The sequence below is a fragment of the Procambarus clarkii genome, chromosome 85 (genome assembly GCF_040958095.1).
Source record: "Procambarus clarkii isolate CNS0578487 chromosome 85, FALCON_Pclarkii_2.0, whole genome shotgun sequence".
In the NCBI taxonomy this organism is placed as follows: Eukaryota; Metazoa; Arthropoda; class Malacostraca; order Decapoda; family Cambaridae; genus Procambarus; species Procambarus clarkii.
This window is the reverse complement of record NC_091234.1, coordinates 13,021,321-13,165,499: the sequence shown is the minus strand read 5'-3', so window position 1 is coordinate 13,165,499 and position 144,179 is coordinate 13,021,321. Positions and strand designations below refer to the sequence as shown.

General features: G+C 46.3%; 2 protein-coding genes across 2 annotated transcripts; both read left to right on the top strand.

Moving 5' to 3' along the window:
- Nucleotides 1-18,224: 18,224 nt before the first annotated feature.
- On the top strand, nucleotides 18,225-49,576 carry LOC138358693 (uncharacterized). The gene is made up of 18 exons (XM_069316848.1): nucleotides 18,225-18,557; nucleotides 18,887-19,002; nucleotides 19,664-19,727; nucleotides 40,409-40,817; nucleotides 41,112-41,635; nucleotides 43,156-43,288; nucleotides 44,658-44,909; nucleotides 45,036-45,200; nucleotides 45,620-45,721; nucleotides 45,872-45,955; nucleotides 46,208-46,348; nucleotides 46,706-46,831; nucleotides 47,459-47,836; nucleotides 47,963-48,127; nucleotides 48,630-48,731; nucleotides 48,882-48,965; nucleotides 49,218-49,358; nucleotides 49,509-49,576. Exons 1-18 carry the CDS (start codon nucleotides 18,225-18,227, stop codon nucleotides 49,574-49,576), a joined length of 3,387 nt encoding a protein of 1,128 aa, XP_069172949.1.
- Nucleotides 49,577-59,819: 10,243 nt separating this feature from the next.
- Nucleotides 59,820-119,554, top strand: LOC138358692 (platelet binding protein GspB-like). The gene is made up of 33 exons (XM_069316847.1): nucleotides 59,820-59,916; nucleotides 60,125-60,334; nucleotides 60,880-61,047; nucleotides 61,256-61,339; nucleotides 62,764-62,889; nucleotides 63,478-63,687; nucleotides 63,812-63,979; nucleotides 67,722-67,847; nucleotides 68,562-68,771; nucleotides 68,896-68,979; nucleotides 71,882-72,067; nucleotides 72,845-72,970; nucleotides 73,433-73,558; nucleotides 73,685-73,870; nucleotides 74,606-74,773; nucleotides 75,236-75,361; nucleotides 86,765-86,890; nucleotides 87,185-87,688; nucleotides 89,208-89,417; nucleotides 91,717-91,842; nucleotides 92,053-92,220; nucleotides 92,639-92,782; nucleotides 93,225-93,392; nucleotides 95,659-95,784; nucleotides 96,247-96,474; nucleotides 96,667-96,768; nucleotides 96,875-97,042; nucleotides 97,461-97,604; nucleotides 98,047-98,190; nucleotides 100,481-100,606; nucleotides 101,069-101,265; nucleotides 103,051-103,188; nucleotides 119,240-119,554. The coding sequence occupies exons 1-33, from the start codon at nucleotides 59,820-59,822 to the stop codon at nucleotides 119,552-119,554; spliced, it is 5,535 nt and encodes a 1,844-aa protein (XP_069172948.1).
- Nucleotides 119,555-144,179: the final 24,625 nt, after the last annotated feature.

Genomic DNA, 144,179 nt, shown 5'->3' with positions numbered 1-144,179 from the left:
CAAAATGGAAATGGAAATAACTAATCACAAGTCAGAGAACTACTGAGATTCTGTGACAAATTCTCGCTCAGTCAGCAGATAACAGAACGGACTTGGAACGAGAACACGCTGGACCTCATATTCACGAACAATGATGAGCTAATCAGAGACATTACTGTCTCAGACACTACGTACTTGAACCACAAGCTCATTGAAGTGCAAACTAACATCAATAACGGTAGTAGGCCCAAGAGAAACAACAAGCAAGAAGGGCTATTCAATAAATTCAATTTTAATAATAAAAGGATAGACTGGGAGAAAATAAACAGGGAACTTACAAACATTCAATGGGAAAATGTTCTAGGTAATAAAAATCCTACACAAGGAAAAGCAAAAACAACTGCCAGTATTGGACCTATTTGTACTAGTGAAGGTTCATATACTGAGGATGACAAAGAAATTTGTGAAATCCTAAAAAAGCAGTATGAGGACATGTTTAGCACTCCGATACAAAGCATGAAAGTGGAGGATCTGGACAACTTCTTTATGGGTGATATCCAAACCCCTGTAAATATAACTGATATCAACACGAGTGTGACAGATTTTGAAAGAGAAATTGACAATATGCCCATGCATTCAGCCCCGGGTCCAAACTCATGGAATTCAATATTTATAAAGAAATGCAAAGTGCCAGTAGCACAGGCACTCAGTATAGTGAGGAGGAAGAGCTTGGACACGGGGGAGATACCAAAGGCTCTTAAAGCAGCAGACATAGCTCCTCTACACAAGGGAGGTACCAAAGCATTGGCAAAGAATTATAGACCAGTTGCACTAACATCCCACATAATAAAAGTATTTGAGAGTGATCAGGAGTCAGGTTACTAGTTTTATGGAGACCAATGACCTCCACAATCCTGGCCAACATGGATTTAGAGCAGGAAGATCGTGCCTCTCACAGCTCCTTGACCATTACGACAAAATCACTGAGATATGAGATAATGATGATACTAACCTCATCTACTCAGACCGCAACCCACTCATATTAAATAATGCTGTAAACAATAAATTAAAAAAAAATCCACTTATGAATGTCAACCAACAAACTCACACTAAACATAGAAAGGACCTACAACATCTTATTTGGGAGCAAATCAATAAATGCAATTCAGCTACAGTTAGACAATGTTAACATCAGAAATAAAAAAGATGGTAAGTTCCTTGGCCTATACTTACATCTGCCCGAAACGCTATGAGTGCTAGTTGCTTTACAAGAATGTATAACTCATTCAAATAATAATTCATTCATTCTCGAACGCTCATCCGCTCCTGACGACCCTGCTGCCCCTCCAACTTTATCAGCTGTTCCTTGAGCCCACAACATCCCAAACATGATGTAACAACCCCAGAAGGCAGCTAAGTACCCAGTGACCTAAATGTGACCGAAATATTCGACAAAACCTAACCTACTAGCTCATCTCGACCTCATTAGTGTTGCTCCCTGGAGGAAGCTAACCTGACGTTTGCTGCTGCTACATCAACGAGTCTACCCCCATCTGCCTGCGTACATTTCTCCTGCTACCATGCAAAACAATTCTAAGCTCGGTAAGGCCGCAAAGAAAGATAGCACACCTATCAGGATGAACCCAACCAGCCAAGCTAGCAACAGAAATAACGCGGCTGTCTCCCCCCTTAATGGCTGCCGGGGGAGGGGGTCAACAATAACAAACTTTCCAAGCTAAATAATAAATAAATAAATGTTTATTTAGGTAAGGTACATACAAGAGATTTTGCAAAGTTTGTTGGATTAATTTAATAGATAGAGCTAGTACATACAATGCCTAAAGCCACTATTACGCAAAGCGTTTCAGGCAGGAAAAACATTAATGACTAAAGCTTAATACTAATGGGTATAAAGAATAAAATGTGTTGAGAACAAATAAAAATAGAGATAAAAGAGGGGGGGAACATGGCTGAAAAAGCAGCACAAATATAATTACAAATTATTACAGACAAACAGCGTTGTTTTAAAAAAACAGACATGGGCTGACAACAGAGGGGTAAGGTAGGTTACAGGGAATTTATCAGGTAGTGCTTCGTTTTTATCTTAAACTGGTTGAAAGAGATACAGTCTTTAACATGGTTGGGAAGGTCATTCCACATTCTGGGTCCCTTGAATTGTAGAGCATTTCTAGTTTGATTAAGTCGTACTCTTGGAATATCAAAACTATTTATTTCTCGTGTGGTGCTCATGGTTTCTGTTACAACCTTCAATGAAGCTTTTGAGGTCAGGATTGGCATTACAGTTCAGCGTTTTATATATGTATAATACACATGAGAGAATGTGCAGTGACTTAATATCTAACATATTCAGAGATTTGAGTAGGGGTACCGAGTGATGTCTGGGGCCAGAGTTGGATATTGTCCTAATAGCAGCTTTGTGTTGTATAATTAGAGGACGTAAATGATTTTGGGTAGTAGAACCCCAAGCACAAATACCATAGTTGAGATATGGATAGATGAGGGAGTAATAGAGAGTCACCAGGGCAGGGCAGGGTACATAATATCTGATCTTAGAAAGAATGCCAACAGTTTTTGAAACTTTTTTTGATATATTTAGAATGTGTCCCTGGAAATTCAGCTTGTGGTCAATGAGAACGCCAAGGAACTTGCCATCTAATTTGTTACAAATTTGGGTATTGTTTATTTTGAGATTTATTTGATTAGAGGATTTATTGCCAAACAGAATATAGAAAGTTTTGTCAATGTTAAGGGTGAGTTTGTTGGCAGTTAGCCAAAGATGGACTTTATTTAGCTCAGTATTTACTGTGGCATTTAGAGCAAGGGGGTCAGGACTGGAGTAAATGAAGGTTGTGTCGTCAGCAAATAGAATTGGTTTGAGGTGTTGGGAGTCATTTGGAAGGTCATTATTGTAGATGAGAAAGAGGAGAGGGCCAAGTATGCTGCCCTGAGGAACACCAATGTTGATGGGTAGGGTGGGAGAAATTGAATTATTCACAGAAACATACTGGAGCCTGTCAGTAAGGTAAGATTTGAGGTATTGCGGGGAGTGTCCTCTGACTCCATAATGATGTAGTTTAAGAAGAAGGTTTTGGTGGTTGACAGTGTCAAAAGCCTTATGCAGGTCCACAAATAACCCAACAGGGAACTCATTTTTTTCAAGAGCTGCATGGATCAAGTTAATCATACTAATATGGGCATCGTTAGTGCTGTTTTTGGGTCTGTAGCCATATTGACAAGAGCTAAGTATATTGTGTTTGGCTAGATAAGAGTAAAGCTGCTTGTAGATTAGTTTTTCAAATATTTTTGACAAGTTAGGCAGGATTGATATAGGTCTGTAGTTGTTAACATCTGTGAGATCACCTCATTTGTGGACAGGGGTAACTCTCGTTTTTTTTAGAATATCTGGAAAGGTTTGGAGTTCAAGTGACTTGTTGAAGAGCAATGCAATAGCAGGGGCTAAAGATCTGGAGGTTTTTTTGTAAATTAAAGTTGGTATCTTCTCAAGGGCACTAGACTTGGTTTTAAGGGAAAGGATTATCTCATTGACGTCAGTGGAATTAGTAGGCTTTAGGTACAGAGACTGTGGATAGTTACCTGTAAGATAGTCCTGAACATCAGTACTGGAAGAGGGAATATCATTTGCAAGGGATGACCCAATGGAAGAGAAGAACCTATTGAACTCAATAGCAGAATCAGAGGCTGAAAGCTGACCATCGTTATTGGTCAGGAGTGTTGGTTTGTTATTTAAAATCTTCTTTGATCCCAATATTTGTGAAATTGTGCTCCAAGTTTTTTTAATGTTGCTTTTTATTTGGGTAAATTTATCTTCGTAGTATTTAGTTTTGGCTCGTCTAATTATTTTAGATAGCAATAACGAGTAATTCTTTGAGAATTCTTTGGAGATGGTTCCTAACCTATACTTCTTCTTATGGTCATGTTTTTTATCAATGGATTTAAGTATTCCCTTTGTAAATCAAGGATTGTTAAGCGTTTTGGTTGTGACTTGCTTTGTAAGCATAGGACAGTGGGTGTTATAAAGGCTGATAGTTTTTTGAAGAAAAGATTGCACTGCTAGGTTGATGTCCCCTATGTTACCTAACTCGGACTCCCAGTTGACATTATCAGCAGCAGTTATAAAATTGTCTATAGCAGTTTCATTGTGCAGCCTAAAGCTTAACTCCCTTGTCTCTAGAGGTGGTTTGTTAATGTTAGTTAGGAGAAATGTGGGGTAATGGTCTGTAGTGCTATCGGTGATTATACCTGAAGTAAGGGAGAGGTTATGTTGGTTCAGATGTGATCTAGAGTCGTGGCAGTACTATGAGTGGTTCTAGTAGGTCTTGTGATTAAGGGTATGGGGAAGCAGATTTAATTTAACAAAGATTAATTGGCACAATACAGTATATTGCTAGCACATATAAGACAGCAATGATCACAATGGTAAAGTTCATTGGATTAAGTACATAAAGATTGGGCGATTGGGGTAACACTAGACACAGAGCAAATTTAAAGCACAGAGTAGGAAACTATGAAGATGAAATTAGGTACATAATTATAAGAATTAGTAGTAATATTAAACTTAATAAGTAATAATAAATTTAATAAACTAATAATGCTTATTATAATTATAAATCCCATACCCATCCTGTGGGCAGTAGTGGACCCAATATACTCATCATGTTGGTGATAGTGGACCCCATGTCCATCCTGTGGGTGGTATTGGACGCCATACCCATCCTGTGGGTGGTAGTGACCCCATGCCCACCCTGTAGGCAGTAGTGGATCCCATACCGATTCTGTGGGCGGTAGTGCACCCCATACCAATCATGTGGGCAGTAGTGGACCCCATGCCCATCTGGTGGGTAAAAGTGACCCCATACCCATCCTTTGGGTGGTAGTGGCCCCCCCCATACCCATCCTTTGGGTGGTAGTGGCCCCCCCATACCCATCCTGTGAGTGGTTGTCGACCCAATACCCATCATGTGAGCGGTAGTGGACCCCATATTCTTTTTGTGGGCAGTAGTGGCGCATACACCCATTCTGTGGATGATAGTGGTCGCAAAGTCATCCTGTCGGCGGTAGTGGACCCCATACCTATCCTGTGGGCGGTACGTGACCCCATAAGCATATTGTGGGTGGTATTGGACATATGCCCATCCCGTGGGCGGTACTGGACCCTATACCCATCCTGTGTGCGGCAGTGGAGGCCATACCCATCCTTTGGGCGGTAGTTGATACCATACTTATCATATGGGTTGCAGTGGGTGCCATACCCATCCTGTGGACTGTAGTAGACGATATACTCATCCTGTCGGCGGTAGTTAAGTATATACCCATTCTGTGGACGGTACTGGACCCTATTCTCATGCTGTGGGTGGCAATGTTAATTGCCACCCAAATGACTAAGTTAATTCCCCAAATTAGAAATCTTTCATATGAAGAAAGATTAACAAAGCTTAAGTTGCATTCACTGGAAAGGCAAAGAGTTAGGGGTGACATGATAGAGGTTTACAAGTGGATGAATGGACATAACAGGGGGGGGGGGATATTAATAGGGTATTAAAAATATCAACACAAGACAGAACACGAAACAATGGGTATAAATTGGATAAGTTTAGATTTAGGAAAGACTTGGGTAAATACTGGTTCAGTAACAGAGTTGTTGATTTGTGGAACCAATTGCCGCGTAACGTGGTGGAGGTGGTGTCCCTCGATTGTTTCAAGCACGGGTTGGACAAGTATATGAGTGGGATTGGGTGGTTATAGAATAGGAGCTGCCTCGTATGGGCCAATAGGCCTTCTGCAGTTACCTTTGTTCTTATGTTCTTATGGAGGTCATACCCATCCTGCGTGCGGTAGGAGACACAATTTTCATCCTGTGGGTGATTGTGGACCCCATACCCATCCTGTGGGCGGTATAGTGGACGCCAAGCATATCCTTTGGCCTGAAGTGGAACATATACCCATCCAGTGGGCAGTAGTCGACCCTGTACCCATCTAATAGGCGGTAGTGGACCCCATACCCATCCTGTGAATGGTAGTGGTCTCCATTCCCTTTCTATGGGCAGTTGTTGGGCCCATGCAGCCCCATCCTACAAGTAGTATGGGCCCTTTACCCACTTAGCAGGTGGTAGTGGACCCTATACCTATCCTATTCAGGAGGTCTGGTCGACGACCGGGCCGCGGGGACGCTAAGCCCCGGAAGCACCTCTAGGTAAGGTACAGTAGGTAGTAGACACTATACCATCCTGTTTGTAGTAGTTTACCTCATAGCCATTCCAATGTAATATCGTTTTCTGTGGACGTAGCAACCATACAAGCCTAAAGATTTTTATAGCATAAACTAATGTATATAAGGTTGATTGGCGAAGCCCTTTTATTTGATGTAATAAATTACAGTGCTTATTATAATTGACTAAGAACAACTAATATTTCTCAAAACAAAACTACGAGCCTTCAGTAGCATGGAGCTGATCTGTAATATTCTAGGAGCATGGACAATAGTAGGTAAATTTCACAACCCATGAGGGACCTGAAAACTTCAATTTTCATCATAATTGAACCAAACACGACTATTCTACTGTCTACGGCGATGGACGGGTACTGTGAGACGTAAATTGGTACGTGAGGAAGAGTTTGGGCCTTGAAAAAAATATAACTGGGAAAATACCACATATGTACTAATTCATAAGCGAAATATTGACTATAAGCACTAAGTCATATATGTGCTGTCTTGTACGAGAGCGGGTTGCATCATAACACTCCCCCTCCCCTTATTTTTGAGAGGTATTCCAGTGGCTAGGGTCGGGATATGCATCAGCCACCACATTGTTTCGTTCTCCAACCGATTGGTTTGACCGGTTGATCTGTTAACGTACTCCCTCCAGGAGTTGGCAAATAATCCGTTGCACCTTGCAACATCTGGCTCACAACTCGCAAAGGCATGATCCTCTCTTAAACGATCCGACTTCTCTCACTTTGGCTAGGCTGTCTCCCTTAGACACCTTCACTCCATCAGTCCTCTCTACTTACTGTTTCCTCCCTCTACTGGCTGTACCTTCTCTGTCGTCCTCGTGCTTTGGTCTGTCACCATCACACTTCAGTCTCACATCAACATACTTCACTCTGTCGTCTTCATGTTTCAATCTACCACCATCATACTTCCGTCCCTTGCCATCGTACTTCACTTTCTCGCCTTCACCGATGATCCCTTCTTTTGTCTCCTCATTTATCCGAGACTTCATCCTCTTCGACTTCCATCGAATCCTCGGCTTTCTTCTACTCCTCCACGCCTACATCATCATCCTCTTCTCATACCTCTCACCTCTACAAACTCCGTTTCATCTCCTTCAACTCTTCCACGTTCCCTCAAAGGTTCCTGAAGTCCAATGGAATGGACTTGAGTAAGGATTTAAGTAGAAGTCTAAGAAATAAAATTAACGAATTAAATGCTCTTGTCTGCACAGAAAAAATAGATATTATTGCACTTACCGAAACGTGGATGAATGTAGAAAATAGAGAACTATTAGCTGAATATCAAATATATGGATTTAAACTATTTCACACAGATAGATATATTAGACGAGGAGGTGGAGTAGCCATATATGTTAGGGACAATTTGAAATGTAGTCTCAAAGAGGGAATCAAAACAGAGCCACACACAGAAACTATTTGGATTGAATTAAACGAAAAAGCTAATAATATTATAATAGGAGTAATATATAGGCCACCAAATTTAGACAGAATGGAAGCAAAGCATCTATGGGATGAAATATCTAGAGCATCTAGATCTAACAGTATTTATGTCATGGGTGACTTTAATTTTAGCGGAATAAACTGGTTGAACAAAACAGGGAATAGTGAAGCAGAAGATTTTCTAGAATTAATTGACGATTGCTTTCTTACGCAACACATTAAGGAACCAACACGGGAAAATAATATTTTAGATTTAGTGTTAACTAACAGGGAAACGCAAATTAATGACATCGAAATAGGGAGTGAGCTAGGGAGCAGTGATCACAAAGAAATCAGATTTAGCATAGAATGGAATAGACCAGTAGGAGAAAATTCTGTTAAAGTGCCAGATTTTCGAAAAGCTGATTTTAATAGCCTAAGAAATTTTTTGGGTCAAATTGATTGGAAAGGCTTGGGTATGGGGTGTGGGCCGGTCTTGGAGCGAGACATGAACCCAGCGATAGGTGACTTAAATGGGGATTTCGATGTGGATTCAATATATAACTTATTTAAGAATATTCTAAACAAAGCACAGGAACGTAGTATACCATACAAATTGAATAGATCGTATACTAATGACCCAAAGTGGATAACAAAGAATTTGAAGAACCTTATAGGTAAAAAGAGAGCTTGGTACAAAAGGATTAAAAATGGGGAGGTCACTTTAGAACAGGAATTCGTACAACTGGTTAGAAATGTTAAAAAAGAGATAAGGAAAGCAAAAAGAAACTATGAAGTTCGCATAGCAGGGCAAGCAAAGACAAATCCTAAAGGGTTTTTTCAGTTATATCGTACTAAGACTAGGGAAAGGATAGGTCCATTAAAAACTGAGACAGGTCAAATAACAGATAGTGATGAAGAGATGAGTAGTATTTTTAATAAATATTTTGTATCTGTATTTACTAAAGAGGAACTTAACAATATGCCTTCAGCCGAACAAGTCTATGTGGGTGGGGACGAGGACAGGTTGACGAGTTTAGCAGTTACCAGGGAGGATGTTCTTAAACAAATAGTAAAACTCAAACCAAACAAATCCCCAGGGCCGGATGAAGTGTTTGCTAGGGTGCTTAAAGAATGCAAAGAGGAGCTTTGTGACCCACTGTCAACCATATTTAATAAATCAATAGAGTCAGGCAGAGTGCCAGAGTTTTGGAAAGTTGCTAATGTGATACCAGTTTTTAAGAAAGGAGATAGATCACTTGCGTCTAACTATCGACCAATTAGCCTAACGTCTATTGTGGGAAAGTTACTCGAATCTATAATAGCAAATAAAATTCGTCTTCATCTTGAAAAACATAAATTAATAATTGAGTCGCAACATGGTTTTATAAATGGCCGTTCATGTTTAACAAATTTGTTATCTTTTTATTCTAGCATTGTTGAGGCAGTTGATAGTGGTAAGGATTGCGATGTTGTATACCTTGACTTTAGCAAAGCTTTTGATACAGTGCCACATGAAAGACTGATTAAAAAATAGAGTCTCATGGTATTGGGGGTGCTATATTAAGCTGGATTAGGGCATGGCTATACCAAAGGAAACAGAGAGTTAGTATAAATGGAATCAAGTCAGAGTGGGAAAATGTTGTAAGTGGAGTGCCTCAAGGCTCTGTCCTGGGACCTCTGTTGTTTATAATATATATAAATGATTTAGATTCAGGTTTGAGTAGCAACATTTGCAAATTTGCCGATGATACGAAAATCGGTAGGGAAATTAATTCGGAGGAGGACTCACTATCACTTCAAGTTGATCTAGATAGGGTTTTGAAATGGTCAAAGGATTGGCAGATGCAGTTTAATGCTGATAAATGTAAAGTTCTGAGGTTAGGTAATGATGATAGAGTTACAAGATACGAGCTAGATGGTGTTGTGATTGCGAAGTCGGATTGCGAAAGGGATCTGGGAGTTATGATTAGTAAGAATTTAAAACAAAAGGATCAATGCATAAATGTTCGTAATAAGGCAAATCGGACACTTGGATTTATTAATCGCAGCGTTAGTAACAAGACACCTGGTGTGGTTCTCAAGCTATATCTTGCTCTAGTTAGGCCCCATTTAGATTATGCAGTTCAGTTTTGGTCGCCATATTATAGAATGGATATAAATTCACTTGAACGTGTCCAGCGTAGGATGACTAAGTTAATTCCCCAAATTAGAAATCTTTCATATGAAGAAAGATTAACAAAGCTTAAGTTGCATTCACTGGAAAGGCGAAGAGTTAGGGGTGACATGATAGAGGTTTACAAGTGGATGAATGGACATAACCGGGGGGATATTAATAGGGTATTAAAAGTATCAACACAGGACAGAACACGAAACAATGGATATAAATTGGATAAGTTTAGATTTAGGAAAGACTTGGGTAAATACTGGTTCAGTAACAGGGTTGTTGATTTGTGGAACCAATTGCCGCGTAACATTGTGGAGGTGGGGTCTGTCGATTGTTTCAAGCACGGGTTGGACAAGTATATGAGTGGGATTGGGTGGTTATAGAATAGGAGCTGCCTCGTATGGGCCAATAGGCCTTCTGCAGTTACCTTTGTTCTTATGTTCTTATGTTCTTACACAGTAAGGATTTTCCAAATCCTTACTGCATTACACTCAACCAGACTCAACCGTACTTGTCGGTCTACCTCTTCCAAAGTGCTCGTAAGCATCCCTCTGCACATACTGTCTCTTCTCACTTCCTCTTCTCGGCTATCACTCGTCTTCACTAGCTCTTCTTCATGCTTCCCGTGAAACATGTCAACTCTTGACATCTCGCAAAACTCAACTTCATTATCCCTACGCTTCTGTGCTAGTGGACAACTTGACGTTTTACTCCCGTCCTCAGTCTGTCCACATCCATCTTCAGCTCTCCTCAGCACAGTTATATCGACCTTCTGATTCTCAATTTCAGCGAGCTGGGCTCTACTCAGGTCCACTCTCTTCACATTAGTTCTCTCCGGCAGGGTCATCTTCACTTCCGACCTCACCGAGACTTCGTTTTCCTGAGCTAAACCTCCCTCAAACATCCACGCAATCTCCAAGTCGATATCTTCAACCGGTGGAGTCGACACTGACTAATCCTCACCATTATCGCCACCTCTGCCCTCCTCACTACTGTGGAAGGACCCACATTCAAAGTGCCCGCCAGTGGGAATATCTCTCACGCTAGGTGCTCCTGATTGGTGGACAGCAGTCTTATGCCGTGCGTCTGCGCACCACCCACGCGCATGCCCAGAGGAGGTAGAGAAAGTCAGAGAAGACCGGCACCTTACCACAGATACACCTGTTGATGACACCCCCCAAACTGTTGTTATTCGGCACCCGTATTGGCCAGATATCGTTGGACCTCGCCGATCCTCGCCCCTGAGGAGCCATCGCATTGCTTCAGCACGCCCTTAGAAGACTTCAGCTCGAGGTGAGCAACTGTCTTCCATACATTTATACACATGCAATGCATATCGATTACCACGTGGTCAGTCGCCCTATACCCCATAGGCGACTGCCTCCACACTGGCGCAGTGAGTAATCTGCCTACACGGTGATCAAGAGGACCTCGCCACTCTGTATGCATCATCATCCTGCTGAATCTGATTGAGACTTCATGTTCAATATTGCAGTAACATTTACTGTCGTCGGGGACACCTTATAAGTTCGCCGGTTTGCTAGAAATTGATAAAGGCTTTTCAGCCGCGTTGTCTGAGATATTGTGGTCCCTGATTTTGATATCTGTGATTTATTCCACATTTCTTGCATTTTTCTGTAATTTCATATTTTGTCATATCTGTGCTCCTGAACTCAAGAATATTCTACGGCTTCCAGTCATCCAGCAAGTCTCTCAACGTTAAATTCATTCTCCTGATTCTTTGCTTTATTCGCAGTATCAATTTTCTCCATATTTAGCAATTTTCTCTATTTTTGATGAATTTTGGCAAATATTAATTGTGTTCAAGACGAGGCAATCCCCCGGCCCACCCGCGGCCATTCTTGTTCATACATGTTGCTGGCCCGCCCCACCAGTTGGCGTCCGCCCTACCAGTTAGTGTTCCTACTAACCTCTAAGGTTGTATCTTGGGTTTTGTTTGCATTTGCTATTTTCTTGATATTCTACCTCATAATTCCAAGTTTCCTGCAATTTTTGTTATATTATTAAGAAGAGGAAAGGAGAGGAGAGGAGGTTACCAACTCACGGATTCTGCCCCGCCGTTCACGAGCGTATCCGGGCTCGGTGTTATTGTTTACTCAGGGTCGTGTAGGACCTAGTGGCCTCAACTATACAAAAGTGTTTGCTACACCTCGTTGTGATGTATTATATATTGGCTGCACGAACTTTCCTCATATATATGGCTCCAGGGAGACATATGTGCCAAGAAAATTAGTGCTGGTGTACCTAGAACTGATTAAAGGAGACCTAATTTCTACCCTGTGTGCACCATCAAGTTCTCCATTCACCTGAAATACATGTGTTGTTTGTTTAATAGGTGCATGAACTTTGAAATATATATACAGTAGTAGATTTAGATATAAGCGCATAAATCTGGTTTTAAGTAAGACTAAACCTGAAATACTTTTGTGAAATATATAAAATGATTGACACTATGTGAAATATTGATATGATTGACACTAACTAATATATAATTGATATACTGAAATAATAAAACTTGAAACATTGTGGTTTGCAAATTTTCACTTTTTAGGGAAACATAAATTCATGACTTTTCCTACAAGTGACTAGCGAAATACCTAAAAATAAGTGATAATTGTCCTTACCTAACTTGTACTTGTAAGTGGGCCACATAATGACACATCCTAGATTTAAGTGAATAACCCTGAATTTAAGTGAATGATCCTAGATTTAAGTACATGATCAAGTTAAGTGTACGAACTTGCAAATATCCAGTTCTCTTGAGTGTTTACGGCCATATCAAGTGTGATCTAAGTTTTGAACATTTTGGGAGGGGAGTTACATAATGTTCAGGTAATCTTAAGTATTGGGGCCACCCTCCACTCTGTTTTTTCTCCATTTTTTGAATTGGTACAGTGAATGGTTACCTCACACATACTGGATATTTCCTAAGCGTCACCCGCATCCATTAGTTAAATTCTTTGATGTGGAATACTATGCTTAACCATTCCTGGAATTAAGGTCTATTCACTGGCATGTCTTATTTTTATTTGTTGGTGGTTAACTTGGCTGTGAAGGTACACTCTGCACAAGAATACTTCAAAGCTTCGGCTTTTCATTACTGCAAGATGCCCCGCATACCCATTAACTCGGTATCTGTTGGTGACCTAACAGCACTACCTGGAGTGTCGTACTCACTGGCCAATCAAATCGTAAGATTTAGACACACACGTGCAATCACGGCAGAAAACATCCACCATATTTCTCACTTTAAGATTACAACTCCCTTGTTGAATGCCTTAACTTTTGACACAAACCCGCCCCCTCACGGCTCGACCTCCCACACAATAATAGAACCAAATGCTAGGGGACCTTCAAACTCGCCATCAACCGATGGGAATGCCTCAGCTGCTTCTGGAGGTGGTGCTGCACGCAGTCAGGTCAGACGTATGTCTCCCTCTCGTGTTACCCATGGGTTGCATAGTTCCCATTTTCTGAGACAGGGGCATATTTCAACTAAGAGGTCATCTCATTCCACTCGTCGTCCAGTTCGACGTTTGTCGGCTAGCTCCCAGAATTCTGATTCTGACGACTCTACTTCTCCTAGCCTGTGAACTGGTCATGGCCAACTGAGTAATTCCCACCCAATGCCCACCACCACGGGAGCTGGATTATGATGGTAAATCTGAGTGGACTCCGTTTTATCGTCGTTTCACATTCTATGCAACGGAAAAAGATTGAAGAGGCATACTTCCCTAACAAATTTGGGTTGGTGTCTTAAAGGCAAAGCCAATGATTTTTACAACCGTATACTAGACCGGGAACCATCAATTGATTATACTCGCATGATGCATAAACTTGTAAAGGGATTTGGGGATAGGGAGGTTTTGGACATGGCAATAATTAAATTTTCTCAGGCCCACCAGGAGCCTGGTGAGGAAATTCTAAAATGGGCTGACAGAGTCCTGCATATGGCTCATCGAGCCTACAAACATCTGGAAAGGAGAGAAGAAGAGCAGATGGCAATGATGCGATTTGGCCAGGATTTGATGGATAAGCGCTAAGCAGAATATATTTTCAACGCTAATATTTCTTCCATGGAAAAAGCCATTGATGGGGCTCAAACGTTTCAGCAAAATTCTGTTACTATTCACGGGTCAGCAGGTTCATTCTCATATGTTCCCATCAGCAGAGATCACAAGGCCAAGCAGTGCAGATAAACGCTGTGGGTAGGCCTTCCCGATACGAACAGCCATTCTGGAGTAGTGTTGCTTCTCGCCTCCGCTCACGGACACCCACAAAATCTCCAGATTCATCACTGGCTGCTGGCAATATCAGGTCATGATAACTGGGTTCCCCGGCAAACAAATGCTGGATCAGGTTCTCCCTCTCTTGCTGGAATAGATACAAAGCTAGATAAATTTGCAGGTATGAATGCAAAATTAGACGAAGTAGTCTCGGGTTCGTGACAAATTAGACTATGTGTGTGAGGGCTTGAGGTGTCTTACAAACGCTATCATATCACCTCGTGGTCAACGCATCCCATCACCTAGGGGGAGTAATAATTGTTACTTATGTGGAGAAAAGGGTCACTTTGCTCGCGACTGCCAAAGATCCAGGAGTGGCTGGGACGAAGGCCGTAAACAGGGGGAGCATACCGATGATAGGCTTCATGTTTCCTTTAATGAGGAGAATCAGTCTTTAAACAGGGACGGGTTGGCTCAAGAGGTCTAGATCCGACCCACTATTTGCCAGGCCAGCAGAGTGTGGCTGCGCCATAATCAATGACGCCAGGGCCTTCTCAAGGGTTCAAAACTTTTACCCTCCAAATACCAGGACTAGATATTCATCAGGAAAATAGGCAGTCCTATCGAACATTTTCTGACGATGTGCTCAACACTGCAGCGCCAGAAGACACAAGGGACATAGACGAAAGTAAAATTAATGTGTCCCAGGACAAGGAAGACTTTTATCAACAAGAGGGGGTAAGTTTAAATTTCAAGCAAGTAGGTGACGAGGAAGAGTTCTCTCAAGACGAGAGTAGTTGTTCCTCCAGGGAGGATGAGGTAGACACAGCTCGTGCACCCTGGGACACCGAGTAGCAAGAAAAGGAGGAATAGGAACAAATAACTATTAGGCAACTAAGATACGGTTCTATGTTCTGGATCCCGATTCAAGTGGAAAACGTAACTGTGAGAGCAATAGTTGATACAGCTGCGAAAGTCACAGTTATTTCACAAGAGGTTCATCATTAGTTAATACCTCCACGACAGGTAATAACGCAGATCACCCTCAACACAGTAGGGAAATGTATGTGCATTCCGGGAACACTGGTAGGCCCGGTTACATTACATATTGCAGGGCGGATACTTGAAGAAATATGTGTGTGGCCCCAATTGAAGATAACATGTTAATGGGGCGGGATTTTATGAAAAGCCAAGGCGTCAACATAGCATTGGCGAAATCTCAAATAATATTACAGGGGCAGGTAGTTCCTATGCAGTTGGGAAGGGAAGATGCACATAAGGGTGTTACCTTTAGGTGCTTCCGGGGCTTAGCATCCCCGCGGCCCGGTCGTCGACAAGGCCTCCCAGGGGGCGTCGACCAGGGGGCATGAGATGTTTTTTTTTTAAAGTTGTTCAATATCAATCAATATTTTTTTATTATTTGTATATGAAAAAGGCTGCAATTGTTCCAAGTTTCAGTACTTCAGCCTAAATAGAAAGGGATATATTTTTTTTTTCAAAGAATATTACACATTTTCAAGTGAGTATCTACAACCACACGTTTCTGATATAATCATTCTATGACACTTTTCTGGCACATTAGCATATAATAAAGGATCTGATGCCGCGGAGTTTCCAAAACATGTTTAGTTTTCCTAATACAAATAGTCAAAGTTCCCCCTCCTTTCCCCCCCCAAAAAAAAAAAATATGCCAATATATCATGTTTATTGCTATTATAAATCAATAAATCAATCAATAAATGAACTTAGGAAAAAACGCTGGCCCAAGATTTTAGAGACATAAACCTTACATATAAGGTGTAAGTTTCATGTAAATTGAATAAAAAATGAAAGAGTTATAGGAACGTTTAAGTTAATTGAAAATAAATAAGTCTACGGTGCTGCCATCTGTGGCTGAGGTTGATATCAAACAATTTCCTCCCAAATTGGCCCCTTACATATAGGCTTACGTGCGGTCATGTGCATAAGCTTCATGCAAATCGTCCGATAAACAAATAAGAAAAAAAAATTAAACCAAAAATTTTATTTTTTTTAACTTAATTTTGTATTAATAAAACTAATTACATTATTTTAATATATGCTATTGTGATAGCTGAGAGTCATAGACGTGATTTCAGTTGACACTTGTGTTTGATAATCATGTTTGACCATTTTGGAAAATTTTTGACAAATAATTCAATATTTTTTCTCCCTTCTTATTTATGCTACGATGCTGAGACTTGGAGCAGATGAAACCCTTTTCATATACAACTCGTCAAAAAAGTTTGATTGAAATCGAACTGTTTTCATTTAACTCCAACGTCGACCCTTGCATAGCTAAAGTGGTAGTGTCTCAATACATGGTCAACCCACCCGTTCGGTCGCAAAAGTCAAATGTGAACTGGAAAATAGTATGCCCCAATATTTAGTGGAACCCTTGGACGATGGGAAGGTGCCAGTAATTCGCACACTCCACCAGAAGGGAAAAACCTTGTGGATATGTGTACTTAATATAACAGCGAAATATCACATTAAAGAGACAAATGCATGTGGCCAATGCAGAGGCAGCCTGGGTAGTTTTACCTGGATCCAGTCCAGCAGTTGCTATAAGGTCTGTTGATAAGGTACCTAAGGAACCCCAAGGCAATCTACCCGCTCATGTTTAGAGCATGCTACAGGGCATAGAAGAAACTGACAGATGAACAGGAGATCCAACTGACCCACCTGTTGCTGACTTATAAAGACGTCTTTGCTGCAAGTGAATTTGATCTGGGATCTTTTAATGAAGTATCCTATCACATTAACACAGGCAATGTAAAACAGAAAATATGGTGGACACCTGCATGTTTTGCACAGGAAGAAAATGGACACCATCAACACATGCTGGATGCAGGTATTATCCAACCGTCAATGTCTGAGTGAGCATCGGCACTAGTTTTAGTGAGGAAAAGGGATACCTCGGTTCGATGGTGTGTGGATTACCGAGAACTGAACACCCGTACCATAAAGGATGTGTACCCGCTTCCCTTAGTTGATGAATGCCTGGACACATTAGCGGGAAACGAATGGGTTCAGTAAATCAGATGCCAACTCAGCATATTACCAGATAAATATAGCAGAGAAAGATCGGAAAAAGACAGCATTTGTCACCAAGTACTGTTTATTTGAATTCAAGAAAATGGCTTTTGGTCTTTGTAATGCCCCAGCTACCTACGTCAAAGTCATGAATCTGGTGTTACGAGAACTGGGAAACGGTGCTAGCTTTTTTGGATGATATTCTAGTGTTAGGCTAGTCTTTCCAGAGTCACCTCTCAAACCTGGAACAAGTCTTTGGAAGATTCAGAAGAAATGGCCTGCGCCTTAAGCCACAAAAATGTGCCCTGTTTAAGAAGCATGTTCAATTCTTGGGCAGAATAGTTAGCCGGACGGGGCTAGAATTGGGACAAGAGACAATAGATGCAGTGGTGAGATGGCAGACCCCCCAGGTCACCCAAAGACGTGGAACGATTCTTAGGGTCACCCAATTACCACCGAACCTTTATAAAAGGATTTGCGGAGCTAGCTGCTCCTCTGTATGCACTTACCGGTGCGAACAAATTTGTTTGGGGAAACCAACACCAAGGGGCTTTCAAGGCTATCAAGACAGCCTTGACTACGTCTCCTGTTTTGGGGCTACCCAACGGATAGGACCCTTTTACCCTGGATACCGATGCCTCGGACTGGGCAATAGGTGCGGAGCTGCTACAGGTTCAAGAGGAACAGGAAAAGGTAATCGCTTATGCCAGCTTTGCATTAACCCCGGAACAAAGAAGGTATTGTACCACCAGGAAGATGTTGTTGGCGGTTGTTAGTGTTCACCAGGCTTTTTCGGCACTATCTCTTGGGCTGGCCTTTTACTGTTCGAACTGATCATAGCAGTTTGGTATGGTTGACTAGGTTTAAGAATCCCCAAGGTCAATTAGCTCATTGGTTGGAAGAGCTGAGCCAGTTTGACTTAAAGATCCAACACAGAGCGGGGAAAGAAACACACCAATGCGGACTCTTTATCTAGAGAAGGGGATACCCAGCAGTTGTGCACACACTTTCACCATGACATTCCTGTACAAGACCTGCCATGCTGGAGCTGTTCTTATTGTCGCAGGGGACACCAGAACTGGGCAATGTTTCAAGAAGTGGTAGACGATGTAGTCCCACTAGCTACAGGATCGTTCGATTGTGCATGCAATGTTCAGGCCCTGGGGGCAGTCAGGCAAATAAGCACCGAGTCTCCTTTTCCAAACTGCTGGTCGGAGGATAACAACCTGGTTGTGTTTCCATGGAACCCGGGGGGTAATGATCAAAGGGAATTAGAGGACTCATCAGGCAAAGGACGGGATACTGTCCCCCCAAGGGCGGTAAAGGTTCAAATTATCACCAGGACCACAGCAGACAGATACGGAATGCCTTTGCTTGAGCTGCAAGAGCAGACGGAGAAAGACCCAGACATGAGTATGGTAAGAACATGAGTGTGAGGCCATCAACCCGCAAAAGGTGATCTGTTCGGAGCCAGCCCCGCCATGAAATATTACTGGCTAAACAAAGAGGCCTTTATTCTGGAGAATGGCCTTTGGTGGTAGCACAAAGCAGATTAGGATGGAGCGGCCCAAAAACTTTTATACATACCCAGGAGCCTGAGACAGGAAGTGTTGAAGTTATATCATGATATACCCGACATGGGTCATCAAGGCAGGAATCGTACAATGGAGAGAAACAAATCAAGATATTTTTTAAATGGGCTAACAACCCAGGCTGCTAATTATGTGGCCTCATGCCATCACTGCAGTATAAAAAGAAAGTATCCAAAACCAGCAAGCACGAGTTGCGCACATACCATGCTGGTGCACCAATGGAGAGAGTACACCTGGATTTCTTTGTGACCATTGCCAAGGACTCAGAAAGGCAACGAATACCTTCTGGTGATGGTAGACCAGTTTACTAAATGGATTGAGTGCGTGCCACTACCATCCCAGAACGTAGAGGACACGGTTTGAGCGACACTCGACGGATTCTTCACCTAGTTTGGGTATCTGTTTGAGATTTTCACCGACCAATGGAGAAACTTTGAGAGTGACTTGTTTACTAACCTTTGCAAAATGATGCACATGCATAAAACCCGTACTACAGCTTATAAGCCATCACTAAATGGCCAGATAGAAAGATACAACAGAACCATCATGGATGCATTGCGATGTTATGCTAGTTCTCGACATGACAGCTGGGATGAATACGTTCAACATATAGTAAGGGCAATTAGATCCAGCGTGAATCGACAAACCGGATTCACCCCTAATAAATTAATGCTTGGTCGAGAAAGTAACCAGCCAATAGATTTGATGTACCCCCAGGAGAGACAACCTCCCCAAGACGCAATGAAGAACGAATGAACCCAAGAATGAATAAAGAGAGATTATGACCTGCGAGCACGGCTACAGGTCTATGAAAAAGTTAACCTACTTTACCTGTTGGACACCGCCCAAACAAAAGGGCAATGCAAGAACCTTTCGCGGCAATGGAATAGCCCGGGGATCATTATCCATAAATTTTCTTTCTGTTTGTTCAGGGTTAAACTCCAGCGTGACCTAACGACGGAGAACCACGAAAGATTGAAAAAGTGTAAGGACCAAGTAAGTCCAGATTAGTAGTATAAAGTATGCCATAGAGGGGCCGTTTTGCTTTTTTCGACAGCCCCTCTATGGCATACCCGTTTTTAGTTACCCCGGTGAGATTTGACGGCCCCTCTATGGCATACCCGTTTTTAGTTACCCCATCGCCCCTTGCACAGCCATCGCTAATGCTTCTCCTGTCGGTCAGGTGAAGTCACAGTGAGAGGTTGTGTTAACCGGAGCTCCTGAGTGTTGTTATATTATCATAGCAATATGGAAGTTGTAGTGAAGGACCTGGTGACTCTAGTGGGAGCCCTGAGGACAGAGTTGGACTCTCTGCGGGAGGAGGTGCGTCAGCTTAAAAAACAACGAGAAGTAACGAAGGAGGAGACCAGCAGTAAAGGGACCTCGTCTTGGAGAGTTGCGAAAGACAGGGGCCTTAAGAAGACTTTGATAAAGCCGCCTTCAAACGCCATAGCAACTTCAAATTCATTTGACGTTTTGGAGGACGAGTGCTGTGGAGAGACTGTGGATCGCGCAAAAGGGAAAGCAACGAAGAGAAAGGAAGCGCAGGCCCCTCAGAAAGTAAAGGAAGTACCTAAGCAAACATTAGTTGTGGGAGATTCCCAGATAAGGTATTTGGATAGAACGTTTTGTGCTAGAGATAGGGGGAACAGGTTAAGGGTTTGCTATCCCGGAGCTGGCATTGGTGATATTATAAACAACATGAATGATATTATGGCTGGTAATGGGAACAATCCCATTATTTGCATTAGCGTGGGAGGAAATGATGTTGGTCGAGTCAGGAGTGAGGAACTGATTCAGAGGTATAAAACAGCCATAGAGTTAGTTAGGAGCAAGGGAGGAATCCCGATCATATGTGGCATTCTTCCAAGAAAGGGAGTGGGAAATGAATGGATATCGAGGGCACTTGGTGTCAATTGCCGGCTGGAAAGATATTGCAAATCAAATGCAATATCTTTCATAGACAACTGGGAACACTTCTATGGAAGAAATGAAATGTATGCTCGTGATGGGGTGCATCTATCGAGAGCTGGGGTTGTTGCTGTTGCGAACTCGCTAGAAGAAGTGGTTAGAGGTGTTTGTTTGGGTTTAAACTGTTAGTAGATAGAGGTATGGGAATTGATTTGGAGGAAGGAGGTAATAAAAGTATGTGCTTGTGGGAGAAAGGAATTGGCAAAACGATCAGGGAAAGAGAAGGTCCGCAAAATAACAATTCACTTAGGGTATATTACACTAACAGTAGAAGTCTAAGAAATAAAATTAACGAATTAAATGCTCTTGTCTGCACAGAAAAAATAGATATTATTGCACTTACCGAAACGTGGATGAATGTAGAAAATAGAGAACTATTAGCTGAATATCAAATATATGGATTTAAACTATTTCACACAGATAGATATATTAGACGAGGAGGTGGAGTAGCCATATATGTTAGGGACAATTTGAAATGTAGTCTCAAAGAGGGAATCAAAACAGAGCCACACACAGAAACTATTTGGATTGAATTAAACGAAAAAGCTAATAATATTATAATAGGAGTAATATATAGGCCACCAAATTTAGACAGAATGGAAGCAAAGCATCTATGGGATGAAATATCTAGAGCATCTAGATCTAACAGTATTTATGTCATGGGTGACTTTAATTTTAGCGGAATAAACTGGTTGAACAAAACAGGGAATAGTGAAGCAGAAGATTTTCTAGAATTAATTGACGATTGCTTTCTTACGCAACACATTAAGGAACCAACACGGGAAAATAATATTTTAGATTTAGTGTTAACTAACAGGGAAACGCAAATTAATGACATCGAAATAGGGAGTGAGCTAGGGAGCAGTGATCACAAAGAAATCAGATTTAGCATAGAATGGAATAGACCAGTAGGAGAAAATTCTGTTAAAGTGCCAGATTTTCGAAAAGCTGATTTTAATAGCCTAAGAAATTTTTTGGGTCAAATTGATTGGAAAGGCTTGGGTATGGGGTGTGGGCCGGTCTTGGAGCGAGACATGAACCCAGCGATAGGTGACTTAAATGGGGATTTCGATGTGGATTCAATATATAACTTATTTAAGAATATTCTAAACAAAGCACAGGAACGTAGTATACCATACAAATTGAATAGATCGTATACTAATGACCCAAAGTGGATAACAAAGAATTTGAAGAACCTTATAGGTAAAAAGAGAGCTTGGTACAAAAGGATTAAAAATGGGGAGGTCACTTTAGAACAGGAATTCGTACAACTGGTTAGAAATGTTAAAAGAGAGATAAGGAAAGCTAAAAGAAACTATGAAGTTCGCATAGCAGGGCAAGCAAAGACAAATCCTAAAGGGTTTTTTCAGTTATATCGTACTAAGACTAGGGAAAGGATAGGTCCATTAAAAACTGAGACAGGTCAAATAACAGATAGTGATGAAGAGATGAGTAGTATTTTTAATAAATATTTTGTATCTGTATTTACTAAAGAGGAACTTAACAATATGCCTTCAGCCGAACAAGTCTATGTGGGTGGGGACGAGGACAGGTTGACGAGTTTAGCAGTTACCAGGGAGGATGTTCTTAAACAAATAGTAAAACTCAAACCAAACAAATCCCCAGGGCCGGATGAAGTGTTTGCTAGGGTGCTTAAAGAATGCAAAGAGGAGCTTTGTGACCCACTGTCAACCATATTTAATAAATCAATAGAGTCAGGCAGAGTGCCAGAGTTTTGGAAAGTTGCTAATGTGATACCAGTTTTTAAGAAAGGAGATAGATCACTTGCGTCTAACTATCGACCAATTAGCCTAACTTCTATTGTGGGAAAGTTACTCGAATCTATAATAGCAAATAAAATTCGTCTTCATCTTGAAAAACATAAATTAATAATTGAGTCGCAACATGGTTTTATAAATGGCCGTTCATGTTTAACAAATTTGTTATCTTTTTATTCTAGCATTGTTGAGGCAGTTGATAGTGGTAAGGATTGCGATGTTGTATACCTTGACTTTAGCAAAGCTTTTGATACAGTGCCACATGAAAGACTGATTAAAAAAATAGAGTCTCATGGTATTGGGGGTGCTATATTAAGCTGGATTAGGGCATGGCTATACCAAAGGAAACAGAGAGTTAGTATAAATGGAATCAAGTCAGAGTGGGAAAATGTTGTAAGTGGAGTGCCTCAAGGCTCTGTCCTGGGACCTCTGTTGTTTATAATATATATAAATGATTTAGATTCAGGTTTGAGTAGCAACATTTGCAAATTTGCCGATGATACGAAAATCGGTAGGGAAATTAATTCGGAGGAGGACTCACTATCACTTCAAGTTGATCTAGATAGGGTTTTGAAATGGTCAAAGGATTGGCAGATGCAGTTTAATGCTGATAAATGTAAAGTTCTGAGGTTAGGTAATGATGATAGAGTTACAAGATACGAGCTAGATGGTGTTGTGATTGCGAAGTCGGATTGCGAAAGGGATCTGGGAGTTATGATTAGTAAGAATTTAAAACAAAAGGATCAATGCATAAATGTTCGTAATAAGGCAAATCGGACACTTGGATTTATTAATCGCAGCGTTAGTAACAAGACACCTGGTGTGGTTCTCAAGCTATATCTTGCTCTAGTTAGGCCCCATTTAGATTATGCAGTTCAGTTTTGGTCGCCATATTATAGAATGGATATAAATTCACTTGAACGTGTCCAGCGTAGGATGACTAAGTTAATTCCCCAAATTAGAAATCTTTCATATGAAGAAAGATTAACAAAGCTTAAGTTGCATTCACTGGAAAGGCGAAGAGTTAGGGGTGACATGATAGAGGTTTACAAGTGGATGAATGGACATAACCGGGGGGATATTAATAGGGTATTAAAAGTATCAACACAGGACAGAACACGAAACAATGGATATAAATTGGATAAGTTTAGATTTAGGAAAGACTTGGGTAAATACTGGTTCAGTAACAGGGTTGTTGATTTGTGGAACCAATTGCCGCGTAACATTGTGGAGGTGGGGTCCCTCGATTGTTTCAAGCACGGGTTGGACAAGTATATGAGTGGGATTGGGTGGTTATAGAATAGGAGCTGCCTCGTATGGGCCAATAGGCCTTCTGCAGTTACCTTTGTTCTTATGTTCTTATGTTCTTAATGACGTCACCAGGTAGCCGCTCAATGTACAATCAAGAGGATTAAAAGGTCCTGACTCGGCGTACCCGTTTTTAGTTACCTCTGGTAGTGATAGCTTTATAGTTCATGAATCTATTCAGTCACACCTCCATCATGTCACCCCTATTTCTTCTTCACCTTTCTAGAGATTGTAAATTAAGCTTTGTTAATCTTTCTTCGGAGATTGCTTATTGAGCATATATCATCTTCGTTCTTTGAACATATAAAATTTTCGTTGACGGGGATTAAAAGGCTGGCTTCTGGCATACCCAAATTTCGTCACCCCAGTGACCCATGCACAGGCATCGCTAATGGTCAATGACGTCACCAGCTAGCCGCTCAGCGTTCCTGCACAGGCACGATCAAGGGGATTAAAAAGCCGGTCTATGAGTCGTGTGTTTTGTGATACAACAGTAACCCTGAAACCTAATGTAAAATACCATCATCCCTAGTCTATTTTAAATTTCCTATTTACTTCCAACTATCGTCCATTGCAAAAGGGGGAGCAACACAGAGCATGAACTACCATGTATCCCAGCGTTCATCCCTGTAACTGAACCAGTATTTACCCAGGTCATTTTTCCTAAATGTAAAACTTATCCAATTTATTCCTGTTCTGTTTCATGTTGATACGTTTAATAGGTTATTAATATCCCCCTTTACTATGTCCATTCAGTCACACCTCTATCATGTCACCCCTATTTATTCTTCTTCATCTTTCTAGAGAATGTAATTTGAGCTTTGACAATCTTTCTTGAAGGATCGTTTATTTCTCATAGGGCAAAATAAAAATGAAAACCGCTATCAGTCATTTATATGAAAAAAACAGGGCCCTGGGCATTGGCAATCTCAATGCGAGTTCAGTAGTAATCCAATATTGTCCCTAACCATATACACATCTCACATTCGCTCAAAACAAAACTCAGGTATAGGGATAAGGTATTAATGGCCATTAGCTTATAAGTGTCAAGGCATTACAGCACCTGACTGGTCAACTATGTGTGACGTCACCAGATAACCAATTGAACCCTTAGCGTCCAACTAGCATATTATTATTATTCAAAAATGACTAGACAATCCATCCCCACCTAACCTAATCAGAGGTTTAAGAATATACATTTTAATTATCCACAACTGCAATCATTATTCGGTGATAAGTGCAAAAGTATAACAGCAACTCAAATGTCATACCGCAATTTTTTGTAGAAATCGTACATCTGGCAGCATTGTAGGTGAGCTGAACATAAGAATAAAGGTAACTGCAGAAGTCCTATTGGCCCATACGAGGCTCCTATATATCTCCACCCAATCTCAATCATATTCGTGTCTATCCTATGCTTAAAACAACCAAGGGATCCACTTAAAGTATTAGTTTACAATAATAGTTTTAATAAATAGCTGTCATTCTAGTTTTATACACAACAGCAATTATGAAACCCTATAGCTAGATATCGTACTGTAATCCACAAGTAGCTACCACACATCTGGCAGCACAGCGGATTATTAGCTGTGTTGATAGGCTAGTCAACTGTCCTCACATCCATCAAATAGCTATCCAAATGTCGCACCTCAATTCATCCATCTAGCAACTTAGCTGGATGCTAGTCACTATATTCATAGCCTAATCATTTCTACACCTCAAAAATAAAAAATCCTACTTTCTAAACCAACACGCGCAAATACATGCATACATACCTACACATACTCCACAACCCATACATTCATAGAGAATAGCCTAGTTTTTTGCCATCATTTTCCCCATTAATCAGATGTGATTTATGCCATACACAGAAAATACAGCAGTTACACGCCAAATATGTCATTTATGCACAAAATATATTATTTACACTCAAAATATACCATCACACAAAAATATGTCATTTACATACGAAATATGTCAGTTGCACACAAAAATATACCATTTACACAATTTTGCATGTACACTCAGAGTATGACATTTACACAAAGTATGGTATTTGCACAAATATATCAAAATGCTTATGCATTTAGACAATCAAAAATGCGCTTTCACTAAAATTCCACAATTCCACATACATAATTTTCACAAAATACTCATACATTGTCTCATAAACCAAAATACACTTACACCATAAAGGTCTATTTTTTTCAGATTACAGAGCTTACACAAAATACACAATTTGCACACAAAAATACAGTTGCACCAGTTCCACTTCAACAAATTAAAAACACAACTTGCATAAATGCACTATTAGCACAAAAATTATTATAAAACATGGATAATTATTACGCAATTTGTGTAATTATTGTACATCTTTGCACAATTAATACAAGAAAACTTGCTATATAATTTCTCGACTTGCACAATGACAATCAATAAACAAAGGTATAAATAAACAATTCGTCCATATGCAATTACACAACATGCGCAATTAATACACAACTTTCACATATATTACACATCTTTCATAATTATTACACAACTTGCACAAATACATATCTAGCACAAGTACGTACAATACATAACTACCCCAAATATGAAAATACACAATTAGCATAAATACACGATTTACATAAATACAATTGCGACATTTACACAAATTGCTCAAAAATAAAATCAATACAGATCTGAATAATACATAACTAGCACATATTCATTAAATACACAATTAGAAAATTTCCACAAATACATATACAATTAATACATACGGCTTGCACAAAACAATACACAATTTATAGAGATATAATCAATACATAATTGCAATAATCATACAACTTAAAAGGGGCCATGGTAACCGAAAATCCAAAGAAAAATGGAATATTTACGAAAAATTACGAAAAATACTACAACGTTCTGGCAACACTGTGGTCCAAACCGTTTAATGATATCTTGAAAAATAACGTAATTAGAGTCAAATTTCCCGCTGCAACTTTCGTGAATCTGGTCCTCGCGGCGTGAGTGCGCCGCGGGGTATTGTATCTTACGTTGTAGAAGTCTTATTTTTCGTAATAGCGTTGAAAATAACATGTTATGCATAAAATGAATATAAACTCACTCATTGGTAACAGTATCGTGTGAGAGAGAGGGTGGTATGTGGCTCAGTCCATCAGTGACTGTGTGTCTCTCGTGGGGAGTAGATGTATCGCTGACGCGCTCTCACAATATCTTCCAGAACTCATGCTATTATTGCTATTTGTACTGCAATATGACTTACCAAACGAACAAGAGAAAAGCATTGAAAGCTAGATGCATGCGAGCTCTCCATAGAAGGTACGAGCTGGCCGCAATGCGTAAATCACGCATTGTCACGAGTGACCGTGAGTATGAGTATCTTGTCGCGCGCGCTACGCAACTCCAACTTTTACAACTAGATCTGGTTTCACAGCCTTTATTTATTATTCAATTTACATGAAACTTGCACATTATATGTAGAGTTTACGCCTCTAAAAACGGTTGATATTTTTCTTATCTACGTAGATTTATTGATTTTATAAATAATGATACACTTCATTTTGTTGCATACGTTTTGGGAAACTTTTAAAAATCTGTATTATTGCACTAAATACATCTGGGATAAAGATCGATCAACCAAATCTTTATTATATAGTAAGGTCATAGCTGAGTGTCGTAGAAATGATTTTGGTTCACAATTGTGGGCTGTGAAACCAATTGAACATTGTTGAAAAATTGTATAATTTTTTTTTTTCTCCTTCTCTATTTAGGCTGAGATGCTGAAACTTGGCCTAGGTGCAGCACCTTTCACATGTATCAGGATAATAAATTATGAATACCCTACAACAACTCTCATACTTCCAGTCATATATCCCCTTATGCAAAATACATAATCTGCACAATTAATACACAAGTATATTAATTCTGCAATATATGTACAAATACAAACACAACCAACTGGGTCAAACAATACACAATTTGCATGATATTTTTCTAAGTATATTTAGGACATTAATTACAATATGCTGAGTTTAACCAACTCCCCAAAAGTCAGAATTTCACATATAAAAAGGGTACATATGACTTCCGATGAGCTCAATATAAAACACAAACCATATGGAGCAACTTAAACGAGCTGCCTCGTCCATGTTCTGACTTTAAGCGTCTCGCTGATAATCCATGGCTCAGATTATTGACTCAAATACATGATGACCAAAAGTCTATAATCCGAGAGCAGTCGGACCTGATAATGAAGCTACAGAGTGATGCTTTGGCCATGCACAAGATTAACCAAGATCTGTCTGCCAGAGTCGGCCACCTCGAATAGGAATTAAGCTCTCTTCAGATCTCGGTTACTAACTTTAAACCAGCAGAAACCTCTAAGAAGCAAGAAGAGATGTTACAAAAGTTAGAGAACCACTTTAACTCCCTACACCAGCAACACACTGCAACCCAAGACGAATCAGACCAACTTAAGCTCCTTGATTCTGTCATCATCTCATCACTTGATTTTCCCCATGAAACTGACAGAGAAGACTGTACTGCCATCGTGATCCAGGAATTGCGTACTAAGTTGAATTATTCAATCGAAGCAAGAGACATTAAGTCAGCTTATAGAGTGGGTACCAAATCATCTGGTACAAACAACAGAAGGATACGCATGAAGTTAGATAGCTGCTCCCGCAAGTCAGACCTTATCACTGCTGCAGTCGCTAGGAAATCCAATGTTTATGTGAACGAATGTCTAACCAGATTCAGACAAAATCTCTTATTTAAACTACGTGGAATTTGCAATAGATCCACTGCTATTAAACATTGTTTTGTGCGCGATGGTAAAATAATAGCTAGGAAGACTGACTCTGGAAAAACTTATGTCATAACCACTGAAGCACACCTCACTTCTTTCCTGGATGACTGTGGGATATCAGCTGAATAACCAGAACATAATTTGTAGTCTCACATACAACCAAAGTGTACTTAAGCTCTGCCTTTCCTTTCCAAAGGTGTTTATTTTTATTTTTATTTTATTTTTTTGTTTGTCATCTTTGCCTGCTTTATACTCTTAATTATTTGTTCTTAGTTAATCCCCTTGTCACTAAACCTAGGGCTTTTTATTACCCTGTTAATTAACCATTACTAAGCTAATTATCTTCAAGATCATTTTTTTATGATTATTATTCTTCTTATTATTTTTTATTTTACATTTATATTGTCAGTCTCTACTGATTTTTTGTTTTTTATTTTATGTAACTTCTGTGTCCTCCCTGGCTATCTATTGGATCTTTATTTTACTTCTAAATTGTTACTATTTTATTGTATTTGCTTTTATTCTTGTGTTTTGCTTTATCGTGTATCTTGTATCGTGATCCCTCTGCATCTCTATGCACACTGATATTGATCCTGATCAAAATCTTCTGTCTCATAACTATACCAACCAGCACATTGATCATCATTATTGCAAGTATTTCACAGCACACCAGGCTAAAAACAAACTTCAAAATAGCACCTATCTATCAGTTTATAACCAAAATGTTAGATCACTTGGTAAACATTTTGACGATTTAAATGCATTACTCACAGCACTAGGTACTAACCTATCGTTCATTATTTTAACAGAAACTTGGCTAAATAAAGACAATACCCAACTGTAGGCCTAATAAAAAAGGTGGTGGCACAGCTATATATTACCGAGATACATTTATCTGCAACAGTGTTATTAGTGACAGAGATGACTACTGTGAATATACTTTTGCTCAGTTTACAATTAAATCCCTTAAATCCTCTTTGACTATTGGAGCCATCTATAGATTTCCCAATACTAACATAGCTTCTTTCTCAGACAACCTAAGGAATCTTATTATAAACAACAATCTCAACAAAAACCACATCATTCTGGGAGGAGACTTTAATATTGACCTGGGTCAACAAAATTGCTCTCAAGTTGACTATTTCCTTAACAGCATGAACTCCTGTATGCTAATCCCCACAATCACCAAACCTACCCGAGTCACTCGAACATCAGCCACTACCTTGGACCACATATGGACAAACATAACAGCTCCCCTTGTATCTGGTATAATCTACGACAGAACAACTGACCACTATCCTACCTTTCTCATAGCGAACATGGACATAACACCACCAAAAAGCAAGAAACTTTCATTTAGGCTACACAGTGAATCAGCTTTAGACAATCTTACAGAGGCACTTCACAATATTAACTGGGATTCTGAATTCAATAATACCCATGATATAAATTCATTAGCTAACCTCTTCCTCTCCAAGACTCTAAGCCTCTACAACCTTCATTGTCCCCTTCTTACCAAGCAAGTAACTGACAAAAGATTAAACAATCCATGGCTCACAAGTGGCATTCTCAACTCAATCAACAAGAAACATGAATATGAAAAGAAAGTTAGGATTGGCCTAGTTTCAAAGGAAGTAGCTAAAAGATACTCATCAATGCTTACCAGTATCATAAGAAAGGCAAAACTTGCATATTATGTGAATAGATTCAACGAAGCAAAAGGCAACATGAAAAGCACTTGGAAAACTATCTCTAGTATCCTAGGAACTAAACAACACTCACATAACCAAATAAAACTCTACAAGGATGGGGATATACCGTCAACTGATTTAGAAATGGCAAATGAATTTAATAGTTTCTTTTCATCGGTTGGTGCTAATCTTGCCAGTAAAATCCCACAGACTCAGACACATATTAACACATATCTCTCAGGCAGCCATCCAAACTATCTTCTCCTTTCACCAATCAGCCCGGCAGATGTTGTGTCCATCATACACTCTCTAAAAACCAAGGCAGGGAACACCAGTGAAATTCCGTCCATTGTGTACAAGAGAGCCTCCCATGCCCTTGCCCCACCCATAGCACTACTGTTCAACAAATCTATAGAGTGTCACACCTTCCCTGATATCCTCAAAAGAGCAAGAGTAACGCCAGTCCATAAAGGAGGCAATCCGGCGGACATAAACAATTATAGACCAATATCAAATCTACCCATTCTATCAAAAATATTTGAAAAAATTATTTAAAAACAGCTCTATTCCTACCTCGTAAAATTCGACATATTCAGCCCCTGCCAGTTTGGCTTCCGGTCCCAAAAGAGCACCAACGATGCAATCATTAGTCTCCTTGACGTTATCTACTCAGCCCTTGACAAAAATGAGTTTCCGATTGGACTCTTCATTGACCTAAGAAAAGCCTTTGATACTGTTAATCACAACTACCTCTTACTTAAACTCCAGCATTATGGAATCCGAGGCATTGCCTTTGACTACATCCGATCCTATCTTAGTGACAGACACCAATATGTAACCATCAATGATACAACTTCTTCCACTCTACCAATTACCGTTGGAGTGCCACAGGGCAGCATCTTAGGACCTCTTCTATTACTTATATATATAAACGACCTGCCTAATGTCTCTAATATTCTCAAACCTATATTGTTTGCTGACGATACTACCCTTATCTATTCAAACCTCAACCCACATCCACTAAATAATGTTGTGAATAATGAATTAAAAAAAGTCCACTTATGGATGTCAACGAACAAACTAACATTAAACATCGAAAAGACTTACTACATCTTATTTGGAAGCAAATTCATCAAATGCAATTCAGCTACAGACTAGACAACATTAACATCAGTAATAAAAATGATGGCAAGTTTCTTGGCCTATTCCTAGACAAGAGACTCAACTTCAGCACCCACATTCAACACATAACTAAGAAAGTCTTTAAGACAGTTGGTATACTCTCCAAAATCAGATATTATGTTCCTAACTCTGCTCTCCTCTCACTATATTATGCACTAATCTACCCCTATCTTAATTATGGTATCTGTGCATGGGGGTCTACCAATGCAAACCACCTTAAGCCCATCATCACACAGCAAAAATCTGCTATCAGAATAATAACTAACTCTGCTTTCAGACAACACTCAGCTTCCCTTGTTTAAATCCCTAAACTTGCTAAATATTAACTCCCTCCACACATTCTCTTGTGTCAACTACATTTACAAAACCCTGTTCTTAAATGCAAACCATGCTCTGAAACTCTCCCTGGACAGATGTAATAGGACCCATTATCACCACACCAGAAATAAATATCTCTTTGATATCCCCAGGGTCAAACTTAATCTGTGTAAACACTCTATGCAAATTAAGGGACCTAGTCTATGGAACTCACTCCCTAGTGAATTGAAAAACTGTAAAACTTTTGCCTTATTTAAAAGCAACACCAAAAAGTACCTAATTTCATCTTCTTAGTTTCCTACACTGAGCTTTAAATTTGCTCTGTAACTAGTGTTACCCAATCTCCTAATTTTTATGTAATATCAAACAACCTTATCATTGTGTTCATTGCTGTCTTCTTTTATGTGCTAGCCATATGCTGTATTGTGACTACCAATTTATGTCAACTACCATTCAAGCTGTCATTGCAATCAATCTTATATTGTTTCTGCTGTATTGAGCCTACCAATTTTTTTGTCAACTACCATTCAAGCTGTCATTGCAATCAATCTTAGCTACCTATGTGCTTTAATATACTGTACCTACAATTTTCTCTCATCTTTTTTTTTTCATTTCATGTAATCTGTTATCATTTTTTTGTCTATAAATTTTGCAAGTATTTACCTCCTTAAAATTTTCTTAGATTAAGGACCTGCCCAAAACGCTGCGCGTGCTAGTGGCTTTACAAGACTGTAATTACCATATTTGTATCCTCACACTCCTTATGTACATTCTTGTATATGCATAAATAAATAAATAAATAAATAAATAAATAAATTTATTTTCCATTAATATTTCAACATTATTAGTGCTAAACTATTCATCTAACATATGTCCATTGTTTTTAATGTCTTATTAATACCTTCCTTGTCACATCCTCTCCAATCAGGCCACCCATATATACATATGCAAACCATCTAACAGACTTATTTGTTCTAGCCTTAGTTATGTTAGGGCAGGTAGGGTTAGGTGAAGTCAATATTTTCTATGATAATTTTAAGCAAATTTGCTATATCTTATCAAAAATGCATCCTATTAAAACCTAAATTCATCTAAATCTATAAAAAAAATATACTTATTCTACACAAATTTGATTAAATTTAACCTAGTAAAAGCTAAACTAACTAAATATGAGCATCCCATATCCTCACATACAAGCCTATGTCACCTCTGTCCATACATTACATGAGTTGGCCATATAGCTCGAACCCCTAATAGGAAAATTTACACTATTTCATCAACATGCTAGTTCATGACCCCTAAGATATTATATATATGTCCTTCCTTACACGACCTCATCTAACCTGACCTAGCATATCCAAACCTAGATTTAGTTCAAGTTGGTAAAATTTAAGCTATGCCACCTATATTCAATATAATTTAAGGCAATTTCCACCAAATATACCCCAATGTTGTGTATCACAACACTGCCAAAGCCCATTGTTACCCACATTTTCTCCTATTCCATCCTACCCTACGCAACCTTACCAAACCTATCCTAGCATATCCAAACCTAGATTTGGTTAAAGTCGGCGAAATTTAAGCTATCCCACATAAATTCGACCTAATTTAAGGCAATTCCCACCAAATATATCCAAATGTTCTGTATCATAGCATTGCCAAAGCCCATTTTCTTACCTACATTTTCTCCTATTCCATCCTACCCTACGCAACCTTACCTAACCTATCCTAGCATATTCAAACCTAGATTTGGTTAAAGTCGGCAAAATTTAAGTTATCCCATATAAATTTGACCTAATTTAAGACAATTTCCACCAAATATAACCAAAAATGTTTTGGAACATAGCACGGCCAAAGCTCATTTTAGCTGAGTTTTCACCTATTCCAACCTGCCCTAGACAACCCTACCCAGCCTCTCCTGGCATATCCAAAGTCAGATTTGATTATAGTTGGCAAAATTTATGCCTTTTCCACCTAAATTTAACCTAATATAAGCCAATTTCCACCGAATATACCCAAATGTTTTGTATCTTAGAATGGCCAAAGTTCATTTCACCCAAGTTTTCACCTATTCCATCTTACCTTACACAGCCTGACCTAGCATATCCCAAGCTATATTTGAATAAAGTTCGTGAAATTTATGCTTACTCACCTAAATTCAACCTAATTTAAGACAATTTCTACCCAATATACCCAAAATGTTTTGTTACATAGCTCAGCCAAAGATCATTTTAGCCAAGTTTTCACATATTCCAACCTACCCTACATAGCCTTACCTATCCCTGACCTAGCAGATTTGATTAAAGTTGGGGAAATTTAAGCTATCGCCACCAAATTGGAGACAATTTCCACCAAATATGCCTAAATGTTGTGTATCATAGCACAGCCAAAACCCATTTTACCCACATTTTCATCCATTCCATCTAAACCTGGACCCAACCTCTGATGCGACATATACTCAGAGAAGTGATGTTTTTTGGATATGAACCTAAATGCCCGTGCCTAACCTGCAAGAGTCTTGGAGCTTTGTTGAATATTTTATATATTTTTCTTCGAAAATGGAAGTTTTGGATATGAATCTATCCGAACTGTGCCTAACCTGCTAGGTTCTTTGTTAAACATTGTAACCATATTCATAGAAAAGTGATGTTTTGGATATGGATACCTAACAGCCCCTCTCCTTTAAAACTTGGAACTGTGTTCAATATTGTAGATATAGTGTTTGGTATGTGTTTTGTTTTTACACATCAACCCAACCGTCCTGGACCTAACCTCCCTTCGTCTAACTTCAAATTTATCGTAAATATGGAAGGAACGTGTTGTTTGTGCATCAACCCAACCGTCCTTGACCTAACCTCCATTTATCAAACTTCAAATTTATCATAAATATGGGAGGACCGTGTTATTTGTGCATCAACCCTGCCGTCCTGGGCCTAACCTCCCTTTATCTAACTTCAAATTTATTGTATTTATGGAAAGAAGGTGTTTATGCATCAACCCAACCTCCCTGGACCTAACCTCTGATACACGAATCTTGGTTCAATATTGCATCATACTCTTAGCATATTTTTTTTCTCAAATAATTCAACTATCCTCAACCTAACCTCTATTACCTGGGGGGAGGGAGGTTAATGGAAAATATGATAATAATGGGAATTTTCTCTACATCAGTTCAACTTAACCATCCTTAACCTAATCTTAGTTAGAAAGGGATATAACTCACCAAAACTATTTAATTACCATTTACCCAATTTTCCTTATCCTAACCTATAACTAGAGGGTTTAGACCCCCCTTTAAGGGGGGTCTAAAACCCACCAAATATCCCCAAATATTCAAATGTTGTGTATCACAACACTACCAAAGCCCATTTTTACCTACATTTTCTCCTATTCCATCCTACCAAAGCCCAATTTTAGACCCCCCAAAGCCCATTTAGACCCCCAAAGCCCATTTAGACCCTCCTTAAAGGGCGGTTTAGACCCCCCTTTAAGGGGGTCTAAACCCTCTAGTTATAGGTTAGGATAAGGAAAATTGGGTAAATGGTAATTAAATAGTTTTGGTGAGTTATATCCCTTTCTAACTAAGATTAGGTTAAGGATGGTTAAGTTGAACTGATGTAGAGAAAATTCCCATTATTATCATATTTTCCATTAACCTCCCTCCCCCCAGGTAATAGAGGTTAGGTTGAGGATAGTTGAATTATTTGAAAAAAAATATGCTATGAGTATGATGCAATATTGAACCAAGATTCGTGTATCAGAGGTTAGGTCCAGGGAGGTTGGGTTGATGCATAAACAACACCTTCTTCCCATAAATACAATAAATTTGAAGTTAGATAAAGGGAGGTTAGGCCCAGGATGGCAGGGTTGATGCACAAATAACACGGTCCTCCCATATTTATGATAAATTTGAAGTTTGATAAATGGAGGTTAGGTCAAGGACGGTTGGGTTGATGCACAAACAACACGTTCCTTCCATATTTACGATAAATTTGAAGTTAGACGAAGGGAGGTTAGGTCCAGGACGGTTGGGTTGATGTGTAAAAACAAAACACATACCCAACACTATATCTACAATATTGAACACAGTTCCAAGTTTTAAAGGAGAGGGGCTGTTAGGTCCATATCCAAAACAAAACAACTTTAATCAAATCTGCTAGGTCAGGGATAGGTAAGGCTATGTAGAGTAGGTTGGAATATGTGAAAACTTGGCTAAAATGGTCTTTGGCTGAGCTATGTAACAAAACATTTTGGGTATATTGGGTAGAAATTGTCTTAAATTAGGTTGAATTTAGGTGAGTAAGCATAAATTTCACGAACTTTATTCAAATATAGCTTGGGATATGCTAGGTCAGGTTAGGTAAGGCTGTGTAAGGTAAGATGGAATAGGTGAAAACTTGGGTGAAATGAACTTTGGCCATTCTAAGATACAAAACATTTGGGTATATTCGGTGGAAATTGGCTTATATTAGGTTAAATTTAGGTGGGAAAGGCATAAATTTTGCCAACTATAATCAAATCTGACTTTGAATATACCAGGAGAGGCTGGGTATGGTTGTCTAGGGCAGGTTGGAATAGGTGAAAACTCAGCTAAAATGAGCTTTGGCCGTGCTATGTTCCAAAACATTTTTGGTTATATTTGGTGGAAATTGTCTTAAATTAGGTCAAATTTATATGGTATAACTTAAATTTTGCCGACTTTAACCAAATCTAGGTTTGAATATGCTAGGATAGGTTAGGTAAGGTTGCGTAGGGTAGGATGGAATAGGAGAAAATGTAGGTAAAAAAATGGGCTTTGGCAATGCTATGATACAGAACATTTGGATATATTTGGTGAGAATTGTCTTAAATTAGGTCAAATTTAGGTGGGAATAGCTTAAATCTCATCAACTTTAACCAAATCTAGGTTTGGATATGCTAGGTTAGGTTAGGTAAGGTTGCATAGGGTAGGATGGAATAGGAGAATATGTAGGTAAAAATGGGATTTGGCAGTGCACAACATTTGGGGATATTTGGTGAGAATTGTCTTAAATTAGGTCGAATTTATGTGGGATAGCTTAAATTTCGCCGACTTTAACCAAATCTAGGTTTGGATATGCTAGGTTATGTTAGGTAAGGTTGAATAGGGTAGGATGGAATAGGGGAAAATGTAGGTAAAAATGGGCTTTGGTAGTGTTGTGATACACAACATTTGGGGATATTTGGTGGGAATTGCCTTAAATTAGGTCGAATATATGTGGGATAGCTTAAATTTCGCCGACTTTAACCAAATCTAGGTTTGGATATGCTAGGATAGGTTAGGTAAGGTTGTGTAGGGTAGGATGGAATAGGAGAAAATGTGGGTAACAATGGGCTTTGACAGTGTTGTGATACACAACATTGGGGTATATTTGGTGGAAATTGCCTTAAATTAGATTGAATATAGGTGGCATAGCTTAAATTTTACCAATTTGAACTAAATCTAGGTTTAGATATGCTAGGACAGGTTAGATGAGGTCGTGTAGGGAAGGACATATATATAATATCTTAGGGATCATGAACTAGCATGTTTATGAAATAGTGTAAAGTTTCCTATTTGGGGTTCGAGCTATATGGCCAACTCATGTAATGTATGGACAGAGGTGACATAGGCTTGTATGTGAGGATATGGGATGCTCATATTTAGTTAGTTTAGCTTTTACTAGGTTAAATTTAATCAAATTTGTGTAGAATAAGTATATTTTTTTTATAGATTTAGATGAATTTAGGTTTTAATAGGATGCATTTTTGATAAGATATAGCAAATTTGCTTAAAATTATCATAGAAAATATTGACTTCACCTAACCCTACCTGCCCTAACATAACTAAGGCTAGAACAAGTAAGTCTGTTAGATGGTTTGCATAAGTATATATGGGTGGCCTGATTTGAGAGGATGTGACAAGGAAGGTATTAATAAGACATTAAAAACAATGGACATATGTTAGATGAATAGTTTAATACTAATAATGTTGAAATATTAATGGAAAATGAATGTGTTTTATATTGAGCTCATCGGAAGTCATATGTACCTTTTTTATATGTGAAATTCTGACTTTTGGGGAGTTGGTTAAACTCAGCATATTGTAATTAATGTCCTAAATATACTTAGAAAAATATCATGCAAATTGTGTATTGTTTGACCCAGTTGGTTGTGTTTGTATTTGTACATATATTGCACAATTAATATACTTGTGTATTAATTGTGCAGATTATGTATTTTGCATAAGTTGTATGATTATTGCAATTATGTATTGATTATATCTCTATAAATTGTGTATTGTTTTGTGCAAGTCGTATGTATTAATTGTATATGTATTTGTGGAAATTTTCTAGTTGTGTATTTAATGAATATGTGCTAGTTACGTATTATTCAGTTCTGTATTGATTTTATTTTTGAGCAATTTGTGTAAATGTCGCAATTGTATTTGTGTAAATCGTGTATTTATGCTAATTGTGTATTTTCATATTTGGGGTAGTTATGTATTGTACGTACTTGTGCTAGATATGTATTTGTGCAAGTTGTGTAATAATTATGAAAGATGTGTAATATATGTGAAAGTTGTGTATTAATTGCGCATGTTGTGTAATTGCATATGGACGAATTGTTTATTTATACCTTTGTTTATTGATTGTCATTGTGCAAGTCGAGAAATTATATAGCAAGTTTTCTTGTATTAATTGTGCAAAGATGTACAATAATTACACAAATTGTGTAATAATTGTCCATGTTTTATAATAATTTTTGTGCTAATAGTGCATTTATGCAAGTTGTGTTTTTAATTTGTTGAAGTGGAACTGGTGCAACTGTATTTTTGTGTGAAAATTGTGTATTTTGTGTAAGCTCTGTAATCTGAAAAAATAGACCTTTATGGTGTAAGTGTATTTTGGTTTATGAGACAATGTATGAGTATTTTGTGAAAATTATGTATGTGGAATTGTGGAATTTTAGTGAAAGCGCATTTTTGATTGTCTAAATGCATAAGCATTTTGATATATTTGTGCAAATACCATACTTTGTGTAAATGTCATACTCTGAGTGTACATGCAAAATTGTGTAAATGGTATATTTTTGTGTGCAACTGACATATTTCGTATGTAAATGTCATATTTTTGTGTGATGGTATATTTTGAGTGTAAATAATATATTTTGTGCATAAATGGCATATTTGGCGTGTAACTGCTGTATTTTCTGTGTATGGCATAAATCACGTCAGATTAATGGGGGAAATGGTGGCAAAAAACTAGGCTATTTTCTATGAATGTATGGGTTGTGGAGTATGTGTAGGTATGTATGCATGTATTTGCGCGTGTTGGTTTAGAAAGTAGGATTTTTTATTTTTGAGGTGTAGAAATGATTAGGCTATGAATATAGTGACTAGCATCCAGCTAAGTTGCTAGATGGATGAATTGAGGTGCGACATTTGGATAGCTATTTGATGGATGTGAGGACAGTTGACTAGCCTATCAACACAGCTAATAATCCGCTGTGCTGCCAGATGTGTGGTAGCTACTTGTGGATTACAGTACGATATCTAGCTATAGGGTTTCATAATTGCTGTTGTGTATAAAACTAGAATGACAGCTATTTATTAAAACTATTATTGTAAACTAATACTTTAAGTGGATCCCTTGGTTGTTTTAAGCATATATATATTATAAGCATATATTATATATATATATATATATATATATATATATATATATATATATATATATATATATATATATATATATATATATATATATATATATATATATATATATATATATATATATAATTTCTTGTTGATAGTGCAACAGTGTATGTAGACTTCATCTACTTGAGGAGGTTGATAGTATCAGGTGGTGAACCAGGAGATAGGATACCACTTGATAAGCTGATGATAGAGTTCTGATGGTGTTGGAGTGCAACCTGACTGAAATAGTATAGAGTGTGGGATTCATTATTATTATATGTGTGTATGTATTGTATATGTGCTTTGTCCAGTAAATGTATTCCAATTTGCTGGTGTTTGCCCTTGTCCTAGTGAGGCTTCCCATGAAATAGTACTGAAGAAGAGAGAGAGAGAGAGAAAGAACCAAGAACCACTGCTGTGGACAGGGTAGAAGGTAATACTAATAAGTCAAAAGGGGATTGAGGAAATCATATCACCTAAGGAGATAGTGGGGAGTCACAGCGGCTCGAGTGGGTGTGTACACGTGACAACGAGGCTAAGTATTGGAGCCGCATCCAGTAAACGTGTGACATTGAGCCCCTCTCCAAGAGCCAGAAGCGCCCAGGGTGATCTCCTGGTAAAGTATAAACACTCTACCGAGTTGTGGGTTGGGTTGTCCGTAGAGAAGGATCAACGACGACAACACCACCAACACACACAACTATAATAGTTGCAGTCCATCAGTGAGGCACATGTGGCTGTTGCAGTCCATCAGTGAGGCACAGGTGGCTGCTGCAGGTGTGTTGCAGTTCATCAGTGAGGCACATGTGGCTGCTACAGATGTGTTGCAGTCCATCAGTGATGCACATGTGGCTGCTGCAGATGTGTTGCAGTCCATCAGTGAGACACATGTGGCTGCTGCCAGTGTGTTGCAGTCCATCAGTGAGGCACATGTGGCTGCTGCAGATGTGTTGCAGTCCATCAGTGAGGCACATGTGGCTGCTGCCGATGTGTTGCAGACTATCAGTGAGGCACATGTGGCTGTTGCAGGTGTGTTGCCGTCCATCAGTGAGGCACATGTGGCTGCTGCAGATGTGTTGCAGTCCATCAGTGAGGCACATGTGGCTGTTGCAGGTGTGTTGAAGTCTATCAGTGAGACACAGGTGGCTGCTGCAGGTGTGTTGCAGTCCATCAGAAAGGCACATGGGGTTGCTACAGATGTGTTGCAGTTCATCAGTGAGACACATGTGCCTGCTGCAGATATGTTGCAGACCATCTGTCAGGTAAATGTGGCTGCTGTAGGTGTGTTGCAGTCCATCAGTGAGGAACATGTGGCTGCTGCAGGTATGTTGCAGTCTATTTGTTAGGTACATGTGGCTGTTGCAGGTGTGTTGCAGTCCATCAGTGAGGCACATGTGGCTGTTGCAGGTGTGTTGCAGTTCATCAGTGAGGCACAGGTGGCTGCTGCAGGTGTGTTGCAATTCATCAGTGAGGCACATGTGGCTGTTGCAGGTGTGTTGCAGTCCATCAGTGAGGCACATGTGGCTGCTGCAGATGTGTTGCAGTCCATCAGTGAGGTCAATGTGGCTGCTGCAAGTGTGTTGCAGTTCATCAGTGAAGCACATGTGGCTGCTGCAGGTGTGTTGCAGTCCATCAGTGAGGCACATGTGGCTGTTACAGGTGTGTTGCAGTCCATCAGAGAGGCACATATGGCTGCTGCAGATATGGTGCAGTTCATCAAGAAGGCACATGTGGGTGTTGCAGGTGTGTTGCAGTTCATCAAGAAGGCACATGTGGCTGTTGCAGGTGTGTTGCAGTCCATCAGTGAGGCACAGGTGGCTGCTGCAGGTGTGTTGCAGTTCATCAGTGAGGCACATGTGGCTGTTTCAGGTGTGTTCCAATCCGTCAGTGAGGCACAGGTGGCTGCTGCATGTGTGTTGCAGTTCATCAGTGAGGCACATGTGGATGTTGCAGGTGTGTTGCAGTTCATCAGCAAGGCACATAAGGCTGCTGCAGGTGTGTTGCAGTTCATCAGCGAGGCACATAAGGCTGCTGCAGGTATGTTGCAGTCCATCAGTGAGGCACAGGTGGCTGCTGCAGGTGTGTTGCAGTTCATCAGTGAGGCACAGGTGGCTGCGGCAGGTGTATTTCCTGTATTAAGAGTAATAATTGACTAACGCTACTAATACGTAGTTTAGTATTGTAGAATTTACTGTATTAGGTTGTGGAACATCATGTAATTTCTCCTAGAATTGTGTAGTGTTGCGTCAGCCACGCACGGGGGATAAAATTTCCACATACCTGTAGATCTAACACCAATGTAACCATTTACTTTCCTTTATTAGGAATAATAATTTAGTAATAGGTTTACTTTTAGTATACAATAGTTTACTGGAATTTCTTTACCCAGCTTAATCGCTGTTCCAGTAAATCATATCATAATCTAACATCATTTCCACCACCAAGCCCGTATTGTTTTATTTGTGCCGTCTACATTAACTGACGTGCACTGTGAGAATTAAACATCACCACATAAAATATTTATCTTAATCATCAAGAGTGTTCATACAAGCCCCCTTCCCTATTTAGCGTTAATAAATAAATATAATTTATGCTCGAATCCTCACGGCGAGCTATTGCGCATGCGCGACTTTGGGGAAGGAGAGAAAGAGAGGACTCTCGCCATATTTGCGATCAACAAGTGGTGCTCCGTAAGCGGTCCAAAATCTTCTCATCCAACCGGCATCCGAACATCTTTGGATGCCAGATTGAGGACGTAGCTTCCCAGAATCACGGACACCAGTTCGGCAGGCATTTTTACCTCATTTGTTCTATTTAACGAGCTCTTAAATAAGATCATGTAGGTGCCATGTCGTTATGATGTGGGCGTATAAAATAATCTCATGTAAGTGCAGCTCTTTCCCCTCCAAATATTTAGATATTACCGTATATGTGTGTGAATACTAGTTTGGAGGTGGAAATTACGGGATTATCATTATTGCAGCATGGTGCAACACCCTGAGGAAGCGTGTGACCGCTATACCCTCACGTGCGCCAACTTAACACTATCTCAAACTGTTTCCAGCCAGACGTACAGTGGACTGCATCTACGTCCTCTGTCACAGCTGAGACATAATCAGTTTTCATTGTAGATAGTAGTTTATTATTTAGAGTCCATATCGATATATATATCTACATGTCTGATACTGCCAGTTATGCATTATTAATCTTCATATGGCAGTAGTATTTTGCATTATACATTTTACTCATTATTTATGTGTGCATATATTATAATTATTATTATTGCATAATATATGTTTCACATAGATTAATCTTATAGAATACCCCCCCCACCAAATTGTGTCATGGGAGGCTGGCTCTAGAATTATATAATTTACAGTCATTGCTTAATTAATAGAATTTATTCATATAATCATAGATCTATAAGCCACTGATTTCTCATTTAATTACTCATTCTGGTCCTTCGAGCTATCTTAGAATTTATCATTATTTTACATTCACATAATTATACATTTTCTTAGTATTATACTGGAGCCAGATTTCCCCACATCACATGTGGCTGCTGCAGATGTGTTGCAGTCCATCAGTGAGGCACATGTGGCTGTTGCAGGTGTGTTGAAGTCTATCAGTGAGACACAGGTGGCTGTTGCATGTGTTGCAGTCCATCAGAAAGGCACATGTGGTTGCTGCAGATGTGTTGCAGTCCATCAGTGAGACACATGTGGCTGCTGCAGATATGTTGCAGACCATCAGTCAGGTAAATGTGGCTGCTGCAGATGTGTTGCAGTCCATCAGTGAGGACACATACGGGTGCTGCAGATATGTTGCAGTCCATCAGTGAGGGACATGTGGCTGCTGCAGATGTGTTGCAGTCCATCAGTGAGGTAAATGTTGCTGCTGCAAGTGTGTTGCAGTTCATCAGTGAAGCACATGTGGCTGCTGCAGGTGTGTTGCAGTCCATCAGTGAGGCACATATGGCTGTTGCAGGTGTGTTGCAGTCCATCAGTGAGGCACATGTGGCTGCTGCAGATATGTTACAGACCATCAGTGAGGTAAATGTTGCTGCTGCAAGTGTGTTGCAGTTCATCAGTGAAGCACATGTGGCTGCTGCAGGTGTGTTGCAGTCCATCAGTGAGGCACATGTGGCTGCTGCAGGTGTGTTGCAGTTCATCAGTGAAGCACATGTGGCTGCTGCAGGTGTGTTGCAGTCCATCAGTGAGGCACATGTGGCTGCTGCAGGTGTGTTGCAGTTCATCAGTGAGGCACATGTGGCTGCTGCAGGTGTGTTGCAGTCCATCAGTGAGGCACATGTGGCTGTTGCAGGTGTGTTGCAGTCCATCAGTGAGACACATGTGGCTGCTGCAGGTGTGTTGCAGTCCATCAGTGAAGCACATTTGGCTGTTGCAGGTGTGTTGCAGTCCATCAGTGAAGCACATGTGGCTGCTGCAGATATGGTGCAGACCATCAGTGAGGTAAATGTGACTGTTGCAGGTGTGTTGCAGTTCATCAGTGAAGCACATGTGGCTGCTGCAGGTGTGTTGCAATCCATCAGTGAGGCACATGTGGCTGTTGCAGGTGTATTGCAGTCCATCAGTGAGGCACATGTGGCTGTTGCAGGTGTGTTGCAGTCCATCAGTGAGGCACATGTGGCTGTTGCAGGTGTGTTGCAGTTCATCAGTGAGGCACATGTGGTCGTTGCATGTGTGTTGCAGTCCATCAGTGAGGCACAGATCGCTGCTGCAGGTGTGTTGCATTTCATCAGTGAGGCACATGTGGCTGTTGCAGGTGTGTTGGCGTCCATCAGTTAGGCACAGGTGACTGCTGCGGGTGTGTTGCAGTTCATCAGTGGGGCACATGTGGCTGTTGCAGGTGTGTTGCAGTCCATCAGTGAGGCACATGTGGCTGTTGCAGGTGTGTTGCAGTCCATCAGTGAGGTAAAAGTGGCTGGTGCAGGTGTGTTGCAGTTCATCAGTGAAGCACATGTGGCTGTTGCAGGTGTGTTCCAGTTCATCAGTGAGGCACAGGTGGCTGCTGCAGGGGTGTTGTAATTCATCAGTGAGGCACATGTGGCTGTTGCAGATGTGTTGCAGTCCATCAGTGAGGCACATGTGGCTGCTGCAGATGTGTTGCAGTCCATCAGTGAGGTAAATGTGGCTGCTGCAGGTGTGTTGCAGTCCATCAGTGAGGCACATGTGGCTGTTACAGGTGTGTTGCAGTCCATCAGAGAGGCACATATGGCTGCTGTAGATATGGTGCAGTTCATCAAGAAGGCACATGTGGCTGTTGCAGGTGTGTTGCAGTTCATCAAGAAGGCACATGTGGCTGTTGCAGGTTTGTTGCAGTCAATCGGTAAGGCACATGTGGCTGTTGCAGGTGTGTTGCAGTCCATCAATGAGGCACAGATGGCTGCTGCAGGTGTGTTGCAGTTCATCAGTGAGGCACATGTGGCTGTTGCAGGTGTGTTCCAGTCCGTCAGTGAGGCACAGGTGGCTGCTGCTTGTGTGTTGCAGTTCATCAGTGAGGCACATGTGGATGTTGCAGGTGTGTTGCAGTTCATCAGCGAGGCACATAAGGCTGCTGCAGGTGTATTGCAGTCCATCAGTGAGGCACAGGTGGCTGCTGCAGGTGTGTTGCAGTTCAGTGAGGCACAGATGGCTGCGGCAGTTGTGTTGCAGTTCATCAGTGAGGCACATGTGGCTGTTGCAGGTGTGTTGCAGTCCATCAGGAGGCACATGTGGCTGTTTCAGGTGTGTTACAGTTCATCAGTGAGGCACATGTGGCTGTTGCAGGTGTGTTGCAGTCCATCAGTGAGGCACTGGTGGCTGCTGCAGGTGTGTTGCAGTCCATCAGTGAGGTGCATGTTGCTGCTGCAGCTGTATTGCAGTCCATCAGTGAGACACATGTGGCTGCTGCAGATATGTTGCAGACCATCAGTGAGGTAAATGTGGCTGCTGCAGGTGTGTTGCAGTTCATCAAGAAGACACATGTGGCTGTTGCTGGTGTGTTGCAGTCCATCAGTGAGGCACATGTGGCTGTTGTAGGTGTGTTGCAGTCCATCAGTGAGACACAGGTGGCTGCTGCAGGTATGTTGCAGTTCATCAGTGATTCATATGTGGCTGTTGCAGGTGTGTTGCAGTCCATCAGAAAGGTACATGTGGTTGCTGCAGATGTGTTGCAGTCCATCAATGAGACACATGTGGCTGCTGCAGATATGTTGCAGACCATCAGTCAGGTAAATGTGGCTGCTGCAGGTGTGTTGCAGTTCATCAGTGAAGCACATGTGGCTGTTGCAGGTGTGTTGCATTCCATCAGTGAGGCACATGTGGCTGCTGCAGGTGTGTTGCAGTCCATCAGTGAGGCACATGTGGCTGTTGCAGGTGTGTTGCAGTTCATCAGTGAGGCACATGTGTTTGTTGCACGTGTGTTGCAGTCCATCACTGAGGCACATGTGGCGGTTGCAGGTGTGTTGCAGTCAATCTGTGAGGCACAGGTGGCGGCTGCAGGTGTGTTGCAGTCCAACAGTGAGGCACATGTGGCTGCTGCAGGTGTGTAGCAGTCCATCAGTGAGGCACATGTGGCTGCTGCAGATGTGCTGCAGTCCATCAGTGAGACGAATGTGGCTGTTGCAGGTGTTTTGCAGACCATCAGTGAGGCACTTGTGGCTGCTGCAGATGTGTTGCAGTCCATCAGTGAGGCACATGTGGCTGCTGCAGGTGTGTTGCAGACCATCAGTGAGGCACTTGTGGCTGCTGCAGATGTGTTGCAGACCAGTGAGGCACATACGGGTGCTGCAGATGTTTTGCAGTCCATCAGTGAGGCACATGTGGCTGCTGCAGATGTGCTGCAGTCCATCAGTGAGACACATATGGCTGCTGCAGGTGTGTTGCAGACCATCAGTGAGGCACTTGTGGCTGCTGCAGATGTGTTGCAGACCATCAGTGAGGCACTCGTGGCTGCTGCAGATGTGTTGCAGTCCATCAGTTAGGCACATGCGGCTGTTGCAGATTTGTTGCAGTCCAGTGAGGCACATATGGCTGTTGCAGGTGTGTTGCAGTCCATCAGTGAGGCACATGTGGCTGCTGCAGATAGGTTACAGACCATCAGTGAGGTAAATGTGGCTGCTGCAGGTGTGTTGCAGTCCATCAGTGAGAGACATGTGGCTGCTGCAAGTGTGTTGCAGTTCATCAGTGAAGCACATGTGGCTGCTGCAGGTGTGTTGCAGTCCATCAGTGAGGCACATGTGGCTGTTGCATGTTTGTTGCAGTTAATCAGTGAGGCACATGTGGCTGCTGCAGGTGTGTTGCAGTCCATCAGTGAGGTAAATGTGGCTGTTGCAGGTGTGTTGCAGTCCATCAGTGAGACACGTGTGGCTGCTGCAGGTGTGTTGCAGTCCATCAGTGAAGCACATGTGGCTGTTGCAGGTGTGTTGCAGTCCATCAGTGAGGCACATGTGGCTGCTGCAGATATGGTGCAGACCATCAGTGAGGTAAATGTGACTGTTGCAGGTGTGTTGCAGTTCATCAGTAAAGCACATGTGGCTGCTGCAGGTGTGTTGCAATCCATCAGTGAGGCACATGTGACTGTTGCAGGTGTATTGCAGTCCATCAGTGAGGCACATGTGGCTGTTGCAGGTGTGTTGCAGTCCATCAGTGAGGCACATGGCTGTTGCAGGTGTGTTGCAGTTCATCAGTGAGGCACATGTGGCCGTTGCAGGTGTGTTGCAGTCCATCAGTGAGGCACAGGTCGCTGCTGCAGGTGTGTTGCATTTCATCAGTGAGGCACATGTGGCTGTTGCAGGTGTGTTACAGTCCATCAGTGAGGCACATGTGGCTGTTGCAGGTGTGTTGACGTCCATCAGTAAGGCACAGGTGACTGCTGCAGGTGTGTTGCAGTTCATCAGTGGGGCACGTGTGGCTGTTGCATTTTTTTGCAGTCCATCAGTGAGGCACATTTGGCTGTTGCAGGTGTGTTGCAGTCCATCAGTGAGGTAAAAGTGCCTGGTGCAGGTGTGTTGCAGTTCATCAGTGAAGCACATGTGGCTGTTAGAGGTGTGTTCCAGTTCATCAGTGAGGTAAATGTGGCTGCTGCAGGTGTGTTGCAGTCCATCAGTGAGGCACATGTGGCTGTTACAGGTGTGTTGCAGTCCATCAGAGAGGCACATATGGCTGCTGTAGATATGGTGCAGTTCATCAAGAAGGCACATGTGGCTGTTGCAGGTGTGTTGCAGTTCATCAAGAAGGCACATGTGGCTGTTGCAGGTTTGTTGCAGTCAATCGGTAAGGCACATGTGGCTGTTGCAGGTGTGTTGCAGTCCATCAATGAGGCACAGATGGCTGCTGCAGGTGTGTTGCAGTTCATCAGTGAGGCACATGTGGCTGTTGCAGGTGTGTTCCAGTCCGTCAGTGAGGCACAGGTGGCTGCTGCTTGTGTGTTGCAGTTCATCAGTGAGGCACATGTGGATGTTGCAGGTGTGTTGCAGTTCATCAGCGAGGCACATAAGGCTGCTGCAGGTGTATTGCAGTCCGTCAGTGAGGCACAGGTGGCTGCTGCAGGTGTGTTGCAGTTCAGTGAGGCACAGATGGCTGTGGCAGTTGTGTTGCAGTTCATCAGTGAGGCACATGTGGCTGTTGCAGGTGTGTTGCAGTCCATCAGAGGCACATGTGGCTGGTTCAGGTGTGTTACAGTTCATCAGTGAGGCACATGTGGCTGTTGCAGGTGTGTTGCAGTCCATCAGTGAGGCACTGGTGGCTGCTGCAGGTGTGTTGCAGTCCATCAGTGAGGTGCATGTTGCTGCTGCAGATGTATTGCAGTCCATCAGTGACACACATGTGGCTGCTGCAGATATGTTGCAGACCATCAGTGAGGTAAATGTGGCTGCTGCAGGTGTGTTGCAGTTCATCAAGAAGACACATGTGGCTGTTGCTGGTGTGTTGCAGTCCATCAGTGAGGCACATGTGGCTGTTGTAGGTGTGTTGCAGTCCATCAGTGGGTCACAGGTAGCTGCTGCAGGTGTGTTGCAATTCATCAGTGAGGCACATGTGGCTGTTGCAGGTGTGTTGCAGTCCATCAGTGAGACACAGGTGGCTGCTGCAGGTATGTTGCAGTTCATCAGTGATTCACATGTGGCTGTTGCAGGTGTGTTGCAGTCCATCAGAAAGGTACATGTGGTTGCTGCAGATGTGTTGCAGTCCATCAATGAGACACATGTGGCTGCTGCAGATATGTTGCAGACCATCAGTCAGGTAAATGTGGCTGCTGAAGGTGTGTTGCAGTTCATCAGTGAAGCACATGTGGCTGTTGCAGGTGTGTTGCATTCCATCAGTGAGGCACATGTGGCTGCTGCAGGTGTGTTGCAGTCCATCAGTGAGGCACATGTGGCTGTTGCAGGTGTGTTGCAGTTCATCAGTGAGGCACATGTGTTTGTTGCACGTGTGTTGCAGTCCATCACTGAGGCACATGTGGCGGTTGCAGGTGTGTTGCAGTCAATCTGTGAGGCACAGGTGGCGGCTGCAGGTGTGTTGCAGTCCAACAGTGAGGCACATGTGGCTGCTGCAGGTGTGTAGCAGTCCATCAGTGAGGCACATGTGGCTGCTGCAGATGTGCTGCAGTCCATCAGTGAGACGAATGTGGCTGTTGCAGGTGTTTTGCAGACCATCAGTGAGGCACTTGTGGCTGCTGCAGATGTGTTGCAGTCCATCAGTGAGGCACATGTGGCTGCTGCAGGTGTGTTGCAGACCATCAGTGAGGCACTTGTGGCTGCTGCAGATGTGTTGCAGACCAGTGAGGCACATACGGGTGCTGCAGATGTTTTGCAGTCCATCAGTGAGGCACATGTGGCTGCTGCAGATGTGCTGCAGTCCATCAGTGAGACACATGTGGCTGCTGCAGGTGTGTTGCAGACCATTAGTGAGGCACTTGTGGCTGCTGCAGGTGTGTTGCAGACCATCAGTGAGGCACTCGTGGCTGCTGCAGATGTGTTGCAGTCCATCAGTTAGGCACATGCGGCTGTTGCAGATTTGTTGCAGTCCAATGAGGCACATATGGCTGTTGCAGGTGTGTTGCAGTCCATCAGTATTATATAGACTGTGGGTTGGTTGGTGTTGTCGTCGTTGATCCTTCTCTATGGACAACCCAACCCACAACTCGGCAGAGTGCTTATACTAGGAGATCACCCTTGGCGCTTCTGGCTCTTGGAGAGGGGCTCAACGTCACACGTTCAGGGGATGCGGCTCCAACACTTAGCCTCGTTGTCACGTGCACACACCCACTCGAGCCGCTGTGACTCCCCACTCTCTCCTTATGAGATATGATCTCCTCAATCCCCCTATGACTTACCAGTATTACCTCCTACCCTGTCCACAGCAGTGGTTCATGGTTCTTCCTCTCTCTCTCTCCTTCTTTACCACCTCCTGGGAAGCCTCACTAGGACAAGGGCAAACACCAGCAAATTGTAACACATTTACTGAACAAAGCACATACACGATACATACACACATCTAATAATAATGAATCCTATACTCTATAATATCCAAATCAGGTTGCACTCCAATACCATCAGAACTCTATTATCAGCTTATCAAGTGGTATCCCAACTCCTGGTTCACCACCTGGTACTATTAACCTCCTCAAGTTGGTCAAGCCCACACACTGTTGCACCATCAGCAAGATAACATATATATATAGAAAACCAGCATTTGAATGCAATAACATATACCAGTATAAATGTTCATTGATACTTCAATATAAGAAACTCCTTGACATAAGGATGCCAACAGTCACTCACCTCTCACTGCGTCTTGCACGCTACTGACAACCAAACACTATCAACTCCCTATAAGTAATCCACCAGAACTTCCCCTTCCACCTCTGGAAGTTCACAACCCTAATATCCTTAGGTTCTGCCGGGCTTCACTACCAGGATCCTCTGCAGCTCCTCCAGGCTGCTATCATGAAGTTTCCTTGTGCAACTACGGTGCTTCACCCTTCTGTTAGGTTCTTCCACAGCTCTCTTGGCTGCTACACCACCTCTACAGAAGCACGTGACACTCCTCTTCACTGCTGCTTCTCCTCACAGCTCGAGGTCCTCTGCTTCACTACCTTGGAGTCTCATCAGCTACTTCCTCTGCTGGCTTCGAAGTTCTCAGCAACTTCTTCCCCAAAGAACAAACCTGCAACCCATCGACACTCCAATAAAATGTTCCCCTTTAACACATAAACAAAAATAACCACACAATATGCTTGCCTCAAACCTCTATCTGTTCTCTACGTACAGTGAGAGTGGACTCCCCCGTTTTGGGCGGGTCCATACTCCACCTCGCCTGGTGTCGGTCCTCACTCACTGGGAGGGTCTTCCTCCGTCAAGAGCCCGGCTCCCTCAGTCTTCCGCCAGCGCTCAGAGGGGGCGGACGTCGCTCCGTGTTCCTCCCTCTTCACTCTCCTATTTCAGGCTTTCTGCCTTATTAAAACATGTCTAACTTATACATAAACATTGCTACTGTCGCTGGGCACACGACCAAACTACAAGTAATCACTATGAACTGGCGTTTATCGTGCTTACCACAGATTAATTGGTCGAGGGCGCTTTCCCTCTGACGGCGTCTGGTCAGGGCGCTCCACACAGCCCACAATAATGCTTCTGGGCGATTTAATATCTGCTCGTCGACCAGGACTTGAGACCACAACGTTCCCAGCTCGATTCCACAGCTGGTACGTCCGCACACTTCTCTTCTCTGCGAGATATATCACTAGGGGTTCCCTTCTGGCGGGAGCTCAAACGGAGCGCGGCTTCCCCCTGCGATGTCTGGCACTCAAGTGAGGTCAAGGTCCTCCGGAAGCGAGCCTCACGCCTCCAGCAAAGTGTCCACATCTCCTAGCCAGTCATTTATCTATTTCCTTACTTACTGCCCATAATCTTAAATTGTTTTACATATCCAACCAGCCATTTTTCATATGGGTTATCACCTCAATATTTGCTAGACCTTCTAGTTAGGTCAGGCTTGCTGAATAACTCTCAAGAAGGGAGACTCGTTTCTCCTGCAGGCTGAGATCATAACACTCCCCTCCCCTTATTTTTGAGAGTTATTCTAGTGGCTAGGCTCGAGATAACGCATCAGCCACTACATTGTCTCGCCCTCTTATGTGCGTTATCACCAGGTCATACTCTTGGAGCGATAAAAACCATCTGGTTAATCTCTGGTTTGCATGCTTCATTTTCTTCAGGAAAACTAGGGGATTATGGTCTGTATACACCGTTACTGGGTGTCCTCCCCCACTCACATACACTTCAAAATGTTTCAATGCCATCACCAGGGCCAAAGTCTCTTTCTCGACTGTACTGTACGACCTCTGGTGCTTAACGAACTTCTTCGAGAAGAAGGACACGGGGCGGTAAATTCCATCATTCCGCTGCGTCAGTACAGCTCCGGCCCCTATATCACTGGCATCTACAAATAACGCAAACGGCGCTTTAAAATCTGGCGACACTAGTACAGGTGCCTCAGTCAACAGTCTTTTGGTCTTCTCGAACGCTTCTTGTGCTGTTCCATTCCACTCCCACTTCTTGCTCTTTGATAGCAAACTCGTCATAGGAGCGGCTATGGTGGAGAAATTTTCACAGAACTTCCGGTAATATCCAATCATACCGAGGTATCTCAACAATTCTTTCTTACTCCTGGGCACCGGGAAGTTGTCAATGGCCTCCACCTTTGTTCTTACCGGAGCAACCTCGCCTTGCCCTACTATATATCCAAGGTACTCCAGGCGGGCTCTCCCGAACTCGCTTTTTGCCAAGTTGATCGTCATGTTGGCCTTCTCCAAACGATCGAACAAATCTAAAAGTCGATCCACGTGATCCTTCCAGGAATCAGCGAACACCACAATATCATCGATGTACACTGCACATCCGGTCGCGCCTTGTAATACCTGATTCATTACTCGTTGAAAACAACTACCACTATTCTTCATTCCGAACGGCACCACTTTATATTGGTACAAGCCGTCGGGAGTCACGAACGCTGAGATCCTCTTGGCCTCCTCAGACAGGGGAATCTGGTAGTATCCCTTCAACAGGTCTATCTTCGAGACATACCGTGCACTCCCAATCCGATCTATGCAATCGTCAATGCGCGGTATCGGAAACGAGTCAGCGACCGTGAGTGCATTCACTTTCCTATAATCGGTACAGAACCGGTACGTGCCGTCACTCTTCTTCACGAGGAGGCACGGCGAACTCCAGTCACTGTCGCTAACCTCTGCCAAGTCGTTATCTAGCAGATACTTTACTTCTGCTCTCATTGCCGCTGCTTTCTCCGGGTTAACTCTGTAAGGGTGCTGCTTGATGGGCTCAGCACTCCCCACATTCACTTCGTGCACCGTTCCGCGGTGTCTTCTAGGTACGTCCGTGAATAACGACTTATTCCTCCGTAGGATCTCCACTAGCTCCTGGCGTTGGTCACCCTCCAAATGACCCAGACGCTCACCTATCTTGGCCAGGCTTTCTGTATTTGATATCTTCGCGCCATCGGCCCTCTCTAACTTACAGTTCTCCTCTTCTATTCCTTTGCCGTCTCCTCCACACAGCACCGTCGCCTGCAATGGGGTTTCCATCGGTTCTTCATCGCCTAGAGGCTTATCTCTGTCATAGTACCTCTTTATCATGTTCACGTGGCAAACCTGTGACTTCCTCGGACGATCTGGCATGTGGATTACATAATTCACATCCCCTAATGCCTTCTGGATGGTATATGGTCCACAAAATCTCGACTCGTATATACTTCCTTTTACCGGTAGCAAGACTAACACCTGATCTCCTTCTTGAAATTTCCTGCCCTTCGCCTTCCTGTCGTGGTACCTTACCATCTCTGCCTGGGATGTCCTCAAATTTTCCTTGGCCAAATCTCTGGCCCTAGAGAGTCGCTCTCTAAAGGTCTTCACATATTTTCCCACATCCACCTTAGGCCTATCCACGGTGAGCTGCTCCTTCAGCGCGCCCACTGGGCTCCTCACGGAGTGTCCGTACACCAGTTGAAATGGGGTGAATCCGAGTGATTCTACTACCGCATCCCTGATGGCGAACAACACGGATGGTAATGCCTCGTCCCAACTACTCCCTTCCTCAGCGCAGTATATCCTCAACAAGCTCTTTAGCGTTCCATGGAAACGCTCCAATGCTCCCTGCGACTGAGGGTGATACGGTGACGAGCGCACTTGCTCTACTCTCCATCCTTTCACAGTTTCCCTAAACAACTTCGACTGGAAGACACTCCCCTGGTCCGTCTGGATAACCTTGGGCATTCCTACCCACGCAATGTAGTTCTGTAGTCTATCCAGAACGGCTCTCGACGTCACTCTTCTCAGAGGGATTGCTTCAGGGAAACGGGTGGCCGTGCACATTATGGTCAGTAAGTACTCATGGCCTTTTCTGGTCCTCGGCAACGGACCTACACAGTCTATCAAGACTCTCTCAAAAGGCTCGCCAAATGCCGGTATGGGCTTTAAGGGTGCCTTTGGTATAGCCGGAGCCGGCTTACCTGCACGTTGGCACGCCAAACATGTCCTACAATATTTCTTTACCTCCTTCCATACGTTCGGCCAGTAGAAGTGCTCCTGCACCTTATTTAAGGTCTTCTTCACCCCCAAGTGCCCTGCCATATCTACGGAGTGGGCTAGTTCTAACACAGCCGCCCTAAACTCCTTCGGCACTAACACTTGGTGCTTCTCCAACCATACCTTATCTGCGCCGGCTTTGTCCGGTCGCCATTTCCTCATTAGTACATCATCGTCCAAGTAGTAATACACGGGGGACTCCGGACATGAATTTCCCCCTTTTGCCTCCCTGACTAGATCTATAAACTCCTCTTTCTGAGCCCTAATCAGGTCCGCTCGGTTCACGCTGAACTTTTCAGGTAGGGTCATTTTCACTTCCTGTCTCCTCGAATCCTCATTCTTCTGAGCTCGATCTTCGTCGAACAGCCCAGACATGTCCATGTTGACCTCCTCCCTTGGTGGAGTCGACACTGCCATATCATCTCCAATGTCTTCCTCGGCGGCTACGTCCGACTCTGTCACTACACAGGCCGGGTATACGATGACTTGACTGTCCTCTGCCTCATCTTCAAGGATGCTGGCTAGATCTGTCTTGTCCGGCGTTCCACTTGTACCGCGGTCCTTCTGGTTCACCTCCGGCACAGCTCTTACTATCAGCTCTGGCAGCACCTTGGACCCACACAAGTCGTTCCCCAGGATCACTTGGACTCCTGGAACAGGTATGTTGGGGCACACTCCCAACATCACCTCCGCCGACAAATAATCTGACTTCAACCGGACAGCACATACGGGCATGTCACTCTTAGACAACAACCCATGAACCTTTATCCTCCTACTGCCAGCTAACAGTCGATCATTTCTTATTAGGCCTCTCAGAATCAAGCTCTGATTGGCTCCAGTATCCCTGAGGATACTAACCTCCACCTCGGGTTGACCTTCTATGCCGACCCAACCTTTACTAATGAACGGCCTATACCGCTCGTTCATCAAATCTACCTTCTGTGGTTTGTCTTGTTGTACATCAATGTACTTCTTCCGGGGATCACATGTCGTCAGGGTCACGACTCTCTTGCCCTGCCGACAATCTCGCATCATGTGACCTGATCTGTTGCACTTGTAGCATCTCATTTGGGAGAAATCTCTCCTATACGCCCCCGAGTAGCTCTGACTCTGCCCACTCGTATTGGAGTTCCTCGGGCCAGATGTACTACTCATACTCTGTGGAGCTTCATTGGACTCTTGTCTCCTCTGCACACTTTTATTTTCCTGCTTACCTCCAGCAGGCGGACTCGGCAACTTTCCTTCCTGGGGCTTAAAACTAGCTGGTCTGCTTGTCTGCCCCCCAAAACTTCTTCCTCCCCAGACTCCACTGGGTCTGCTATTGCTGCGTCTCGCCTCGCTTCTCACTCTGTTCTCCCTTAAGCTCTTGTACGCTTCAGTAATCATATCCGCCCTATCTGCGGCATCTTTCACCTCCTTTATCCCTGCTTCTTGGATCTTGAACTTTGTTTCGGGATGCATCATCTCCAAGAACTTCTCCATGACCATCAGTTGCTTCAGGTCAGCATAAGATCCAACTCCAGCAGCCTCAATCCACTTCTGGAATCGTCTTTCCAGATCCCTTGCTGTCTCAGCAAACGTACACGCTCCAACTTTGATCATCTCTCTGAAGCGCTTCCTATAAGCTTCTGGGGTTAACTGAAACGAGCGCAATATGCTGCTCTTTACTGTGGCATAATCCTGGCACTCTTCCAGTGACAATTGGGTGTATGCCTCCCTGGCTGCACCGGTCAATCTTAACTGGACCAGCTGGGCCCATTCCTCCTGTGGCCACTCCTTGATACTGGCTACTTTCTCAAAATGCTCGAAGAAGCTCTCTGCCTCTTCGGGAACAAACAAGGGAATGTCCTTCTCCCTAACCCTAACCTCTGGTGGGTGTGATACCTGGGTGGTGCTCTCTGGCAACCCATGTTCAATCCTCTGCTCAGCCAAGGTTCTATTCGCTTCTATCTGCATTTGTTTTGTTCTCTCTTTTTCTTTTTCGACCTGGGCTTTTTCTTTTTCGACCTGGGCTTTTTCTTTTTCGACCTCTAGTCTTGCTTTCTCTTTTTCTATTTCCAGTCTGGTTTTTTTCTTTTTCCTTCTCTGCTTCATTTTTCATCTGGAGTTCTAATTTCATCTTTTCCAGCTGGAACTGTCTCTCCTTGTCCTCTCGTTGTTGCTGCATCTGGAGCTCTAACTGGAATCTCTCCAAGCTCCTATTTCGGCTACTCCTGCTACTGCGGCTACTCTTGCTGCTCCTACTCGATCCCTGGGATCTCACTTCATCCTGCCCATCATCCTCCTTTCTACTTTCAGCTCCTTCCTGGGCTCCTTGTTCTGCCGCTTCACTTCTGGCTCTCAACTGCCTCAGGATCTCATCCTTCATCCCAGCTACTTTAGATGCTTTCAACCTGATGCCACATTTTTCTGCTATTTGTTTCAATTGATCCCTCGTGCAACCTTCTAAATCCTCAGGCTTGCCTGACTCCACAAACGCTTGCACCTTATCCATCTTTGTCCTGTGAGTCTTCCCAAGAGAGAGAGTATACACCTGCGATCACACAGTTTATCTATTTCAGCAAGGGTGTACAAATCCACTCTTGGACAGGGTGTGGGTGTGTCAGTTCACTCTCCCGGACACAGGCCCCCAATTTATTATATAGACTGTGGGTTGGTTGGTGTTGTCGTCGTTGATCCTTCTCTATGGACAACCCAACCCACAACTCGGCAGAGTGCTTATACTAGGAGATCACCCTTGGCGCTTCTGGCTCTTGGAGAGGGGCTCAACGTCACACGTTCAGGGGATGCGGCTCCAACACTTAGCCTCGTTGTCACGTGCACACACCCACTCGAGCCGCTGTGACTCCCCACTCTCTCCTTATGAGATATGATCTCCTCAATCCCCCTATGACTTACCAGTATTACCTCCTACCCTGTCCACAGCAGTGGTTCATGGTTCTTCCTCTCTCTCTCTCCTTCTTTACCACCTCCTGGGAAGCCTCACTAGGACAAGGGCAAACACCAGCAAATTGTAACACATTTACTGAACAAAGCACATACACGATACATACACACATCTAATAATAATGAATCCTATACTCTATAATATCCAAATCAGGTTGCACTCCAATACCATCAGAACTCTATTATCAGCTTATCAAGTGGTATCCCAACTCCTGGTTCACCACCTGGTACTATTAACCTCCTCAAGTTGGTCAAGCCCACACACTGTTGCACCATCAGCAAGATAACATATATATATAGAAAACCAGCATTTGAATGCAATAACATATACCAGTATAAATGTTCATTGATACTTCAATATAAGAAACTCCTTGACATAAGGATGCCAACAGTCACTCACCTCTCACTGCGTCTTGCACGCTACTGACAACCAAACACTATCAACTCCCTATAAGTAATCCACCAGAACTTCCCCTTCCACCTCTGGAAGTTCACAACCCTAATATCCTTAGGTTCTGCCGGGCTTCACTACCAGGATCCTCTGCAGCTCCTCCAGGCTGCTATCATGAAGTTTCCTTGTGCAACTACGGTGCTTCACCCTTCTGTTAGGTTCTTCCACAGCTCTCTTGGCTGCTACACCACCTCTACAGAAGCACGTGACACTCCTCTTCACTGCTGCTTCTCCTCACAGCTCGAGGTCCTCTGCTTCACTACCTTGGAGTCTCATCAGCTACTTCCTCTGCTGGCTTCGAAGTTCTCAGCAACTTCTTCCCCAAAGAACAAACCTGCAACCCATCGACACTCCAATAAAATGTTCCCCTTTAACACATAAACAAAAATAACCACACAATATGCTTGCCTCAAACCTCTATCTGTTCTCTACATACAGTGAGAGTGGACTCCCCCGTTTTGGGCGGGTCCATACTCCACCTCGCCTGGTGTCGGTCCTCACTCACTGGGAGGGTCTTCCTCCGTCAAGAGCCCGGCTCCCTCAGTCTTCCGCCAGCGCTCAGAGGGGGCGGACGTCGCTCCGTGTTCCTCCCTCTTCACTCTCCTATTTCAGGCTTTCTGCCTTATTAAAACATGTCTAACTTATACATAAACATTGCTACTGTCGCTGGGCACACGACCAAACTACAAGTAATCACTATGAACTGGCGTTTATCGTGCTTACCACAGATTAATTGGTCGAGGGCGCTTTCCCTCTGACGGCGTCTGGTCAGGGCGCTCCACACAGCCCACAATAATGCTTCTGGGCGATTTAATATCTGCTCGTCGACCAGGACTTGAGACCACAACGTTCCCAGCTCGATTCCACAGCTGGTACGTCCGCACACTTCTCTTCTCTGCGAGATATATCACTAGGGGTTCCCTTCTGGCGGGAGCTCAAACGGAGCGCGGCTTCCCCCTGCGATGTCTGGCACTCAAGTGAGGTCAAGGTCCTCCGGAAGCGAGCCTCACGCCTCCAGCAAAGTGTCCACATCTCCTAGCCAGTCATTTATCTATTTCCTTACTTACTGCCCATAATCTTAAATTGTTTTACATATCCAACCAGCCATTTTTCATATGGGTTATCACCTCAATATTTGCTAGACCTTCTAGTTAGGTCAGGCTTGCTGAATAACTCTCAAGAAGGGAGACTCGTTTCTCCTGCAGGCTGAGATCATAACAATCAGTGAGGCACATGTGGCTGCTGCAGATAGGTTACAGACCATCAGTGAGGTAAATGTGGCTGCTGCAGGTGTGTTGCAGTCCATCAGTGAGACACATGTGGCTGCTGCAAGTGTGTTGCAGTTCATCAGTGAAGCACATGTGGCTGCTGCATGTTTGTTGCAGTTAATCAGTGAGGCACATGTGGCTGCTGCAGGTGTGTTGCAGTCCATCAGTGAGGTAAATGTGGCTGTTGCAGGTGTGTTGCAGTCCATCAGTGAGACACGTGTGGCTGCTGCAGGTGTGTTGCAGTCCATCAGTGAAGCACATGTGGCTGTTGCAGGTGTGTTGCAGTCCATCAGTGAGGCACATGTGGCTGCTGCAGATATGGTGCAGACCATCAGTGAGGTAAATGTGACTGTTGCAGGTGTGTTGCAGTTCATCAGTAAAGCACATGTGGCTGCTGCAGGTGTGGTGCAATCCATCAGTGAGGCACATGTGACTGTTGCAGGTGTATTGCAGTCCATCAGTGAGGCACATGTGGCTGTTGCAGGTGTGTTGCAGTCCATCAGTGAGGCACATGGCTGTTGCAGGTGTGTTGCAGTTCGTCAGTGAGGCACATGTGGCCGTTGCAGGTGTGTTGCAGTCCATCAGTGAGGCACATGTGGCTGTTGCATTTTTTTGCAGTCCATCAGTGAGGCACATGTGGCTGTTGCAGGTGTGTTGCAGTCCATCAGTGAGGTAAAAGTGCCTGGTGCAGGTGTGTTGCAGTTCATCAGTGAAGCACATGTGGCTGTTGCAGGTGTGTTCCAGTTCATCAGTGAGGCACAGGTGGCTGCTGCAGATGTGTTGCAGTCCATCAGTGAGGTAAATGTGGCTGTTGCAGGTGTGTTGCAGTCCAACAGTGAGGCACAGGTGGCTGATGCAGGTGTGTTGCAGTTCATCAGTGAGGCACATGTGGCTGATGCAGGTGTGTTGCAATTCATCAGTGAAACACATGTGGCTGTAGCAGTTGTGTTGCAGTCCATCAGTGAGGCACATGTGGCTGCTGCAGATGTGTTACAGTCCATCAGTGAGGTAAATGTGGCTGCTGCAGGTGTGTTGCAGTCCATCAGAGAGGCACATATGGCTGCTGCAGATATGGTGCAGTTCATCAAGAAGGCACATGTGGCTGTTGCAGGTGTGTTGCAGTTCATCAAGAAAGCACATGTAGCTGTTGCAGGTTTGTTGCAGTCAATCGGTAAGGCACATGTGGCTGTTGCAGGTGTGTTGCAGTCCATCAGTGAGGCACATATGGCTGCTGCAGGTGTGTTGCAGTTCATCAGTGAGGCACATGTGGCTGTTGCAGGTGTGTTCCAGTCCGTCAGTGAGGCACAGGTGGCTGCTGCTTGTGTTGCAGTTCATCAGTGAGGCACATGTGGATGTTGCAGGTGTGTTGCAGTTCATCAGCGAGGCACATAAGGCTGCTGCAGGTGTGTTGCAGTCCATCAGTGAGGCACAGGTGGCTGCTGCATGTGTGTTGCAGTTCATCAGTGAGGCACAGATGGCTGCGGCAGGTGTGTTGCAGTTCATCAGCGAGGCACATGTGGGTGTTGCAGGTGTGTTGCAGTCCATCAGTGAGGCACAGGTCGCTGCTGCAGGTGTGTTGCATTTCATCAGTGAGGCACATGTGGCTGTTGCAGGTGTGTTACAGTCCATCAGTGAGGCACATGTGGCTGGTGCAGGTGTGTTGCCGTCCATCAGTAAGGCACAGGTGACTGCTGCAGGTGTGTTGCAGTTCATCAGTGGGGCACATGTGGCTGTTGCATTTTTTTGCAGTCCATCAGTGAGGCACATGTGGCTGTTGCAGGTGTGTTGCAGTTCATCAGTGAGGTAAAAGTGGCTGGTGCAGGTGTGTTGCAGTTCATCAGTGAAGCACATGTGGCTGTTGCAGGTGTGTTCCAGTTCATCAGTGAGGCACAGGTGGCTGCTGCAGATGTGTTGCAGTCCATCAGTGAGGTAAATGTGGCTGTTGCAGGTGTGTTGCAGTCCAACAGTGAGGCACAGGTGGCTGATGCAGGTGTGTTGCAGTTCATCAGTGAGGCACATGTGGCTGATGCAGTTGTGTTGCAATTCATCAGTGAAACACATGTGGCTGTTGCAGGTGTGTTGCAGTCCATCAGTGAGGCACATGTGGCTGCTGCAGATGTGTTACAGTCCATCAGTGAGGTAAATGTGGCTGCTGCAGGTGTGTTGCAGTCCATCAGAGAGGCACATATGGCTGCTGCAGATATGGTGCAGTTCATCAAGAAGGCACATGTGGCTGTTGCAGGTGTGTTGCAGTTCATCAAGAAGGCACATGTAGCTGTTGCAGGTTTGTTGCAGTCAATCGGTAAGGCACATGTGGCTGTTGCAGGTGTGTTGCAGTCCATCAGTGAGGCACATATGGCTGCTGCAGGTGTGTTGCAGTTCATCAGTGAGGCACATGTGGCTGTTGCAGGTGTGTTCCAGTCCGACAGTGAGGCACAGGTGGCTGCTGCTTGTGTTGCAGTTCATCAGTGAGGCACATGTGGATGTTGCAGGTGTGTTGCAGTTCATCAGCGAGGCACATAAGGCTGCTGCAGGTGTGTTGCAGTCCATCAGTGAGGCACAGGTGGCTGCTGCAGGTGTGTTGCAGTTCATCAGTGAGGCACAGATGGCTGTGGCAGGTGTGTTGCAGTTCATCAGCGAGGCACATGTGGCTGTTGCAGGTGTGTTGCAGTCCATCAGAGGCACATGTGGCTGATTCAGGTGTGTTACAGTTCATCAGTGAGGCACATGTGGCTGTTGCAGGTGTGTTGCAGTCCATCAGTGAGGCACTGGTGGCTGCTGCAGTTGTGTTGCAGTCCATCAGTGAGGTGCATGTTGCTGCTGCAGATGTGTTGCAGTCTATCAGTGAGACACATGTGGCTGCTGCAGATATGTTGCAGACCATTAGTGAGGTAAATGTGGCTGCTGCAGGTGTGTTGCAGTTCATCAAGAAGACACATGTGGCTGTTGCTGGTGTGTTGCAGTCCATCAGTGAGGCACATGTGGCTGTTGTAGGTGTGTTGCAGTCCATCAGTGGGGCACAGGTGGCTGCTGCAGGTGTGTTGCAATTCATCAGTGAGGCACATGTGGCTGTTGCAGGTGTATTGCAGTCCATCAGTGAGGCACATGTGGCTGTTGCAGGTGTGTTGCAGTCCATCAGTGAGGCACATGTGGCTGTTGCAGGTGTGTTGCAGTTCATCAGTGAGGCACATATGGCCGTTACAGGTGTGTTGCAGTCCATCAGTGAGGCTCAGGTCGCTGCTGCAGGTGTGTTGCATTTCATCAGTGAGGCACATGTGGCTGTTTCAGGTGTGTTACAGTCCATCAGTGAGGCACATGTGGCTGTTGCAGGTGTGTTGCCGTCCATCAGTAAGGCACAGGTGACTGCTGCAGGTGTGTTGCAGTTCATCAGTGGGGCACATGTGGCTGTTGCATTTGTGTTGCAGTCCATCAGTGAGGCACATGTGGCTGTTGCAGGTGTGTTGCAGTCCATCAGTGAGGTAAAAGTGGCTGGTGCAGGTGTGTTGCAGTTCATCAGTGAAGCACATGTGGCTGGTGCAGGTGTGTTCCAGTTCATTAGTGAGGCACAGGTGGCTGCTGCAGTTGTGTTGCAGTCCATCAGTGAGGTAAATGTGGCTGTTGCAGGTGTGTTGCAGTCCAACAGTGAGGCACAGGTGGCTGATGCAGGTGTGTTGCAGTTCATCAGTGAGGCACATGTGGCTGATGCAGGTGTGTTGCAGTCCATCAGTGAGGCACATGTGGCTGCTGCAGGTGTGTTGCAGTTCATCAGTGAAGCACGTGGCTGCTGCAGGTGTGTTGCAGTCCATCAGTGAGGCATATGTGGCTGCTGCAGGTGTGTTGCAGTTCATCAGTGAGGCAGATGTGGCTGCTGCAGGTGTATTGCAGTCCATCAGTGAGGCACATGTGGCTGTTGCAGGTGTGTTGCAGTCCATCAGTGAGACACATGTGGCTGCTGCAGGTGTGTTGCAGTTCATCAGTGAAGCACATTTGGCTGTTGCAGGTGTGTTGCAGTCCATCAGTGAAGCACATGTGGCTACTGCAGATATGGTGCAGACCATCAGTGAGGTAAATGTGACTGTTGTAGGTGTGTTGCAGTTCATCAGTGAATCACATGTCGCTGCTGCAGGTGTGTTGCAATCCATCAGTGAGGCACATGTGGCTGTTGCAGGTGTATTGCAGTCCATCAGTGAGGCGCATGTGGCTGTTGCAGGTGTGTTGCAGTCCATCAGTGAGGCACATGTGGCTGTTGCAGGTGTGTTGCAGTTCATCAGTGAGGCACATGTGGCCGTTGCAGGTGTGTTGCAGTCCATCAGTGAGGCACAGATCGCTGCTGCAGGTGTGTTGCATTTCATCAGTGAGGCACATGTGGCTGTTGCAGGTGTGTTGCAGTCCATCAGTGAGGCACATGTGGCTGTTGCAGGTGTGTTGCAGTCCATCAGTGAGGTAAAAGTGGCTGGTGCAGGTGTGTTGCAGTTCATCAGTGAAGCACATGTGGCTGTTGCAGGTGTGTTCCAGTTCATCAGTGAGGCACAGGTTGCTGCTGCAGGGGTGTTGTAATTCATCAGTGAGGCACATGTGGCTGTTGCAGATGTGTTGCAGTCCATCAGTGTGGCACATGTGGCTGCTGCAGATGTGTTGCAGTCCATCAGTGAGGTAAATGTGGCTGCTGCAGGTGTGTTGCAGTCCATCAGTGAGGCACATGTGGCTGTTACAGGTGTGTTGCAGTCCATCAGAGAGGCACATATGGCTGCTGCAGATATGGTGCAGTTTATCAAGAAGGCACATGTGGCTGTTGCAGGTGTGTTGCAGTTCATCAAGAAGGCACATGTGGCTGTTGCAGGTTTGTTGCAGTCAATCGGTAAGGCACATGTGGCTGTTGCAGGTGTGTTGCAGTCCATCAGTGAGGCACAGATGGCTGCTGCAGGTATGTTGCAGTTCATCAGTGAGACACATGTGGCTGTTGCAGGTGTGTTCCAGTCCGTCAGTGAGGCACAGGTGGTTGCTGCTTGTGTTGCAGTTCATCAGTGAGGCATATGTGGATGTTGCAGGTGTGTTGCAGTTCATCAGCGAGGCACATAAGGCTGCTGCAGGTGTATTGCAGTCCATCAGTGAGGCACAGGTGGCTGCTGCAGGTGTGTTGCAGTTCATCAGTGAGGCACAGATGGCTGCGGCAGGTGTGTTGCAGTTCATCAGTGAGGCACATGTGGCTGTAGCAGGTGTGTTGCAGTCCATCAGAGGCACATGTGGCTGGTTCAGGTGTGTTACAGTTCATCAGTGAGGCACATGTGGCTGTTGCAGGTGTGTTGCAGTCCATCAGTGAGGCACTGGTGGCTGCTGCAGGTGTGTTGCAGTCCATCAGTGAGGTGCATGTTGCTGCTGCAGATGTGTTGCAGTCCATCTGTGAGACACATGTGGCTGCTGCAGATATGTTGCAGACCATCAGTGAGGTAAATGTGGCTGCTGCAGGTGTGTTGCAGTTCATCAAGAAGACACATGTGGCTGTTGCTGGTGTGTTGCAGTCCATCAGTGAGGCACATGTGGCTGTTGTAGGTGTGTTTGTTACGAACCCGGATCCAGCGTCCGAGCACGGAGCAGTGACGACCGCGCCATCTGTGGGTCAGCTCCCGAAACCCCCTCCAAACGGACGACGACACCTGGTGGGGACGACGTATACTGGCCACAAGGGCCAGTTTCTAGTCCGGTTCAGCGCTCAACACAGCCGCTGCTGACCTCTGGTGAGGTGGTGCTCAGACACCAGCGCCATCTATGGAGTGGATAGGTGGGCGTTTGTGTCTGAGCCTGTAAGTGAGGTGCCTTAGTGTGTCCCAGTTATTGATGACGTGTCTGCTTACAGAGTCGACCTGGGACTGCTGTGATGGAAGTGGATTCAGTCTACCCAAGGCAGCCGTCCCCATACCTTGTGCTTTGCTGTAGCAGCTGTGAGTCGCCTCCCGGAAGAACACTGTGGTGTTACCCTGCCAGTGGAGTGGCAGTAGAAGGATTACCCGGGACCGACTGCTGGAGACGACTATCCACGGGTATTGAGGACAGGAGAGTGATTTGTGGTATCACACGAGGCTCCTGTCTAGGGCGTTACCCTTATATCGTTCGTGGAGTGGCCTGACCAGCCTTGCTGATCCGGAACCTGCCAGCAGACCTGCTGGACTTGTGGTTGACGGCCTCCATGGCGGTGCCCCCAGTGGAACTGTGTTTTGGCTGGCCTGTGTCTGGGGTAGACTCAGCTTGGTCGAAGGATTCGTCAAGAGACCACGAAGGCACCGAGGACTCAGCACCGAGAATCAGGATCCAGAGTCTTCAGCAGAAGACGATTGTGTATTTCCCCTGTACAGTGTTAATACCCCTCCCCCTGTGCACTCTTTTATATATTATTTATTTGGTGATGGTAACAATTATAGTCTTAAGTTCTTAACTTTCTTTCCCTTCCCCCTTTAAGTTTCTTGCGTCACGGATCACATCCCTTGAAAGCCACTACTGGCTTGGGGTCGGATACAACTTCCTCTACAACATCAGAGTAAGGACCCCGTTGCGTCCCCAGAGGGCCGTAACAGTGTTGCAGTCCATCAGTGGGGCACAGGTGGCTGCTGCAGGTGTGTTGCAATTCATCAGTGAGGCACATGTGGCTGTTGCAGGTGTGTTGCAGTCCATCAGTGAGACACAGGTGGCTGCTGCAGGTATGTTGCAGTTCATCAGTGAGGCACATGTGGCTGTTGCAGGTGTGTTACAGACCATCAGTGATTCACATGTGGCTGTTGCATGTGTGTTGCAGTCCATCAGAAAGGTACATGTGGTTGCTGCAGATGTGTTGCAGTCCATCAGTGAGACACATGTGGCTGCTGCAGATATGTTGCAGACCATCAGTCAGGTAAATGTGGCTGCTGCAGGTGTGTTGCAGTTCATCAGTGAGGCACATGTGGCTGCTGCAGGTGTGTTGCAGTCCATCAGTGAGGCACATGTGGCTGTTGCAGGTGTGTTGCAGTTCATCAGTGAGGCACATGTGTTTGTTGCAGGTGTGTTGCAGTCCATCACTGAGGCACATGTGGCCGTTGCAGGTGTGTTGCAGTCCATCAGTGAGGCTCAGGTCGCTGCTGCAGGTGTGTTGCATTTCATCAGTGAGGCACATGTGGCTGTTTCAGGTGTGTTACAGTCCATCAGTGAGGCACATGTGGCTGTTGCAGGTGTGTTGCCTTCCATCAGTAAGGCACAGGTGACTGCTGCAGGTGTGTTGCAGTTCATCAGTGGGGCACATGTGGCTGTTGCATTTGTGTCGGAAAATCCGACACCATTCATACAGACAGATAAGAGCTGTGTTGTATAAACAAGTTACCCATAGAAAACGTAACCTTAGTGGAATTACCGTCTAAAGAAAACGGGATATCATCACCACATACTATTACATTCTCCACCTATTATGGTGGGAATTATTCTTAAATACATTAGTCTTTGGACTTTACCATCATAAAAACATCTTATATAAATTAACTTAATTATCAATATTAAAGTAGAGTAAATGTGACCCTTCTATCACTTTCTGAAATCTGGACAAAGTAGGCCAGGCGTCAGTGAGTGGGGAAGGAGGGCAGCCATTGTTGTGTCACCTCCGAGACGTGTGGAGTAAATTTGGCTCCTATCATATCTGGACAATGTCGGCCAGACGTCAATAGAATGGAGTGTTAGATGCAGCCGTTGTTATACGAGACCAGAGGCTCACACGGGAGCAAATTCGGCTCCTGTTAATTTTACTTGGACGTAGTGTTATGGAAACCAAAGGTACCATCTCCAACACGATGTCTACAATTCAAGTTAAGTGTCTATCCGAAACCCGTTTATCATTCATTTATGGCCATTAATGTCAGGATATAGGGTGACCCGGTTAGATCGCGAAATCGCCTCAAACTAAAGGTAATTAAGCCAGGTCTTAATGTTCCATGTACTGTATAGTGTTTTCTCTGATATAGCTTGTCATATATAGGATTCTGGCTTCACAGCTAGCGCACTTTTGACAGGTCAAGACGAGGATGCAAGATTTGTGCACCAGTTACTGGGTGATATGGAAGCTACCTCAAAGAGGATAATTTGGTGTCTACACCCTAGTTATACCTGGTGGACTAACCTGCTGTACTATAAGATAAGGAACCTCATCAATGTATGTAGCTATTACTGTAGTTTGATTGGCTGCATATATATTAATTTAATAAACCCCCCCTAATGTGTAGAGGATCGATTTGTGAGATTGAGATTATTGCAGAAATACAGTCCACTTATCATTATACAAATTGCTATCGAAGTATATAAATTAACGTAAATATAAATTCATATAAATTAAATAAATATAAATCTCACAGGTCGGTCCCCACAATTTGTGTTGCAGTCCATCAGTGAGGCACATGTGGCTGTTGCAGGTGTGTTGCAGTCCATCAGTGAGGTAAAAGTGGCTGGTGCAGGTGTGTTGCAGTTCATCAGTGAAGCACATGTGGCAGGTGTGTTCCAGTTCATTAGTGAGGCACAGGTGGCTGCTGCAGATGTGTTGCAGTCCATCAGTGAGGTAAATGTGGCTGTTGCAGGTGTGTTGCAGTCCAACAGTGAGGCACAGGTGGCTGATGCAGGTGTGTTGCAGTTCATCAGTGAGGCACATGTGGCTGATGCAGGTGTGTTGCAGTCCATCAGTGAGGCACATGTGGCTGCTGCAGGTGTGTTGCAGTTCATCAGTGAAGCACGTGGCTGCTGCAGGTGTGTTGCAGTCCATCAGTGAGGCATATGTGGCTGCTGCAGGTGTGTTGCAGTTCATCAGTGAGGCAGATGTGGCTGCTGCAGGTGTATTGCAGTCCATCAGTGAGGCACATGTGGCTGTTGCAGGTGTGTTGCAGTCCATCAGTGAGACACATGTGGCTGCTGCAGGTGTGTTGCAGTTCATCAGTGAAGCACATTTGGCTGTTGCAGGTGTGTTGCAGTCCATCAGTGAAGCACATGTGGCTACTGCAGATATGGTGCAGACCATCAGTGAGGTAAATGTGACTGTTGTAGGTGTGTTGCAGTTCATCAGTGAATCACATGTCGCTGCTGCAGGTGTGTTGCAATCCATCAGTGAGGCACATGTGGCTGTTGCAGGTGTATTGCAGTCCATCAGTGAGGCGCATGTGGCTGTTGCAGGTGTGTTGCAGTCCATCAGTGAGGCACATGTGGCTGTTGCAGGTGTGTTGCAGTTCATCAGTGAGGCACATGTGGCCGTTGCAGGTGTGTTGCAGTCCATCAGTGAGGCACAGATCGCTGCTGCAGGTGTGTTGCATTTCATCAGTGAGGCACATGTGGCTGTTGCAGGTGTGTTACAGTCCATCAGTGAGGCACATGTGGCTGTTGCAGGTGTGTTGGCGTCCATCGGTTAGGCACAAGTGACTGCTGTGGGTGTGTTGCAGTTCATCAGTGGGGCACATGTGGCTGTTGCAGGTGTGTTGCAGTCCATCAGTGAGGCACATGTGGCTGTTGCAGGTGTGTTGCAGTCCATCAGTGAGGTAAAAGTGGCTGGTGCAGGTGTGTTGCAGTTCATCAGTGAAGCACATGTGGCTGTTGCAGGTGTGTTCCAGTTCATCAGTGAGGCACAGGTTGCTGCTGCAGGGGTGTTGTAATTCATCAGTGAGGCACATGTGGCTGTTGCAGATGTGTTGCAGTCCATCAGTGAGGCACATGTGGCTGCTGCAGATGTGTTGCAGTCCATCAGTGAGGTAAATGTGGCTGCTGCAGGTGTGTTGCAGTCCATCAGTGAGGCACATGTGGCTGTTACAGGTGTGTTGCAGTCCATCAGAGAGGCACATATGGCTGCTGCAGATATGGTGCAGTTTATCAAGAAGGCACATGTGGCTGTTGCAGGTGTGTTGCAGTTCATCAAGAAGGCACATGTGGCTGTTGCAGGTTTGTTGCAGTCAATCGGTAAGGCACATGTGGCTGTTGCAGGTGTGTTGCAGTCCATCAGTGAGGCACAGATGGCTGCTGCAGGTATGTTGCAGTTCATCAGTGAGACACATGTGGCTGTTGCAGGTGTGTTCCAGTCCGTCAGTGAGGCACAGGTGGTTGCTGCTTGTGTTGCAGTTCATCAGTGAGGCATATGTGGATGTTGCAGGTGTGTTGCAGTTCATCAGCGAGGCACATAAGGCTGTTGCAGGTGTATTGCAGTCCATCAGTGAGGCACAGGTGGCTGCTGCAGGTGTGTTGCAGTTCATCAGTGAGGCACAGATGGCTGTGGCAGGTGTGTTGCAGTTCATCAGTGAGGCACATGTGGCTGTTGCAGGTGTGTTGCAGTCCATCAGAGGCACATGTGGCTGGTTCAGGTGTGTTACAGTTCATCAGTGAGGCACATGTGGCTGTTGCAGGTGTGTTGCAGTCCATCAGTGAGGCACTGGTGGCTGCTGCAGGTGTGTTGCAGTCCATCAGTGAGGTGCATGTTGCTGCTGCAGATGTGTTGCAGTCCATCTGTGAGACACATGTGGCTGCTGCAGATATGTTGCAGACCATCAGTGAGGTAAATGTGGCTGCTGCAGGTGTGTTGCAGTTCATCAAGAAGACACATGTGGCTGTTGCTGGTGTGTTGCAGTCCATCAGTGAGGCACATGTGGCTGTTGTAGGTGTGTTTGTTACGAACCCGGATCCAGCGTCCGAGCACGGAGCAGTGACGACCGCGCCATCTGTGGGTCAGCTCCCGAAACCCCCTCCAAACGGACGACGACACCTGGTGGGGACGACGTATACTGGCCACAAGGGCCAGTTTCTAGTCCGGTTCAGCGCTCAACACAGCCGCTGCTGACCTCTGGTGAGGTGGTGCTCAGACACCAGCGCCATCTATGGAGTGGATAGGTGGGCGTTTGTGTCTGAGCCTGTAAGTGAGGTGCCTTAGTGTGTCCCAGTTATTGATGACGTGTCTGCTTACAGAGTCGACCTGGGACTGCTGTGATGGAAGTGGATTCAGTCTACCCAAGGCAGCCGTCCCCATACCTTGTGCTTTGCTGTAGCAGCTGTGAGTCGCCTCCCGGAAGAACACTGTGGTGTTACCCTGCCAGTGGAGTGGCAGTAGAAGGATTACCCGGGACCGACTGCTGGAGACGACTATCCACGGGTATTGAGGACAGGAGAGTGATTTGTGGTATCACACGAGGCTCCTGTCTAGGGCGTTACCCTTATATCGTTCGTGGAGTGGCCTGACCAGCCTTGCTGATCCGGAACCTGCCAGCAGACCTGCTGGACTTGTGGTTGACGGCCTCCACGGCGGTGCCCCCAGTGGAACTGTGTTTTGGCTGGCCTGTGTCTGGGGTAGACTCAGCTTGGTCGAAGGATTCGTCAAGAGACCACGAAGGCACCGAGGACTCAGCACCGAGAATCAGGATCCAGAGTCTTCAGCAGATGACGATTGTGTATTTCCCCTGTACAGTGTTAATACCCCTCCCCCTGTGCACTCTTTTATATATTATTTATTTGGTGATGGTAACAATTATAGTCTTAAGTTCTTAACTTTCTTTCCCTTCCCCCTTTAAGTTTCTTGCGTCACGGATCACATCCCTTGAAAGCCACTACTGGCTTGGGGTCGGATACAACTTCCTCTAACAACATCAGAGTAAGGACCCCGTTGCGTCCCGAGAGGGCCGTAACAGTGTTGCAGTCCATCAGTGGGGCAGAGGTGGCTGCTGCAGGTGTGTTGCAATTCATCAGTGAGGCACATGTGGCTGTTGCAGGTGTGTTGCAGTCCATCAGTGAGACACAGGTGGCTGCTGCAGGTATGTTGCAGTTCATCAGTGAGGCACATGTGGCTGTTGCAGGTGTGTTGCAGTCCATCAGAAAGGTACATGTGGTTGCTGCAGATGTGTTGCAGTCCATCAGTGAGACACATGTGGCTGCTGCAGATATGTTGCAGACCATCAGTCAGGTAAATGTGGCTGCTGCAGGTGTGTTGCAGTTCATCAGTGAGGCACATGTGGCTGCTGCAGGTGTGTTGCAGTCCATCAGTGAGGCACATGTGGCTGTTGCAGGTGTGTTGCAGTTCATCAGTGAGGCACATGTGTTTGTTGCAGGTGTGTTGCAGTCCATCACTGAGGCACATGTGGCGGTTGCAGGTGTGTTGCAGTCAATCTGTAAGGCACAGGTGGCGGCTGCAGGTGTGTAGCAGTCCATCAGTGAGGCACATGTGGCTGCTGCAGATGTGCTGCAGTCCATCAGTGAGATGCATGTGGCTGCTGCAGGTGTGTTGCAGACCATCAGTGAGGCACTTGTGGCTGCTGCAGATGTGTTGCAGTCCATCAGTGAGGCACATGTGGCTGCTGCAGGTGTGTTGCAGACCATCAGTGAGGCACTTGTGGCTGCTGCTGATGTGTTGCAGACCAGTGAGGCACATACGGGTTCTGCAGATGTTTTGCAGTCCATCAGTGAGGCACATGTGGCTGCTGCAGATGTGCTGCAGTCCATCAGTGAGACACATGTGGCTGCTGCAAGTGTGTTGCAGTTCATCAGTGAAGCACATGTGGCTGCTGCAGGTGTGTTGCAGTCCATCAGTGAGGCACATGTGGCTGTTGCATGTTTGTTGCAGTTAATCAGTGAGGCACATGTGGCTGCTGCAGGTGTGTTGCAGTCCATCAGTGAGGCACATGTGGCTGCTGCAGATATGTTACAGACCATCAGTGAGGTAAATGTGGCTGTTGCAGGTGTGTTGCAGTCCATCAGTGAGGCACATGTGGCTGCTGCAGATATGGTGCAGACCATCAGTGAGGTAAATGTGACTGTTGCAGGTGTGTTGCAGTTCATCAGTAAAGCACATGTGGCTGCTGCAGGTGTGTTGCAATCCATCAGTGAGGCACATGTGACTGTTGCAGGTGTATTGCAGTCCATCAGTAAGGCACATGTGGCTGTTGCAGGTGTGTTGCAGTCCATCAGTGAGGCACATATGGCTGTTGCAGGTGTGTTGCAGTTCATCAGTGAGGCACATGTGGCCGTTGCAGGTGTGTTGCAGTCCATCAGTGAGGCACATGTGGCTGCTGCAGGTGTGTAGCAGTCCATCAGTGAGGCACATGTGGCTGCTGCAGATGTGCTGTAGTCCATCAGTGAGACGCATGTGGCTACTGCAGGTGTGTTGCAGACCATCAGTGAGGCACTTGTGGCTGCTGCAGATGTGTTGCAGTCCATCAGTGAGGCACATGTGGCTGCTGCAGGTGTGTTGCAGACCATCAGTGAGGCACATATGGGTGCTGCAGATGTTTTGCAGTCCATCAGTGAGGCACATGTGGCTGCTGCAGATGTGCTGCAGTCCATCAGTGAGACACATGTGGCTGCTGCAGGTGTGTTGCAGACCATCAGTGAGGCACTTGTGGCTGCTGTAGGTGTGTTGCAGACCATCAGTGAGGCACTCGTGGCTGCTGCAGATGTGTTGCAGTCCATCAGTTAGGCACATGCGGCTGTTGCAGATTTGTTGCAGTCCAGTGAGGCACATATGGTTGTTGCAGGTGTGTTGCAGTCCATCAGTGAGGCACATGTGGCTGCTGCAGATATGTTACAGACCATCAGTGAGGTAAATGTGGCTGCTGCAGGTGTGTTGCATTCCATCAGTGACACACATGTGGCTGCTGCAAGTGTGTTGCAGTTCATCAGTGAAGCACATGTGGCTGCTGCAGGTGTGTTGCAGTCCATCAGTGAGGCACATGTGGCTGCTGCAGGTTTGTTGCAGTTAATCAGTGAGGCACATGTGGCTGCTGCAGGTGTGTTGCAGTCCATCAGTGAGGCACATGTGGCTGTTGCAGGTGTGTTGCAATCCATCAGTGAGGCACATGTGGCTGTTGCAGGTGTATTGCAGTCCATCAGTGAGGCACATGTGGCTGTTGCAGGTGCGTTGCAGTCCATCAGTGAGGCACATGTGGCTGTTGCAGGTGTGTTGCAGTTCATCAGTGAGGCACATGTGGCCGTTGCAGGTGTGTTGCAGTCCATCAGTGAGGCACAGGTCGCTGCTGCAGGTGTGTTGCATTTCATCAGTGAGGCACATGTGGCTGTTTCAGGTGTGTTACAGTCCATCAGTGAGGCACATGTGGCTGTTGCAGGTGTGTTGCCGCCCATCAGTAAGGCACAGGTGACTGCTGCAGGTGTGTTGCAGTTCATCAGTGGGGCACATAAGGCTGTTGCATTTGTGTTGCAGTCCATCAGTGAGGCACATGTGGCTGTTGCAGGTGTGTTGCAGTCCATCAGTGAGGTAAAAGTGGCTGGTGCAGGTGTGTTGCAGTTCATCAGTGAAGCACATGTGGCTGTTGCAGGTGTGTTCCAGTTCATCAGTGAGGCACAGGTGGCTGCTGCAGATGTGTTGCAGTCCATCAGTGAGGTAAATGTGGTTGTTGCAGGTGTGTTGCAGTCCAACAGTGAGGCACAGGTGGCTGATGCAGGTGTGTTGCAGTTCATCAGTGAGGCACATGTGGCTGCTGCAGGTGTGTTGCAGTTCATCAGTGAAGCACATGTGGCTGCTGCAGGTGTGTTGCAGTCCATCAGTGAGGCACATGTGGCTGCTGCAGGTGTGTTGCAGTTCATCAGTGAGGCACATGCGGCTGCTGCAGGTGTGTTGCAGTCCATCAGTGAGGCACATGTGGCTGTTGCAGGTGTGTTGCAGTCCATCAGTGAGACACATGTGGCTGTTGCAGGTGTGTTGCAGTCCATCAGAGAGGCACATATGGCTGCTGCAGATATGGTGCAGTTCATCAAGAAGGCACATGTGGCTGTTGCAGGTGTGTTGCAGTTCATCAAGAAGGCACATGTGGCTGTTGCAGGTTTGTTGCAGTCCATCAGTGAGGCACATGTGGCTGCTGCAGGTGTGTAGCAGTCCATCAGTGAGGCACATGTGGCTGCTGCAGATGTGCTGTAGTCCATCAGTGAGACGCATGTGGCTACTGCAGGTGTGTTGCAGACCATCAGTGAGGCACTTGTGGCTGCTGCAGATGTGTTGCAGTCCATCAGTGAGGCACATGTGGCTGCTGCAGGTGTGTTGCAGACCATCAGTGAGGCACATATGGGTGCTGCAGATGTTTTGCAGTCCATCAGTGAGGCACATGTGGCTGCTGCAGATGTGCTGCAGTCCATCAGTGAGACACATGTGGCTGCTGCAGGTGTGTTGCAGACCATCAGTGAGGCACTTGTGGCTGCTGCAGGTGTGTTGCAGACCATCAGTGAGGCACTCGTGGCTGCTGCAGATGTGTTGCAGTCCATCAGTTAGGCACATGCGGCTGTTGCAGATTTGTTGCAGTCCAGTGAGGCACATATGGTTGTTGCAGGTGTGTTGCAGTCCATCAGTGAGGCACATGTGGCTGCTGCAGATATGTTACAGACCATCAGTGAGGTAAATGTGGCTGCTGCAGGTGTGTTGCATTCCATCAGTGACACACATGTGGCTGCTGCAAGTGTGTTGCAGTTCATCAGTGAAGCACATGTGGCTGCTGCAGGTGTGTTGCAGTCCATCAGTGAGGCACATGTGGCTGCTGCAGGTTTGTTGCAGTTAATCAGTGAGGCACATGTGGCTGCTGCAGGTGTGTTGCAGTCCATCAGTGAGGCACATGTGGCTGTTGCAGGTGTGTTGCAATCCATCAGTGAGGCACATGTGGCTGTTGCAGGTGTATTGCAGTCCATCAGTGAGGCACATGTGGCTGTTGCAGGTGCGTTGCAGTCCATCAGTGAGGCACATGTGGCTGTTGCAGGTGTGTTGCAGTTCATCAGTGAGGCACATGTGGCCGTTGCAGGTGTGTTGCAGTCCATCAGTGAGGCACAGGTCGCTGCTGCAGGTGTGTTGCATTTCATCAGTGAGGCACATGTGGCTGTTTCAGGTGTGTTACAGTCCATCAGTGAGGCACATGTGGCTGTTGCAGGTGTGTTGCCGGCTATCAGTAAGGCACAGGTGACTGCTGCAGGTGTGTTGCAGTTCATCAGTGGGGCACATAAGGCTGTTGCATTTGTGTTGCAGTCCATCAGTGAGGCACATGTGGCTGTTGCAGGTGTGTTGCAGTCCATCAGTGAGGTAAAAGTGGCTGGTGCAGGTGTGTTGCAGTTCATCAGTGAAGCACATGTGGCTGTTGCAGGTGTGTTCCAGTTCATCAGTGAGGCACAGGTGGCTGCTGCAGATGTGTTGCAGTCCATCAGTGAGGTAAATGTGGTTGTTGCAGGTGTGTTGCAGTCCAACAGTGAGGCACAGGTGGCTGATGCAGGTGTGTTGCAGTTCATCAGTGAGGCACATGTGGCTGCTGCAGGTGTGTTGCAGTTCATCAGTGAAGCACATGTGGCTGCTGCAGGTGTGTTGCAGTCCATCAGTGAGGCACATGTGGCTGCTGCAGGTGTGTTGCAGTTCATCAGTGAGGCACATGCGGCTGCTGCAGGTGTGTTGCAGTCCATCAGTGAGGCACATGTGGCTGTTGCAGGTGTGTTGCAGTCCATCAGTGAGACACATGTGGCTGTTGCAGGTGTGTTGCAGTCCATCAGAGAGGCACATATGGCTGCTGCAGATATGGTGCAGTTCATCAAGAAGGCACATGTGGCTGTTGCAGGTGTGTTGCAGTTCATCAAGATGGCACATGTGGCTGTTGCAGGTTTGTTGCAGTCCATCAGTGAGGCACTGGTGGCTGCTGCAGGTGTGTTGCAGTCCATCAGTGAGGTGCATGTTGCTGCTGCAGATGTGTTGCAGTCCATCAGTGAGACACATGTGGCTGCTGCAGATATGTTGCAGACCATCAGTGAGGTAAATGTGGCTGCTGCAGGTGTGTTGCAGTTCATCAAGAAGACACATGTGGCTGTTGCTGGTGTGTTGCAGTCCATCAGTGAGGCACATGTGGCTGTTGTAGGTGTGTTTGTTACGAACCCGGATCCAGCGTCCGAGCACGGAGCAGTGACGACCGCGCCATCTGTGGGTCAGCTCCCGAAACCCCCTCCAAGCGGACGACGTATACTGGCCACAAGGGCCAGTTTCTAGTCCGGTTCAGCGCTCAGCACAGCCGCTGCTGACCTCTGGTGAGGTGGTGCTCAGACACCAGCGCCATCTATGGAGTGGATAGGTGGGCTTTTGTGTCTGAGCCTGTAAGTGAGGTGCCTTAGTGTGTCCCAGTTATTGATGACGTGTCTGCTTACAGAGTCGACTTGGGACTGCTGTGATGGAATTGGAGTCAGTCTACCCAAGGCAGCCGTCCCCATACCTTGTGCTTTGCTGTAGCAGCTGTGAGTCGGCTCCCGGAAGAACACTGTGGTGTTACCCTGCCAGTGGAGTGGCAGTAGAAGGATTACCCGGGACCGACTGCTGGAGACGACTATCCACTGGGGTATTGAGGACAGCAGAGTGATTTGTGGTATCACACAAGGCTCCTTTCTAGGGTGTTACCCTTATATCGTTCGTGGAGTGGCCTGACCAGCCTTGCTGATCCGGAACCTGCCAGCAGACCTGCTGGACTTGTGGTTGACGGCCTCCACGGCGGTGCCCCCAGTGGAACTGTGTTTTGGCTGGCCTGTGTCTGGGGTAGACTCAGCTTGGTCGAAGGATTCGTCAAGAGACCACGAAGGCACCGAGGACTCAGCACCGAGAATCAGGATCCAGAGTCTTCAGCAGAAGACGATTGTGTATTTCCCCTGTACAGTGTTAATACCCCTCCCCCTGTGCACTCTTTTATATATTATTTATTTGGTGATGGTAACAATTATAGTCTTAAGTTCTTAACTTTCTTTCCCTTCCCCCTTTAAGTTTCTTGCGTCACGGATCACATCCCTTGAAAGCCACTACTGGCTTGGGGTCGGATACAACTTCCTCTACAACATCAGAGTAAGGACCCCGTTGCGTCCCCAGAGGGCCGTAACAGTGTTGCAGTCCATCAGTGGGGCACAGGTGGCTGCTGCAGGTGTGTTGCAATTCATCAGTGAGGCACATGTGGCTGTTGCAGGTGTGTTGCAGTCCATCAGTGAGACACAGGTGGCTGCTGCAGGTATGTTGCAGTTCATCAGTGAGGCACATGTGGCTGTTGCAGGTGTGTTACAGACCATCAGTGATTCACATGTGGCTGTTGCATGTATGTTGCAGTCCATCAGAAAGGTACATGTGGTTGCTGCAGATGTGTTGCAGTCCATCAGTGAGACACATGTGGCTGCTGCAGATATGTTGCAGACCATCAGTCAGGTAAATTTGGCTGCTGCAGGTGCGTTGCAGTTCATCAGTGAAGCACATGTGGCTGTTGCAGGTGTGTTGCATTCCATCAGTGAGGCACATGTGGCTGCTGCAGGTAAGTTGCAGTCCATCAGTGAGGCACATGTGGCTGTTGCAGGTGTGTTGCAGTTCATCAGTGAGGCACATTTGTTTGTTGCAGGTGTGTTGCAGTCCATCACTGAGGCACATGTGGCGGTTGCAGGTGTGTTGCAATCTGTGAGGCACAGGTGGCGGCTGCAGGTGTGTAGCAGTCCATCAGTGAGGCACATGTGGCTGCTGCAGATGTGCTGCAGTCCATCAGTGAGACGCATGTGGCTGCTGCAGGTGTGTTGCAGACCATCAGTGAGGCACTTGTGGCTGCTGCAGATGTGTTGCAGTCCATCAGTGAGGCACATGTGGCTGCTGCAGGTGTGTTGCAGACCATCAGTGAGGCACTTGTGGCTGCTGCAGATGTGTTGCAGACCAGTGAGGCACATACGGGTGCTGCAGATGTTTTGCAGTCCATCAGTGAGGCACATGTGGCTGCTGCAGATGTGCTGCAGTCCATCAGTGAGACACATGTGGCTGCTGCAGGTGTGTTGCAGACCATCAGTGAGGCACTTGTGGCTGCTGCAGGTGTGTTGCAGACCATCAGTGAGGAACTCGTGGCTGCTGCAGATGTGTTGCAGTCCATCAGTTAGGCACATGCGGCTGTTGCAGATTTGTTGCAGTCCAGTGAGGCACATATGGCTGTTGCAGGTGTGTTGCAGTCCATCAGTGAGGCACATGTGGCTGCTGCAGATGTGTTACAGACCATCAGTGAGGTAAATGTGGCTGCTGCAGGTGTGTTGCAGTCCATCAGTGAGACACGTGGCTGCTGCAAGTCTGTTGCAGTTCATCAGTGAAGCACATGTGGCTGCTGCAGGTGTGTTGCAGTCCATCAGTGAGGCACATGTGGCTGTTGCATGTTTGTTGCAGTTAATCAGTGAGGCACATGTGGCTGCTGCAGGTGTGTTGCAGTCCATCAGTGAGGCACATGTGGCTGCTGCAGATATGTTACAGACCATCAGTGAGGTAAATGTGGCTGTTGCAGGTGTGTTGCAGTCCATCAGTGAGACACGAGTGGCTGCTGCAGGTGTGTTGCAGTCCATCAGTGAAACACATGTGGCTGTTGCAGGTGTGTTGCAGTCCATCAGTGAGGCACATGTGGCTGCTGCAGATATGGTGCAGACCATCAGTGAGGTAAATGTGACTTGCAGGTGTGTTGCAGTTCATCAGTAAAGCACATGTGGCTGCTGCAGGTGTGTTGCAATCCATCAGTGAGGCACATGTGGCTGTTGCAGGTGTATTGCAGTCCATCAGTGAGGCACATGTGGCTGTTGCAGGTGTGTTGCAGTCCATCAGTGAGGCACATATGGCTGTTGCAGGTGTGTTGCAGTTCATCAGTGAGGCACATGTGGCCGTTGCAGGTGTGTTGCAGTCCATCAGTGAGGCACAGGTCGCTGCTGCAGGTGTGTTGCATTTCATCAGTGAGGCACATGTGGCTGTTGCAGGTGTGTTACAGTCCATCAGTGAGGCACATGTGGCTGTTGCAGGTCTGTTGCCGTCCATCAGTAAGGCACAGGGGACTGCTGCAGGTGTGTTGCAGTTCATCAGTGGGGCACATGTGGCTGTTGCATTTGTGTTGCAGTCCATCAGTGAGGCACATGTGTTTGTTGCAGGTGTGTTGCAGTCCATCAATGAGGCCCATGTGGCGGTTGCAGGTGTTTTGCAGTAAATCTGTGAGGCACAAGTGGCGGCTGCAGGTGTGTTGCAGTCCAACAGTGAGGCACATGTGGCTGCTGCAGGTGTGTAGCAGTCCATCAGTGAGGCACATGTGGCTGCTGCAGATGTGCTGTAGTCCATCAGTGAGACGCATGTGGATGCTGCAGGTGTGTTGCAGACCATCAGTGAGGCACTTGTGGCTGCTGCAGATGTGTTGCTGTCCATCACTGAGGCACATGTGGCTGCTGCAGGTGTGTTGCAGACCATCAGTGAGGCACATATGGGTGCTGCAGATGTTTTGCAGTCCATCAGTGAGGCACATGTGGCTGCTGCAGATGTGCTGCAGTCCATCAGTGAGACACATGTGGCTGCTGCCGGTGTGTTGCAGACCATCAGTGAGGCACTTGTGGCTGCTGCAGGTGTGTTGCAGACCATCAGTGAGGCACTCGTGCCTGCTGCAGATGTGTTGCAGTCCATCAGTTAGGCACATGCGGCTGTTGCAGATTTGTTGCAGTCCAGTGAGGCACATATGGCTGTTGCAGATGTGTTGCAGTCCATCAGTGAGGCATATGTGGCTGCTGCAGATATGTTACAGACCATCAGTGAGGTAAATGTGGCTGCTGCAGGTGTGTTGCAGTCCATCAGTGAGACACATGTGGCTGCTGCAAGTGTGTTGCAGTTCATCAGTGAAGCACATGTGGCTGCTGCAGGTGTGTTGCAGTCCATCAGTGAAGCACATGTGGCTGCTGCAGGTTTGTTGCAGTTAATCAGTGAGGCACATATGGCTGCTGCAGGTGTGTTGCAGTCCATCAGTGAGGCACATGTGGCTGCTGCAGATATGGTGCAGACCATCAGTGAGGTAAATGTGACTTGCAGGTGTGTTGCAGTCCATCAGTGAGACACATGTGGCTGTTGCAGGTGTGTCGCAGTCCATCAGTGAGGCACATGTGGCTGCTGCAGATATGGTGCAGACCATCAGTGAGGTAAATGTGACTTGCAGGTGTGTTGCAGTTCATCAGTAAAGCACATGTGGCTGCTGCAGGTGTGTTGCAATCCATCAGTGAGGCACATGTGGCTGTTGCAGGTGTATTGCAGTCCATCAGTGAGGCACATGTGGCTGTTGCAGGTGTGTTGCAGTCCATCAGTGAGGCACATGTGACTGTTGCAGGTGTGTTGCAGTTCATCAGTGAGGCACATGTGGCCGTTGCAGGTGTATTGCAGTCCATCAGTGAGGCACAGGTCGCTGCTGCAGGTGTGTTGCATTTCATCAGTGAGGCACATGTGGCTGTTTCAGGTGTGTTACAGTCCATCAGTGAGGCACATGTGGCTGTTGCAGGTGTGTTGCCGTCTATCAGTAAGGCACAGGTGACTGCTGCAGGTGTGTTGCAGTTCATCAGTGGGGCACATGTGGCTGTTGCATTTGTGTTGCAGTCCATCAGTGAGGCACATGTGGCTGTTGCAGGTGTGTTGCAGTCCATCAGTGAGGTAAAAGTGGCTGGTGCAGGTGTGTTGCAGTTCATCAGTGAAGCACATGTGGCTGTTGCAGGTGTGTTCCAGTTCATCAGTGAGGCACAGGTGGCTGCTGCAGATGTGTTGCAGTCCATTAGTGAGGTAAATGTGGCTGTTGCAGGTGTGTTGCAGTCCAACAGTGAGGCACAGGTGGCTGATGCAGGTGTGTTGCAGTTCATCAGTGAGGCACATGTGGCTGATGCAGGTGTGTTGCAGTCCATCAGTGAGGCACATGTGACTGCTGCAGGTGTGTTGCAGTTCATCAGTGAAGCACATGTGGCTGCTGCAGGTGTGTAGCAGTCCATCAGTGAGGCACATGTGGCTGCTGCAGGTGTGTTGCAGTTCATCAGTGTGGCACATGTGGCTGCTGCAGGTGTGTTGCAGTCCATCAGTGAGACACATGTGGCTGCTGCAAGTGTGTTGCAGTTCATCAGTGAAGCACATGTGGCTGCTGCAGGTGTGTTGCAGTCCATCAGTGAGGCACATGTGGCTGTTGCATTGTTTGTTGCAGTTAATCAGTGAGGCACATGTGGCTGCTGCAGGTGTGTTGCAGTCCATCAGTGAGGCACATGTGGCTGCTGCAGATATGTTACAGACCATCAGTGAGGTAAATGTGGCTGTTGCAGGTGTGTTGCAGTCCATCAGTGAGACACGAGTGGCTGCTGCAGGTGTGTTGCAGTCCATCAGTGAAGCACATGTGGCTGTTGCAGGTGTGTTGCAGTCCATCAGTGAGGCACATGTGGCTGCTGCAAATATGGTGCAGACCATCAGTGAGGTAAATGTGACTTGCAGGTGTGTTGCAGTTCATCAGTAAAGCACATGTGGCTGCTGCAGGTGTGTTGCAATCCATCAGTGAGGCACATGTGGTTGTTGCAGGTGTATTGCAGTCCATCAGTGAGGCACATGTGGCTGTTGCAGGTGTGTTGCAGTCCATCAGTGAGGCACATATGGCTGTTGCAGGTGTGTTGCAGTTCATCAGTGAGGCACATGTGGCTGTTGCAGGTGTGTTGCAGTTCATCAGTGAGGCACATGTGGCTGCTGCAGGTGTGTTGCAGTCCATCAGTGAGGCACATGTGGCTGTTGCAGGTGTGTTGCAGTCCATCAGTGAGACACATGTGGCTGCTGCAGGTGTGTTGCAGTCCATCAGTGAAGCACATTTGGCTGTTGCAGGTGTGTTGCAGTCCATCAGTGAAGCACATGTGGCTGCTGCAGATATGGTGCAGACCATCAGTGAGGTAAATGTGACTGTTGTAGGTGTGTTGCAGTTCATCAGTGAGGCACATGTGGCTGTTGCTGGTGTATTGCAGTCCATCAGTGAGGCACATGTGGCTGTTGCAGGTGTGTTGCAGTCCATCAGTGAGGCACATGTGGCTGTTGCAGGTGTGTTGCAGTTCATCAGTGAGGCACATGTGGCCGTTGCAGGTGTGTTGCAGTCCATCAGTGAGGCACAGATCGCTGCTGCAGGTGTGTTGCATTTCATCAGTGAGGCACATGTGGCTGTTGCAGGTGTGTTACAGTCCATCAGTGAGGCACATGTGGCTGTTGCAGGTGTGTTGGCGTCCATCAGTTAGGCACAAGTGACTGCTGCGGGTGTGTTGCAGTTCATCAGTGGGGCACATGTGGCTGTTGCAGGTGTGTTGCAATCCATCAGTGAGGCACATGTGGCTGTTGCAGGTGTGTTGCAGTTCATCAGTGAGGCACATGTGTTTGTTGCAGGTGTGTTGCAGTCCATCACTGAGGCACATGTGGCGGTTGCAGGTGTGTTGCAGTCAATCTGTGAGGCACAGGTGGCGGCTGCAGGTGTGTAGCAGTCCATCAGTGAGGCACATGTGGCTGCTGCAGATGTGCTGCAGTCCATCAGTGAGACGCATGTGGCTGCTGCAGGTGTGTTGCAGACCATCAGTGAGGCACTTGTGGCTGCTGCAGATGTGTTGCAGTCCATCAGTGAGGCACATGTGGCTGCTGCAGGTGTGTTGCAGACCATCAGTGAGGCACTTGTGGCTGCTGCAGATGTGTTGCAGACCAGTGAGGCACATACGGGTGCTGCAGATGTTTTGCAGTCCATCAGTGAGGCACATGTGGCTGCTGCAGATGTGCTGCAGTCCATCAGTGATACACATGTGGCTGCTGCAGGTGTGTTGCAGACCATCAGTGAGGCACTTGTGGCTGCTGCAGGTGTGTTGCAGACCATCAGTGAGGCACTCGTGGCTGCTGCAGATGTGTTGCAGTCCATCAGTTAGGCACATGCGGCTGTTGCAGATTTGTTGCAGTCCAGTGAGGCACATATGGCTGTTGCAGGTGTGTTGCAGTCCAACAGTGAGGCACATGTGGCTGCTGCAGATATGTTACAGACCATCAGTGAGGTAAATGTGGCTGCTGCAGGTGTGTTGCAGTCCATCAGTGAGACACATGTGGCTGCTGCAAGTGTGTTGCAGTTCATCAGTGAAGCACATGTGGCTGCTGCAGGTGTGTTGCAGTCCATCAGTGAGGCACATGTGGCTGTTGCATGTTTGTTGCAGTTAATCAGTGAGGCACATGTGGCTGCTGCAGGTGTGTTGCAGTCCATCAGTGAGGCACATGTGGCTGCTGCAGATATGTTACAGACCATCAGTGAGGTAAATGTGGCTGTTGCAGGTGTGTTGCAGTCCATCAGTGAGACACGAGTGGCTGCTGCAGGTGTGTTGCAGTCCATCAGTGAAGCACATGTGGCTGTTGCAGGTGTGTTGCAGTCCATCAGTGAGGCACATGTGGCTGCTGCAGATATGGTGCAGACCATCAGTGAGGTAAATGTGACTTGCAGGTGTGTTGCAGTTCATCAGTAAAGCACATGTGGCTGCTGCAGGTGTGTTGCAATCCATCAGTGAGGCACATGTGGCTGTTGCAGGTGTATTGCAGTCCATCAGTGAGGCACATGTGGCTGTTGCAGGTGTGTTGCAGTCCATCAGTGAGGCACATATGGCTGTTGCAGGTGTGTTGCAGTTCATCAGTGAGGCACATGTGGCTGTTGCAGGTGTGTTGCAGTTCATCAGTGAGGCACATGTGGCTGCTGCAGATGTGCTGTAGTCCATCAGTGAGACGCATGTGGCTGCTGCAGGTGTGTTGCAGACCATCAGTGAGGCACTTGTGGCTGCTGCAGATGTGTTGCAGTCCATCAGTGAGGCACATGTGGCTGCTGCAGGTGTGTTGCAGACCATCAGTGAGGCACATATGGGTGCTGCAGATGTTTTGCAGTCCATCAGTGAGGCACATGTGGCTGCTGCAGATGTGCTGCAGTCCATCAGTGAGACACATGTGGCTGCTGCAGGTGTGTTGCAAACCATCAGTGAGGCACTTGTGGCTGCTGCAGGTGTGTTGCAGACCATCAGTGAGGCACTCGTGGCTGCTGCAGATGTGTTGCAGTCCATCAGTTAGGCACATGCGGCTGTTGCAGATTTGTTGCAGTCCAGTGAGGCACATATGGCTGTTGCAGGTGTGTTGCAGTCCATCAGTGAGGCACATGTGGCTGCTGCAGATATGTTACAGACCATCAGTGAGGTAAATGTGGCTGCTGCAGGTGTGTTGCAGTCCATCAGTGAGACACATGTGGCTGCTGCAAGTGTGTTGCAGTTCATCAGTTAAGCTCATGTGGCTGCTGCAGGTGTGTTGCAGTCCATCAGTGAGGCACATTTGGCTGCTGCAGGTTTGTTGCAGTTAATCAGTGAGGCACATGTGGCTGCTGCAGGTGTGTTGCAGTCCATCAGTGAGGCACATGTGGCTGTTGCAGGTGTGTTGCAGTCCATCAGTGAGGCACATGTGGCTGTTGCAGGTGTGTTGCAGTCCATCAGTGAGACACATGTGGCTGTTGCAGGTGTGTCGCAGTCCATCAGTGAGGCACATATAGCTGCTGCAGATATGGTGCAGACCATCAGTGAGGTAAATGTGACTTGCAGGTGTGTTGCAGTTCATCAGTAAAGCACATGTGGCTGCTGCAGGTGTGTTGCAATCCATCAGTGAGGCACATGTGACTGTTGCAGGTGTATTGCAGTCCATCAGTGAGGCACATGTGGCTGTTGCAGGTGTGTTGCAGTCCATCAGTGAGGCACATGTGGCTGTTGCAGGTGTGTTGCAGTTCATCAGTGAGGCACATGTGGCCGTTGCAGGTGTGTTGCAGTCCATCAGTGAGGCACAGGTTGTCGGAAAATCCGACACCATTTAATAATCATACAGATAATTGCTGCTGTATTACCAACAAGTTACCCATAGAAAACGTAACTTGTAGTGGAATTACCGTCTATAGAAAACGGGATATCATTACCACATACTATTATATTCTCCACCTATTATGGTGGGACTTATTCTTAAATACATTAGTCTTTGGACTTTACCATCATAAAAACATCTTATATAAATTAACTTAATTATCAATATTAAAGTAGAGTAAATGTGACCCTTCTATCACTTTCTGAAATCTGGACAATGTAAGCCAGGCGTCAGTGAGGAAGGGGCAGCCATTGTTTATACGAGACCAGAGGCTCACACGAGAGCAAATTCGGCTCCTGTTAATTTTACTTGGACGTAGTGTTATGGAAACCAAAGGTGTACCATTTTCAACACGCTGTCAACAAATTCAAGTTAAGTGTTCTTTCCGAAACCCATGCATCCTCATTTATGGCCATTAATGTCATTATATAGGGTGAGCCGGTTAGAGCACGTGGAAGCCTCAAACTAAAGGTAATTAAGCCAGGTCTTTATTGTTCCATGTATAGTATTTTCTCTGATATAGCTTGTCATATATAGGTACCTGGCTTTACAGCTAGCGCCCTTTTAACAGGTCAAGACGAGGAAGACTGTGCACCAGTTACTGGGTGATGGAAGCTACCTCAAAGAGGATAATTTGGTGTCTACACCCTTGTTATATCTGGTGGACTAACCTGCTGTACTATAAGATAAGGAACCTCTTCAATGTATGTAGTCTATTACTGTAGTTTGATTGGCTGCATATATATTCAATTAATAAACCCCCCCTAATGTGTAGAGGATCGATTTGTGAGATTAAGAGATTATTGCAGAAATACAGTCCACTTATCATTATACAAATTGCTATCGAAGTATATAAATTAACGTAAATATAAATTCATATAAATTAAATAAATATAAATCTCACAGGTCGGTTCCCACACAGGTCGCTGCTGCAGGTGTGTTGCATTTCATCAGTGAGGCACATGTGGCTGTTTCAGGTGTGTTACAGTCCATCAGTGAGGCACATGTGGCTGTTGCAGGTGTGTTGCCGTCTATCAGTAAGGCACAGGTGACTGCTGCAGGTGTGTTGCAGTTCATCAGTGGGGCACATGTGGCTGTTGCATTTGTGTTGCAGTCCATCAGTGAGGCACATGTGGCTGTTGCAGGTGTGTTGCAGTCCATCAGTGAGGTAAAAGTGGCTGGTGCAGGTGTGTTGCAGTTCATCAGTGAAGCACATGTGGCAGTTGCAGGTGTGTTCCAGTTCATCAGTGAGGTACAGGTGGCTGCTGCAGATGTGTTGCAGTCCATTAGTGAGGTAAATGTGGCTGTTGCAGGTGTGTTGCAGTCCAACAGTGAGGCACAGGTGGCTGATGCAGGTGTTGCAGTTCATCAGTGAGGCACATGTGGCTGATGCAGGTGTGTTGCAGTCCATCAGTGAGGCACATGTGACTGCTGCAGGTGTGTTGCAGTTCATCAGTGAAGCACATGTGGCTGCTGCAGGTGTGTTGCAGTCCATCAGTGAGGCACATGTGGCTGTTGCAGGTGTGTTGCAGTCCATCAGTGAGACATGTGGCTGCTGCAGGTGTGTTGCAGTCCATCAGTGAAGCACATTTGGCTGTTGCAGGTGTGTTGCAGTCCATCAGTGAAGCACATGTGGCTGCTGCAGATATGGTGCAGACCATCAGTGAGGTAAATGTGACTGTTGTAGGTGTGTTGCAGTTCATCAGTGAGGCACATGTGGCTGTTGCAGGTGTATTGCAGTCCATCATTGAGGCACATGTGGCTGTTGCAGGTGTGTTGCAGTCCATCAGTGAGGCACATGTGGCTGTTGCAGGTGTGTTGCAGTTCATCAGTGAGGCACATGTGGCCGTTGCAGGTGTGTTGCAGTCCATCAGTGAGGCACAGATCGCTGCTGCAGGTGTGTTACAGTCCATCAGTGAGGCACATGTGGCTGTTGCAGGTGTGTTGGCGTCCATCAGTTAGGCACAAGTGACTGCTGCGGGTGTGTTGCAGTTCATCAGTGGGGCACATGTGGCTGTTGCAGGTGTGTTGCAGTCCATCAGTGAGGCACATGTGGCTGTTGCAGGTGTGTTGCAGTCCATCAGTGAGGTAAAAGTGGCTGGTGCAGGTGTGTTGCAGTTCATCAGTGAAGCACATGTGGCTGTTGCAGGTGTGTTCCAGTTCATCAGTGAGGCACAGGTGGCTGCTGCAGGGGTGTTGTAATTCATCAGTGAGGCACATGTGGCTGTTGCAGATGTGTTGCAGTCCATCAGTGAGGCACATGTGGCTGCTGCAGATGTGTTGCAGTCCATCAGTGAGGTAAATGTGGCTGCTGCAGGTGTGTTGCAGTCCATCAGTGAGGCACATGTGGCTGTTACAGGTGTGTTGCAGTCCATCAGAGAAGCACATATGGCTGCTGCAGATATGGTGCAGTTCATCAAGAAGGCACATGTGGCTGTTGCAGGTGTGTTTCAGTCCATCAGTGAGGTAAAAGTGGCTGGTGCAGGTGTATTGCAGTTCATCAGTGAAGCACATGTGGCTGTTGCAGGTGTGTTCCAGTTCATCAGTGAGGCACAGGTGGCTGCTGCAGGGGTGTTGTAATTCATCAGTGAGGCACATGTGGCTGTTGCAGATGTGTTGCAGTCCATCAGTGAGGCACATGTGGCTGCTGCAGATGTGTTGCAGTCCATCAGTGAGGTAAATGTGGCTGCTGCAGGTGTGTTGCAGTCCATCAGTGAGGCACATGTGGCTGTTACAGGTGTGTTGCAGTCCATCAGAGAAGCACATATGGCTGCTGCAGATATGGTGCAGTTCATCAAGAAGGCACATGTGGCTGTTGCAGGTGTGTTGCAGTTCATCAAGAAGGCACATGTGGCTGTTGCAGGTTTGTTGCAGTCAATCGGTAAGGCACATGTGGCTGTTGCAGGTGTGTTGCAGTCCATCAGTGAGGCACAGATGGCTGCTGCAGGTATGTTGCAGTTCATCAGTGAGGCACATGTGGCTGTTGCAGGTGTGTTCCAGTCCGTCAGTGAGGCACAGGTGGTTGCTGCTTGTGTGTTGCAGTTCATCAGTGAGGCACATGTGGATGTTGCAGGTGTGTTGCAGTTCATCAGCGAGGCACATAAGGCTGCTGCAGGTGTATTGCAGTCCATCAGTGAGGCACATGTGGCTGCTGCAGGTGTGTTGCAGTTCATCAGTGAGGCACAGATGGCTGCGGCAGGTGTGTTGCAGTTCATCAGTGAGGCACATGTGGCTGTTGCAGGTGTGTTGCAGTCCATGAGGCACATGTGACTGGTTCAGGTGTGTTACAGTTCATCAGTGAGGCACATGTGGCTGTTGCAGGTGTGTTGCAGTCCATCAGTGAGGCACTGGTGGCTGCTGCAGGTGTGTTGCAGTCCATCAGTGAGGTGCATGTTGCTGCTGCAGATGTGTTGCAGTCCATCAGTGAGACACATGTGGCTGCTGCAGATATGTTGCAGACCATCAGTGAGGTAAATGTGGCTGCTGCAATTGTGTTGCAGTTCATCAAGAAGACACATGTGGCTGTTGCTGGTGTGTTGCAGTCCATCAGTGAGGCACATGTGGCTGTTGTAGGTGTGTTTGTTACAAACCCGGATCCAGCGTCCGAGCACGGAGCAGTGACGACCGCGCCATCTGTGGGTCAGCTCCCGAAACCCCCTCCAAACGGACGACGACACCTGGTGGGGACGACGTATACTGGCCACAAGGGCCAGTTTCTAGTCCGGTTCAGCGCTCAACACAGCCGCTGCTGACCTCTGGTGAGGTGGTGCTCAGACACCAGCGCCATCTATGGAGTGGATAGGTGGGCGTTTGTGTCTGAGCCTGTAAGTGAGGTGCCTTAGTGTGTCCCAGTTATTGATGACGTGTCTGCTTACAGAGTCGACCTGGGACTGCTGTGATGGAATTGGAGTCAGTCTACCCAAGGCAGCCGTCCCCATACCTTGTGCTTTGCTGTAGCAGCTGTGAGTCGCCTCCCGGAAGAACACTGTGGTGTTACCCTGCCAGTGGAGTGGCAGTAGAAGGATTACCCGGGACCGACTGCTAGAGACGACTATCCACTGGGGTATTGAGGACAGCAGAGTGATTTGTGGTATCACACAAGGCTCCTTTCTAGGGCGTTACCCTTATATCGTTCGTGGAATGGCCTGACCAGCCTTGCTGATCCGGAACCTGCCAGCAGACCTGCTGGACTTGTGGTTGACGGCCTCCACGGCGGTGCCCCCAGTGGAACTGTGTTTTGGCTGGCCTGTGTCTGGGGTAGACTCAGCTTGGTCGAAGGATTCGTCAAGAGACCACGAAGGCACCGAGGACTCAGCACCGAGAATCAGGATCCAGAGTCTTCAGCAGAAGACGATTGTGTATTTCCCCTGTACAGTGTTAATACCCCTCCCCCTGTGCACTCTTTTATATATTATTTATTTGGTGATGGTAACAATTATAGTCTTAAGTTCTTAACTTTCTTTCCCTTCCCCCTTTAAGTTTCTTGCGTCACGGATCACATCCCTTGAAAGCCACTACTGGCTTGGGGTCGGATACAACTTCCTCTAACAACATCAGAGTAAGGACCCCGTTGCGTCCCGAGAGGGCCGTAACAGTGTTGCAGTCCATCAGTGGGGCACAGGTAGCTGCTGCAGGTGTGTTGCAATTCATCAGTGAGGCACATGTGGCTGTTGCAGGTGTGTTGCAGTCCATCAGTGAGACACAGGTGGCTGCTGCAGGTATGTTGCAGTTCATCAGTGAGGCACATGTGGCTGTTGCAGGTGTGTTACAGACCATCAGTGATTCACATGTGGCTGTTGCATGTGTGTTGCAGTCCATCAGAAAGGTACATGTGGTTGCTGCAGATGTGTTGCAGTCCATCAGTGAGACACATGTGGCTGCTGCAGATATGTTGCAGACCATCAGTCAGGTAAATGCGGCTGCTGCAGGTGTGTTGCAGTTCATCAGTGAAGCACATGTGGCTGTTGCAGGTGTGTTGCATTCCATCAGTGAGGCACATGTGGCTGCTGCAGGTGTGTTGCAGTCCATCAGTGAGGCACATGTGGCTGTTGCAGGTGTGTTGCAGTTCATCAGTGAGGCACATGTGTTTGTTGCAGGTGTGTTGCAGTCCATCACTGAGGCACATGTGGCAGTTGCAGGTGTGTTGCAGTCAATCTGTGAGGCACAGGTGGCGGCTGCAGGTGTGTAGCAGTCCATCAGTGAGGCACATGTGGCTGCTGCAGATGTGCTGCAGTCCATCAGTGAGACGCATGTGGCTGCTGCAGGTGTGTTGCAGACCATCAGTGAGGCACTTGTGGCTGCTGCACATGTGTTGCAGACCAGTGAGGCACATAGGGTGCTGCAGATGTTTTGCAGTCCATCAGTGAGGCACTTGTGGCTGCTGCAGATGTGTTGCAGACCAGTGAGGCACATAGGGTGCTGCAGATGTTTTGCAGTCCATCAGTGAGGCACATGTGGCTGCTGCAGATGTGCTGCAGTCCATCAGTGAGACACATGTGGCTGCTGCAGGTGTGTTGCAGACCATCAGTGAGGCACTTGTGGCTGCTGCAGGTGTGTTGCAGACCATCAGTGAGGCACTCGTGGCTGCTGCAGATGTGTTGCAGTCCATCAGTTAGGCACATGCGGCTGTTGCAGATTTGTTGCATTCCAGTGAGGCACATATGGCTGTTGCAGGTGTGTTGCAGTCCATCAGTGAGGCACATGTGGCTGCTGCAGATATGTTACAGACCATCAGTGAGGTAAATGTGGCTGCTGCAGGTGTGTTGCAGTCCATCAGTGAGACACATGTGGCTGCTGCAAGTGTGTTGCAGTTCATCAGTGAAGCACATGTGGCTGCTGCAGGTGTGTTGCAGTCCATCAGTGAGGCACATGTGGCTGTTGCATGTTTGTTGCAGTTAATCAGTGAGGCACATGTGGCTGCTGCAGGTGTGTTGCAGTCCATCAGTGAGGCACATGTGGCTGCTGCAGATATGTTACAGACCATCAGTGAGGTAAATGTGGTTGTTGCAGGTGTGTTGCAGTCCATCAGTGAGACACGAGTGGCTGCTGCAGGTGTGTTGCAGTCCATCAGTGAAGCACATGTGGCTGTTGCAGGTGTGTTGCAGTCCATCAGTGAGGCACATGTGGCTGCTGCAGATATGGTGCAGACCATCAGTGAGGTAAATGTGACTGTTGCAGGTATGTTGCAGTTCATCAGTAAAGCACATGTGGCTGCTGCAGGTGTGTTGCAATCCATCAGTGAGGCACATGTGGCTGTTGCAGGTGTGTTGCAGTCCATCAGTGAGGCACATATGGCTGTTGCAGGTGTGTTGCAGTTCATCAGTGGGGCACATGTGGCCGTTGCAGGTGTGTTGCAGTCCATCAGTGAGGCACAGGTCGCTGCTGCAGGTGTGTTGCATTTCATCAGTGAGGCACATGTGGCTGTTGCAGGTGTGTTACAGTCCATCAGTGAGGCACATGTGGCTGTTGCAGGTGTGTTGCCGTCCATCAGTAAGGCACAGGTGACTGCTGCAGGTGTGTTGCAGTTCATCAGTGGGGCACATGTGGCTGTTGCATTTGTGTTGCAGTCCATCAGTGAGGCACATGTGGCTGTTGCAGGTGTGTTGCAGTCCATCAGTGAGGTAAAAGTGGCTGGTGCAGGTGTGTTGCAGTCCATCAGAGAGGTAAATGTGGCTGTTGCAGGTGTGTTGCAGTCCAACAGTGAGGCACAGGTGGCTGATGCAGGTGTGTTGCAGTTCATCAGTGAGGCACATGTGGCTGATGCAGGTGTGTTACAGTCCATCAGTGAGGCACATGTGGCTGTTGCAGGTGTGTTGCCGTCCATCAGTAAGGCACAGGTGACTGCTGCAGGTGTGTTGCAGTTCATCAGTGGGGCACATGTGGCTGTTGCATTTGTGTTGCAGTCCATCAGTGAAGCACATGTGGCTGTTGCAGGTGTGTTCCAGTTCATCAGTGAGGCACAGGTTGCTGCTGCAGATGTGTTGCAGTCCATCAGTGAGGTAAATGTGGCTGTTGCAGGTGTGTTGCAGTCCAACAGTGAGGCACAGGTGGCTGATGCAGGTGTGTTGCAGTTCATCAGTGAGGCACATGTGGCTGATGCAGGTGTGTTGCAATTCATCAGTGAGGCACATGTGGCTGTTGCAGGTGTGTTGCAGTCCATCAGTGAGGCACATGTGGCTGGTGCAGATGTGTTGCAGTCCATCAGTGAGGTAAATGTGGCTGCTGCAGGTGTGTTGCAGTCCATCAGTGAGGCACATGTGGCTGTTACAGGTTTGTTGCAGTCCATCAGAGAGGCACATAAGGCTGCTGCAGATATGGTGCAGTTCATCAAGAAGGCAAATGTGGCTGTTGCAGGTGTGTTGCAGTTCATCAAGAAGGCACATGTAGCTGTTGCAGGTTTGTTGCAGTCAATTGGAAAGACACATGTGGCTGTTGCAGGTGTGTTGCAGTCCATCAATGAGGCACATATGGCTGCTGCAGGTGTGTTGCAGTTCATCAGTGAGGCACATGTGGCTGTAGCAGGTGTGTTCCAGTCCGTCAGTGAGGCACAGGTGGCTACTGCTTGTGTGTTGCAGTTCATCAGTGAGGCACATGTGGATGTTGAAGGTGTGTTGCAGTTCATCAGCGAGGCACATAAGGCTGCTGCAGGTGTGTTGCAGTCCATCAATGAGGCACAGGTGGCTGCTGCAGGTGTGTTGCAGTTCATCAGTGAGGCACAGATGGCTGCGGCAGGTGTGTTGCAGTTCATCAGCGAGGCACATGTGGCTGTTGCAGGTGTGTTGCAGTCCATCAGAGGCACATGTGGCTGGTTCAGGTGTGTTACAGTTCATCAGTGAGGCACATGTGGCCGTTGCAGGTGTGTTGCAGTCCATCAGTGAGGCACTGGTGGCAGCTGCAGGTGTGTTGCAGTCCATCAGTGAGGTGCATATTGCTGCTGCAGATGTGTTGCAGTCCATCAGTGAGACACATGTGGCTGCTGCAGATATGTTGCAGACCATCAGTGAGGTAAATGTGGCTGCTGCAGGTGTGTTGCAGTCCATCAGTGGGGCACAGGTGGCTGCTGCAGGTGTGTTGCAATTCATCAGTGAGGCACATGTGGCTGTTGCAGGTGTGTTGCAGTCCATCAGTGAGACACAGGTGGCTGCTGCAGGTATGTTGCAGTTCATCAGTGAGGCACATGTGGCTGTTACAGGTGTGTTACTGACCATCAGTGATTCACATGTGGCTGTTGCATGTGTGTTGCAGTCCATCAGAAAGGTGCATGTAGTTGCTGCAGATGTGTTGCAGTCCATCAGTGAGACACATGTGGCTGCTGCAGATATGTTGCAGACCATCAGTCAGGTAAATGTGGCTGCTGCAGGTGTGCTGCAGTTCATCAGTGAAGCACATGTAGCTGTTGCAGGTGTGTTGCATTCCATCAGTGAGGCACATGTGGCTGCTGCAGGTGTGTTGCAGTCCATCAGTGAGGCACATGTGGCTGTTGCAGGTGTGTTGCAGTTCATCAGTGAGGCACATGTTTGTTGCAGGTGTGTTGCAGTTCATCACTGAGGCACATGTGGCGGTTGCAGGTGTGTTGCAGTCAATCTGTGAGGCACATGTGGCTGCTGCAGGTGTGTAGCAGTCCATCAGTGAGGCACATGTGGCTGCTGCAGATGTGCTGTAGTCCATCAGTGAGACGCATGTGGCTGCTGCAGGTGTGTTGCAGACCATCAATGAGGCACTTGTGGCTGCTGCAGATATGTTGCAGTCCATCAGTGAGGCACATGTGGCTGCTGCAGTTGTGTTGCAGACCATCAGTGAGGTACTTGTGGCTGCTGCAGATGTGTTGCAGACCATCAGTGAGGCACATATGGGTGCTGCAGATGTTTTCCAGTCCATCTGTGAGGCACATGTGGCTGCTGCAGATGTGCTGCAGTCCATCAGTGAGACACATGTGGCTGCTGCAGGTGTGTTGCAGACCATCAGTGAGGCACTTGTGGCTGCTGCAGGTGTGTTGCAGATTTATTGCAGTCCAGTGAGGCACATATGGCTGTTGCAGGTGTGTTGCAGTCCATCAGTGAGGCACATGTGGCTGCTGCAGATATGTTACAGACCATCAGTGAGGTAAATGTGGCTGCTGCAGGTGTGTTGCAGTCCATCAGTGAGACACATGTGGCTGCTGCAAGTGTGTTGCAGTTCATCAGTGAAGCACATGTGGCTGCTGCAGGTGTGTTGCAGTCCATCAGTGAGGCACATGTGGCTGCTGCAGGTTTGTTCCAGTTAATCAGTGAGGCACATGTGGCTGCTGCAGGTGTGTTGCAGTCCATCAGTGAGGCACATGTGGCTGTTGCAGGTGTGTTGCAGTTCATCAGTGAGGCACATGTTTGTTGCAGGTGTGTTGCAGTCCATCACTGAGGCACATGTGGCGGTTGCAGGTGTGTTGCAGTCAATCTGTGAGGCACAGGTGGCGGCTGCAGGTGTGTTGCAGTCCAACAGTGAGGCACATGTGGCTGCTGCAGGTGTGTACCAGTCCATCAGTGAGGCACATGTGGCTGCTGCAGATGTGCTGTAGTCCATCAGTGAAACGCATGTGGCTGCTGCAGGTGTGTTGCAGACCATCAATGAGGCACTTGTGGCTGCTGCAGATGTGTTGCAGTCCATCAGTGAGGCACATGTGGCTGCTGCAGGTGTGTTGCAGACCATCAGTGAGGCACTTGTGGCTGCTGCAGATGTGTTGCAGACCATCAGTGAGGCACATATGGGTGCTGCAGATGTTTTGCAGTCCATCAGTTAGGCACATGCGGCTGTTGCAGATTTGTTGCAGTCCAGTGAGGCACATATGGCTGCTGCAGATGTGCTGCAGTCCATCAGTGAGACACATGTGGCTGCTTCAGGTGTGTTGCAGACCATCAGTGAGGCACTTGTGGCTGCTGCAGGTGTGTTGCAGACCATCAGTGAGGCACTCGTGGCTGCTGCAGATGTGTTGCAGTCCATCAGTTAGGCACATGCGGCTGTTGCAGATTTGTTGCAGTCCAGTGAGGCACATATGGCTGTTGCAGGATTGTTGCAGTCCATCAGTGAGGCACATGTGGCTGCTGCAGATATGTTACAGACCATCAGTGAGGTAAATGTGGCTGCTGCAGGTGTGTTGCAGTCCATCAGTGAGACACATGTGGCTGCTGCAAGTGTGTTGCAGTTCATCAGTGAAGCACATGTGGCTGCTGCAGGTGTGTTGCAGTCCATCAGTGAGGCACATGTGGCTGCTGCAGGTTTGTTCCAGTTAATCAGTGAGGCACATGTGGCTGCTGCAGGTGTGTTGCAGTCCATCAGTGAGGCACATGTGGCTGTTGCAGGTGTGTTGCAGTCCATCAGTGAGGCACATGTGGCTGTTGCAGGTGTGTTGCAGTCCATCAGTGAGACACATGTGGCTGTTGCAGGTGTGTCGCAGTCCATCAGTGAGGCACATGTGGCTGCTGCAGATATGGTGCAGACCATCAGTGAGGTAAATGTGACTTGCAGGTGTGTTGCAGTTCATCAGTAAAGCACATGTGGCTGCTGCAGGTGTGTTGCAATCCATCAGTGAGGCACATGTGGCTGTTGCAGGTGTATTGCAGTCCATCAGTGAGGCACATGTGGCTGTTGCAGGTGTGTTGCAGTCCATCAGTGAGGCACATGTGGCTGTTGCAGGTGTGTTGCAGTTCATCAGTGAGGCACATGTGGCCGTTGCAGGTGTGTTGCAGTCCATCAGTGAGGCACAGGTCGCTGCTGCAGGTGTGTTGCAGTTCATCAGTGAGGCACATGTGGTTGTTTCAGGTGTGTTACAGTCCATCAGTGAGGCACATGTGGCTGTTGCAGGTGTGTTGCAGTCCATCAGTGAGGTAAAAGTGGCTGGTGCAGGTGTGTTGCAGTTCATCAGTGAAGCACATGTGGCTGTTGCAGGTGTGTTCCAGTTCATCAGTGAGGCACAGTTGGCTGCTGCAGATGTGTTGCAGTCCATCAGTGAGGTAAATGTGGCTGTTGCAGGTGTGTTGCAGTCCAACAGTGAGGCACAGGTGGCTGATGCAGGTGTGTTGCAGTTCATCAGTGAGGCACATGTGGCTGATGCAGGTGTGTTGCAATTCATCAGTGAGGCACATGTGGCTGTTGCAGGTGTGTTGCAGTCCATCAGTGAGGCACATGTGGCTGCTGCAGTTGTGTTGCAGTCCATCAGTGAGGCACATGTGGCTGTTACAGGTGGGTTGCAGTCCATCAGAGAGGCACATATGGTTGCTGCAGATATGGTGCAGTTCATCAAGAAGGCACATGTGGCTGTTGCAGGTGTGTTGCAGTTCATCAAGAAGGAACATGTAGCTGTTGCAGGTTTGTTGCAGTCAATCGGTAAGGCACATGTGGCTGTTGCAGGTGTGTTGCAGTCCATCAGTGAGGCACATATGGCTGCTGCAGGTGTGTTGCATTTCATCAGTGAGGCACATGTGGCTGTTGCAGGTGTGTTCCAGTCCGTCAGTGAGGCACATGTGGCTGTTTCAGGTGTGTTACAGTCTATCACTGAGGCACATGTGGCTGTTGCAGGTGTGTTGCAGTCCATCAGTGAGGCACTGGTGGCTGCTACAGGTGTGTTGCAGTCCATCAGTGAGGTGCATGTTACTGCTGCAGATGTGTTGCAGTCCATCAGTGAGACACATGTGGCTGCTGCAGATATGTTGCAGACCATCAGTGACGTAAATGTGGCTGCTGCAGGTGTGTTGCAGTTCATCAAGAAGACACATGTGGCTGTTGTTGGTGTGTTATAGTCCATCAGTGATGCACATGTGGCTGTTGCAGGTGTGGGACAGTCCATCAGTGAGGCACATGTGGCTGTTGTAGGTGTGTTGCACTCCATCAGTGGGGCACAGGTGGCTGTTGCAGGTGTGTTACAGACCATCAGTGATTCACATGTGGCTGTTGCAGGTGTGTTGCAGTCCATCAGAGAGGCACTGGTGGCTGCTACAGGTGTGTTGCAGTCCATCAGTGAGGACCATGTGGCTACTGCAGATGTGTTGCACTCCATCAGTGAGACACATGTGGCTGCTGCAGATGTGTTGCAGTTCATCAGTGAAGCACATGTGGCTGCTGCAGGTGTGTTGCAGTCCATCAGTGAGGCACATGTGGCTGTTACAGGTGTGTTGCAGTCCATCAGGGAGGCACATATGGCTGCTGCAGATGTGTTGCAGTTCATCAAGAGGGCACATGTGGCTGTTGTAGATGTGTTGCAGTTCATCAAGAAGGCACATGTGGCTGTTGCAGGTGTATTGCAGACCATCGGTAAGGCACATGTGGCTGTTGCAGGTGTGTTGCAGTCCATCGGTAAGGCACATGTGGCTGTTGCAGGTGTGTTGCAGTCCATCAGTGAGGCACAGGTGGCTACTGCTTGTGTTGCAGTTCATCAGTGAGGCACATGTGGATGTTGAAGGTGTGTTGCAGTTCATCAGCGAGGCACATAAGGCTGCTGCAGGTGTGTTGCAGTCCATCAATGAGGCACAGGTGGCTGCTGCAGGTGTGTTGCAGTTCATCAGTGAGGCACAGATGGCTGCGGCAGGTGTGTTGCAGTTCATCAGCGAGGCACATGTGGCTGTTGCAGGTGTGTTGCAGTCCATCAGAGGCACATGTGGCTGGTTCAGGTGTGTTACAGTTCATCAGTGAGGCACATGTGGCCGTTGCAGGTGTGTTGCAGTCCATCAGTGAGGCACTGGTGGCTGCTGCAGGAGTGTTGCAGTCCATCAGTGAGGTGCATATTGCTGCTGCAGATGTGTTGCAGTCCATCAGTGAGACACATGTGGCTGCTGCAGATATGTTGCAGACCATCAGTGAGGTAAATGTGGCTGCTGCAGGTGTGTTGCAGTCCATCAGTGGGGCACAGGTGGCTGCTGCAGGTGTGTTGCAATTCATCAGTGAGGCACATGTGGCTGTTGCAGGTGTGTTGCAGTCCATCAGTGAGACACAGGTGGCTGCTGCAGGTATGTTGCAGTTCATCAGTGAGGCACATGTGGCTGTTACAGGTGTGTTACTGACCATCAGTGATTCACATGTGGCTGTTGCATGTGTGTTGCAGTCCATCAGAAAGGTGCATGTAGTTGCTGCAGATGTGTTGCAGTCCATCAGTGAGACACATGTGGCTGCTGCAGATATGTTGCAGACCATCAGTCAGGTAAATGTGGCTGCTGCAGGTGTGCTGCAGTTCATCAGTGAAGCACATGTAGCTGTTGCAGGTGTGTTGCATTCCATCAGTGAGGCACATGTGGCTGCTGCAGGTGTGTTGCAGTCCATCAGTGAGGCACATGTGGCTGTTGCAGGTGTGTTGCAGTTCATCAGTGAGGCACATGTTTGTTGCAGGTGTGTTGCAGTTCATCACTGAGGCACATGTGGCGGTTGCAGGTGTGTTGCAGTCAATCTGTGAGGCACATGTGGCTGCTGCAGGTGTGTAGCAGTCCATCAGTGAGGCACATGTGGCTGCTGCAGATGTGCTGTAGTCCATCAGTGAGACGCATGTGGCTGCTGCAGGTGTGTTGCAGACCATCAATGAGGCACTTGTGGCTGCTGCAGATATGTTGCAGTCCATCAGTGAGGCACATGTGGCTGCTGCAGTTGTGTTGCAGACCATCAGTGAGGTACTTGTGGCTGCTGCAGATGTGTTGCAGACCATCAGTGAGGCACATATGAGTGCTGCAGATGTTTTCCAGTCCATCAGTGAGGCACATGTGGCTGCTGCAGATGTGCTGCAGTCCATCAGTGAGACACATGTGGCTGCTGCAGGTGTGTTGCAGACCATCAGTGAGGCACTTGTGGCTGCTGCAGGTGTGTTGCAGATTTATTGCAGTCCAGTGAGGCACATATGGCTGTTGCAGGTGTGTTGCAGTCCATCAGTGAGGCACATGTGGCTGCTGCAGATATGTTACAGACCATCAGTGAGGTAAATGTGGCTGCTGCAGGTGTGTTGCAGTCCATCAGTGAGACACATGTGGCTGCTGCAAGTGTGTTGCAGTTCATCAGTGAAGCACATGTGGCTGCTGCAGGTGTGTTGCAGTCCATCAGTGAGGCACATGTGGCTGCTGCAGGTTTGTTCCAGTTAATCAGTGAGGCACATGTGGCTGCTGCAGGTGTGTTGCAGTCCATAAGTGAGGCACATGTGGCTGTTGCAGGTGTGTTGCAGTTCATCAGTGAGGCACATGTTTGTTGCAGGTGTGTTGCAGTCCATCACTGAGGCACATGTGGCGGTTGCAGGTGTGTTGCAGTCAATCTGTGAGGCACAGGTGGCGGCTGCTGGTGTGTTGCAGTCCAACAGTGAGGCACATGTGGCTGCTGCAGGTGTGTACCAGTCCATCAGTGAGGCACATGTGGCTGCTGCAGATGTGCTGTAGTCCATCAGTGAAACGCATGTGGCTGCTGCAGGTGTGTTGCAGACCATCAATGAGGCACTTGTGGCTGCTGCAGATGTGTTGCAGTCCATCAGTGAGGCACATGTGGCTGCTGCAGGTGTGTTGCAGACCATCAGTGAGGCACTTGTGGCTGCTGCAGATGTGTTGCAGACCATCAGTGAGGCACATATGGGTGCTGCAGATGTTTTGCAGTCCATCAGTTAGGCACATGCGGCTGTTGCAGATTTGTTGCAGTCCAGTGAGGCACATATGGCTGCTGCAGATGTGCTGCAGTCCATCAGTGAGACACATGTGGCTGCTTCAGGTGTGTTGCAGACCATCAGTGAGGCACTTGTGGCTGCTGCAGGTGTGTTGCAGACCATCAGTGAGGCACTCGTGGCTGCTGCAGATGTGTTGCAGTCCATCAGTTAGGCACATGCGGCTGTTGCAGATTTGTTGCAGTCCAGTGAGGCACATATGGCTGTTGCAGGTGTGTTGCAGTCCATCAGTGAGGCACATGTGGCTGCTGCAGATATGTTACAGACCATCAGTGAGGTAAATGTGGCTCCTGCAGGTGTGTTGCAGTCCATCAGTGAGACACATGTGGCTGCTGCAAGTGTGTTGCAGTTCATCAGTGAAGCACATGTGGCTGCTGCAGGTGTGTTGCAGTCCATCAGTGAGGCACATGTGGCTGTTGCAGGTGTGTTGCAGTCCATCAGTGAGACACATGTGGCTGTTGCAGGTGTGTCGCAGTCCATCAGTGAGGCACATGTGGCTGCTGCAGATATGGTGCAGACCATCAGTGAGGTAAATGTGACTTGCAGGTGTGTTGCAGTTCATCAGTAAAGCACATGTGGCTGCTGCAGGTGTGTTGCAATCCATCAGTGAGGCACATGTGGCTGTTGCAGGTGTATTGCAGTCCATCAGTGAGGCACATGTGGCTGTTGCAGGTGTTTTGCAGTCCATCAGTGAGGCACATGTGGCTGTTGCAGGTGTGTTGCAGTTCATCAGTGAGGCACATGTGGCCGTTGCAGGTGTGTTGCAGTCCATCAGTGAGCACAGGTCGCTGCTGCAGGTGTGTTGCATTTCATCAGTGAGGCACATGTGGCTGTTTCAGGTGTGTTACAGTCCATCAGTGAGGCACATGTGGCTGTTGCAGGTGTGTTGCCGTCCATCAGTAAGGCACAGGTGACTGCTGCAGGTGTGTTGCAGTTCATCAGTGGGGCACATGTGGCTGTTGCATTTGTGTTTGCAGTCCATCAGTGAGGCACATGTGGCTGTTGCAGGTGTGTTGCAGTCCATCAGTGAGGTAAAAGTGGCTGGTGCAGGTGTGTTGCAGTTCATCAGTGAAGCACATGTGGCTGTTGCAGGTGTGTTCCAATTCATCAGTGAGGCACAGGTGGCTGCTGCAGATGTGTTGCAGTCCATCAGTGAGGTAAATGTGGCTGTTGCAGGTGTGTTGCAGTCCAACAGTGAGGCACAGGTGGCTGATGCAGGTGTGTTGCAGTTCATCAGTGAGGCACATGTGGCTGATGCAGGTGTGTTGCAATTCATCAGTGAGGCACATGTGGCTGTTGCAGGTGTGTTGCAGTCCATCAGTGAGGCACATGTGGCTGCTGCAGATGTGTTGCAGTCCATCAGTGAGGCACATGTGGCTGTTACAGGTGGGTTGCAGTCCATCAGAGAGGCACATATGGTTGCTGCAGATATGGTGCAGTTCATCAAGAAGGCACATGTGGCTGTTGCAGGTGTGTTGCAGTTCATCAAGAAGGAACATGTAGCTGTTGCAGGTTTGTTGCAGTCAATCGGTAAGGCACATGTGGCTGTTGCAGGTGTGTTGCAGTCCATCAGTGAGGCACATATGGCTGCTGCAGGTGTGTTGCATTTCATCAGTGAGGCACATGTGGCTGTTGCAGGTGTGTTCCAGTCCGTCAGTGAGGCACATGTGGCTGTTTCAGGTGTGTTACAGTCTATCACTGAGGCACATGTGGCTGTTGCAGGTGTGTTGCAGTCCATCAGTGAGGCACTGGTGGCTGCTACAGGTGTGTTGCAGTCCATCAGTGAGGTGCATGTTACTGCTGCAGATGTGTTGCAGTCCATCAGTGAGACACATGTGGCTGCTGCAGATATGTTGCAGACCATCAGTGACGTAAATGTGGCTGCTGCAGGTGTGTTGCAGTTCATCAAGAAGACACATGTGGCTGTTGTTGGTGTGTTATAGTCCATCAGTGATGCACATGTGGCTGTTGCAGGTGTGGGACAGTCCATCAGTGAGGCACATGTGGCTGTTGTAGGTGTGTTGCACTCCATCAGTGGGGCACAGGTGGCTGTTGCAGGTGTGTTACAGACCATCAGTGATTCACATGTGGCTGTTGCAGGTGTGTTGCAGTCCATCAGAGAGGCACTGGTGGCTGCTGCAGGTGTGTTGCAGTCCATCAGTGAGGACCATGTGGGTACTGCAGATGTGTTGCACTCCATCAGTGAGACACATGTGGCTGCTGCAGATGTGTTGCAGTTCATCAGTGAAGCACATGTGGCTGCTGCAGGTGTGTTGCAGTCCATCAGTGAGGCACATGTGGCTGTTACAGGTGTGTTGCAGTCCATCAGGGAGGCACATATGGCTGCTGCAGATGTGTTGCAGTTCATCAAGAGGGCACATGTGGCTGTTGTAGATGTGTTGCAGTTCATCAAGAAGGCACATGTGGCTGTTGCAGGTGTATTGCAGTCCATCGGTAAGGCACATGTGGCTGTTGCAGGTGTGTTGCAGTCCATCGGTAAGGCACATGTGGCTGTTGCAGGTGTGTTGCAGTCCATCAGTGAGGCACAGGTGGCTGCTGCAGATGTGTTGCAGTTCATCAGTGAGGCACATGTGGCTGTTGCAGGTGTGTTGCAGTCCATTAGTGAGGCACAGGTGGCTGCTGCAGGTGTGTTGCAGTTCATCAGTGAGGCACTTGTCGCTCTTGCAGATGTGTTGCAGTACATCAGTGAGGCACATGTTGCTGCTGCAAATGTGTTGCAGTCCATCAATGAGGCACACGTGGCTGTTGCAGGTGGGTTGCAGTCCAACAGTGAGGCACAGGTGGCTGATGCAGGTGTGTTGCATTTCATCAGTGAGGCACATGTGGCTGCTGCAGATGTGTAACAGTCCATCAGTGAGACACATGTGGCTGCTACAAATATGTTGCAGACCATCAGTGAGGTAAATGTGGCTGCTGCAAGTGTATTGCAGTTCATCAGTGAGGCACATGTGGCTGTTGCAAGTATGTTGCAGACCATCAGTGAGGCACATGTGGCTGCTGCTGATGTGTTGCAGTCCATCAGTGAGGCACTGGTGGCTGCTGCAGGTGTGTTGCAGTCCATCAGTGAGGACCATGTGGCTGCTGCAGATGTGTTGCACTGCATCAGTGAGGCACATGTGGTTGTTGCAGGTGTGCTGAAGTCTATCAGTGAGGCACATGTTGTTGCAGGTGTGTTGCAGTTCATCAGTGAGGCACATGTAGCTGTTGCAGGTGTGTTGCAGTACATCAGTGAGGCACATGTAGCTGTTGCAGGTGTGTTGCAGTACATCAGTGAGGCACACGTGGCTGTTGCAGGTGTGTTGCAGTTCATCAGTGAGGCACTGGTGGCTGCTGTAGGTGTGTTGCAGTTCAGCAGTGAGGCACATGTGGCTGCTACAGATGTGTTGCAGTCTATCAGTGAGGCACATGTGGCTGCTGCAGATGTGTTGCAGTCCATCAGTGAGACACATGTGGCTGCTGCAAGTGTGTTGCAGTCCATCAGTGAGGCACATGCGGGTGCTGCAGACGTGTTGCAGTCCATCAGTGAGGCACATGTGGCTGTTGCAGATGTGTTGCAGACCATCAGTGAGGCACATGTGGCTGCTGCAGATGTGTTGCAGTCCATCAGTGAGGCACATGTGGCTGCTGCAGATGTGTAGCAGTCCATCAGTGAGGCACATGTGGCTGCTGCAAATATGTTGCAGACCATCAGTGAGGTAAATGTGGCTGCTGCAGGTGTGTTGCAGTTCATAAGTGAAGCACATGTGGCTGCTGCAGGTGTTTTGCAGTCCATCAGTGAGGCACAGGTGGCTGCTGCAGGTGTGTTGCAGTTCATCAAGAAGGCACATGTGGCTGTTGCAGGTGTGTTGCAGTCCATCAGTAAGGCACATGTGGCTGTTGCAGATGTGTTGCAGTCCATCAGTGAGACACATGTGGCTGCTGCAGGTGTGTTGCAGTCCATCAATGAGGCACATGTGGCTGCTGCAGATGTGTTGCAGTCCATCAGTGAGACACATGTGGCTTCTGCAGGTGTGTTTCAGTCCATCAGTGAGACTCTTGTGGCTGCTGCAAATATGTTGCAGACCATCAGTGAGGTAAATGTGGTAGCTGCAGGTGTGTTGCAGTTCATCAGTGAAACATATGTGGCTGTTGCAGGTGTGTTCCAGTACATCAGTGAGGCACTGGTGGCTGCTGCAGGTGTGTTGCAGTTCATCAGTGAGGCACATGTGGCTGTTGCAGGTGTGTTGCAGTCCATCAGTGAGGCACAGGTGGCTGTTGCTGGTTTGTTGCAGTTCATCAGTGAGGCACATGTGGCTGTTGCAGGTGTGTTGCTGTCCATCAGTGAGGCACATTTGGCTGTTGCAGGTGTGTTACAGTCCATCAGTGATTCACATGTGACTGTTGCCGGTGTGTTGCAGTCCATCAGTGAGGCACTGATGGTTGCTGCAGATGTGTTGCATTCCATCAGTGAGACACATGTGGCTGTTGCAGGTGTGTTGCAGTCCATCAATGAGGCACATGTGGCTGTTGCAAGTGCTTTGCAGTCCATCAGTGAGGCACAGGTGGCTGCTGCAGGTGTGTTGCAGTCCATCAGTGAGACACATGTGGCTGCTGCAGATATGTTGCAGTCCATCAGTAAGGCACATGTTGCTGTTGCAGGTGTGTTGCAGTCCATCAGTGAGGCACAGGTGGCTGCTGCAGGTGTGTTGCAGTCCATCAGTGAGACACATGTGGCTGCTGCAGATATGTTGCAGTCCATCAGTAAGGCACATGTTGCTGTTGCAGGTGTGTTGCAGTCCATCAGTGAGACACATAAGGCTGTTGCGTGTGTGTCAGTCCATCAGTGAGGCACAGGTGGCTGCTGCAGGTGTGTTGCAGTTCTTTAGTGAGGCACAGGTGGATGCTGCAGGTGTGTTGCAGTTCATCAGTGAGGCACATGTGGCTGTTGCAGGTGTGTTGCAGTCCATCAGTGAGGCACAGGTGGCACTGCAGGTGTGTTGCAGTTGATCAGTGAGACACATGTGGCTGTTGCAGGTGTGTTGCAGTCCATCAGTGAGGCACAGGTGGCTGCTGCAGGTGTGTTGCTGTTCATCAGTGAGGCATATGTGGCTGTTGCAGGTGTGTTGCAGTTCATCAGTGAGGAACATATGGCTGTTGCAGGTGTGTTGCAGTCCATCAGTGAGGCACATTTGGTTGTTGCAGGAGTGTTGCAATCCATCAGTGAGGCACAGGTGGCTGCTGCAGGTGTGTTGCAGTTCATCAGTGAGGCACATGTGGCTGTTGCAGGTGTGTTGCAGTCCATCAGTGAGGCACATGTGGCTGTTGCAGGTGTTTTGCAGTCCATCGGTGAGGCACATGTGGCTGCTGCAGGTGTTTTGCAGTTCATCAGTGAGGCACATGTGGTTGCTACAGATGTGTTGCAGTCAATCAGTGAGGCACATGTCGCTGCAGCAGATGTGTTGCAGTCCATCAATGAGGCACACGTGGCTGTTGCAGGTGTGTTGCAGTCCAACAGTGAGGCAAAGGTGGCTGATGCAGGTGTGTTGCAGTTCATCAGTGAGGTACATGTGGCTGCTACAGATGTGTTGCAGTCCATCAGTGAGGCACATGTGGCTGCTGCAGATGTGTTGCAGTCCATCAGTGATACACATGTGGCTGCTGCATGTGTATTGCAGTCCATCAGTGAGGCACATGCGGGTGTTTAATTTTTCTCATGATGCTTCTATTCCTGAACTCCCTTCAGGAGGTGTTTTCCAATTCCTTATTATCATCACTTTTTATTAAAAGTGATGATAATTTTTATGTACAGGTATAAGTTTATATGTTGATTATATAGACCTGTAATCAAACACTAGAGGCCTTGGTGTTGCCAGATATTGAAGTAGCCAATATCAATTTGATTGGCAACTCAACCCGCACAACAAAAAACAAATTAAGTGGTGACATTTCGGAATGTCCTGGACCATTATGAAGACTTGATAATTGTCTAGGATGGACTGAAATGTCATAGCTTCTTTATTTCAGATGTGGATTGGGTGTCTAATTTTACACCACATTATTGTGACTTGCTATTTACATTTGTTTTGCAGTTGCGTTTTGTATTTTAATAGATGCAAATAATGTGGCTTTTGTTTATTACTAATTTATATTTATAGATAGAAAAAAATGTAATAGTTGAGGATTACTTATGGCCCTTTAATTATTACATAGAACTTAATAGTTCTCTCTACATACAAGGTCACTGTAACAGTTTTTAAATAATAAAGAATTGTGCTTAATGTAACATTGTTTATTTATACCTGGAAAATTTTTCAGTATATTATCCCCCCAAAATTTGTCATAATTTCCATCTCTTGGACTTGATAGTAAAGTGACACTTGAACCCTGATCCCCCTCCCCGCTCAGCTCGTTGTCGCCGTGTGGGGGCTTAGTGGGCGGCTGCCGGAGTGTGATGCTCCTTGGGACGGTCCTCTGTCCTTTTCTAGCCTTGTGCTCCTGCTGCCGTCCTCTCCAATTCTGCTGGGCATCTTTTCCTTTTCCTTCTGTTTCGTTTTTCTCCCCCCTCTTCTCCTATCTGCTTGCCGTTTCCTACCGACCTTTTGCTCGTTCTGGTTCTTCCCTTGGACTTCTTCTATTTTGACGCCCGGGTGCTTGAGGAGGCATACTCATGCACCCGTAGAACTGCAGTACCCGACGTCGAGAGCGAGGGGAACCTTTTATTGTCAATCTCCACTTCGTCACTGAACCCGATCTCGACGGACTGTCGGTTTCTTAAGGTGGCGTTTGTGGGGCGTATACTCGCGACGCACCCCTAGGAGGCCCCGACAAGATCGGCGATAGCTTCTTGTTGGGTGTCCTGCCTCTAATTGTGGCTCCATGGTGGGTGTGGGGGCACATTCGTGAGTGAATTCTTTCTTTCGTCAAGATGATTACCCCTGCTTCGGCTTCTTCTGGTTTACCTTCTCAGGCTCGTGGGGTGGGCGACCAAGCCCCCGAGTCGGTCCGTATTGGAAGACCGGGCTCTGTAGCCTCCGCTGCATTGGGCCCCGACCTTGCTCCTCCTTTGGCCTCTCTGACTCCTTCCTCTGGCTCCCCTCCCTCCTCTGTGGTTGGGTCGGGCCCCAAGCCCCCAGTGGTGACTACCTCGTCCCCTGGCGTGGCTCCTTCTCTAGTTGTAACTACTGCGCCTTTTAACCCCTCTCTCTCTGGGGGTTCTCACCGCCGTCTTCGTCACGGCCGCCCTCGCTCGATTCCTTCCAGTTCTGCTACCTATCAAGCCTTGTTTGGTCCCGCTTCGTGGGCCAAATATTTTGATCTCCCTCTTGATTCTGCGCCTCCTGACGATTTCTCCCTCCATCGACATCTCATTGATTCCGTGGATGCCTCCATTACTTTCAACCCCACTCGTCTCGGTACACGTGTCGTTGCTGCTCCTTCTCAGGATGCTGCTTCCCGCTTGGCTGCCTTATCCTGCCTTGGCGAGACCCCCGTTCGGGTCTCGAAGAACGTTCAGTTGAATGCCAGTGTTGGCACTATTTTGCTCCCGCCCCATGTTGCGACCGGTGTTCGGGACCTACGCGACTGCCACGACGATATTCGACATATCCTCGCTGCCCAGGGCCATTCTATTCTCCAGGTGGACACGTTTACTCGTCCCCCTCGTGGTAGTCGCCGTCAACCCCTCCGGGTTGTGAAGATTACCTTTGATGGTAGGACCCTTCCACCCTCTGTCATTCTTGCTGGTGCCAGGTGCTCTGTCCAGGAGTACATTCCTTCTCCTCGGCTCTGCAACAAGTGCTGGAGGTTTGGGCATGGTGCCCTCCGCTGCTCCGGGACTGTCTCTCTCTGTCCTTTGTGTGGTGGCGAAGGTCACTCTAAGTCGGAGTGCGCTTCTCCCCAGGCTCGTTGCCTCAACTGCGGTGAGGCCCATCCTACCTTCTCCCGTGCGTGTGTCCATTACAAGCTTGAGGCAGCCGTCCTCAACTTGAAGCACCGGGAGCGTTTATCTTTTCCTGAGGCGAGGCGCCAGGTTCGCCGGCTCCTGCCTTATGCTAATATCTCTTATGCTCGCGTGTTGCGCTCTTCCTCTCCTCGTCCTTCCCGCCTTCCTCAGACTCACAACCGTTTCCAGGCCTTGGACCCTGATGCGCCCACTGCCCCCTCCTCTGTCCCTTTGGGTTCTCTCCCGAAGGATCCTCCTCCTGGTCCTCTGTCTGGGGTTCCCCTTCCTTCTACCCGGTCTGTCGTGTCTTCTGTGTCTCCTTCCTCGTCCCCCTCCGATCCTCCTTCCCATCCTCTTCCTCCATCTATCGGCTCTCCCCGCCGCCTGTCGGTGCGGGCGGATGTCCATCGCTCTCCTAACGGCCGTCGTGTGTGCTCTCGTTCGGCTTCTCCTGTTGAGACACTGGAATCCGTTGCCCGGTACGTAGTTGCTGGGACACCGGTCTCTTTAAGTCAGAAGCGTAAGCCTGGCTCCTCTCCTTCCTCTTCCCCGGCGGGTAAGAAGGCTTCGCTTTCTTCCTCAGCTCCTCCTTCTGGCTCTGTTGCTCCTTCCCCTCCCGTTTCAGTGCTTGCGCCCCCTGTTCCTGCTATGGAGGTTTCTTTGGCCCCTGCTTCCCTTTCGGTTGCTGCTCTTGCTGGGGTGCGCTCCTCTCTTTCTACTCCCCCTCTTCCTGCTGCTGTCCTTGACTGCTCCTCTCCGTTGTCTCCTCCTCCTCCTCCTCCTCCTCCTCCTCCGGACCCTGCCCGCCCACCTCTGATCTGTTCTCCCGTTTCCTTCCCTCCGTCTTTGCTCAGTTTACCCATGCCCCCTAACCCTGACTTTGCTGACCCTGATCCCGACCCTGATATTCTTTAACGTGCTCTGTTGCTCTTTCGCCTTTGTTTCTTCCTTGTTCTCTGTTTTTGTCCTTTCTCTTCTCGTCGTTGTCCATTCTTCAATGGAACGTTCGAGGTTATTACGCTAATTTCCTCGAACTCCAACTTCTGGTTTCGCGGTTTTCGCCCCTTTGTGTCTGTCTCCAGGAGCCGATGCTTGGTGCTCGTCCTGGTCGTTTTCGTGGCTATTCCTTTCTCTCCCCCCCCCCAGCCATTGCTGGGGCATCTAATTCTTCTGCTCTCTTGATTCGGGCTGATGTTCCCTTTGTTCCTTTACTTTTTCCTTCGCCTCTCCATTGTTCTGCTGCTCGTATCTTTGTGGGGAAATGGTACACAGTTTGTTCCATTTATCTCCCCCCGAGTGTCCCGCTCTCTCTTCCTGATTTGAAACACCTCCTAGACTCCTTGCCGGAGCCTGTGCTCCAGCTGGGTGACTTCAATTGTCGTCATTCTCTTTGGGGTGACGTTCTGACGAATACCCGGGGTCGCCTCCTTGAGCCGTTTCTCCTCTCTTCTTCCCTGTCTCTTCTGAATTCTGGTGAGCCCACTCATTTGGACTCTCGAACTCGCACCCTTTCTTGTCTTGATCTTTCTCTCTGCTCTTCTTCTCTTTACTTAGATTTCACATGGCAGGTTCTTGATGACCTCCATGGAAGTGATCATTTCCCCATCCTTGTTTCCTTTTTCTCTTTTCGCCCTTCCCTCTCTTTCCCTAGGTGGCAGTTTGCTAAGGCGGACTGGACCCTATTTTCCCTCAGTGCTACTCTCTCTGACCTCTCCCTTCTGCCCCTCTCTCGCGCTCTCCTCCTTTTTCATGACACTGTCTTCGACGCTGCCCTCCGCTCTATTCCTCGCTCTTCCTCTCGGGGTCCACGGAAATGCGTTCCCTGGTGGAATGCGGACTGTGCTCGGGCTGTCCGCTGTAAGCGTGCAGCCTGGAAGAAGCACCGCCGTAGGCAGAAGACCGATTCTTTTCTTTTCTTTCGGAAAGCGAGTGCGGTGGCCCGTAGGGCCATCCGTACGGCTAAACGTGAATGTTGGGCATCTTATGTCTCGACAATTACGTCCGAAACCCCTCTGGCCCAGATCTGGAAGCGTATCCGCAAGATAGCGGGTAAGTTCGTTCCCGATGTTTCACCGGTCCTTCACCTCCATGATACTCTTGTGGCGGACCCGTTGCAGGTCGCTTCCGAACTGGGTTCCCACTTTTCTTCTGTTAGCTCTGGTCTTCATCTTCCCCAATCTTTCCTTCTTCGTAAACCTGTCCTTGAGTCTCGTCCTTTAGATTTCTGCACTCATCTTCAGCTTCCCTATAATGATCCCTTCTCTCTCTCTGAACTTCGTTCTGCCCTGGCCCTCTGCGGTTCTACGGCGGCGGGCTCCGATGGTATTCATTATGAGATGCTTCGCCATCTCCCTCCGAGCACGTCTCAGTATTTACTGAGTCTGTATAATCGGATCTGGGAGTCGTCGTCAGTCCCTGAGGACTGGCTCGATGCCGTTGTCCTCCCTGTTCGCAAACCGGGGTCTCTGGGTACTTCCCCTAAGGACTTTCGCCCTATTGCTCTCACAAGTTGTGTCTGCAAACTCTTTGAACGTATGGTTAACGTTCGTCTGATGTGGTTCCTGGAACACCATCACCTCCTCTCCCCTTCTCAATTTGGTTTCCGCAAGTGCCGCAGCACGACAGATGTCCTGGTGAACTTGGAGGTCTATGTACGTACTGCTTTTGCTGCGAAGACCTCCGTTGTTGCCGTCCTTTTTGACCTAGAAAAGGCTTACGACACCACTTGGCGTTATCATATCCTATCTCAACTTCATTCTTTTGGCCTTCGTGGTCATCTCCCTCTCTTTCTCCGCAGCTTCCTCTCTCGTCGTTCCTTTCGGGTGCGCCTTGGTACCGCTCTCTCTCCCTCTTTTCAGCAATACGAAGGTGTGCCCCAGGGTAGTGTTCTGAGCACTACTCTTTTTCTGGTTGCCCTCAATGGTCTTCTTTCCTCTCTTCCTTCTGGTGTCTTCTCCGCTCTCTATGTCGATGATCTTACCCTTTGTTGTCAGGGTGATGATTCGCCTCTCCTTCAACGCCGGCTTCAACTTGCGATTGATGCCGTGTCGTCTTGGGCCACAGGTCATGGCTTCAAGTTCTCTACTTCTAAGACTTGTGCCACGACTTTTACGCGGAAACGGGTTGTTCTTCGTCCCTCTTTGTCACTTTATGGTCATCCCCTTGAATACAAAGATTCCGCGAAGCTTTTGGGGTTATTCCTTGACACTCGTTTGTCTTGGTCTCCCCATATCTCTTACCTCCGTGTTGAGTGCTCTAAGTCCCTTACCCTCCTTCGGGTCTTGTCCCATACTTCTTGGGGGGCAGATAGGCGCACTCTCCTTGCTTTACATTCCTCTCTCGTCCTGTCTATGCTCGATTATGGTTGCCCTGCTTACTCGTCTGCTTCTCCTTCTACTCTTCGCCGTCTTGATGCTTTGCACCATACTGGGTTGCGCCTCAGTTCTGGTGCCTTTCGTTCGACTCCCGTCCTTAGCTTGTATGTTGACACTGGCTTCCTGTCTCTCCAGGACCGCCGTGATCGCTACTGTCTTCGCTATCTTGCGCGTTCCTTGCAACATCCTTCCTCTCGTCTCTGTCGTGCTTTAACTTTTACCCCTCCTGCGGTTCCTGTTCCTCTTCACCACCTCCCTCTTTCTGTCCGGTTATCTCGCCTGCAGGATTCTCTTTCCGTTCGTATTTCTGATGTTTCTCCTCGTGTTGTTCCTTCTTTGCCCCCGTGGAGGGTCCCTCTTCCGCGGTTTTGTACATCCTTGACTCGTATCACTAAAGCTTTTACCCCTCCTACAGTTCTAAAACGCCTTTTCCTCGAGCACTTTTCTTCTCACTCCCGCTCCGTTTCTGTCTTCACCGATGGGTCTAAGTCAGCGGACGGTGTTGGCTACTCTGTTGTTTTTCCTGATCGCACTTATATGTGTCGCTTGCCTCCGGAGACTAGCATCTTTACAGCGGAACTTTATGCTATTCTCTATGCTCTTCGTCTCCTGCTTTCTCGTTGTCAGTCTTCCTTTGTGGTTGTTGTTGACTCTCGTAGTGCCCTCATGGCTCTCGGGTGCTTTAATCCAGTTCATCCGGTAGTTGTCGAGATCCAGCATTGGCTGTTTCTCGTTCACAGTAAATTTAAGTCGGTTGAGTTTTGTTGGGTTCCCAGCCATATTGGCGTGTCTTTAAATGAGCGTGCGGATGCTGCCGCTAAGGAAGCTGTCCGCTCTTGTCCCATCTCTCGTAAAGGCATTCCGTATTCCGACTTTTACCCGGTTATCCATTCCTCAGTCCTTACCCGTTGGCAGGCTTCTTGGTTGTCTGTTACTGGTAACAAGCTACGTACTCTTAAATGTTGTGTTTCCTCGTGGCCGTCCTCCTTCCACCGTAACCGGCGGTGGGAAACAGCTCTAGCGAGGTTGCGTATTGGCCATACTCGCTTAACCCATGGTCACTTGATGGAGCGCCGCCCTGCTCCTTATTGTCCTAGTTGCATTGTCCCTCTTACGGTCGTGCATGTCCTTCTTGAATGTCCTGACTTCCAGGACGAGCGTGTGTCTTGCTTTCCGACCGCCCCTCGCGGTCACCTGTCCCTCGATAGAATTCTTGGTGACTCGGATACTTTTGATATCGTTCGCCTTATGCGTTTTTGTTCTCGTATTGGCATCCTTGGTGATATTTAGCGCCCTCTGATTATTTTGCGTATTTGATGGTGCTACATAGCCTTCCCGGTTTGGTGCCTTCTTTTGATAATTACTTACTTACTTGAACCCTGATGGTCCAAGTGCTATGGAACCATTCCTTCATTTCTTCTTATTCTAGCTCCTTATTCTCATATCTCTCAGAGCTTTCTTCACATAATTATGTGCCGAGTAAGGAAATTGGTAAGCAATGATCAATGAAATTAAAACATTGATTATGAAGTAATTATTTTAATATATGAGAAATCCCATTGTTACGAACCCGGATCCAGCGTCCGAGCACGGAGCAGTGCCGACCACTGCCATCTGTGGGTCTGCTCCCGAAACCCCCTTCAAAATGGACGACGACACCTGGCGAGGACGGGATGTACTGGCCTCGAGGGCCAGTTTCCAGTCCTGTTCAGCGCTCAACACAGCCGCTGCTGACCTCTGGTGAGGTGGTGCTCAGACACCAGCGCCATCTATGGAGTAGATAGGTGGGCGTTTGTGTCTGAGCCTGTAAGTGAGGTGTTTTAGTGTCCCTGTTATTGATGACGTGTCTACTTACAGAGTCGACCTGGGACTGCTGTGATGGAAGTTGAGTCAGTCTACCCAAGGCAGCCGTCTCCATACCTTGTGCTTTGCTGCAGCAGCTGTGAAGTCGTCCCCCGGAAGAACACTGTGGTGTTACCCTGCCAGTGGAGTGGCAGTAGAAGGATTACCCGGGACCGACTGCTGGAGACGATTATCCACTGGGGTATTGAGGACAGGAGAGTGATTTGTGGTATCACACGAGGCTCCTGTCTAGGGCGTTACCCTAATATCGCCCGTGGAGTGGCCTGACCAGCGTTGCTGATCCGGAACCTGCCAGCAGACCTGCTGGACTTGTGGTTGACGGCCTCCACGGCGGTGCCCCCAGTGGACCTGTGTTTTGGCTGGCCTGTGGCCAGGGTAGGCTCAGCTTCTCAGAGGATTAGTTGTGAGGCCACGAAAGCACCGACGACTTAGCACCGAGAGCTTGATTCCAGAGTCTTCAGGAGAAGACGTTTGTGTACAGTGTTAATACCCCTCTCCCCGTGTAATCTTTTTATATATTATTTATTGGTGGTGGTCAATATATTATATTAAGTTCTTGACTTTATTTCCCTTCCCCTTTGAGTTACTTGCGTCACGGATCTCATCCCTTGAAAGCCACTACTGGCTTGGGGCCGGATACAACTTCCTCTAACAACATCAGAGTAAGAACCCCGTTGCGTCCCGAGAGGGCCGTAACACCCATTACTAGTTAATGGTCACAAAACAATCATTAGTAGTCACTTCAGTGCTAGACACAAGGACATTAGTAATTCTCACTTCAATATTAGGAATGGTTAGCAACTTATTTTTGCTATATACAGTAATCATCTTAATATACAGATTGTGGATGATATTGAGCACATGGAAATTTATGTGTAGGCATTCTAGATCTCTGTCTTGGTCCAGTGTCTCACACCCCCATGGTCCACATCTTCTCTTGTAACAGAATTATCAGAACATCAACCTAGAATTACTGGATGTATTGGAAATACCATCCTGTCCAGTGGGATGTTTAAATGCAACAGCATAGAGCTCGCCCTGCTCAACATGAAGTCCTAATTACTCTTGTGTCAGGTAGGGTTTTAACCCAGCAACCAATTTACAGTTACCACCACGTTCCTGGAAAGTTTTTAAAGCTATGGCACTGTTCGATCTGAGGTTACAGAAACATGAATGTATGAAGTTGTAAAAAGTTGCTAAAACTTTGAGCTAATGTTGTCCATGCAAAACTTCAGACCTTGTTCATCTTATAAAATTACCTCAAAGTTATGAAATTCATTGCCTCAAAGTGAGCAAATAAAAATATGAATATTTAAAACAAATACAATAATAAGTGCACAGCCAGGAGTGACAGTTGGACTCATGCCAGCCAGCAACGTGAGAGGACTCTGCTCCCACAGCCACTCCTTCCATACCTACATCCCGCTGAGCGGGTAGCAGTTGGAGTAAGCTGTGTACCGACACATCTATGGTCCAGGACCACCTGCATCATGATGTACAAGGATAAATTTCACTTCAGGGAGAACCGCTCCTTCAGTAAGGGTGAAGTACTGATGAAAATCACTGCAGCCAACATTACACCTGCACCATCCTCATTCTCACCTCCACAACACTACCTGGAAGATAGGACTGTACAGTATTTGCCAGGTAAATTGGTCAACGCATCGCTGACCACGCCAACGATGGGATCATCTCCAGCATAAACACCCTGAACCCAGCCTTGACTGAAGTAGCAGCCACAGTCTTCACCAGTGACCACATCCCAAGATCAACACTGAAGCTGACCTTCAGCATGCAACCTCAGACCAAGTTCATTCCATCCAGTGGTCGACCCCAAATATTCATTTATAAATTTGAATATGCTGTTCATTCAAAATTGGAATTTTCTCAGATAGAAATTAATATTTTTATATATTAGCATACTGTGCATATTTAGGCATTGGTTAGGTTCTGTTGGCAAATATTTGTATTTGTTTTATGAAGGTGAAGAGTTTACAGCATTTTGGTTTGAACAAAAGTTGTCAGCCACTTTTTTGTTGTCTGCTTTGCTGACGACAAAAGTCATCAGTGAAACAGTTGTTCAAGAAGATTTTTGAACGTCATTAGTTGTGAGTCGTATGTAAAACAGTATTTCATTAAAAAATGGGATTTGGCGGATGCAATTAATGGACTTTGGCCTTTCTTTATGAGGATGGGCCGCAGCATGGCTACTACAGGTGCCTCTGAAGTGCTCCCAACACATACCCTCCGTAAGTGAAGTCTGGCTGTGTCTACCCTCGGGGTGCAGGCGCTTCACAAGTACCCCCAACACACTTCCTCCGTGTGTGAAGTCAGGCAGTCTCTACTTTCGGGGGGTGCAGGCGCCTCACATGTGCTCCCAACACACACCCTCCGCGAGTGAAGTCTGGCCGTCTCTACCCTCGGGGGGGTGCAGGCATCTCACAAGTGCTCCCATTACACCCGCTATGAGTGAAGTCTGGCCATATCTACCCTCGGGATTCAGGCGCCTCACAAGTGCTCCCAACACACACCCTCCGAGTGAAGTCTGGCCGTCTCTAACCTCGGGTGGTGCAGGTGCCTCACATGTGCTCCCAACACACACCCTCCATGAGTGAGGTCTGGACGTCTCTACCCTCATGGGGGAGGGGGGGGTTGGTGTAGGCGCCTCACAAGTGCTCCCAATACACATCCTCCGTGAGTGAGGTCTGGCCGTCTCTACCCTCGGGGGGCGCAGGTGCCTCACAAGTGCTCTCAACACACACCCTCCGTGAGTGAGGTCTGGCCGTCTCTACCCTCGGGGGGCGCAGGTGCCTCACAAGTGCTCTCAATACACCTTCCGTGAGTGAGGTCTGGCCGTCTCTACCCTCGGGGGGTGCAGGCGTCTCATAACTGCCCCCAACACACACTTTGTGGACTAGTGAACCAAACTAGTGGAACTTAGTTGTTTGGAGCAGTGAGACAACCTAGCGGACCAAACTCTCACAAGTCAGTCAGGCTTGGGGAGTAGAAGAACTCCCAGAACCCTATCAAGTAGGTACCCACCGTGAGTGAAGTCTTGCCATCTACCCTCGGGGGGGGGGGGTGCAGGCACCTCACAAATGCTCCCATCACTCGCCCACCGTGAGTGAAGTCTGTCATATGACATATGGATACTGACTTGACCTCTCTTGCCCAGGCTCAAGGGGTGGGCGACAAGGCCCCTAATTTTTTTTTTTTTTTTTTTTTTTTTTTTGAGATATATACAAGAGTTGTTACATTCTTGTACAGCCACTAGTACGCGTAGCGTTTCGGGCAGGTCCCTGGAATACAATCCCCTGCCGCGAAGAATCGTTTTTTCATCCAAGTACACATTTTACTGTTGCGTTAAACAGAGGCTACAGTTAAGGAATTGCGCCCAGTAAATCCTCCCCGGCCAGGATACGAACCCATGACAGCGCTCGCGGAACGCCAGGCGAGTGTCTTACCACTACACCACGGAGACTGCTGGTTGAAATCGGACTGTGATGGAAGACTGGGCTCTATTGCCCCGCTACATTGGGTCCAGACCAGACAACTACCCCCCACCCCACCCCCCGCTATCGTCCCTCCTCTGTGATAGGGTCGAGCCACAAGCCCCCAGTGGTGACCACCTTGTCCCCTGGCACGGCTCTGTCTCTCATTGTGACTACTGCACCTTTTACCCCCCCCCCTCTCTGGAGGGTTCTCAAAGCCGTCCCCACCACGGCCGCTCTCGCATGATCCCCTCCCATACTAATACGTACTACGCCTTGTTTGGTCCTGCTATGTGGGCTAAATACTTTGATCTCAACCATCTGGATTCTACACCACCTGACGATTTCTCTCTCCATAAACACCTTGTTGATTTGGTAGATGCCTCTGTTACTTTTAGGCCCGCCTGTCTGGGTACACATGTTGTCGCTGCTCCTCAGGATGTAGCTTCCCACTTAGCCGCATTGTCCTGCATTGGGGAGACCCCTTTTTGGGCCTCCAAAAACGCTCGGTTAGATGCCAGTGTTGACACTGTTCTCCCGCACCATGTTGCAATTGGTTTTCGAGACCTAAAAGACTGCAACGAGGGATATTAAACATATCCACGAAGCCCAAGGCCAGTCTGTCTTCTAGGTGGACACGTTCACTCGACCCCCTCGTGGTCGTTGCCCTCAACCCTTTCGAGTTGTGAAAATTACCTTTGATAGTCGGACCCTTCCATCTTCTGTAATTCTTGCTGGTCCTGGATGCTCCATTCAGGAATACAGTCCCTCTCATAGACTTTGTAATAAGTGCTGGAAGTTCGGGCTTGGTGCCTTCAAATGCACCAGTACTGTGTGTCTATGCCCCATGTGTTGGGATGAAGGGCACTCTAAGAGTGCTCTTCTCCCCAGGCTCGCTGCCTCAATTGTGGTGAAGCCCAACCTACCTTCTCTCGCGTGTGTATTCACTTCAAACTTGAGGAAGCCGTCCTCGTCTTGAAACACTGGGCTCGTTTGTCTTTTCCTGAGGCGAGATGTCAAGTCTGCCATCTCAACCCTTTCATTTATGTATCTTATGATCACGTGTTGCGTTCTACCTTTCCTCATCATTCCCACCTTACTCAATCTCACACCCGTTTCCAGGCCTTAGACCCAGACACACTCACCACCTCCTCCCCTTTTCCTTTACATTTTGTCCCGAGGGGGCCCCCTCCTGGTTCTCCATCTGAAGTTTCATCCCTTCCTTCCCAGTCTGCCATGTCTCCCATATCTTCTTTCCTATATTCCCCTGATCCTTCTTCCCAACCCTTCCCCGAGTCTCTTGGCTCTCCATACTGCCTGTCTGTCCAGGCTGTTGTCCATCATCCTCCCAGCAATCTTCATGTTGTTTGCTACCGTTCTTCTTCCTCTGTTGAGACAATTGAGTCTGTCGCCCAGTATGTTGTTGCTGGAACACCTGTCCTGAGTCATAAACGTAAGCCTGGCTCCACTCCTCTCTCCTTCCCGGCGCGTAAGAAGGCATGGCTTTCTTTCCCCCCCCCACCTCAGACTTAATCGCTCCATCCCCTCCCATTTTGGTGGTCGGGCCCTCTGTCCTAGCTATGGAAGTTTCTTTAGACTCTGATTCTCTTTCGATTGCTGCCCTTGCTAAGGTGCACTTTCTGGTCTCTGCCTCCACTCCTCCGGACCTCGTCCGCTCGCCTCTGGTCTATTCTCCTGCTCCCTTTTCTCCATCCTTACTAAGTTGACCTATGCCCCCTAACCCTGATTTACTGACCCTGAGCTCATTTAATATGCTGTGTTCTTCTTTACCTCTGTTTCTTCATTGTTCTCTGTTGCTGTCCTCTATCCTTTTGACAATGTCTATTCTTCAATGGAATTTTCTAGGATTTATGTCAACTTCAATGAACTCCAACTTCAGATTGCACAGTTTTCACCACTATATGTCAAAAGGAGCCGATGCTTGGTGCTCGTCCTGGTCACTTTCGTTGTTATTCCTTTCTCCTCCCCCCCCCCCCTCCAGGCTTTTGCTGGGGCCCATAACTCTACTGCTCTCTTGATTTTTACTGACATTCCCTTCGTCCCCCTACTTTTTCAATCGCCTATCTTTGCAGCCTGTGTCTTTGTGAGTAAATGGTATACAGTCTGTTCCATTTATCTCCCAAATGTCCTGCTTTCTCTTCCTGGTCTTCAGCACCTACTGAACTCCTTGCCAGACCTGTGCTCCTGTTGAGTGATTTCAACTGTCGACATACCCTCTGGGGTGATGTTCTGACAAACACTAGAGGCCGCCTTCTGGAACCGTTCGTCCTCTATTCTTTCATGTCTCTTCTGAATTCTGGTGAACCCACTCACGTGGACTCGAACTAGCACCCTTTCCTGTCTTGATCTTTCTCTCTGCTCGTCGTCTCTTTCCTTAGATTTCACGTGACAGGTTCTTGATGACCTCCATAACAGTGACCATTTCCCTATCCTTGTTACCTTTTCTCTTTTCATCCTCCCCTGAGAGCTGAGTGGACAGCGCATTGGATTCGTAGTCTTGAGTCTATCGTAGTCTATCCCCGGTTGAGGCGGAAACAAATGGGCAGAGTTTCTTTCACCCTGCTGCCATTGTTACCTAGCAGTAAATAGGTACCTGGGCATTAGACAGCTGCTGCAGGCTGCTTCCTGGGGGTGTGTAACAAAAAGGAGGCCTGGTCGAGGACCGGGCCGCGGGGACGCTAAGCCCCGAAATCATCTCAAGATAACCCCCTCTCCTTTCCTAGGTGGCAGTTTGCCAAGGCTGACTGGAATTTATTCACCCTCCGTGCTACTCTCTCTGACCTCTCTACTCTGCCTCTCCCTCGTGCCCTTCTCCTTTTTCATGACACCGTCTTCGACGCTGCCCTCAGCTCTATTCCTTGCTCTGACTCCCGGGGCACCCGGAAGTTCATTCACTGATGGAATGCGGACTGTGCTCGGGCTGTCCGCTGTAAGCGTGCAGCCTGGAAGAAATGCCAGCAGACAGCCAATTCTTTTATTTTGTTTTGGAAGGCAAGTGTGATGGTCCGAAAGACCAGCTGTTCAGCTAAACGTGAGAGTTAGAAGTCTTATGTCTCCACTATTACGTCCGATACTCCTCTACTACAGATCTGGGAGAAAATCTGCAAGATAGCGGGTAAGTTTGTTCCAGATGTCTCGCCAATCCTTCACTCCATGGTACTCTTGTGGCGGACCCAGTGACAGTCGTAACAAAACTGGGTTTCCATTTTTCCACTTATAACTCCGGTTCTCATCTTCCTCAATCCGTCCTTCCTTCGTAAGCCCGTTTTTGAATCTCATCCCTTAGATTTTCCCACTCCTCTCCGACTTTCCTATATGATCCCTTCTCTCTCTTTGAACTTCAGTCTGCCCTGGCTCTCTGCGATTCAATGGCAGTGGGCTCAGAATACATTATGAGATACTTCGCCATCTCCTTCCATGCACATCTCAGTATTTACTGAATTTGTATAACCAGGTCTGGGAGTCGTTGTCAGTCCATGAAGACTGGCGCGATGCCATTGTACTCCTTATTCGGAAACCGGGGTATCTCTGGACATCTCCTAAGGACTTCCACCCTATTGCCCTCACGAGTTGTGTCTGCAAACTCTTTGAACGTATGGTCAATGTTTATCTGATGTGGTTCTTGGAACACTATCACCACCTCTCTCAATCACAGTTTGGTTTTTGCAAGTGCCGCAGCACGACTGATGTCCTGGTGAACTTGGAGGTCTATATTCGCACTGCTTTTGCTGCGCATACCTCTGTTGTTGCTGTAATTTCAGACCTGTAAAAAGCTTACGACGCCACCTGGAGATCCCATATTCTGCCCCAACTTCGTTCTTTTGGCCATCGTGGAAATCTCCCTCTCTTCCTCCAAAGCTTCCTCTCTCGTTATTCCTTGAGAGTGAGGCTTGGTGAGGCTCTCTGCCTCTTTTTCGGCAATACGAAGGTGTGCCCCAAAGTAGTGTTCTGAGCACCACTCTTTTTTTCTGGTTGCCCTTCAATGGTCATATTTTCTCCCTTCTTTTTGGCATTTTCTCTGCTCTCTATGTCGATGATCTTACCCTTTGCTGTCGAAATGATGATTCGTCTCTCCTTCAATGGCGGCTTCAACTTGCGATTGATGCCGTGTCTTCTTGGGCCACCAATCATGGCTTCAAGTTCTCTGCAAATAAGACTTGAACTACAACTTTTACTCGGAAGCAAGTCGTTCTTCGTCCCTCTTTGTCGCTTTATGGTCATCCCCTTGTGTTCAAAAATTCCGCTAAGCTTTTATGGTTAATCTTTGCCACATTAAAGCTTTTGTCTTGGTCAACCCATATCTCCTACCTACATGTTGAATTCTCTAAGGCCCTTAACCTACTTAAGGTTTTGTAACATACTTTTTTGGGAGCGGATAGGGGCACCCTCCTCTCTTTGCACTCATCTCTCGTACTGTCTAAACTCGATTATGGTTGCCCTGCTTACTCATCTACTTCTCCTTCTACTCTTCGCTGTTTTGATGCTTTGCAATATACTGGGTTGTGCCTCAGCTCTGGTGTCTTTTGTTAGGCTCCTATCCTCTGATTGTATGTTGAAATTGGTTTCCTGTCTCTACAGGACCACCTTGATCGCTACTGCCTTCTCTACTTTGCAGGGTTCTTACAACACCCTCACTCTCGACTATGTCGTTCTTTGATTTTTACCTCTCCTGTAGTTCCTGGTTCCCCTTCACCACCTCCCTCTTTCTATCTGGCTGTCTCGCCTATAAAATTCTCTTTCGGTTAATATTATCAATATTTTTCTTCGTATTGTTCCGTCCTCGCCCCCGTGGAGGGTCACCCTTCCTAAATTTTGTAAATCCCTGACCCACGTCATTAAAGCTTTTACCCCTTCTACTGTTCTGAAACGTCTTTTTCTTTAACTCTTCTCTTCACACTCTTGCTCCATTTTCATCTTCCCCAATGGCTCTAAGTTTGCAGACGGTGCAGGCTACTTATTTGTTTTTCTTGACCGCACCTATCTGTGTCGCCTGCCTCCGGAGACTAGTATCTTCACGGCAGAACTTTATGCTCTTCGTCTACTGCTATCTTGCTGTCAATCCTCCTTTGTGGTTGTAGTTGACTCTTGCAGTGCCCTCATGGCTCTGGAGTCCTTTAATGCAGTCCATCCGGTGGTAGTCAAGATTCAACATTGGCTGTTTCTTATCTCCAGTAGATTTAAGACAGTAGAGTTTTGCTGGGTTGCCACCCTTATTGGTGTCTCTTTAATGTGTGTGCGGAAGCTGCCGCTAAGGAAGTAATCCGCACTTGTCCCATCTCCCGTAAAGGTATTCCTTATTCCGACTTTTACCCAGTTATTCATTCCTCCATCCTTGCCCATTGGCAAGGTTGTTGGTCTTCTGTTACTGGTAATAAACTGCGTACTCTTAAGAGTTGTGTTTGTCTGTGGCCTTCCCCCCTACCACTGTAACTAGCGGTGGGAAATGGCTCTGGACAGGTTGTGTATTGGCTATACATGGACATTTAATGGAGCATGAACTCATGGACATTTAATGGAGCATGAACTCATGGACATTTAATGGAGCACCGCCATGCTCCTTATTGTCCAAACTGCATTGTCCCTTTTACAGAAGTGCATATCTTTGTTGAATGTCCTGACTTCCAGGACGAGCGTGTGTCTTGCTTTCCAACTGTCCCTCGTCACTTGTCCCTCGATAGAATACTTGGTGAATCGGATACTTTTGATATCATTCGCCTTATGCATTTGTGTTTTCATATTGGCATCCTTAGTGATATTTAGCGCCCTATGATTATTCCGCACATTTGATGGTGCTACATAGCCTTCCCGTTTAGTGTCTATTTTTGATAATTACTTACTCAACTAGTTTAAGATGAAAACTAAGTACACGTACTACCTAATAAACTCCATGTAACCTACCTTACCCCTAAATGTCAACCCATGTCTTATTATTTTTAAACAATGCTGTTTGTTGACCAACTTGTGTATTGGTTATTTTCTACCTTGTTCCCCCCCCCCTTCTTTTATTTTCTTTTTTTTTCAATGGAATTTATACTTTAGCCTCAATTACTATTAAGCTTTAGTCTAAGTTTTTCCCCCCACCTTACCTTGCCTGAAACGCTATGCGTACTAGTGGCTTTAGGTATTGTATGTACTAGCTCTATCTATAAATCCAACATTATGTTTGTAAAACAACTATTTATGTACTTTCCTGAATAAAATTCCCTTTACTTCCAAAGTTGGACGACTCAATTCCATAACAACACACCTTGGATCGTGATGGAGAGGGAGAATTCTCAAAACCCACCTGAAGTGACACAATATGGAAAATCAATATTATTTGCAAACATTCAAAGCCTAAAGTCAAAATCATGAAATAAAGATAAGTTCATAAATGACGATATAATAGAATTGTAGCAAGTACAGTATATTATGTCAATAATGTACTGGCTCCAAATTCTCATTAGCTTGTATGCAGATAATAAGATGGGTCTGTTAATTCTACTTGTCCACTAATTACAATACCTTTTCCCAAATGTACAGTTAATACCTCTTCCCGAACCAGCTAGAGGATGGTCAGGTGAAATGTGAACCGGTAATATAGGCAGTCGATAGCAAATCATCATCAGTCTAACTCCAACAGTTGTTCAGTACAAACGCTTGAGAGAGATTAGAAACTTTAAGGCTAGCCAAGATCAACTCCAGCATGACTTGAATAATCTCCGTGAGGAAAACATTCGTCTGAAAACTGATGAAGCCATAAAAAAACAAGAGGAAGCTCTCAGCAAAATAACTGCATGTATCAGTACATTATCCGCCCAACATTCCATCTCCTAGGATGAACAAGATCAGCAAAAGCTGCTTGACTCTGTAGTTGTGTCGTCCCAAGATATTCCTGTGGAAAGTGAAGGTGAAAAGTGTATTGAAATATTTCAGTCTCTCTTAAAAAACAAATTACAGGTCAATCTAGACAAAACAGACATTATTGCTGCCTACAGAGTAGGCAAAAGAATCCATCAGGACAAAACCAGCGGAAAATTCGCCTGAAGCTGGCTTCCCAGTCCATGAAATCGCATCTTGTCCGGACAGCTGCATTCCAACGACAGGGAATTTACATCAACGAGTGCTTGACTAGAAAAAGACAGCAACTCCTCTACCGCCTGCGTCAAATCCGTCATCAAAACCCAGATGCGATTCATCAGTGCTTCGTTAGAGATGGCTTGATTAAAGTGAGAAAGACTTCAGTAGGTAAAATGTTTACAATTGCTAATGAGGAAAATCTCAACACTTTCCTCTCCCAATGTAGTTTGTCTCACCTTCCTATCATTCTCAATGAGTCAACATAATTAACCCCCTTGTCACCTTGTGCGGGCTAGGTATCCTAACTCTCTTTGTTTCACTTTCTAAATTAATTTTTAATTTACTTTTTACTAGTCATGTATTGGACTTAATTAATTGAGTGCATTAATATTTCTTTAGGTCTTATTAATTACACGATCATAACTAAACTATTTATAGTAAATAATCATTAGATTAAATTTGTCTATGTTTATTATTCATTTTTTTTCTTTGATTTCATTTATTACCTAGGTTGCCTAGCCTCGCCATACTGCCTTACTCCATTGTACCCCTGGCTTTGCCTGTGTCTCAAAATGCAAATTATTACTTACAGTGTACCTGAGAGTACTTGTAAACAATCTACCTCATTTTTCTTTTTTGTTCATTTTGTGTTTGTTTTGTATAGTCTTGTTTTTTTCCCCTTTTATATCAAAATTCTATTTTGTAATTGCCATTCTTGCCTTGTTTTCCTACAACAAGCCTTTTTATGCAGACAAGTATAGACCCAGAACTAAATCTCTTATCCACTATATATGACAATCATCACTTTAATGATCAAAATTGCAGATATTTTACAGCACATGATATAAACAATGTTTTAACATATAATCACAATATCTCTGTAATCGACTTGAACGTTACATCCCTAGGTAAACACTTCGATGATGTTAGTGCCTTGATTGATACTATTGACAACAAATTCTCTTTTATTATACTTACTGAAACATGGTTAAAAGAGGATACTACTCAACTCTTTAACATGCCAAACTACTCAGCAATTCACAACTGTCGTCAAATTCAGAGAGGTGGTGGTACTGCTCTTTACTACCACCAAGAACTAACATGCTTAAAAATAATTAGCACTAGAGACTGCTGTGGGGAGTATATCTTTGCCAGTTTCAGAGTCAAGGGTGCTGAGTCTGTCCTGTCTGTAGGTGCAGTCTATAGAATTTCTAACATTGATGTGTCCGAATTCAACTCAACCCTTAGAAATCTAATACTAGATAACAGACTGAACAAAAACCATCTAATTATCGCAGGGGACTTTAATGTTGATCTCTGCGAGCCTGAACACCCTACTGCTGTTAGCTTCAACTGTATGAATTCCTGCTTCCTCATACCCTTTATCACTAGACCTATTAGAATCACTGATAGTACTGCCACGACTCTAGATCACATCTGGACCAACATAACCTCTCTGCTTACTTCAGGTATAATCACCGATAGCACTACAGACCATTACCCCACATTTCTCTTATCTAACATTAACAAACCACCTCTAGAGACAAGGGAGTTAAGCTTTAGGCTGCACAATGAAACTGCTATAGACAATTTTATAACTGCTGCTGCTAATGTCAACTGGGAGTCTGAGTTAGGCAACATAGGGGACATCAACCTAGCAGTGCAATCTTTTCTTCAAAAAACTCTCAGCCTATATAACACCCACTGTCCTATGCTAACGAAACAAGTCACAACCAAAAGGCTAAACAATCCTTGGCCTACAAAGGGAATACTTAAATCCATTAATAAAAAACATGACCTTGAGAAGAAGCATAGGTTAGGAACCGTCTCCAAAGAATTCTCAAAGAATTACTCATTATTGCTATCTAAAATAATTAGACGAGCCAAAACTAAATACTACGAAGATAAATTTACCCAAATAAAGAGCAACATTAAAAAAACTTGGAGCACAATTTCACAAATATTGGGATCAAAGAAGATTTTAAAAACCAAACCAACACTTGTCCTATAACGATGGTCAGCTTTCAGCCTCTGATTCTGCTATTGAGTTCAATAGGTTCTTCTCTTCCATTGGGTCATCCCTTGCAAATGACATTCCATCTTCCAGTACTGATGTTAAGGACTATCTTACAGGTAACTATCCACAGTCTCTGTACCTAAAGCCTAGAAATTCCACTGTTGTTAATGAGATAATCCTTTCCCTTAAAACCAAGTCTGGTGCCTTTGAGGAGATACCAACTTTAATTTAAAAAAAGCCTCCAGATCTTTAGCCCCTGCTATTGCATTGCTCTTCAACAAGTCACTTGAACTCCAAACCTTTCCAGATATTCTAAAAAAAAGCAAGAGTAACCCCTGTCCACAAATGTGGTGATCTCACAGATGTTAACAACTACAGACCTATATCAATCCTGCCAAACTTGTCAAAAATATTCGAAAAACTAAAATCTACACGAAGCTTTAATCTTATCTAGCCAAACACAATATACTTAGCTCTTGTCAGTATGGCTTCAGACCCAAAAAAAGCACTAACGATGCACTTATTTGTATGATTAACTTGATTCATGCAGCTCTTGGTAAAATGAGTTCCCTTTTGGGTTATTTGTGGACCTGCGTAAGGCTTTTGACACTGTCAACCAACAAAACCTTCTTCTTAAATTACATCATTATGGAGTCAGAGGACACTCCCTGCAATACCTCAAATCTTGCCTTATTGACAGGCTCCAGTATGTTTTTGTGAATAATTCAATTTCTCCCACCCTACCCATCAACATCGGTGTTCCTCAATGCAGAATACATGACCCTCTCCTCTTTCTCATCTACATTAATGACCTTCCAAATGCCTCCCAACACCTCAAACCTATTTTCTGACTACACAACCTTCATTTACTCCAATCCTGACCCCCTTGCTCTAAATGCCACAGTGAATACTGAGCTAAATAAAGTCCATCTTTGGCTAACTGCCAACAAACTCACCCTTAACATTGACAAAACTTTCTATATTCTGTTTGGCAATAAATCTTCTAATCAAATAAATCTCAGGATAAACAATACCCAAATTCGTAACAAAATAGATGGCAAATTCCTTGGCGTTCTCATTGACAACAAGCTAAATTTCCAGGGACACATTCTAAATATATCAAAAAAAAGTTTCAAAAACTGCTGGCATTCTTTCTAAGATCAGATATTATGTACCTCACCCTGCCCTGGTCACGCTTTATTACTCCCTCATCTATCCATACCTCAACTATGGTATTTGTGCTTGGGGTTCTACTACCCAAAATCATTTACGTCCTTTAAGTACTCAACACAAAGCTGCTATTAGGACAATATCCAACTCTGGCCCCAGACATCCCTCGGTACCCCTACTCAAATCTCTGAATATGTTAGATATTAAGTCACTGCACATTCTCTTATGTGTGTTATACATATATAAAACGTTGAACTGTAATGCCAATCCTGACCTCAAAAGCTTCATTGAAGGTTGCAACAGAACCCATGAGCACCACACCAGAAACAAACACAGTTTTGATATTCCAAGAGTACGACTTAATCAAACTACAAATGCTCTACAAATCAAGGGACCCAGAATGTGGAATGACCTTCCCAATCATGTCAAAGACTGTACATCTCTCAACCAGTTTAAGATAAACACTAAGCACTACCTAATAAATTCCCTGTAACCTACCTTACCCCTACATTGTCAACCCATGTCTGTTTTTTTTAAACAACGATGTTTGTCGACCTAATTGTATTTGTGCTGCCTTTTCTACCATGTTCCCCCTTTTTTTATTTTTATTTTTAATTGTTCTCAACACATTTTATACTTTAACCTCAATTAGTATTAAGTTTTAGTCTAATGTTTTTCCTGCCCGAAACGCTTTGCGTAATAGTGGCTTTAGGCATTGTAAGTACTAGCTCTATCTATAAATCAATAAATTTTTGTAAAACCTCTTGTATGTATGTACCTTACCTGAATAAACATTTATTTATTATTAGATTCACCAACAGCAATGTAACACTGGACTTATCCAGTTCCTACCCTCGCAAGATGCTTCAACTTCGACACAGCAAACAACCAGACTCCGGCCGAATCCAGATTCCACACACTCGTCCCACATTCGATACTCTGCCCGCATGCAGAGTGCCACGTTCTACACACACACCCCACATCCATGCTCTCTACCTCTGATCTCACTTAGTTCTCTGAGTGAAAGAAAAAAAATTGAAGACTGGTAGATACCTTTTAAGATGCAAAAAATGTTTCCCTCATTCAGTAAACGCTTACTTACTGACTTTGACTGTGTTTACTGAGTGAATCTATTTACTTGATTTGATTTGTTATAAGAAATTGAAGACTGGTATACGATGAGGACGACGCGGCGACTAGCTTACGACGGACGATACTCTTAAGTGTTTATTAAAGAATAAAAATTTATATATAGACTTTACGCCTTTAACTACTTATTGTTGTTCTGTGTACTGAGAAATGCGTGTATAAACAGAATGAGGTTGCAAACCTTTCCTTATTCTACAAAGTTACAAATGCGTGCACCCTCTATCCCATAGCATCTTAGTCATCAGTCCCGGATAGAAGTGAAGGGAAGGGGGAGGGAGTTGGGGTTGGGGTGAGGGTATAATCATCCCCCATACCTCCCCCCATCTCAGTACACCTCAAACCTCCAGTCCAGATGTGTGTAATGGCGAAGCTTCCAGGGTTTGATCTAAAAATTACATATACTCATTCTGTAGTGGAAACATTACTGCAAGTCTCCCAGTGCTGCTGACTCCAGAAATTGTGTTTCCCACATTCAGTTGTGATGGAAAAAAATGTAGGTGTACGGCAGTCCTCCTAATGGCTGGTGCCAATGCCAATCACATTTACGGAAAAAAAGTTGACTGCGTGGCTGTTGCCGCCTGTGGTCAAGTAAAAGGGAAAAACATGCAAAGCAAATCGTATGAACAATGAAATTTTAATTGACTTGAAATATGAACAAAGATAATCCCTTGGCTATGTACAGTGCGAGTTAAACAAAATTACAAAGTCAAAATATAGTATAAAATAAAACAATGGTTACGTTACTCTACAAATGAACAATACAAAAAATGAATTAAAAGGTGCTGAGAATATTTGCTGGCTGAATACCTCCACTATTACACAGAGCGTATATTAGATAGATGTATCAGCCTTGAGAGCACAGAATATTCTAAATCCAAATGCTTGTGCACGCTTAGTCATCGGCTATGCAGATGGCGCTGAAGTCGAGTGGAGTCGCCGATTCACCAATGGGAAGCGTGCTGGCTGGAAGTGGTAGTTTGGTGACCGACTAGGAGGGGGAGGTGGAGAGCGAGTGTAGGGTACGTATACCCTCTGTAGAAACGTTTTCTACTAAATATGTACTACTCTTGACTGTAGTATCTAGATGTTGTAGATGTATTGAAGTAACATGATGATAGGAAAGAGCAGGGCAAATCTCTCTTAGAGATTATCATCACACAGTAAAAATGCCTACTGGCTTTTACCTGAGTGACTGCTCTACTGACTGATGCTAAATGCTATATTTAAATGCAGGCAGTAATTTGATTAGATAGAAGAAAATTGAAGACTGGTATGCGATGAGGCTCGTTACTCAGAGTCCAAGCGAAATTAAAAGATCTATACCTCAGGCTATAGTCATTATTTGTTATGAATATAGACGCGTGTAAGCCCCTCCTCAACCTCGGAAGGGGAAATTAAACAGACTTGAATGTTAGGTGTAGGGAGGAAGGCGGGAGGGGGACCTGCTGGGTATGGTGTGTGGTAACGAGTCATTTAGTCCAGTTGTGTCAAACTCCCAAGAGGTGAGCCGCCCCCGAAGGCTCCCTCCCCGGCCAAATTATATATATAAGGGATTTACGCCTGTAACTACTTATTGACTGCTGAAAGGCATACAAGACCACAGGCTGATATGTGCCCCATATGAATACAGCTATATATATAATGTGAATACTATATTTTTTTTTTTTTGCCTCATTTATGGAGGACTGGGGAAGTGTGAAGTGAGGAATTGATAACTGTCACCTGCATGTGAGGGGAGGGTGCGACATATGACACCACTTAACGCGAACACAGCCCACTCAAATGCGGGGGCATCAAAGACCACACACCAGTACAGTTCTCCTACATTGCGGTATGTGGCCGGTCCTGAGTGCTCTGCTAGCATGTGGTGGTGGTAGTGGTGGTGCAAACCACATGGCTATGTGTTGCTGCTCCTATGTGGTGGTGTGAGCTATGCTGTAGCGTATTGCTACATTATCATTATATCATTCAGTACAACGTCGCAACCTTCAGAGAGGTGACCCGCAAAAATGCTCGCTCCCACACACATCCATGTGGACATGCGGGAATGTTGCTATGTGGTGACGGCCTCTGGCCTATGAGGCAGCTCCTTACCCCTTTGGAAGCAAGCTAGGGGATGGGAGGGAGAGAGAAGGGGGGAGGTCCACCCACCCTCTTAAGAATAACAGCATGTTCACAACAGTTATGCCTCAACCTTCGAAGAGGTGACCTCGTGTGGTCATGTGGTGTCACTCCTCAGACCTATGTGGTAGGTATGAGCCGCATATCCTTAGCGCTCTGGAAGCAGGGTAGGGGAAGGGAGATGCTGAACACCTCTCGAGCCTGTCATGAAAACTAATCACCCGCGGAGACCCACACCAGAGGCAGAGAATTGGTAAAATATATACACTACATAAAACAGACACCAGAATGAGAGACCCGGATATCAGTCAAAGCTACCGCCGGCTCCCCTCCCTTCCCTCTCCTCCTTCACGTGCCCTACCCCCTAACCACCCATCTTTAAAGCTCGTTCTCCTACCCAGTCACGGGTAGGGGGGCCCCCCTCTAAGCCCCCTCAACATATCCTTCCTACAAACTGTTATTTAACTATATATATATATCTACACTGCAATTAACTCTACGGCACATACTCATACATATTCTTCTACTACTATTGCACACCTGTTCACAACCACCTGTTCCTATACTTACCCTACATGACCCACAATGTCCCACATGCAGCTGCCCATCCCACACCATGTGGGAGCATCCCCCCCCCCTCCTCCCTCCCTCTCTCACACTATCAACTTGTTGATGTATACCTCTCCCATTACTTATCACCTCTTACTCGTATACATTTTACCTACATGACCCACAACATCTCTTAAATTTTACCTACGTGACCCAGAACGTCCTCACCCTCTGGGACCCACAACGTTCCCACAAACTTACCTGCCCCAATCCCCCAAGCCCCTTTCACCCTCTAGGACCCACAACGTTACTCACCCCAACCCAAGACCTCCCACGCACTTTTGACTATGACCGAGTTCAATCCCCGAGATTCTCCTCGGTGGCACACACGGTCGTAGTCACATATTTCACTACAAATGTCAACCCATGTCTTACTATTGTAATCAATGCTGTTTGTTGACCAACTTGTATAAATGCTATTCTGTGCCTTGTTCCCCCCATTTTTTATTTTTTTATTTTTTTCAACACAATTTATACTTTAAGCTTAATTACTATTAAGTTTTAGTCTAAGTGTTTCCCCCCCCCCTCACCTTGCCCGAAATGCTATGCGTGCTAGTCGTTTTATGAATTGTATGTACTATCTCTATCTTTAAATCCAACATTTATGTATGTAACTCAATGTATGTACCTTTACCTGAATAAAAAGTCTAATCTAATCTATGTGTAAACCGTTTTCATTCATAAACAGGGATTTGGCGGCTGCATTGAATCACTTTTGGGCCTTTGTTTGGAGGGCGGGCTGAAATGCTTACACTGCATCAGTGAAGAGGCAAAGCAGATTAGTATCAAACTCATCCCCACGAAAACGAAAGCCATGCCCATAAAAATAGTGAAGCCCAGCAAACAACTCAAAGTACAGGTTCAAGCAATTGAATGGTTGACACTTGGGTGACAGTATCTAACATCCTGGACACGCACACAAATTTTAATGCTGACATCACTTGCTTGAGAGAGAGAACTGCAGCCGGCAATCCTCAGGTCACTAATTAACCTCCTTCTCTGGAGGAGCCAATCTACAAGTCCTTCACACATACAATATACAGACAGTCAGATTAGTGATCATTATGCCGCACGTGCACTCACAAGTCTATCACAACAACAGTGGAGAAACTTGAAGTAGCCTGGAGTTGTGGAGAAACTTGAAGACAACTGTAGTTGTCCAGTTGTCTGTGCGTGGGTTTGCGAGCTCCGTGAATAAACTTCAATATAAACGATCGTATTAGGATTACAGTGATAGAGCACGGATCACAGTTATCACAAAATGTAAAACCACATTTAGGAAAGAAAAAATACAGTGATGTCATAAGAACTTTGTGTTTAATAGAGAATAACCACCTCTCACCAGCCCACGTGGGAGCTTAGTGCCAACACAAGGCCCAAGTCTACATATATTTACCTCGGTATACTTAGACTATAGTGAACAGTGATCAGGTGAATAGTGAACGGTAACACAACAGACATAAAGGCCTGAAAGTGTAGGAAAATTGCCACGTGGAAAATTTGGAACATATAATTCAGTGAATTGTGAGACAACACACACCAGTCTCTTGTGTACAGCGGCCACGAGGCTTGACCTGTGTACACATACACTCGGTGAGCTGTGAAAGGTCGCTCCCTCCCCCCCCTCCCTTCCTTTACCACTGGTCAACAACCACCAGTTCACTGCCTTATTACCACCACTGACCAGAAACATTATGGTCAGAATGCCTTCAGTAAAGATGTGCACAGAATGCTACAAGGAAGTAGATTATCACCAGAGCTTCCAGTACCAACTATGTTCAGCAGCCATACACAGTAAATATGCCAATATTTCAAATAATGCCAGGAGAATTGGCCCCAGAGACCACTCGGTGTACTGGTTCTGCAAAAAGGATAATATTACCGTCTTGAGGATGATCGCAATTCTCGATAAAACACCAGCAGAGCACAGAGAATCACTTCTAATTGCCTGCACGAAAATCTCCAATGTTTTCAAACAAATTGTCAAGGACACCCAGGCAGAACCAGATTTGGAGCTACATCTCAGCGCGCCTGGATCCGGATTGGCGCCAGAGCCAGGTGCAACGTTGGCGTTGGTGCCGGATGCGATGTTGGCGTCGGAGCTGGATGCGATGTTGGCACCGGGGCCGAATGTAATGTTCATGCCGGAGCTAAATGCACTGTTGACACCGGAGCTGAATGTGATGTTGGTGCCAGACGCGATGTTGGAGTCGGGCACGGTATTGACACCTAAACCAGGCGCGATATTCGTGCCAGGGTTTTTGAATCAAACAAAACAAGGACAAAATCTGCCGATATTATAAGTGGGGGTATCTGTAAACATGTGATATCGGGGAGAACAAATGGACGATGTAAATATGATCATCCCAGAAAGTGCAGGAACCTTCTGAGTACAGGTAAATGTACCGTAAGCGGTGATTTCTTTCACCCAGAACTGTGCAAGAACTCCTTAAATATGAATAAATTTTTCAATACAGAATGTCCAGCTTTTCATATGAAAGATACCAGGCAAATAATACCAACAAACTTGACCAAGATTTTGACTAGACCTAGAATCAGTTCACTTAAAGATATAATCACTGGAGCACTAACTCTGAGCAGAAGGGCTTCCAATAGCAACAGGTGGACCTATTGTGCAATAAACACTATCAACACATTCGATATAACAAACACAATCACTGAGAAGGGTGTCGACGAAATACATGCAGACTTTGTTATGCAAGCCCCTTGGGAATCTCCGCCAGCAGACTTTAAGATTATGGTTCTTGAAGGAAAAAAGAACCAGACAAATCCTCATCTACTACGTAACATTGCACAGATGCATATAGAAGCAAACTTGGCATCCGACAGCTTCATTTACTTCACAGATGGATCAGTAGACCAGCAGGGACAAGAAACCGGAGCTGCAGTTAAAGCAGGAAACTCTGTAAATAGTTGGAGACTCTCAAATGGGTGTTCGACTTTACAAACAGAGATGCTAGCCATTCAAAAGGCTTTGGAACATACTCTTGCTGAACATCGACAACATGTTATCATACATACAGATTCGAGAACCGCCATTGAAACCTTGCAACAAGAGCACATATGTGACAACATCCATCTGATCACAAATGTCATATCATTAATGCAAACACTCAAACGACAAGGTCGACGGGTACTTATCAACTGGGTGCCAAGTCATGTAGGAATAATAGGAAATGACATTGCAGACGAAGCTGCAAAACTTGCAACTAAGAGAAGAAATGGAGACATTTACATACCACAGTCTATCACAGATTAAGAAAGTAATTAGAAACAGAGCAATGCAAAAGATGTACAGTGACCACAACACAGCAGTTGCAACATCAGGATCTGCGAGTTGGTACAAGAATTCAACCAACTACGAACCACTTAGTTTGATGAAAGGGAGCAGTAGAACACAGACATACACTTACATCGCATCAGGCTTGGATACCCAACTGCATGGGAAATAGGCTTGTAAGTTCTGGAAGATGAGAGGAAATGTCAGCACTGTGGAGAAATGTCCGACAGACCACTAGAACATTATCTAACACAGTGCACAGTTACAAACCCATCAAGATTTCAAATTAGATTCAACAGAGCACAAGTTGTTAAACACATATGGCAAAATCTTACTGAAGCGACCATACGAGTCATAAATACTCATACTCCGTCCAAGTAAAACAGAAACAAGACACACTTACTGGGCCAGCCAGAGGCTTAGAGCCCGCGCAGGAATATCCCTGCAAAAAAAAATAAAAATGCCATGATGAAAGCAGCCGCAACACTATTTACCAGGATGATTTTTAGCAAGAGAAAGAGGAGAAGAATGGCTAAAAATGTCCAGACTCTACCACCAACTCGGTTAAATGCTAGAGAGGACACAAACACAGTGGCCTCCTTACCAGAGCCTTAGATATTAACACCAAATAAAGCATCCAGCACTTCCACAAACATAACATAACATCATTTTTATTTCCCAACATTCAGGATATAAAAACATGCAAATTTAACAAAGTGCATTTCATAGATGGCCTCCTACATGAAGCAAATGCAGTGTTTGCAGCTCTAACGGAAACTCACACCAAGGACTACCATGATGGTGAAATATGGATCTCAAAGTACAATCTTTTCAGATGTGACAGGAACACAGGCTACGGGGTGGGGTCAGCCTGTATATCAAAGATACTCTCATCTGCACTGAGCTGCTAAACACCACAAACGATATGGTGTAAGCGTTGATAATCAAAATAGAGATCTTACATGTAGTTATTGTTTTTGTATATAAGTCACCGGAGGCAAATCATCAGTAGTTTAAAGACAACTAATGAAAATAGAACACTGCTTAGAAAACCTTCACAAATCCAGCCTCAAACATCATCCTGCTTGGGGTTTTTAACCTACGGCACCTGAAATGGAAGACCCTAGTTAATACAGTTATATCAGAAAGAATTCCGGGATGTAGCCTAAATGAACAGTCACATGCAAATGACTTGTTACGAATGTGCGACAGGTTTGCCTTAAATCAGCAAATAGTAGAACCAACTAGGAAGGAGAAACACTGCATGCTGGACCTCATTTTTGCTAATAATGATGAATTCATCAGGATCATAATGATTAAAAATACCTGTTACTCAGATCACAACTTAATTGAAGTTCTGACAAGCATTGGGAATATTCCTTCAAAAAACAGTCCCGATTCCCAGTGGAGGAGATTTCAGCAAATTCAACTTCATTAAACTAGGAGTAAATAAACCAAGACTTCACAGAAATAAGTGGAGAAGAACTGCTAGAAAATGCAAACCTGAACCAGTGCCTGGAAAAAAATAAGTTCAGTAGCACTAGAAATATGCTCAAACTGCATACCCCTAAGAAAAAAAGAGGAAGAGATGCAGATTAGAACAGGAACGTCATTCCCTCTATAGGCGAAGAAAAAGAATCGCATAACAACTCGAGTCGCACCTCTCTCAAGAACGGCGAAGAAGGTTAGGTAAAAAATAGAAACAATTGAACTAAGCTACAAGTATCATACAAAACACAGGAGAGGCAAAGAGAGCAAAAGGCCATCAGTGAAATAGAGAGAAATCTTAATATTTTTTCTCCAATGTAAAATCAAGATAAAAAAACATATCTACTATTGGGCCCCTGCAAAAGGGAGATTGAACTTTCACAGATAACAACAAAAAAATGAGTGAAATTCTGAGGAAGCAGTACGACTGTTTTCAGCAAGCCACTAAACACACTAAAGATTGATAACCCAAATTAATTTGTCATAAATATGATACCAACATCAAATAATATATCAGACGTCACCCTATCCCCACTGGATTTTGAAGAAGCCATAAACAGTATGCCTATGCACTCTGCACCAGGCCCTGATTCTTGGAACTCTATATTCATCAAGAACTGTAAAAAAACATTATCGCAGGCCCTTCACATTCTTTGGAGGGAAAGCCTAGATACTGGCGTTATCCCTGACATACTAAAAACAGCAGAGATAGCACCGCTCCATAAAGGAGGAAATAAAGCAGAGGCAAAAAATTACAGACCGATAGCACTAACATATAATAATAATTTATTTAGGAACAGTACATACATACTTGCAGAGTTACAGTACATTTTGTTAGATTTAAAGAGAGGTAGTACATACAATACCTAAAGCCACTAGTAAGCATAGCGTTTCGGGCAAGGAGAGGTGGGAAAAAAACACTTAGACTAAAACTTAACAGTAATTGAGCTTAAAGTATAAATTGTGTTGAACGAAAACAAATAAATGATAAATAAAAGGGGGAACATGGTAGAAAATAGCCAATATACAAGTTAGTCAACAAACAGCATTTTTTTTTTTTAAATAGTAAGACATGGTTTGACATTTAGAAATAAGGTAGGTTACATTGAGTTAATTAGGTAGTACTTAGTATTATTTATTGACAAAACTTTCTATATTCTGTTTGGCAATAAATCCTCTGATCAAATAAATCTCAGGATAAACAAAACCCAAATTTATAACAAAGTAGATGGCAAATTCCAAATGCCTATGAAGGGAAAAATCGTCAAGAGGAGAAGAATCTAAATGATGGAGGTCAAAGTACTTAGTCCATGTAGCAGGACCAAACAAGGCATGGTACGAATTAGTATGGAAAGGGAGCTTACTAGAGCGGCCATGGCGGGGACGGCGGTGAGAACCTCTAGAGAGAGATGAATCATAAGGCGCAGTTGTCACAATGAGAGATGGAGCCGTGCAAGGGGACGAGGCTGTCACCACAGAGGGCTTGGGGCTCGACCCTACCACAGAGGGAGGGAGGGGTAGTTATCCGGTCTGGGCCCAAACTGGGCCCCTGTAGCGGGGGCTACAGAGCCTGGTCTTCCAGCACAGTCCGACTCAGGGGCCTGGTTGCCCACCCCCATGAGACTGGGAAAGAGAAGTTGTGTCGTCATCCATGCATCTAAAGGTTTGGGACCTGGAACTAAGGGATACCACCTACCATGGTAGCCAGGGAGGCCGAGCGCAGGTCAGTGCACGAAGGGTGCGTCGTTCCCAGCGGTGCTCCCCCTTTTCAACAGGTGAGTCCTACTACATCGTCCATTCTCCCACACTGGTACTAAGAGCCCATTCCCTCTATCGCCCCAGCCTGGACACTCAACCATCAACTCAGGGCGGCCCCTCACGGGCGACCCTTCCAGCGGGTGGTCCAGTGGCTCAAAAGGCCCCTATGCGATGCCCTTCTGCACGTACACCACCCAAACAGGGGCAGGAGAGCGGGCAAAGGCAACCCTCACCAGTCCCAGGGAGGTGTACGTGAGCCCCTCACCACGTCAGGGTGACACCACAGAGGGATACGTATAAGATAGCTTCTTCATACAGTTCCCTTGTTGGTGGCCTAATGACTCCTGCTTGTCTGAGCTCCTGTATAAGTTTATCTTTGTTGGAGTTAACAAATTCTGCCATTTTTTAGCCGCTTCTCTCTGTGGTATACTTGGATAGGGAGAGATTACGTCCAGAGAGAGAGAGAAGAGGCACGCCCCTTGTGATATAGGATCTTTAAGTGACTGGAGTTTCCTTGTGAAGTCTGTAGTGTTCTTCAAACGTTCCATACTAGATCTTTTTCTCATCCATTTCTTTATTAGGTAATTTGTAAGATTATAAGTTAAATTTTTGATACCTCTTATACATGAGGCTTTAAGTAGCATAGTATATGGAGGCATCATCCTTGTTCTCTAGACACAACTCCATAGTCTCCTGAGACTGACGGATGCCTACTAGACATCCGTTTAGCATCGCCAATGTTAAAGTCAGTATTGTATTCATTGATTACTGGGGGGAATGGGGAGATCTGTTGAAAGGAAAGATAGTCAGGGACAGTATCCATTATGTCTACTTGGTGAATATGCTGGATTTTTTCGTTCAAGTATTCAATGGTGGTAAAAAATGGCTTTAGGAGCACGACACCATCAATTTTTTTGTTAGTTAAAGTGGGGTTTGTAGGATACTTAGCTTCTGCACTGAGGATCCGGTGGCCCTTAGTGGACAGCTCCTGCACCTCGGGACAGTCCATGGTGTTTGTCTGGAATAGAAGGAACCTGTGTGCTCATGATTCTGGTCATTCCAACACTCTACTATCTTCCCGGACTCCTTTCAGGGCGTTCGATGGGACAACCTGGCTAGTTATGTCATTCTCTTCATTCATGATCGGCACGACATCCCTCCAGGCATGTGGGTCTCTGTCCCTCAGGTCGTCAATAAAGTTGTCCATTAGGTATGGTGGGATTGGGTGGTATGGAGATGCTGGACCAGATCCTTCAAGGATCCTGTCGGTTGCCTCTGTCCTATCAGTAATCTGCTTTGAATGTCATATTAGCAACTAGTAGTACCCGGCCATCCGTTGCTGTGGCTCAGCAACGCATGTGCGTTGCTGAGCCACTGCAACCTTTCCCTGTCCCTAGTCCTCCGTGTCATTCCCCCCTTCCCCGTCCCCTCATCCTTCCCACCATTTCCCCCACCCCGTCCCCATGTCCTCCCCACCATTCCCCACTCCACCGTCCCCGTCCTCCCCATCATCTCCCACTCCTCCGTCCCCTCGTCCTTCCTAACATTCCCACCTCTCCCTTGTCCCCTCGTCCTCCTACCATCCCCTGTCCCCTTCTCCTCTCTCACCATTCTCCATTGCTCCATCCCCTCGTCCCCACATCCTCCCCACCGTTACCCCCTCCCCTATACCTTCGTCTTCCCCACTATCCCCCTTTCCCGTTTCCTCATCCAACCCTATTTCCCACTCCCTTGTCCGATATATTTCCAAATGATCAGATGTTCCCTTCAGAAAATTGGAAACATCAAATGACCTCATGATCCCATCACTGAAAAATAAGAAGAACGGTTTAAAAAAGCGAAATAAAAAACAATGAAAAAATACAAAAATAAGCTATACGCTGAAATGAATGGTATGGTAAACAACACAACTTAATGCCAACTCAAGGTCAAATAAAATAATTAAATCAAAATGAAAATAAATCGAAATCTATGAAAATTCAATTTATCAATGCAATCACAAACACTGAATTGGAATCGTATCATATTTACTATAGCATGTGTTGCTCTTACATGAACAGATGGTGCTTTTTTTTTAAGCATGTTTTTTACCTGTCACAGGTGTTGCATCTATACTTATACTTATGCAATGAAGGATATGAGGTGGACAACACAGCTCAGTTCCAATGCAATGTCACACAAAGTAATTAAATAAAAATAAAAATAAATCAAAATCTATGAAAATTCAATTCATCAATGCAATCGGAAACATTGAAATGGAATCATTACATGTACAGTATAGCGTGTGTTGCTCTTACGTCCAACAGATGGCGCTGTTTTTCAAAAAAGCATGTTTTTACCTGTCATAGGTTTGGCATGTATATAGTAGGTATATAAAAACACGCACGTATTCGAATGCAATGTTGTGTCAAATTTTCAAAGCAGTCAGTCAAGACGTTTCAGAGATGTTCCTCAGATGAAAACTCACATGAAAAACAGATTTTCAATAAAAGCATGTTTTTATGTCACAAACATGATATCTATATATAGTAAGTATATAAAAACACACTCTATGCGAATGGAACGTTGTGTCAAAATTTCAAAGCAATCAGTGAAGAACTTTCGGAGATTAGCGATTTTGAACAAACGAACATTTTCATTTTTATTTATATAGATGTTGGCTCCTGGGTCCAACCCTTTCCATCTGGAAAGGGTTCTAAACCAAAGAAAGTATCAAGTCTGAGCTAAAAAAAAATAGTATTAAATAATTGAGTAAGGATTTTTGAAGTTTGGAGCTCAGGAAAAATTAAAATATAGGGTAATTGAAATTGAAATAAGTTCATTGAGGTAAAATACACACAAACGGATGAGGTAGCTCAAGCTATTCTCACCTCGTTCAGTACAACGTGTTCATACATATATAGACACACACCACAAACAATTAACATATTGCCGAACATTCTGAGAGATAAACATATACAATTCCTCTTTTATTGCCGAACATTCTGAGAGATAAACATATACAATTCCTCCTTTACACAAGTAGTATGGTATCAGACGTACACACAAATACTTTTATGAATTAGGTATACTGTATAGACAATTTGCAAGAGACATGTAGATAATTTAATAAAAGTTTACAATCTTGGTGTTACGGCCCTCTCGGGTCGCAACCGGGTTCTTTCTCTGATGTTGTTAGAGGTAGGGTATCCGGCCCCAAGCTAGTAGTGGCTTTCAAGGGATGTGATCCGTAACGCAAGTAAATTAAAGGGGAAGGGAAATAAAGGCAAAAACTTAATAATATAATTATTACCGTCACCATAAATAATATATAAAAGGTTACACAGGGGGGGTTAAACACTATTATATACAACGTAGTCTTCCTCTGAAGACTCTGGACGTTCACGGTGCTCAACGGTGCTAAGCTCTTGGTCCCCTTGTGGCCTCACGACGAATCCTTAGATTCTCTTGAGTCTACCCTGGCCACAGGCCAGCCAAATCACAGTTCCACTGGGGGCACCGTCGTGGAGGCCGTCAACCACAAATCCAGCCCGTAGCTGGCAGGTTCCAATCAGCAACGCTGGTTAGGCCACTCCATGATCGATACTAAGGTCGCGGGCCCTAGTCAGGAGCCTCGTGTGATCCCACAGGTCACTCTCCTTTCTACAACACCCCAGTGGTTAAGCGTCTCCACCAGTCAGTCCCAGGTACGACAATCCCTCAACTGCCACTTCACAGGCAGGCTAACACCACAGTGTTCATCCGGGGGGCGACTCACAGCAGCTGCAGCAAATACTTGGAGACAAGACGGCTGCCTTGGGTAGACTGATCCAACTTCCATTACAGCAGTCCCAGGTCGACTCTGTAATCAGACACGTCATCAGTAATAGGGACACACTAGGGCACCTCACTTACAGGCTTAGACACAAATGTCCACCTATCCACTCCATAGATGGCGTTGCTGTCTAAGCTCCACCTCACCAGAGGTCATCAGCGGCTGTGTTATGAGCTGATCAGGACGGGAAACTAGCCCTTGTGGCTGGTATTTCCTGTCCTCACATGATGGCGCCGTCCATTTGGAGGGGGTTTCGGGAGCTGACTCACAGATGGCGTGGTCGTCACTGCTCCGTGCTCGGACGCTGGGCTCGGGTCCGTAACACTTGGTGCAAAATTCTTATATCTCTCCAGAATATCATCAACCTTTCCGTTGTGACACATCCAGGCTATTTGTTCAGGAACAGTCCTTATGTCAGTGTTTCTATATACATTAATCAACGGACAATCAAGAACATAATGGGCAAGGGCATGAGACCTTAACATACCACATAGTTTACACTTCGTGTCATTATCATGAACACCTATCCCATATTCCCAGTAATATTTGTACCCAAGCCTGAGCAGCATGTACACAGAGTCACTCCAAGCATTTCTTCTTTTACCATAAGTGAAATGGGTGTTTTGACTCACATACATGTAGTGTTGCATGGTTTGACTTCCCTCATACACTATACCTCTCCTCGCCACTTCTGCCTGTGCCTGAATATTTCTGATTTTGCTTCTTATTTGTTTCATTGTGAATTCGCATTCGATGTCAACTTGAGGTTTTGATGTGGCATGTTTGGCCAAGTCATCCGCCACCTCGTTGAGCACTATTCCAACATGAGATGGAATCCACAAGAATTTCACATTGTGACCTTCAAGCAGTATCTCAGTTATCCTTTTCTTACAATCCTTAACTATGGACATGAAGACTATATTTCGACTGTTTAAGGAATCAAGTGCTCCTCGGCTATCGACAAATACAAAAACATCTTTGTCGTCATGACGTACTTCCTCCAAACACACCAGAATGGCCTGCAGTTCAGCTTGTGTGCGATAGCCTTCTGATAAGTGTGTGTTAGAAATTGTTCCGGATTCACACTCGGCAGGGTGTGTGGCGGGAGCTGGACTACCTGCTGCAGGGTGTGGCAGGAGCTGGACTACCTGCTGCAGGGTGTGTGGCAGGAGCTGGACTACCTGCTGCAGGGTGTGTGGCGGGAGCTGGACTACCTGCTGCAGGGTGTGTGGCAGGAGCTGGACTACCTGCTGCAGGGTGTGTGGCAGGAGCTGGACTACCTGCTGCAGGGTGTGTGGCAGGAGCTGGACTACCTGCTGCAGGGTGTGTGGCGGTAGCTGGACTACCTGCTGCAGCGTGTGTGGCGGGAGCTGGACTACCTGCTGCAGTGTGTGTGACGGGAGCTGGACTACCCACTTGACGTAGGCCGGGTCACAGGCGGGGCGCATTTTGAACACCTTTGAAATCCTTCATGAAATCCACATACTTCTGATTTTCTCATTCGAATTTTGACGAATAAATTTATTTTGCTTAGCATGAAGCCTGTTTAGTTTCATTTGCCTGGACTGTGTGGTTACTCAGGTATTATTATCTCAAATGATATTAAATTCTGTGAAACACCTTGTACCTAATAGCACCTAGTTACATGAACAGATAGTCTTTGCAACCCCTAGTTCCATGCACAGATATACTTAACAGCACTAAGTTCCATGCACAGATATACTTAACATCACCTAGTTACATGCACAGATATACTTAACAGCACCTAGTTACATGCACATACATACTTAAGAGCACCTAGTTACATGCCCAGATATACTTAACAGCACCTAGTTTCATGCACATGCATACTTAACAGCACCTAGTTTCATGCACATGCATACTTAACAGCACTTTCTTCCATGCACATGCATACTGAACAGCACTTTTTTCCATGCACATGCATACTTAACCGCACTTTGTTCCATGCACATACATACTTAACAGTACCTAGTTCCAATGCAGATAGACTTAACATCATTTCATAACAGTGTATATTAAATTGGTTAATAATTCATATGATCAAAAAGAACGGAACAGAAGCTGAGGATGCTAGCAACTGTGGTGAAATGACCTGATGTAACAATCTTCAACATCAAGAGTATTTCTCACCAAAATATCGTGTATTTTATCCATGGTTTATGGAAAATTATGCTCCATTTATGCTGAGTTACCCTTTTAATAATCTCTATGCTATATATCTATCCTGTTTCAGTTGAAGGTTTGCAAGAATTTGATGAGTTTCACTGACGGTTGTTAAATCAGGCAGATAAATACCATTTAATAAATATCACAGGAGTTAATTAGATTTACTGAACATTGTTACGATAAAATATATCACTATAGTCTAAAGCCAAAGCTGATATTAATTTATGTCTGAAAGTCAACTATCACAGAGGTGGCATTTATACCGACAGGTACCTCAGCTGGATGTACCGGGCGGGGCTGGTTGAGAACTGGCGTGGGACGGTGGTGGAGGACTTTCGCCGGACCTCGGGGGACAGTCCGGAGACGTCGTCACAGACGGTGGGCAGCCAGTGGTTGCAGCCCCTCGCATTAGACCACCTGCAGGGAGCGTTCATCGTTATGCTGCTGGGCACCATTGTGGCCCTGCTTGTGCTGGCTGTAGAAATATCTCTCTACATGTGCAGGTAGTGGCCACTCACTGCTGCAGGTGGGGGCCACTCACTGCTGCAGGTGGGGGCCACCCACTGCTGCAGGTGGGGGCCACTCACTGCTGTAGGTGGGGGCCACCCACTGCTGCAGGTGGGGGCCACTCACTGCTGCAGGTGGCGGCCACCCACTGCTGCAGGTGGGGGCCACTCACTGCTGCAGGTGGGGGCCACCCACTGCTGCAGGTGGGGGCCACTCACTGCTGCAGGTGGGGGCCACCCACTGCTGCAGGTGGGGGCCACTCACTGCTGCAGGTGGCGGCCACCCACTGCTGCAGGTGGGGGCCACCCACTGCTGCAGGTGGGGGCCACCCACTGCTGCAGGTGGGGGCCACTCACTGCTGCAGGTGGCGGCCACCCACTGCTGCAGGTGGGGGCCACCCACTGCTGCAGGTGGGGGCCACCCACTGCTTCAAGTACTCACCTAATTGTACTCACCTAATTGTGCTTGCGGGGGTTGAGCTTTGGCTCTTTGGTCCCGCCTCTCAACCGTCAATCAACTGGTGTACAGATTCCTGAGCCTACTGGGCTCTATCATATCTACATTTGAAACTGTGTATGGAGTCAGCCTCCACCACATCACTGCCTAATGCATTCCATTTATTAACTACTCTGACACTGAAAAAATTCTTTCTAACGTCTCTGTGGCTCATCTGGGTACTAAGTTTCCACCTGTGTCCCCTTGTTCGTGTCCCACCCGTGCTGAAGAGTTTGTCTTTGTCCACCCTGTCAATTCCCCTGAGAATTTTGTAGGTGGTTATCATGTCTCCCCTTACTCTTCTGTTTTCCAGGGATGTGAGGTTCAGCTCCTTTAGCCTTTCCTCGTAGCTCAATCCTCTCAGTTCCGGAACGAGCCTGGTGGCATACCGCTGAATCTTCTCTAACTTTGTCTTGTGTTTAACTAGGTATGGACTCCAGGCTGGAGCTGCATACCCCAGGATTGGTCTTACATAAGTGGTATACAGGGTTCTGAAAGATTCCTTATACAAGTTTCTGAAGGCAGTTCTTATGTTGGCCAGTCTAGCATATGCCGCTGTTGATATTCTTTTGATATGGGCCTCTGGAGACAGGTTCGGTGTGATATCAACCCCCAGATCCTTCTCTCTATTTGATTCTTGCAGGATTTCCCCTCCCAGATGATACCTTGTGTTCAGCCTCCTGCTCCCTTCGCCTAATTTCATCACCTTACACTTTCCA

What these genes read in the sequence shown, in the direction of transcription:
- LOC138358692 (XM_069316847.1), top strand. Translation starts at nt 59,820, where the DNA reads ATGGCTGCTGCAGATATGGTGCAGTTCATCAAGAAGGCACATGTGGCT. An exon ending in AGATGTGCTGCAGTCCATCA is followed by an intron (nt 72,068 to 72,844) that starts GTGAGACACATG and finishes TGGCTGTTGCAG; the next exon opens with GTGTGTTGCCGCCCATCAGT. An exon ending in GGCACATGTGGCTGTTGCAG is followed by an intron (nt 74,774 to 75,235) that starts GTGTGTTGCAGT and finishes TGGCTGTTGCAG; the next exon opens with GTGTGTTGCAGTCCATCAGA.
- LOC138358693 (XM_069316848.1), top strand. Translation starts at nt 18,225, where the DNA reads ATGTTTCAAGAAGTGGTAGACGATGTAGTCCCACTAGCTACAGGATCG. An exon ending in GGCACATGTGGCGGTTGCAG is followed by an intron (nt 45,956 to 46,207) that starts GTGTGTTGCAGT and finishes TGGCTGCTGCAG; the next exon opens with GTGTGTTGCAGACCATCAGT. An exon ending in AGATATGTTGCAGACCATCA is followed by an intron (nt 48,732 to 48,881) that starts GTCAGGTAAATG and finishes TGGCTGTTGCAG; the next exon opens with GTGTGTTGCAGTTCATCAGT.